General features: G+C 36.7%; 14 protein-coding genes and 2 pseudogenes across 17 annotated transcripts; 5 read left to right on the top strand and 11 right to left on the bottom strand.

The window, feature by feature from the left end:
* Window positions 1–1,737: 1,737 nt before the first annotated feature.
* Window positions 1,738–9,596, bottom strand: LOC125478253 (inactive poly [ADP-ribose] polymerase RCD1-like). Of its 3 annotated transcripts, XR_007259096.1 has the most exons (9): window positions 9,202–9,595; window positions 9,018–9,063; window positions 5,771–7,333; window positions 4,945–5,186; window positions 4,479–4,567; window positions 3,373–3,600; window positions 3,173–3,268; window positions 2,469–2,599; window positions 1,738–2,146 (listed from the first exon to the last, which is right to left on the bottom strand). XR_007259096.1 is itself a non-coding variant. In XM_048586289.1 (8 exons), the coding sequence occupies exons 3-8, from the start codon at window positions 7,204–7,206 to the stop codon at window positions 2,084–2,086; spliced, it is 2,154 nt and encodes a 717-aa protein (XP_048442246.1). In that variant the 5' UTR covers window positions 7,207–7,333; window positions 9,018–9,063; window positions 9,202–9,595; the 3' UTR covers window positions 1,738–2,083. The 3 variants fall into 3 exon arrangements, 2 of the variants coding, with proteins under 2 accessions (XP_048442246.1, XP_048442247.1); XM_048586289.1 differs by lacking the exon at window positions 2,469–2,599; XM_048586290.1 differs by lacking the exons at window positions 2,469–2,599; window positions 3,173–3,268; window positions 3,373–3,600 and having other exon boundaries at window positions 9,202–9,596.
* A 6,197-nt stretch (window positions 9,597–15,793) lies between these two features.
* LOC125478241 (pentatricopeptide repeat-containing protein At5g04810, chloroplastic) lies at window positions 15,794–24,353 on the top strand. Its single transcript, XM_048586209.1, has 10 exons — window positions 15,794–16,838; window positions 17,140–17,267; window positions 18,636–18,776; window positions 19,217–19,303; window positions 19,622–19,775; window positions 20,683–20,742; window positions 21,912–22,340; window positions 22,547–22,842; window positions 23,035–23,164; window positions 23,529–24,353. The coding sequence occupies exons 1-10, from the start codon at window positions 15,909–15,911 to the stop codon at window positions 24,036–24,038; spliced, it is 2,865 nt and encodes a 954-aa protein (XP_048442166.1). The 5' UTR covers window positions 15,794–15,908; the 3' UTR covers window positions 24,039–24,353.
* A 2,495-nt stretch (window positions 24,354–26,848) lies between these two features.
* On the top strand, window positions 26,849–28,192 carry LOC125478290 (transcription repressor OFP13). Its single transcript, XM_048586383.1, has one exon. The coding sequence runs from the start codon at window positions 26,984–26,986 to the stop codon at window positions 27,866–27,868; it is 885 nt and encodes a 294-aa protein (XP_048442340.1). The 5' UTR covers window positions 26,849–26,983; the 3' UTR covers window positions 27,869–28,192.
* A 2,737-nt stretch (window positions 28,193–30,929) lies between these two features.
* On the bottom strand, window positions 30,930–34,641 carry LOC125478180. Its single transcript, XM_048585977.1, has 7 exons — window positions 34,482–34,641; window positions 34,206–34,335; window positions 33,160–33,243; window positions 32,736–32,775; window positions 32,146–32,214; window positions 31,913–32,022; window positions 30,930–31,277 (listed from the first exon to the last, which is right to left on the bottom strand). The coding sequence occupies exons 1-7, from the start codon at window positions 34,498–34,500 to the stop codon at window positions 31,127–31,129; spliced, it is 603 nt and encodes a 200-aa protein (XP_048441934.1). The 5' UTR covers window positions 34,501–34,641; the 3' UTR covers window positions 30,930–31,126.
* A 2,929-nt stretch (window positions 34,642–37,570) lies between these two features.
* On the bottom strand, window positions 37,571–46,818 carry LOC125478271 (exocyst complex component EXO70A1-like). Its single transcript, XM_048586338.1, has 12 exons — window positions 46,541–46,818; window positions 46,130–46,225; window positions 45,260–45,465; window positions 43,584–43,844; window positions 42,561–42,699; window positions 42,272–42,484; window positions 41,149–41,354; window positions 40,656–40,856; window positions 40,468–40,567; window positions 39,682–39,791; window positions 39,423–39,569; window positions 37,571–38,143 (listed from the first exon to the last, which is right to left on the bottom strand). The coding sequence occupies exons 1-12, from the start codon at window positions 46,706–46,708 to the stop codon at window positions 38,026–38,028; spliced, it is 1,965 nt and encodes a 654-aa protein (XP_048442295.1). The 5' UTR covers window positions 46,709–46,818; the 3' UTR covers window positions 37,571–38,025.
* A 5,020-nt stretch (window positions 46,819–51,838) lies between these two features.
* Window positions 51,839–55,818, bottom strand: LOC125478217 (annotated as a pseudogene).
* Window positions 55,819–60,824: 5,006 nt separating this feature from the next.
* On the bottom strand, window positions 60,825–66,458 carry LOC125478281 (uricase-2). Its single transcript, XM_048586354.1, has 8 exons — window positions 66,087–66,458; window positions 65,217–65,309; window positions 64,297–64,372; window positions 63,663–63,772; window positions 62,534–62,625; window positions 62,180–62,353; window positions 62,012–62,102; window positions 60,825–61,149 (listed from the first exon to the last, which is right to left on the bottom strand). Exons 1-8 carry the CDS (start codon window positions 66,288–66,290, stop codon window positions 61,066–61,068), a joined length of 924 nt encoding a protein of 307 aa, XP_048442311.1. The 5' UTR covers window positions 66,291–66,458; the 3' UTR covers window positions 60,825–61,065.
* A 1,394-nt stretch (window positions 66,459–67,852) lies between these two features.
* Window positions 67,853–71,287, top strand: LOC125478269 (dnaJ protein homolog). The gene is made up of 7 exons (XM_048586336.1): window positions 67,853–68,014; window positions 68,138–68,307; window positions 68,755–68,920; window positions 69,009–69,150; window positions 69,238–69,514; window positions 69,639–69,837; window positions 70,770–71,287. The coding sequence occupies exons 2-7, from the start codon at window positions 68,158–68,160 to the stop codon at window positions 71,087–71,089; spliced, it is 1,254 nt and encodes a 417-aa protein (XP_048442293.1). The 5' UTR covers window positions 67,853–68,014; window positions 68,138–68,157; the 3' UTR covers window positions 71,090–71,287.
* A 1,276-nt stretch (window positions 71,288–72,563) lies between these two features.
* Window positions 72,564–73,827, bottom strand: LOC125478347 (cucumber peeling cupredoxin-like). Its single transcript, XM_048586493.1, has 2 exons — window positions 73,614–73,827; window positions 72,564–73,036 (listed from the first exon to the last, which is right to left on the bottom strand). Exons 1-2 carry the CDS (start codon window positions 73,825–73,827, stop codon window positions 72,564–72,566), a joined length of 687 nt encoding a protein of 228 aa, XP_048442450.1.
* A 2,693-nt stretch (window positions 73,828–76,520) lies between these two features.
* On the top strand, window positions 76,521–78,142 carry LOC125478315 (annotated as a pseudogene).
* A 2,922-nt stretch (window positions 78,143–81,064) lies between these two features.
* LOC125478184 (7-methylguanosine phosphate-specific 5'-nucleotidase) lies at window positions 81,065–84,561 on the top strand. Its single transcript, XM_048585990.1, has 10 exons — window positions 81,065–81,228; window positions 81,369–81,513; window positions 81,672–81,732; window positions 81,814–81,946; window positions 82,183–82,306; window positions 82,570–82,626; window positions 82,732–82,828; window positions 83,035–83,242; window positions 83,741–83,801; window positions 84,189–84,561. The coding sequence occupies exons 1-10, from the start codon at window positions 81,140–81,142 to the stop codon at window positions 84,228–84,230; spliced, it is 1,017 nt and encodes a 338-aa protein (XP_048441947.1). The 5' UTR covers window positions 81,065–81,139; the 3' UTR covers window positions 84,231–84,561.
* Window positions 84,562–98,268: 13,707 nt separating this feature from the next.
* LOC125478183 (mitochondrial acidic protein mam33) lies at window positions 98,269–100,498 on the bottom strand. 2 transcript variants are annotated; one of them, XM_048585981.1, is made up of 2 exons: window positions 99,797–100,495; window positions 98,269–98,681 (listed from the first exon to the last, which is right to left on the bottom strand). In XM_048585981.1, exons 1-2 carry the CDS (start codon window positions 100,321–100,323, stop codon window positions 98,501–98,503), a joined length of 708 nt encoding a protein of 235 aa, XP_048441938.1. In that variant the 5' UTR covers window positions 100,324–100,495; the 3' UTR covers window positions 98,269–98,500. The 2 variants fall into 2 exon arrangements, with proteins under 2 accessions (XP_048441938.1, XP_048441939.1); XM_048585982.1 differs by lacking the exon at window positions 98,269–98,681 and adding an exon at window positions 98,932–99,328 and having other exon boundaries at window positions 99,797–100,498.
* Window positions 100,499–104,959: 4,461 nt separating this feature from the next.
* On the bottom strand, window positions 104,960–114,941 carry LOC103933602 (nuclear pore complex protein NUP1). The gene is given in 12 exon segments (XM_048586435.1): window positions 104,960–105,408; window positions 105,460–106,446; window positions 106,449–107,129; window positions 107,132–107,205; window positions 108,033–108,451; window positions 108,549–109,346; window positions 109,439–109,528; window positions 111,690–111,992; window positions 112,156–112,357; window positions 112,644–112,768; window positions 113,457–113,503; window positions 114,556–114,941. Coding segments are annotated over 11 exon segments (3,963 nt in total). The 5' UTR covers window positions 114,827–114,941; the 3' UTR covers window positions 104,960–105,408; window positions 105,460–105,493.
* A 2,829-nt stretch (window positions 114,942–117,770) lies between these two features.
* LOC125478268 (calcium-dependent protein kinase 1) lies at window positions 117,771–124,213 on the bottom strand. The gene is made up of 7 exons (XM_048586328.1): window positions 122,446–124,213; window positions 120,904–121,047; window positions 120,615–120,767; window positions 120,012–120,127; window positions 119,691–119,858; window positions 118,893–119,117; window positions 117,771–118,173 (listed from the first exon to the last, which is right to left on the bottom strand). Exons 1-7 carry the CDS (start codon window positions 123,263–123,265, stop codon window positions 118,066–118,068), a joined length of 1,734 nt encoding a protein of 577 aa, XP_048442285.1. The 5' UTR covers window positions 123,266–124,213; the 3' UTR covers window positions 117,771–118,065.
* An 8,199-nt stretch (window positions 124,214–132,412) lies between these two features.
* Window positions 132,413–133,685, bottom strand: LOC125478365 (ubiquinone biosynthesis protein COQ9-B, mitochondrial-like). Its single transcript, XM_048586517.1, is given in 3 exon segments — window positions 132,413–133,441; window positions 133,444–133,630; window positions 133,632–133,685. Coding segments are annotated over 3 exon segments (906 nt in total). The 3' UTR covers window positions 132,413–132,776.
* A 6,866-nt stretch (window positions 133,686–140,551) lies between these two features.
* On the bottom strand, window positions 140,552–141,586 carry LOC125478346. The gene has a single exon (XM_048586492.1). The coding sequence runs from the start codon at window positions 141,584–141,586 to the stop codon at window positions 140,552–140,554; it is 1,035 nt and encodes a 344-aa protein (XP_048442449.1).
* Window positions 141,587–142,584: the final 998 nt, after the last annotated feature.

Below are 142,584 nucleotides of genomic sequence, written 5' to 3'. Positions count from 1 at the left end.
ATTTGACAATATTTTGGTTCTCACCACTCTATTTTCACTTATTTTTAGTTTTCGGCTTAAATATTCTACTAAATATACATTTGTTGCTCAATAAATTGTAAGTCGCAGAAATAAAAAATTTGCATTTTTGACAAAAAAACGTGAGTTATACACTCGGTTTTTAGTTGGTTTTGCAAATTCATACATTATCATCGTTCTCAGCTCATCTTGTTAATCCAACAACCGTCCCAATTCGCTTTTTGGATTTTTTTAACTTTTAATATCAAGTAAAAAAGTTAACAGAGTCATATCTAAGTTAAGTTAAAGGACATGTATCAAAATATTAGCAAAGAGACACATAAAACGGGACAACAGAGCTAGAGCCGGCATGCATAATCTTTCAAGCTCAAGTTTATCTCAGCTTAGCTCAAGCTCGTAAACATGTGTTTGGCTCGATTTATATTAAATTGAAACTTAGGGCTCGTGTGGTAGTGTGTTTAGAATAAATAAAAGTTTTTTAGGTTCTAAAAACACTTAAGATGCCTCCTACGGGAAGCATACCTCTCTTCTTCTAGGATTCACATACATTCTTATTAAGATTAGTTCCAAAAATATTTTCATTAAAATGTACAATCATTTTAATATTAAGCATCCAAATCAACTATTAATAAGTTTTTTTTTAAGATAAATCAATCTTTGATATTAACATTAAAAAGAGTGAAACCCAAATTAATCTTAAAATAAAATTTAATACTTTAAAATAACTACATAATCAACGCATCAAATTACAATTTACTCACAGGTTTTACGAGTAATCTCCGACCCTCTTGCAGTCTTGCGACTTTTGTTGAAATTCTTCAAGATCTCGTTACTATTTAAGTGTACTAGTCCACTTAATTTCACTGTCAATCATCAACAGACGTGGTTGTTTTAGAGGGAGCCTAGTAATCATTTTCAATCCGTTATTTAGCTAAAATGATCTATAAGATTTGCATAACTCCTTACTTTAGTCTCTGAAAGTTGAAATCAATAGAAGTGATCCTTGATTGTCCATCATCCATCATTTTGATCATTTTCTAAAAAATCTCCATTAAATAAAAATAAAATAACAAAAATACCCTTAATTTTGTCAAATCATTTTGGCCTATTGATTGTTAAATTGAGGGTATTTTATCATTTTGATCCTTATTTAACATAATTTTTCACGAAATGACCAAAATAATTAATGATGGACAATCTCAAGAATCATTTTGACAAAAATACCTTTTCAATCGCTACAAGAGAAATGGCCACTGCACATTCCCTACCGTAGTTAACCCTTTTAAGCACTGCCCTTTCAAGCCTTTGACACTCTCCTATTTAATTTATAGCCGTTGATTCAGTTTGATTCATTCAATTTAATAGTAAGCTATAAAAGTGTGTAAGACACCAAAAAGGATATAGGAAAATCACTTTTCAATGATGAATCCCTATGTGAGTTCTGCAAGAACAAAAAAAACCAAGTAGTCAGATTTGGAGTTTCAAACGATAGCCTCACCTACAAGTACCTGTCAATCATTCGGATTTTGATCCAGATCCAATCCGAATCCTATGTAATTAATAGGATATGGATCGAGACTTCCAATCCAATTATTCAAAACAAATCTGAATCCAATAATCCAAAATGGATCCAGATATGGGTCAAGGCTGATCCGATCAGTTTTTGAAATGCAAGGAAAGCGTAAAGGGTTAGTCAAAGAGCATGAAAAGTGCAGAGGCTTCACAGGAGAAAAACACCACCATCTTCATGCCATGAGTCCCAAAATATACACAAGAAATGTAGCAGCAGAAAAACACGTTAAAATCGTCAGGACTCAAATCTAGACTTCTTTACAGAGCATAAACTTAAAGCACTACACCAAGGTAAATGTAAAATGTTTGGATAAAATTTCACCATAAGGAACAAGAGCTAAGAATTCCGATATTCCTAAATTACAAACCTTAAGTAGGTCCATGGTAACGTTTACTTCATGTCGACACATTACTACCATGCCAGCTTCAAACCATCATTGTCTTAAGATATCTGAAACTTTTATGGACAGGCTACTCGAGACAGGACCACACACTACTTGAGGCAGCGTAAACCCGTCTTTGGAACTTCCAATTTACTCATTGCTTTATGAGGTATCTGCAAGCAAAAACAAAATAATGAATAAATTTATACCACAGGATCTGATCTAAAAACTGGATTTAACAATTTTAACTGGATGAGCACCAATGTGACTGGGTTCACTTGGAACCAATCAACCATCGAGTCTGGTTTACCCATAGGCTATGTTTGGGTAAGGAATTTCCAAGTCCCAAGGGAATGAACCCAAGTTATTAAGAAATGGACCACAAATTGTTTGATGCCGGTGATTAGGAATACATTTCGACTAAACAGGTCAATCGGAAACAGTTCTTCTGGACTTTACGCCATTTACCGCAATCCATATTTTTGGTATTCTGACCTCTTTATTTCATGTTTTCAACTAATAAAAAGGACTCGTCCAATCAAGTAACTTCTTTGATAATAAAACATGCCAAGATCGTCTTGTAACTCAAGCGTACGCTTTGCAGTTGAGTTCTGTGCTCAAAAACCCTGTCATTATATAACACACTACTATAAAATGTGCATAACAATGTGCAGAGCCTACGTTTGTGCCAAATCTTGATTGGTAATTTATGCTTCATTTAAAATTAAAAAGACAAAATACACCTCAATAATCATTTAACTTTCATTTGTATATGATATCATTCAACATCACGTATTTTCATAATCATACTTTATAATATAATTTAATACAAGAGAAAACACTTGCAAACCCTTGTAAAACTGTATATAAAGACTTGTTTCCAACTTACAATTTTAAATAAAGAATATAATAGCTAAATAGCAAACTACAAGTTAAATTACTCGATTGATTACATCAGATTATCAAGAAATAGTTGAGAGGATTAATGAAAGACTTTCATTCAAACAATCCATTCAATACGAGCAAGGAAGGAGTTATCATAAAGAGACCTTCAAACTCAAATGAAATCAAGTTTAACCCCATAGCGTTATCGTTCTTCATTAAATGAATTTCATCCTTTTAACGTACTATATAAAACCATGTTGAGGTTGATGAAGATCAATGTGACACCAATTAATCTAACAAAATTAGCATTGTACCTTACACTGAAGTTCTGTTATCGTAGACCTCAACAAAGTATCTCCAACAACCAACCTCAACTTTTTCACAAATTCATCACGAGTTATCTTTCTTTCCTGAAAATATATTATCATAATCAGACACACAAAGTGTCCACATATTTCGACGCAAAAAAGTTCAAACAAAAGGGAAAATGGGAAAATAACAATATTAATCATACCCTGAACAAGTCATAATGAACATTAACTTGTTTCATATCTTCAGGAGGAACTTTATTTTCAATAGCAGAAAACAACATGGGGAAAGGCATCCAGGGTGATTTAGGGGTTCTTTGAGGAGCAGAACCAGTAGTAGTGGTTTCCCCCTGAAATCTTCCAGTCTTCGAAATCATTTGACTATTGTTTCCATGAGATTTCCCAGAATCAGAAAGTGGCTGAGTCTCGCTCCCCTATTAGTTTTTAAAAAAAAATGCTAATTGCTGAGTACCATGGTCTACTAGTACTCCACAGTCAATAAAGGAAAGTAAAAAAATATAGCAAGAAAACTTCTGTTGCAATACAAACTATTCTCAAGTAAAAATGTGATACTAAGACCCAAAAAAGTAGTTCATTCTAGCATGAATGCAACTCATAACAAACAAGTCATACAATGCACTTGCAGTGAACAGATAATTATTCGTAAGTCCAGAAGCACCCGATGATCTTTCGTAGGTGTTCAATACAAAAGCCAATATAAGACTTCAAATATTCCATAGCACCTCTCCTATCTAACTAATGCAAGTTCCACATGCGTTCGATTAAAGAGAATGAATGTCTAGTGACCCATAATGCTCAAACCATCATTATTGCTTTCAGGGCCAGCATGTGCACATTATCTAATCAATGAATTCTAATACTGAAGTTAATTTCCATAACCATATTGCACAGTCAACATACGATACATGGCTATATTAAAGAGAAACTGTCTTCGAAACAAGTAAAATAATGCAAGCTATACTACTATTCACTGAAGTGGAATTTTACTTTCAGTGCAAGACCTAGAAAGCCTACAAACTTCTTGGGGACTTCAGTTCAATAAATCAAACAGCTTGAAAATAAGATCTAAGCCTCAATATAGATGTGAAATTATATGTCAAACGAAGCTCATTAAAATAAAACTTTCAGGAGGCAGCCACTTGGATTGGATGAACATGTATGTAACTCATTTCAAGCATGCTACTACGAGGAATAGATGCAATAAAGCACACAAGTAATCAGGTCAAATTACAAGCATCCATATTAAAGCCAAGAAGAATCATAAAAAAAAAAATATATGAACGGCACGCACTGTATCAACTGCAGACGAGCCCTGTGGTCCTTGGCAGGATGTCCCAACCCCAGAAGCACCAACTTTAGTCGCAGTTCCAATTAGATGTCCTGTAAAAACGTCATGTGCCAGTTTTCAAGTAATAAAAGAAGCTTCAAATAATGAAATCATATTATTGATACAGCGTTTTCTGAGGATACTGCCAGCTATCTCACTGAATCAGAAGTTGGAGAGGTGATTCCTCATTCATCTCTTGGATTTAGTGAAACATCCCAACCATTGATGTCTATGACCAATGGATGAAGCCTGTTTGCTTAAACTAACTTCTAAACATTTTCCATCCAAGTTGTGACAGAAATTGAACTGTGTATTTCAGAGCCATAAAACTATTAAAATATAAAAAGTATGGACACGTAGGCTCTTATTACAGGTTAACAAAAAGAAAAAAACTGAAACAAACAGAAAGATTTAAGGATTAGAGTATCACCTTCAGTATTGGATGTGATCTTGAAACTAACAACAAATTCTGGACATATGTGTGTATTCATGTTCATATTCCAGACAATATAATGTTTTGGATCCTGAAGACCATCCACCCCACTATCAAAGTCTTTGCTACTGGGATGGAATTGCCTACTTCCAGGGTAAAGTAACTCCATATTTCCCATTATGACACGACATAATATCATGTGTCGTGCCCCATTTTCGTCAACATCACAAGAACTTGCACTGTGAACAAATGAAAAGTTCAATCCACCTCGAATAAGCATACTAAAAAAAATAACCATACATCAAACAACTGTAAGAGATAAGTCAAATTATCAGAAAAGTTACCCTTAATAACCAATACCAATAACTTCTCATGTCAAAGGAAGCCAGCAGTAACATATAACCATAATAATAAAATAGAAGCAATCAACAATGACCTTAGTACATTTATAACAATGAAGGTAGTGAACACAAACGAATGATGAATGCCTGCTATAGCATTGTCACTCAAAATAGCCACTTTACAGGGTAATGGCTAATAAACAACTGCAGGTCACTGAGGGACATGCCATATGGAGTAACTAGGCCTACCAAGACACTAGATGCAGGACAAAAACATTAATAGTGGCAGACAGACAATACACCTCCATACTTCACAGTAATCATGTCTAGCCCTTAATCCTTTCCCCATGCAAGAAACCATTTTTCTATGGCTGAAGTAGTAACCCCAACCCAGGAAGACTAACTATTTTCAAGCATCTCATCATTCATATCAACAGTATGAACATAATTCACACACAGAAAAATAGTAAACAAACACTAACCAGGTGTTAGAGAAGCTAGCTTCTGTGAGATGAACACCAGTTCCATATATGGACTTGTTCGTGGCTAGCCCAGAATGACCAAGCCCATACATCATTATAGTTGGCAGCTCTCCTTTAGAAGAAGCAAGCCAAGCGTATCGTATATTTGCATCACCACGAAACGTTTTCATAATTTCTACCTGCTTCTGAAAAAGTTCCAATCGTGCTTGCATCAGAGTACTTGAGCATTTGTATATATCAAGTACTTCTACACTATCAAAGTTGCTCATTCCTTTAAGGAATATCTTACGCACAGTATCACAATCCAACTTTTCCTTTTCAATCTCAGTTGCTCTAGCTAAATTCTTTGTCATTGCTTCATTATCTACAGAATACTCATCAACGTTTAGACCAGGTTTCCTGTTGCAACTATTCTCAACTTCTATACCATCACGATTGCTGGCAGGTATTTGATCAACCTGAATTTTCTTTACAAAGCCATTCGACTCCCCACTACATTCATTCAACCCAGATTGACCCATACCATTTATTTCAATTTCCAGGTGCAGTCTTATCTCACGTGATTCACACTGATCTTCAGCCCAGGGTTCCAAACCTTTGCCACCGTCAGGTGGGCAGTACCAATTTGGTTCAATCTCAGTTGCGCTAGCTAAATTCTTTGTCATTGCTTCATTATCTTCAGAATACTCATCAACGTTTAGACCAGGTTTCCTGTTGCAACTATTTTCAACTTCTATACCATCACGATTGCTGGCAGGTATTTGATCAACCTGAATTTTCTTTACAAAGGCATTCGACTCCCCACTACATTCATTCAACCCAGATTGACCCATACCATTTATTTCAATTTCCAGGTGCAGTCTTATCTCATGTGATTCACTCTGATCTTCAGCCCAGGGTTCCAAACCTTTGCCACCTTCAGGGGGGCAGTACCAATTTGGTTCATCATCGTCCTCAGCATAAATTTCTGGAAAGAAACAATTACCAGCTTCATCAATCCAAGCAATAGGTTGCTGTAGACCAGTTTTCAAGTCCAATCGGAACATATGCAAAAAATCTAGCACATAATGTTCACCATGTGATTCGATGTTCACAGTTTCCTTCTTGACCTGTAGGTCTTTCCTAACCAAGTCAACAAGATCCTGAGGAAAATCAGTCCATTCACCACTCTGATAAAACATTAGACGCTGTGGCACACCACTCCTTGAAAAATTTGAATAAGATACAAGTAAGGATCGTTGAGATCCTCGGCTCATAAGCTTACTTTTGCATCCATATAATTTCCTTCGCTTGGCAAGCTTATTCAAGCTCGGCCTCTGTGACACTCTGTGTGTAGCTCCAGGAAAATATGTTGCATACCGAGTTGCCCGCTTTCTCTTTAAGCCGAGCATAACTCTTCGACCACTATCCAATACCTTTGCGATCTTTGCTTCCATTTCTGTCTACTAGACCAATATCTATCAGCAAGTTTGAATCCAAAAGTTTGAATGCAAAATTAAGATAGAATTCTAGCCCCGATCATTCTCAGAAGATGATCCATTGAAGATATTTTTCAAATACTTCCTGGGTGGAAGAAAATATTAATCAGGGGAGAAAAATCAGACAGAAAGATAAGCAAACTTAAATGACTGCAAACCAAAACATGCATCATTATGCAACCAATAAATTCAGCACTATACAACTTCCATATAACTAGAGAATGGCGATAATTTTCAGCTAATTAAGTAGACAATCATTCTTGTAATGACGTAGTTTTACCAAATCAGGATGCAGGAGACTGAAAATGAATCAGATCACAATAACTATAATTCAGTGGTGATGGGTCTTTTCTTGAGAGAGATACAACCAAGGAGCATCAATCATTCATTTTTTCTTTTTTTTAATTTAAGATGGTGCCACAGTATACCCCTCAAAAATTTTACCAAAAGAAAATTACAATTTGATAACATAATGACATAGCAACTCAAAGATATGACTAGCATAAAGGCATTAAAATTGAAGATTATAGCACTTGGTGAAATTCCATAGTTAGAAGCTGCCTCTAAATCAAATGTTATAATAACCAGAGAGAGAGATAAGGGTTAAAAACTATAAAACGCCAGTCAGAAGAATTCTTAAACGGATTCTTAAGATCAAGTAATACCTCTTAGAAGAGCATGCAACATTGCCTCAAAGAATTACCTCTGTCCTAGGGTCTGTGGTGTCAATACGGGGATCTTCTATAGGGAAATGATCCCACACCTCAGATATGTTTGTTTCTCTCTTCTTTCTACCAGTAGGGGGTTAGATGAGCTGTAACCAATGTTGTTTCATCTGGGAAAGAATCAAGATCAACAAAAGTGGTTGTCGTGATTGATCTTTGATCAGAGAAAGGGTCTCTCCGATACAAAATTACTGTGACCAAGTTCAAAGGTGAAGGCCTTTTATTTGTATTTCTCCCCATTGGTGCAGCTTGTGTAAATCTGAGGAGAGTGTTAGTCATGTTTTTCTCCATTGTTCTTACTCAATACAGTTGTGGTGGAAATTGTTTCAGGAAGTTAGAGCTAGTTGGGTCATTCCAAAGGGCTGTTTCAAGCTTCTAAGCACCAAGTTTGACGCTTTAGAAAGGGGAGGAAAGCTAAAGCTTTGTGGGGCTGTTTGGTGTTGGCAGTTTTTTGGAACATTTGGTTGGAGCGTAATAGAAGAGTTTTTGAAGATTATAATGGAGTGGGGGTAGCAGAACTATGGGGTAGAGTAAGATACTGGGCAGCCATCTGGGCATCAGTTTTGAATGAGTTCAGGGATTATTCTCTTTCTCATATAGTGTGGGATATGTTAGCAGCTGTAAAATGCGGTTATATTACTTGTAAATCGATCTACTTGAGAGGTCTTAGCTAGTTTTGCTAGATGGTGGATTTCTTATCCACTAATTTGTAATTCATGGTATTTTTTAATAAAGTGTTATCATTTCTTCTAAAAAAAAAAAAAAAAATACTGAAAGAAATCTGAAATCTAATTTTGTAAAATGTCCAGAATTATCAACAGTCCATATACATAGATACAATTTCAAACAGATCAAAGCCGATTCAACATAGATTCAAATGCAAACAGTTTACTTAAAAATAGCATAGAAACCAAACAGATATTCAGTTCATTTACAATCAAAACTGAAAGTTCAACCACATAAGCAGAATAAAATAACTATTCAAAAACATTTAATCATCTAAACAGTAACAGTATCAATCAACCAAAATAAAGCAACGGTTACCTCAATCCTCAGAGCATCAACCCAGTAAACCACGGTGCAATCAAGGCTGACCAAAAAATAATACAATTGATTAGATACTAACACCAAAACAAAATATAATTGAAATTATAAAAGAAAAAAAAATTATCTGTAGATTAAATAATTAATTAAAATTGAAAATATGGTTTTCCCCATTAACACTCACAGATCGGCTTCCTGATGGCTTCAATTGCATCCACGGCTTCGGTTGAAAATTGTGAGACAGAAATTGGGAGGGAAAATGAGAAAAAAAACCGATCGGGATCAAATTTTGGAAATTTGGCATTTAAAACGGGAAGAAGGCTTCTGAGACGGCAAGAGAAACCGTAACCTAATTAGAGACTTGAAAACCTGAAAGCCGAAGGGAGAAAGATGAAAAGGACCGATGGACTCTGAGTAATTCTGAAGCAGTTGGTGAAAGGAAACGGCGCCGTTGTGGAGAGGCAGTCGGAGTCGTGGTGATTACTGCGGCGGTGCTAGGGTTTCGGATTGGCCAAGGGTTTGACAGAGCAGCCGCTGCTTTGACAAGTAATTGCGGATGCGAGGGTTGCGTGGTGAGGTTGAAGACCTAGAAGGTTGTGATCCTGTGTTGTCTTGCTTATAATACTAGTCAACCAACACGGTCACACGTGGCGATAAAGATAAAGTAATACTTGTCTCGCACGCGCTCTAATAAAGTTGGTATCTTTTGCACACGGCGTTTGATTTAAGCAAAGAAATTGCATTCTGGTTGGGCGGGCATCTTTCTGTCACGCACCGACCTTAAGATACCAGATCAACATGTAATGTCAGGTCATAGTTGTACAACAATATCAAAAATGAAAAAGTAACGAAAAAGATTCGAAAACTTTAACTTTTAATTAAAGAGAAAATTTTATTCAAACTCATTTATCTTCTTTTTACATTTAATTTATAGTTTTTAATTTTAAAAGTCCGAATCTGCCTAATATTTTCTTTCTACATCCATAATAAAAAAGAACAAAAAAAATAAAATATAAAATTCTAACACTAGAAAACCTGGACCATGCCATCACTCCAAACCCTAACCACCCCCAATTTCTACCCCTCCCCAACCCCCAACCACCTTCTTATAACCCACAATGAAGCCCCCAAAGATCTCAGCCATCAATGTCTCTTTCCCGACCTTTTGCCGGCTACACAATAACTCTTTCTTCCATGTAGTCCTTCTAACATGTCCGAATTATGCCAAAATTATCGACGTGTCGAATCTAATTGTGTTGGCCCATATGTTAATAATACCATTAATTTTTCCAATATATATTGACATGTTTTTGGGTTTTTTAATCGTGGGTTGTTGGGAATAATGTTCTAATTTCCAAATTGTTGTGGGTGGTAAGGGAGGTGGCGGTGGGGAGTTGGGGAGGTTAGAAACTGGGTGGTTGAGGTTTGAAGAGATAGGGTGGTTGGAGTTGCTTATTGCTAAATTATTATTATTTTCTTTTTGTGCTTCTTGGGTGTAGAAAGAAAATTATTGGGAACATTTAGAATTTCAAAATAAAAAATAATAAGTTAGGTGTGGAAAGAGAATAAATGGATCTAAATAAAATTTCCCTAATTAAAATGACAAAATAAATATGTAAGTAAATAGTAACAGAGTGACTTTTTTGACTAAAAATGTTGTTAACGTTAGAAGTGAATAGTACCAGAAGTGTTTCATTAAAACTCAAAAAAAAAGATTTTTTTAACTTTAACAAAATTAAAATAAATTTGGTGTTAGATTACATATTAATTATAATCCCTTGATGTGTCCTTAATTCAAAATAATTAATGTGCATTTTATTTAATGTCTCCCATTAAATATTGAAATTTATTAATATACAAATTTTTATGGGAATTGTTATTAGCACTCAAAAAATCTCATTATAGAATGTTTGGAGTGTCAAATGAGATTTTTGGAGTGCTAATAACAATTCTCATTTTAATTTATTTTTTGACCAAATAAGAGTTTTTTAATTTATCAATTTTATTTCACATTCTTCAAACCTGAAAGACTCTATTATTGGATCTAAATGTTAGTACCAAAATGTGTATACCAAAATGTATTATATTGAAATATTAGTACCAAAATGTGTATACCAAAATGTATTATATTGAACTAATGTATTTACATGTTAGTATCGAAATGTATGTACTGAAATATATGCACTGGAATGTATTATATTAAATTAATGTACCTAAATGTATGTACCGAAATGTATGCACCAAAATATTAGTACCGAAATGTATTATATTGAATTAATGTACCTAAATGTTTGTATCGAAATTTATGTACAGAAATGTGCTTACCTAAATGTATATACCAAAATATATTATAATGAATTTAATATACTTAAATGAAGAAGACAAAGTACATTGAAATATATTGTATAACAAAAATTAATTAATCTAAATGTTTACAACAAAATATATTACGATAAATGAAATGAAAATGATAATGAAATAAAATTAATACATTAAAAATTAGGAAGAAAAGAAAAATAATTAAACAATCAAAATATAATTAATAAAATGAGGTTATTAATGTATCAGGGGACTAAAATTAGATTTTGATCTTACTCATGGTTTTAATCTAAAAGTCATCTTTGCCAATAATTAAAATAATGTTTTCTATATAAAAAATCAACTAGATTCAATATTTCAATATAGTATATACACAAAGTACTTAATAATCAACGTCTGGAGGCTCGAAAAGGGAAGTACCGAAATGAAAATGAGTAGGATTTTCTTCCCTCCTATTACCATCCCTTCCTCTCACGCTCTTCTTTTTGTCATATTCTCTATATAAAAAAATTCAAAACAAGATGTAGACTTGGTGGAATCGCAACCATTTAAATAGGAAGGGATGTAAGGGAAGAAAGATTAAGAAGGGAAAGAATCCTATTGCAAATGAAAATTGCAAGAACATAACAACATAACCAAACCACTCTAAATGCTCAATCCCAACACAGCACACTTAAGGTCCCTCAAATCTAATGGTACCTGTCAACCTGCAAAATCAGCATTGCACCGTGAGAATGATGTACATGACAGATTAAACCCAATAAGTTGTGTAGCTTGTGTGAGTAGTAAGTAAACTATGATTCACTAAGCAGGCCATGTATAAAGCCATAAGTACGGATTATCGTCATTCAATCTCTATGACAAGTATTCTTACAATGCTATACATCCTAAATCGTCTTTCTCTATGGTCACACTTGCCATCCCATGTTCTCCTAGATCATTAATCCTCTACATAAAACAAGTTTTAGAGCTAGGATGACACAGTTGCCCCAACCCTACACTTCATAGGATTTCCAAACTTCTTATAAAACTACTATTAGAGCTAGGATGACACAGTTGCCCCAACCCTACACTTCATAGGATTTCCAAACTTCTCATAGAACTACCATGCAGGAAAATAGAGTCCAAAAACCTCTCAATGAACTTGACAAGCATGAATCATTAGTTTTCATAACTACTCAATGAACCTATAAGAAGTAGGATTCTAGATCAACTCAATGAGATACATAGAATATACGGTTTCAGACCAGCTCAACGGAACAATATAAGGAGTATGATTCCTGACCAACTTAACAGAATCCCTAAAATCGAGGATTTTAAACCAACTCAACGGAATCATATAAAGAGTAGGATTTCATTCCAACTCAATTGAATCCATAGTAGTTCCGGACCAACAAAACGAAACCATTTAGGAAATAGTATTGTAGACCAACTCCATGGAATCCCTAGAATGCGTATGGCCCCTCAATGCAGATTAACCAAGTAGAACCATATGCATACATAATATAGTATGGTCCCCCAATGCGGATTAATCAAGCAAGACCATACCATACAACAATAACTAGGTAATTATCATCTATTGCAGATTTCCCATGACACACCCTGACCTCAATGGTCAACAAATTAAGGTAAAGCTGTGTAGTTCATCACCAAAATGATAACAAAACCATAGGTAATAATTAAAAGATGTGATAAAGTTTGGACTAAAAATCATAATTTATTGAGTAAACTAAAATTATCTTGCAAGTCAACTATAACAACCTCCCATCTTGGGGACACAATAGGTTCATCTCGATTGTTGCAATCAAATCCGCAAATCATTGTGTGTGGAAGAGATGCACAAACTTGTTTAACATGCAAGACAATAAATAACTGTAAGTAGCCAATGACCAAGGGTGTCAGCCAAAAACTCTCTAATGATCAAGTTAGTATGTAAATATATGAGATTCAAGCGGAGGTAAGAGAATACATGTGCGGTAATTCCGTTACCAGAGATTAATTCTAAAAGGGTATATTCATACCAGTCAAGATAGAGTCGTTTTAGGATTTGGAATCCGTATTAAATGGGGAGAATCCTAAAGAATATATAGGAGTATATAGTGCATCCTCTTAGGAGTATGTTTACTTCCGATGCCCACCAATTTTTTTAGATTGTAAGGATTATAAGAATATAGGAAACTTGGCTGATACCTTACTGGATCAAGTTTTAGTGTCTTTCAGAAAAAGTATGATCAATCTCAACGAAGTTGTCAACTTCACCCACTGCTCTAGAATAAAATGATAGTGGTAGCGCAGCTCTGTCTGTGTAGCTTCGTTGCAGAAGTTGTAGAGTGCATGACCAGATTTTTGAGGTATTCATATTCTTATTTGCCTTACTTTGACCTTGGAAAATCATGGTCCCACACTAATTAATCACACCATGTTCAGAGCATAACAGTAGTACATTATTCACAAGCAGTCTGTGATGTGCATACGTAACCGATAGTTTGGCTATGTTTTATTATAACTAGATAAGGACAAGACAAAAGTAAAAACCTTACTTCGTAGAAATACTGCACTATACAAGCCCACTCGTTGTTGTTCACTACCGCTTTGGTCTCACTATGTCATAAATTCAGATTGCGTCTCCATAACAGGCGTCTTGCCTTTGTCGAGGCTACTCAAGTTTGCACCTCTTCTGTCAATTATTCTGTTCAGAGTTAATGGAAACCACCATTGCCGTTAAGTGTGTCGTCGGCCGTCGGAAACTAAACTCAAAAATTGGCAAATTGGGGTTGAATCCACCTCAGATTAATTGGAGTTTGGCCAAGCTTCCTCGTAGGAAACTAAAATCAAATTGAATAATCAAGAGTAAATTGTAACATTGGTCCCTCAACTTTAATCAAATTGGAGCAATGGTCCCTCAACTAAAAATCCATTACCATTGATCCCTCAACTCATCAAAATGTGTAGTTATGGTCCTTTTCGTCAACTTCATCAGAATTTTGTCAAAATGAGTTATGTTAGAAGGACTATTGCTAAAATTAGGATCTCTCAACTCATCAAAACGTGTAACTATGGTCATTTTCGTCAACTTTGTCAGAATTTTGTCAAAATGAGTTATGTTGGAATGACCATTGCTACAATTTGGTTAAAGTTGAGGAACTATTGCTTCAATTGGGTTAAAGTTGAGGGAATATTTCTCTAGTTGGATTAAAGTTTAGGGACCAATGGTAATGGGTTTTTAGTTGATGAACAATAGCTGAACATTTTGATGAGTTGAATAACCAATGTTAATAGATTTTAGTTAAGGGACTATTGCCCCAATTGAGTTAAAGTTAAGGGATCATTGCTACAATTTACTCTTAAATCAAAGCTCAAATGATAACGATGTCGTTGAGTTTCAATTCGAAATTTGCCATAGAGTTCACTGAGAATGGTTGTTCGAATTTAATACCTTTCTGCCCTCAATGATTCTGGTTTTAGTGGTTTGGAATCGAGATTTGGTTGGTGTTTAATGGTGGTTGTGGTGGTGACTTCTCAGTGAGCTAGAAAGAGAGAGAGAGCGAGGTTGAATTGCAGGTTTAGGGGAGAAAAGACTTGGAGAATGAGGGAGGGATAAAGCTGACTGAGTTGGGTCACAACCCATGATCAGAAAAAATTGTTACAGGTACTCCATGTAATCGAACAATCTAATCAATGAAGAGTTTAGCCAATTTAACAATTGAGTAAGTTTCACGAACCACAATAAAATGAGCTACCTTCGTGAGTAGATCAACGATCATGACTATCCCTTGTTCGGGAAAAAGTTACAAAAAATCTATGGTAGTCTCTTCCAACTCCAAACATGAATAGGAAGCGGTTGAGACAATCAAGAAGGTTTCTGTCTTACAGCATTAACTTATTGACAAATTAAACATCTCCTCACATATTCAGCAAAGTCCCTTTCATACCTGACTAGTAAGGCTTTATAGTATGATACACCTTGGTAGCACCAGGATGCATAAAATAAGTTGAAAGTATGTGCTTCGTCTAAAATTTCTTTCTTCAGTTCTTCATCATTAAGAACACAGTTAGAACAATATTTAAAAGCAACCTATATGTTGTTTTTTTAAAGCTGTTGATTGGAGGCCATTATTTTTAAAATAAGCAAGATATATTAGTTTTACCAAACACTTATTTACCGCTTAACTTTAAAGTAAAGTGGTTTTTGGTTAATAAAAGAAAAGTTTTAACGAAACATTTCCGGTACTGTTTACTTTTAACAAAAAAACCACAATTTTACATTTCTTGGTACTATTCACTTACACCTTTATTTGTTATTTTTTATTAAAACTAAATTTTTTGAGGATTTTTTGTTAGTTTTCTTTTAAAAAAATTAATATCAAACTGGACCTTAACACGTTCGACTTTTTATCCGAAGTTTCGGATTTGAATCTATTTTTCGGAGTTTGATAAGGTTAATGTAGATTATATCCATAGTTTGTAAAAGGAAAATGGGCGCTACAGTTACCCTCTCGATTGAAGCATATGGCCTCTAGGAAGTAGAAACATCTACTTCCAGTTCACACGGTCCTGACTCCTGACCGGATAATGGAATTCTCACTCAGCACCCCACACTATCCCAACACCACCTCTCCCTTCTCCGCCGTCTCCGTCGTCCTCAACCTCAACCAAAAATATCACTCCACCACCACCACTTGTCTCTCTTTCTCTCTCAAACCAACACCTCCGCCGCCGCCAAATTCTGACAGCCCCATCAGCTCCTCCCCTCCATCTAACCAACTTCGCCGCCCCAAAACCCTCAAAACCGCTTCTCCACCCACCAAACCCACCTCCAAATTCCGCTCTAACCCTTTCAAGAACCTCATTAATCCCGCCCAAGTCCCTACCCCACCAATTAACACCACCACCAACGCCAATTCACACCCGCTCACTGACAAGCTTTGGCTCACCAGCAAGCTCTCTCCCCCACCTCCACCTCCACCTCCACCTCCGCCGCCCGAAACAGATACTTTTGAAGAAACCCAAAAACCCATCAAGGACAATGAGCCCGGAAAGAATTCGGAGCCACCCAAAGTTGAGTTGCGGCAGGAAGGTAAAATCTTTGTGGGAAATTTGCCCAACTGGGTCAAGAAAAATGAGGTTTCTGACCTTTTCCGGCAATTTGGGCCCATAAAGAGTGTGATTCTGATTAAGGGTCATTCAAGCACTGAGAGAAATGCCGGCTTCGGGTTTGTTATTTACGGTGGTAAGACTGCAGCTAAGTCGGCCACGAAGGCTGTGGAGTTCGATGGCATGGAGTTCCACGGGAGGGTTCTGACTGTCAAATTGGATGATGGGAGCAGATTGAAGGACAAAACTGAGGAGAGGACACGGTGGCTTCAAGGGTACGACAGCGTTGAGTATCAGTCTCAGTGGCATAAAGAGCGGGAGAACTCGCGGAAGGCATTGCGCAAGGTTATGGATACTGAACCAGAGAATTGGCAAGCAGTTGTTAGGTTTTTTGAGAGAATTAAGAAGGTAAAAGCTCGGTTACACTCGTAGTTTATATGCATTTCACATTCACTATATGTCAACATCCTCAGGCATATTTTGTTTCGATATGTATAGCTGTTTGAATTTATGCTGTATGCTATTGCTAATAATGAAAATCACCTTCAAATTCACTTGGTGAAACATTAATTCGTATACTCATCACACAACACGTTATGGACATTCATATATCCGTGCATTATGTGGTACTTAGTCAATGAATGGTTGCTTCGGTAATATGTGCATGACACAAGTGTTTATCCTATGTCTTTTTTCTTCTTGACACCAGCCTTCCAGAGGAGAATATGGCCTGATGGTGAAGTATTATGCAAGGCGAGGGGACATGCATCGTGCTCGTGAAACTTTTGAGAGCATGCGAGCAAGAGGAATAGAACCAACATCCCATGTGTACACAAGGTAATACTTCGCGTAAATCATTCATTACTTAAGCTCTCGGTAATAGTTTTTGGGCCAACTTTTATTTTGGGTAAGTTAATGATCCTGTAATTTGTGGGGAAGTATAGCAAGTCTTCTTTTATAGTTCAGAAATCAAGCACCTGTTTCTACTTCTCTTTCTTTTTTCTTTTGTTTCTTACAAATGTTATGAGGAAGTTTAACGAAAAACTTTAATGGATTATGTATTGAATTCGAAATATGAAACTCAAGTTTCAAAAATGGTTTTGGTGATGTTTGATATTCTTGAGTAGACTCCAGGTAATTTTACTAAGGACTCACGTGATTGACATCCCACTTTTATTAGAGCCTTTGAGTTGAGTTTGTAATTAGAATACGAGATCACCATTAATTTGGTTAAATTTTCATGCTATTCTCATGCTAGGTTTTAATAAAGCCCATTCAATATGTAAGAGAATTCATATAGTTCAGACTCTCCTTTATGAATAAAGGCTTTGTTGACTGTCGAGTTGTACAACTTGTACTGAATTTTATTCTGACTTGTTGGGTGATTAATGAGACTTCATTTGTTAAATTAGAAGTTTAGGGATGTTTTGAATCTTCTATAAATTTACAATAGAGTAAGATTGTTAAAACTCATGGCCTTGTAATCGAAATAAAAAAAACACTTGAGGCCTTTATTTCAGCGTTTCTGTTGGTGATATTTTTGAGATTATGCCATTATGTAAGTTGCAGTGCACATTTATTTTTGGTTTAATGTGTTAAAGAAATTACTCTCAAATCACACTACAGCTGGCCCTTGTAGTCACAGTAGTTCCTCTCAATGTTTACAAGAGGGATGCCCATAGGGGTTTGTTGAGAGAGTATATCTCACATCAGGAGCGTAAAGCCTTGCCTTACACTAGATACCAATTGGGTTAGGGCTGGGTGATCTAATTCTATCATGGCATCAAAAAAGGTAATCCACATGTTACACCCACCGGCCACACATGCTCCCATGTCACTTGAATATGAGTTGTTCACGTGTTTGACTTTAGTAACACTAACACAGCATGTGAGTATATAACACATCAAGAATGTAAAGCCTCACGTTGCAATATACAATGTCATGAGTCTCTGCTCCTAATACCAATTGATTTTGGATTTAGATGCTCTATTTAATCAAGCTTTAAGTTCAACCCACAATAAGAGGGTGAGAATTGGGAAGACTTTCCCGGAAAAGATCAAAGAATCACATTATGAAATTTATTCTAGTTTGCATTACAACTATAGGGTCCAATCATATCTAAAAGTGTAAATCTCTCTAGGAGTATGTACTTTCGAGTTTTCGGTTTCCTCTTCCTGACATTAAAAGTTTTATACTATGTGCAGCCTTATTCATGCTTATGCAGTTGGCAGAGACATGGATGAAGCATTATCATGTGTTAGAAAAATGAAGGAAGAGGGCATTGAAATGAGTTTGGTGACTTACAGTATCATTGTCGGGGGATTCGCAAAAGTTGGCAATGCTGAGTAAGCAAGCAATATACATATGTAGTTTGCACATTTTCCTAGTAATTATTGTGGTTTTATAAGGTGCTAATTGAAGTTGTTTCACTGATACATTTGGTACATTCACAATTTTTACGTTTGAGAATTGGGTAAATTTGATTCATGTGCATTGTAGTTTGGCCCATCTGTTTAGTCATTGGTATGGTTTGATTATTAATCTAGGTGTAAAACTGTCTACAAAAAATAAAAATGGGTGGTATTTGTGCACCCCCTCAGAACCTAGGGGGTATATGTGCAAGTTTCCCTAGTAGAAATTTGCCACCTTCATTTTAAATTTCAAGTCATGACATACAATCTAGGTGATCGATTGATTGTTTTATTAATGCTAACTTCTCATCTATACTGAAACAGAGCAACTTTTGTGTGTCCTTAATTTAATTCTATTTGATGTTGTTTGGAAGAGCTGCAGATTACTGGTTTAAGGAGGCCAAAGAGAGACATACAACTTTGAATGCAATCATTTATGGGAATATTATATATGCTTATTGGTGAGTGTTGCAAATTCCGTCTTATGTCCCATTCATTTTGGTATCATTATATATGTATAGGTCATTATGCATACACAAATTATTTGTATTACGCCCATTTTCTAAAATCTGAAAGACAAGGGAGTAAATATAACTCTTGATTTAACTTCTCTTGCATTAATGATTTTTCTGTTTGCTTATCATGTGTTATGTATCATTGTTGCTCCAAATTCTGTTTGGGGTCGTCTTAATATGATGTAACTATGCAAGTAAGATGCATTTTAAATGCAGTCTTGTTCTTTAAACTTTTATGTTATTTCTCCCTTGCTTGAATTACAGTCAAACATGCAATATGGATCGCGCCGAGGCATTAGTGAGGGACATGGAAGAAGCTGGCATAGATGCTCCTATTGACATTTATCATACCATGATGGATGGCTACACAATTATGGGGAATGAAGATAAATGTTTGATTGTGTTTGAACGACTCAAGGTACAAGCTTCAATAAAAGTGTTTTCCTTGTCTAAGTTGTGCATATATACATTCTTCTGTGCTGGTGTTCCTTTATGAACAATTCAATTTAAGAAGTCTCATTACTCTTTTTAATCAGATGATACTGGTAAGTTTTAACAAGATTTCTTTTCTATGTTGTAGAATTTAAAAAATATCTTATGGTTAAACGGAGGAAAGAACTGTAATTCTGACTAAACATGTTCTTTTTTATTGAAAACATAGAAGACTTCTTTATAAACAAAGACTAATGATTAGTTAATCGGGTATGAAATATGTCTATGCGCGTTCAACTTTTGATAAAAGAACAAGTATGAAATCAAGATATAGTTGCCAGCTTAGTAATGAATCAGTGATTTAATAAAAGGAGCATTATGGGAAAGTTAGAACAGATGTTTATTTTTTATTCTTTTTGTTTTGTTGCAAGTTTATGAAATAGTTTTGTTGCAAGTATATGAAATACTCAAGTGATAGAGAATTTAAATATAGGAGTTTGTTAAACGAGCCTTTTATGGAAACTTAAAACAGAAAACTTTGTTGCAAGTATATGTAGTATAGGATTAATGTTTACAAGTAGAGAAATGAAATTTAAGAATTGTTTGCTTACGATGCATGGAAATTTTAAACAGAAAACTTGAAGAATTGTTTGCTTATGATGCAGCCTATTCTTTTCTTTTGCATGTAAGGTTCTTAGATTGTCCGTCAAGCTTTTAACTCTTGCCTATAAAACTTAAAGAGGTGTTTTTTCAAGGCCCTAAATACCCTAACTTTTTTACTATTTCTTATAGGGGATGTATAATGTCTTCATCCAATAACGTGACTGTTCATTGCCCCTAAAGATTTGCCATATTTCTCCTCTGTATACTAATACTTGCTGATTGGCATATAGGAATGTGGCTTTACACCTTCAGTTATCAGTTATGGATGTCTGATCAATCTTTACATTAAGGTATGGCTCCTTTTTTTCTGTCCTTTTTTCCCTTTTCACGTAAAAGTAACAATCAATTGTTTCAAAATTTATCCTTTGTGCTATCATTAAGGGCTCACAATTCAGTTAATACACACATTGTCGATTATGAGCAATTATATTTTTGGAACCTTAGGAATGTTTCCTCAAAAGGCCAACTTGGAGTTTTAAAACTTAAATATCATTATGCAAATAAGCTTACTTGATAACTCAATTCCTAGGCCAACCTAAGAAATAAAGAGTAGGCCTTTCAGATTCTGTTTATAAACCCAAGATGGTGTTATTCTTCCAGTCTTCTTTTTTTCATTCTGTCGTGTTAGATTTTCAATCTTATACATAAAAGTATATATCCACTGGGTGGTTAGAATGTTCTTTAGTACTCTTCCTTTCTGCTGAGGACCACCAATCAAAATGAATGAATAATATAGTTCTTGCTTCATGATAACCTGACGATCCCAATGAAGAAGTTGGGGTTTCACCATAAAACCAATTGGTAAGGGAGTAGCCCAATTATTCATAAGCACATGCAAGGTCCCTTCTTTCCTTGATGTGGGATTCATACTCTTAACACGACCCCTGACGTGTGGTGAATTTTCAAGCCTAACACGTGGACAACACAAATCGGGTAACGTGGGGCACGTGTGGCCGTTGGGCTTCACACATAGGTCAGCCTGCTCTGATACTATAAGGAAGTTTGGGTTCCACCATTAAACCAATTGGTAATATGGGGAGTAGCCCATTTACTTATAAGCACAGTGCAAGGTCCCGATTTGGGATTCATACCCTAAACACCCAATATAACTTTAAGAGGGTGGTAATATTGATCCCCTGAAGAAAAGCTAAGGAAGAAAATTCATAATGATCGAACTGGGCCAAATTTTTGTGTCTTCAAGTTTCTTTGCTACATTATACTTGCTGGTGAGAGTCTGAGTTGAGAGTAACCTGTCCTGATGCAATGCTACTTGACTACTGCTGTCCTCGTCCTTTTCTTGCTGAGTCCATCGCTTTAGTGGTTGTACATTTGTTCCTTCATTGAATTCCTTGAGTTCTGATTTACAATTATTTTGGAGGGTGCAAGTCTATAAGTTTGTACTTGTTATCATTTTGTATATAAGCTACGACTAATTTGAAGATTGGTATCTGAATTTCAGATTGGAAAAGTTTCTAAAGCCCTGGAAGTTAGCAAAGTGATGGAATCAGCTGGCATAAAACATAACATGAAGACCTACTCCATGTTAATCAATGGCTTTTTGAAGTTAAAAGATTGGACTAATGCATTTTCAGTTGTAGAAGATTTGGTAAAGGATGGGTTGAAGCCAGATGTTGTCCTTTACAATAACATTATAACAGCTTTCTGTGGAATGGGTAACATGGACCGTGCCATTCGCACCGTTAAAGAAATGCAGCGGGAGAGATATAGACCTACATCACGGACGTTTATGCCAATAATACATGGTTTTGCAAGGGCTGGAGAAATGAGAAGAGCCCTTGAGATTTTCGATATGATGAGGATGAGTGGGTGCATTCCCACTGTGCATACATTTAATGCTCTGGTTCTTGGTCTTGTGGAGAAGCGGCAGGTAAATATCCTTGAGATGCAATGCCTATATTATATACTTATACAATCATATATTACATATAGGTACATACATACATACTTACACACACATATCAAATTTCTCTACTTGGGGACATTCAAATTTTAACGATAAAAGATTCTGCATTATTTGATTGTCCCGTCCACTGCAATTATGATTCAAATTTGAAACGAAAGTAAGTGTTGCAGATGCAGAAGGCGGTTGAAATATTGGATGAGATGACACTAGCAGGCATAAATCCAGACGAGCACACATACACAACTATCATGCATGGTTATGCAGCTTTAGGTGATACTGGCAAAGCCTTTGAGTATTTTACCAAACTGAGGAGTGAGGGCCTGGAGATTGATGTGTTCACATATGAGGCTTTGCTGAAGGCATGTTGCAAGGCAGGCAGAATGCAAAGTGCATTAGTAGTCACCAAAGAAATGAGTGCTAAACGCATTCCAAGGAACACCTTTGTTTACAACATATTAATTGATGGGTATGGTTTGTTAAAGTATTTAATATGCACTGATATACTTCACACTAGTACTTTCGTTGGTCTTTATTCTACCGTCTGCTTCTTTGTTTTGTAGGATGTTTTATGTCAAGTTACTGGAATCTACTTTTTCAATATATTCTTCTCTTTAGTTGATTATTTTTGCTGCCTCTGAACCTGCCTTCCTTTATGCAGATGGGCTCGAAGAGGTGATGTTTGGGAGGCTGCTGACTTGATGCAGCAGATGAAAAAGGAAGGGGTTCGACCTGATATTCACACCTACACATCTTTCATAAATGCTTGTTGCAAGGCTGGAGATATGCAGGTATTTTACAATTTTGTCAGGTCGTTGGAGATAATTTTATTTTAAGAAGTATTACTTATATGACCATTCTTTCATCGCCATTTTGAGCTTTTATGAATAAAATGTCTATTTCATATATTTCATATTTGTCGTACTTTTATTTAAGTACTATATTCTACAGATGGATTTCGTGACTTTTTATGCATTAACAAGCAATGGAAGATGATGTTATTTCATAACTGCAAAAATTTGTCATCTTTCTGATTTCAGTTGGCCAAAACCCTGGCCTTATAATACAAGAATTAGAAAACTAAACTAACCTCATTTTCAATTTAAATTTATCAACTTGGTTCAGCAGTTCATTTTATTTACATTCTGTCTTCAGAGAGCTGAAAAAATAATTAAAGAAATGGAAGCGTTTGGAGTGAAGCCAAATGTGAAAACCTACACTACGATGATAAAGGGTTGGGCGCGTGCTTCTCTCCCAGAGAAGGCCTTGAGATGCTTCAAAGAGATGAAGTCAACTGGGTTGAAGCCGGACAGAGCTGTATACCATTGCTTGATGACATCTCTGCTGTCAAGGGCTACTGTTGCTGAAGTTTACATCTACTCGGGCCTTCTGTCCATTTGTAAAGAGATGATTGAATCTGGGTTGACTGTTGATATGGGAACTGCAGTTCACTGGTCGAGGTGCTTACGCAAGATTGAAACAACAGGTGGGGAGCTTACAGAAGCCCTGCAGAAGACCTTCCCACCTGATTGGAGCTCATTTCATACCTTAGACGTAAGTTCAGATGTAGACAGTGATGAAGAAATAGATATTATCAGTGACGATGATGATACGGAATTTGCTAGTAGAATAAACGGTGATGAATTTATGGAGAGGATTGTCTAAACGACAGAACCTGTCTCTAAATCGTGTTGCTGACAAAGGATATAGCACGCTACTGCGCATGCAGACGTTATGCACGCTGGTTCGGACTCTATAGCTTCATTTAAAGCAGTGAGGTTGAAGAAATTTTAGATTGCTGGAATGGTTTTAGCAGGATGAGAACCAGTGCCATTACTGATATCATGATTCTTTGTTAGCTTAAATGTTCTTTTGTACAGAACTTATTTTTTATATGAATTTTTCAAGTTTTTGAACAGAAATGGCAATTAGGTTTTGTTTAGGTTTTTCCAAGTGACACAATTCGTTGTTTTTCTTAAATGTTAGGTGTCCAACTCCAAGCCCTCAAATGAATTTTAAATAAGGTGGCACGTCAAGAAGAAAAGTCAAGAAGATCCTAACAGAGGAAATCCAAGCATGTGTGCCAAATCGTATTCTTAAGGAGCTTATTTTTTAAACTCTTTTTATCATCACACACTTCTATTTATTTTTAGTCGTCGGATTGAATAACTCGAATAAAAAATAATGGACAAATTAAACATGAGTATGCATCATTAAAATTAGGCTTAGTAGCTACACCTCCTGAAACTCGATTTTAATCTGACTTTATTTCCTGTAACTCAAAAGTCATCACTTTACTTCTTGAAACTCAAAGTTTGCTTAACTTTGCCTCCTGAAACTCAGTTTTGATCCTATTTTGCTCTTGAAATTTGAAAGTCATCTTTATAAAATTCAAATTTACTCCACATTGACTTAGATATGTTAATTTCTTATGTGAGTAGAATTTGAGTGAGCCATGCTGATCAAATTTTTTTCTTTCGTCTCTTTAATTTCTTTTAAATTTAATATTCTATGATATTTTAATATTAATGCATAATGGAGATTTATAATTAAATTGCATAGTTTTATCGAGTGTTGAGTCCTACATAAATTTTATGAGGCGACCTATAAGTTTTAGATAGAAGAGAGCTCACAAGTCAAAGTAGAACGAATTTGAAGTTTTAGGAAATAAAATAATAAGTTTTGAGTTATAAAAAGCAAAATAAAATTAAATAGAGTTTCGGATGACGTAGCTAAAAATAAGCCTTAAAATTGTAAGATACATCACTAATATGGTTGAGCTATCTAATTTTAATTCCTTGAAGATATGCATGAATCTAAATTCTCATGTTCTACTCAATCCAAATAAACGATGCGATTGTCGGACTATGGATCGCAATGTCTTCCGAATGATGGACTTTTGATTGTTTTGAAGGGAAAATAGTTGTACATGAACCGTGAACTGTTTTTTTCCTACCCACCTTAATCATCCTAAACTGCACATGCTTTGTTGACCTCCTACGATTGACCACTTCATTAACCAAATTTAATTCGGGAAGCAAACATGCCATTGGACGACATAAAAATTGTGCAGGTCAAAATTTAGAGAGACAAAGAACGAGGTGCGGCAAGAGAGTTAGAAACGAATTAGGGATATATTAAGTAGTATTTTATTCAAATTAATACAAGGAGTCATATTTCTACGCACGAAATGTAGTGAGTTGAAGAGGAAGACCCTAACTATTAGGGTTGTCCACCACTTGCAAGATGATGGTGTGCTTAAATTTGAGCATCGCTCGAACCAAGTCACCACAAGAAATTTTCTATCTTTTTACGACTCAAAGTGATACAGAGCTGAAACTCGGTGGGTAATCTTCACAGCGGCTAGAGTTTCTTTTTTCATGTCTAGTGTTTTGCAACGTGTACAAATTCATTTGCCTAGTGGGATCTCTTTGTTTGAAGAAGTTCTATGTTCGGGATCTCATTTTCAGTGTCAATGAAAATAATTGATAAATAGGATAAAGGGGGAAAAAAAAGCAAAAAAAAAAAGAAGATAAAAGATTCACAAAATGAGTAGTCTATTTTGGAGGTTGTAACCTCTAACTCCTCATAAAGACGTTGGGCAGAGGAGAATTGTATATGATGGGGTTCAGCCGTTCCCTCTTAAATAGGTCATATGAATTTTGCTTGGTCATATGAATTTTGCTTGGTTATGTTTGATTTCTTCTTTTCCACGTCAGTTTTGTAATAACCTCCGAAAAAGAAGAAGAGCTCTTTTTATTTTTTATTTTTTTTCTAAAGAAATAGAAATATTAGACAATATGACCGTTAATCAGTTTCAATACAATCAAATAAAAGAGTTTATGGGAAGAAAGAAGCAGAATTATTGGACGACTGGCGTGGAAAAAAATAAAAACTGGGGGAAGTGAGAAGCAGAATTTAAAGGGGAAATCATTGTACACCACAATCATCATTTAATTTATCAATTTTTTTCATAATTATTGGTTTATTAAAAAGTTTTTAATTGATGGTTCGGTAAGAATAGCATTACTAAAGTTGGAAATATCAAATCAAATTCTCTGACTTTTTAACCATTAGATCTTTGGTCAAAAACAAAAAAAAAAATCAAGATTTAGCTGTTGAAAATCCTAGAGTATTCACCATAGAATATTTGTTAGGATGTGACTTTCACACATTGTTTTTAGCTTCTCACACCGCCTTTTATTTATAGTCACCGGATAACAAAATCAAGAGTCATGATTAAATAAAAGTGTGTAGAAGGCTAAAAATGGAGTGTAAAAAATCAATTTTTTTGTTGAGTTGTTTTGATGTAAAGATTTTTCAGTATGCCGAAAATACGACTCAGTAACTATTTATATTATAATACTTGATATACCGAATCGTGTTTTCACCACACTAAAAAATTTATGTTTTGATGGGGGAGGCATTCAACACCATTCAATATTGTACAAACAAGGAATTGAATACACACATGAAAAGGCCCTACCACCACCACCACCACCACCACCGTCAGCAAAACCCCATTTTCTCTCCATCTTCCATTTACTCTCCTTTTTTAAAATGTCACTCATCTCCTCTTATCTAAGTTGTAACTGGCCACCTATATATATATGATCTATCACATTATTATTAACGCTATCACAAACTTCACAACAAACATCCCAGATTTCCGATCGATACCAACCAACTTTGTAAGCTCTCTGACGGACGTCTTGGATTGGATCCTTCCAATGAAGTTGCCTTGTCTCTTCAAAAAGAAGGAAACAACAACGATAGCAGCCACATCGGCAGCGCCATGGCAGTACTGGCCCTCTTGCAACCACCCCAAGACGCTTTCCTTCCGAGCCCGCAGTGGCAGTGACAACATGTTCAAGACTGTCAACTCCGCCTTCTTGGATCCAGTTACGGAAGGAGGAGCTGATCAGTCTTGGTTCATAAACTCATCCTCCTCCTCAGATAATCAGTCAACAACCGGGTGTCATCATGAGGACGGAGAGGAGTCCTTGGATACGGTGGTGGTCCGAGGGGCAAGATCCGAGAGGCTGTTTTTCAAGCCGGAAGGCACGAGCTCCATGGTACAAAAGGCGAAAGGCGCCGGCGGAGGAGAGATGATGAATCCGTTGTTGAAGGAAAAGTACGTGCCGGTGTTAGCCAGCATGGAATCGGAGGATCCGTTGAAAGATTTTAGGAGGTCAATGGAGGAGATGGTGGAATGTCATGGGCTTAGTAAAGATTGGGAGGGTTTGGAGGAGCTGTTGGGATGGTATTTGAAGGTCAACCAGAAGAACAACCATGGCTTTATAGTGGCAGCATTTGTGGATCTCCTTCTTGCTCTTTCTGCTGCTGCAGCTGCTCCTTCTCAACATAATTATTATTATTCCACTTCTTTTTCTTCTGCCATTTCTTCTTTTTCTAGATCTTCTCCATTGTCATGTTCTTTTCAAGGTCAGGAGGAGGATGACATTGCAGAACAAGTAGAGATCACAATGTCTTAGCTATATTTATAATCCCCGTCATGTCATGTGAGGTCAAAATCTGTCAAAAGATAGGTGTCCCACGATCCTAATCCTCTATATCATTTAATCTAACATTCGTATAGTTTTAGATTGGGCTAAGAGCGAGTCCATCCGTTTTTGGAGGGCAAGAGCAAGGCAAGGGGGTTAAGGGCAGTGAATATGCTTTTACTATTTATTCTGAATAGTAATTGTCTTTGTGGAAGTCCATTCTTTTGTGAAGGGCAATGACACCATTCACAAATATATTTTGTATGCCTTGTAAGTTTGTTCTACGAAAATAAAACGGCTTTCTAATTTCAATAATTTATTTCAAATACAAGACAAAAGCATAGCATTATAACCCACCAAAGATGTTAAAATAATATTATTCTCAGTAGCTTGGACTTTGGAGTATGCTTTACAACGTATGGCAATAGTTTTGTATTTCAGAGTATGTTTCACAACGTTTCGACATTCTTGCTTTATGAATGATCTTTTGTTGTTATCAAGATTGAACCACATTTATGCTTGTAGTTGTTGAAAAAAGAATTGTGAAACAAAATAATAAATTACATAATACATTTGAAATATTTTAATAATAAAATGTTAGCACCCTATTTGATAGATTATTGCCACTTCGATAAATTGCTTCTGATCTTATGAGGGCCTACATAATAGAAATTGCTTGATCCAAGATGTGCCCTTAATTTGCTTGACAAATTGTGCATGAATCTTCGTCCATATTTGTTGCACCATCATCTCATTTTCATGACAAGGTCATGAGTAACACGCACTCAACACTTAAGCAAAGCAACGTCTTCCTTGATCAACTAATTGCCCTCTTACCCTTTTTTTTTTTTTTTTTTTTTTGTGGTAACAAAAGGAATTGGGAAGTAGAAAACAAATATAGGAGATTGTAGTAAAAAAAAAAAAATATTGGGTTATGATGTGGGGAATGAAGAAGATTGTTAGATATTTATAGAAAAAAAATTTTTGGGTATTTTTTGGTCTTTTGGTTTTTAATTTTATTTTTTATTTGTATTTTTTACCATTAAATTTATCCTGGTTGATTTTTAAACCGTTGGATGTCCCAGATTGCACCACATGGTAGCTGTAGATTCTTTTGCAAAATTTGTCTACCTTTGAAAATCCAGTGGTCTAAATCAAGGGCCCATTGGAATTCAGCGGCTGAAGTGCACGGATAAAAGAGCCTTTTGGCTCTGTGGCTTGCAAGTGGGGGGCCCTTCGTCTGTTGTTGACATCGTTGATGACATTGGCCATTGCCCACGAGCTCAAGTCCAGGAGAAATTTTTAGTTGTGACGAGAATAAGGATGGTACACCACATGTTTTTATGCAAGTGGTGGAAAATTTTAATTTTTAAGTTATTAACATTTTAAAACACATAACCCACCATTTATATAAGGACACGTGGTGTACTACCTCATATAACGGTCACACTGAAAAATCTCTCCAAGTCCAGGCGAGAATTGGCATGGCAGCCCAATAGGCTCTTGCCATTCCTCCAATTACCTCCTCTTTAGAGCACTTCCAGTGTAGGAAGGTCCCCCAGGGCAATTGGCAATTGAATCCCCTCCACTAAATAGTAATTGCTTTTAATGAACAGTAATTGCCTTTTGTATCTTCACCTCTAAACTGAATAGCCATGACAATAGGCAATTAAATATTAGTATTTTTTATTTTATAAAATAATAAAAAATAATTTTATTTGTAATTTTGGATAGGATTTTTAATCGGTTTGATTACGCCACGTGTTATTGTCTGAAAATACAATTTTTGGTGATAGATTTTGATAAGATTTTTATCCAATTCCATCACACCACGTGTTGTTACCTTTCTAGAATCGTTAAAGATAGATTTCCGATAAGATTTTTAACCAATCACGTCGTGTCACATGTCACAATCTGTTTAGAATATTTGAGTATAGATTTCGATAAGATATTTATAAGGTATTTATAGAAAAATAAAATCTTAAATTTTTTTTTTAAGATTTTTTTATTAATTTTTAAGATTTTTTATTAACTTAATTAATTTCTGCTGTTGGATTAAAGAAAATTTGAAACCTAACCCTCCAGATTGTGCCACGTGGCATAATAGTAACATATCAGATTTTTTTTCCTTATTAAAAAAAATTTAAATTCGAAAAACGTGGATAGTTGATCTAGAATCGAATGATTGAGATTGTGCCATGTCATCTAGCCATTGAGGGAGGTTTGAAAATTTTTTTGAATGTTGGAAATCCAACGGTCTAGAAAAAATAGTCGTTGAAATCCAACGACCTTGAGGGTGCCATGTGGCGCCCAGTAATGTTAACATATAAGAATTCCAACCGCGGGCCTCACTGCTTGAAATCTTGTTTGTGACGCGCCCCTACGCATGCGTGTTATACACGCGCTTGACACAAATTGTTTGTATAGCGTGGCTAACGTTAGCCTTGCATCACATAGCCCTTAAGCACTCGGGCCTTGGACTGCCGCCTGCCCTTTCCCACGAGCTCCCCCTTGGCCCAATTGCTCGAATGGGCTAGAGTAAGAAAGGGAGATGATTGGGTTGCAAATGGGGATAGTCCATCGGGCTCAACCTAACGGTAGAAGTGCTCTGAGTGGACGATAGGCGGGCCCTTTCTGAGGCCAAGGGCAATTTAACCCAATTGCCTTGTTAATTGGGCTACAGGTGGACTTACTCTAATAATCAACACTAAAAATACTACCAAGTCCCGTTTATTATTTGAGCATTATATTCTACAAAAATCACCAAATTCAAAATCATTTGACTGTGGGATAAATTGGAAGTTGTAATAGTGTTTCTTTGAAAAACCGTATTCATCTATTTTCTTCCCTACAATTGAATGTCTTAATAGTTTTGGAGTTATCAATATTTTTGCAAAATAATTTATAAATGATGTACTAATTATAGACAGTTTGGATTATTAAAAAAAAAGTTACAGAATGAGCAACACAAGGTGTCCCTCAACAAAATTATTTGAAGTATAACGAAATTATTTCATGTAGCAACTTTGGCGTATATATGTGGAATCCTTGATGCCGTAGAAGGTACGTACGTACGCAGTTGTCCGTCCATACAGTGTAATATATTTACAAAAGCACACAATGGTGCTGGTTTTGAGCTCTAACGTTTATGTTGACATGCCTTCTTAACAGGAGATAAATTGCAGAAAAACATTCACAAACCCAAAGGAAAATATTATACAAACATGAGTCTTAATTTGATATCCAAAGTCATTTTGTAGGCGTGGAATTAGGTGGATCCTTCCCAAACCCCATCATAACATGAGTTGCCAGCATTGAGCCCCTACGAGCCATTTCCAAAATCCGGCCAAGCAGCGGCACCTTCACCGTTTCTCTGTTTGAAAGAGGCTTCTTGTCCCACCTACACAAATTTCACGTACCATTTCAAACATCATCCAAAAATTTCTGTAAATAGTGTTGCAGATTTAGGAATGAGTTCTTGGTAACAAGAACTGCATCTCACATTGAACTAGAGATCTATGATCCACATCGGTCCTTAGACAGACTATACAGCTCTAAAACCCCATGCTTCGATGAATACTCACCACTCTTAAGGAATATACTGAGTAGCTCGGTAAAAAATTCAACGACATCTGTTCTGAAAGTAAATCCTTACGAACAACTTTCTACCTATATTCCATTGATGAAACTTTGGTTTACATTTATGCCGCATCTGCATGTTACTCATACAACTTACCACGCGGTCAGGTTTTTCTGTGCATTCAAGCTCTTAGCAAGTGTGCTATGTGCAGCCAGAGAGGGTGGGGAGAGAACTACCCTAAACAAAACTTTGGCTCTCAGACTACCTTGTTCTCAGGGTTTAACATCGATCATAAAACAAAATCGCATATACAACAGCATATTACACTGTATTTAAATGCATCTTACTCGATATCTATCATGCATTTTGCACATAACATCAGAGAATCAGAAGAAAGCATATTTTGCTCCAAAATTTGACTTAAAAGAAAGTATATTAGAGCTTGCAGAGCATACCAATCTTCATGGCGAACGACTTTTCCTTCCAAAACAGACAATTTGATGAGGGATATCATATCTATGTCTTTCCCCATGAACTTGTAGTGTTGCTTGTTATCAATCCATACCTGGACTCAATTGACAGGAACTTTTACTTAGGTCTTGTCACAACACAGTGACCCAACAAAAGCATATAGGTAAAAGATCAAACAGAAAGAAAATCGATGAGAGTTGCAAAAGTAATTCCGGACCTCGTGATTTCCAGGTGAAACCATATTTTCTTTGACGCTGTATTCCACAATTCTTGATTCACTAAAGACCTGAAATATAGGAAGGCAAATCATAGCTGTTAAAATGTGAAACAATACGTTCAACAGCAGTGATCACAAATTTACAGCAAGAAGAAAGACAGCAACGCCGTCATATTAACCGCCACACCAGAACGCTCAAACCAGTCATTCATGAAGAAAATACTATCTTAGCTTAAGCCAAATTATTCTTTGGCTTTCAAACCAAATCACTTTTCATTTCAAGCTAACCTACACTTTTATATATAAACGAACAATTCGGGTTTTCAGTGAAGCACTCTCTAATATAAATCGTGAAATTTAGTCCAAGCTAACCTTCAATGTCAATCTCTTTTTACAGTTGGCAATACACTACAAACCATTTGAACCAGAACAGGAAACAAAAACAAAAGAAACGAATCCAACGAGCCTTCGCATGCTCAAAGGCTCTAGCAATATCATGACATCAACTGTCACTGAATTTAAAAGATACCCAAAAGAATTTCACACGAGAAAAAAAAAAATGAACATTGTATTCCGCATGGAAACAGGACCTTGGGAAGTGAATAAAATGCCGATTTGATCTGTTTCAACCTGCCAAAAGACATATAGAGATAATGTAATGCACAGATTGCAAATTATAAATTCAGTCTGACAGAGTTAATGAAGCAACAAGATCTAGCAATGAACCAGCTTATTGAAAAGGTGATATATCCCATATACTGAGCATCGGTTGAGTACGACAAAAACAAGCTCATATTTTGGTGGAAGATTGGTCTACCAACAAGGAAGATACCCTCTAACTCTTCAAATTGGACGTAATGTTTCAAAAGCGAAGGCGAAGCCAAGGTAGTTTTATGGATAGTCCCAGTAGGAAAATGCTTGATTTCGTCACGAGTATACTAAGTAATGAAATTCTAGCATAGTTAATGTAAAAATTCCATATAAATTGACTGATGCCAAATTGCTAATACATACCCACGAGCGCACATCAGTGGGTCCTCAAAGGAAGCATTTGGAGAGTAGATTTCAAAGTCGGAAGGCGTTGCACAGGACCCGTATCTGAAATGATTCAAAACAAACTTGTCATCAAATTTACCGGGAAAAAAGGAAAAAAGAAATATAAAACCATCAATTGAATTCAATTTGATATGCAGGTTGTACAGGGAAATGATCACCTTGTAACTTTTACTCTTCAAATTAATCATGTTTTTCCCATTTAATTGATCATGCATGAAGTAAGCCATTTTTAGGATTGACAATGCAATAACTTGTACGAGTGTAAGGCTATATACAAGCATGAAAACCAGCTTTGTCTCAACATGCTAACAACAAAAGGGTGACCAAAGTCAACAAGGCTCCCTGCTTTGGGAGAGTCTGCGGAACCTCTACGCAGCTTTACCCTTGCTTTGCAAGTTTGCAAAGAGGTTGTTTTCACAACCAAGGTTCTAAAAGACGTTAGGCGCTAGTCGGGCGACGGGCTAGGGCCTAGACGGATGCCTAGGCGGATTTAAGTAGATCTATTATATTTCGTATAAATAAGTGTCTGTTTATACTTAAAATATATATAATTTCATCATAAACTACAAAATAGAATAACATATATATTATGAAGCATTGGATTATAAGAAAAACATGGGGAACAAACATATAATGTGTGTTCATTTAAGTATTCAATAAATCTCTTACAGTTTATTGAAAAAAATAAAATACAAAATGAAAATTATCTATTTTCTGTCTAAGTTGCAACCTAGGCGAGTCTGGACGGGTGCTAGGTGGTTTAGGAGGGTGTCTAGGCGCGCTTTCTTAATATTTAAAGGACTAAGCATTAATCGGGACGGTGACCAACTGCTTAGCGCCTAAGCGGCAATTTTTAGAACAGTGTTCACAACTCAAAGAACCGTGACCCTTCAGTCAAAACAGAGCAACCTTTCTGTTGCTAATAACCGATATGCTTAAATTCTCTGTTAGTGTAAGATGGTAGAGAGAGAGAGAGAGAGAGAGAGAGTGAAACTGAGACTCACAGTTTAAGAATGTGAAGAATGATATCATCATGAACAGAAGCTGAAACGCCGTCCTGCTTGCCTGAAATAAATTCACACTTGCCTTCCTTCTTCGTCTGACCCTGACTCCCTTCCTTTTCCTTTTCCTTTCCTTCATATATGAAAATTTGAGACCACGCGAATATGGAAATTCAAAAATAAAAAAAACCAGCAACGGAAGGAAAATTGTAGAAAAACCCACTTCAATTAGAGTCAGACAAATTAAAAAAAAAATAATAATAAAAGGAGAAATGAAACCTTGTGGATGCTTCTCCATGGCGAGCGATGAGAAGGCGAAACAGGTGAGGTGATAGTTTCAGAAGAACACAAGACTGAGAACTGAGAAGAAGAGGTTGCAGCGACTTCAGCCAACTCAACAAACAACAAGTCCTGGCTTCATGGCGCGCAACGTGGCCATTCCTTGTCCATTTCTCTCTTATTTATTTTGCCTTTTTATTATATATATATTTATTTATTTATTTATTGATGATACCTCGTATAATTCTTTAAATTTCGTTTTAAAGGACTCGCCTAATTGCCAATAAATCCAAAAATATGCAGTTTCACAAATGAAATTTTAAAATAAAGTAAAATATTTCTCTAAAGTTGTATAGGATGATGTATTCGTTAGAAATAGTGTCCTATATTTGAGCTTGCAGACACATAATGACCCGACAACAAGTTCACCTTCTTGTTTTTTAACCCGAACGATATTTAAAGCCAAAGTAATTCTAACATCTGAAGCATGTTTTATGCCCTTTATCAACTTTTGGTGTTAAAGAAGCATTGCATCCATCATTTTTCATCACTAATTTTGGAAACGAACGGTGAATATTGATTCTAAGAAATTAAAAGGTGAATATTGTTTATAAAGTCAACTATTTGGTAGGCTGAATTATCGAAGGCAAACTCATACATACGTTCACATTTAAGTAATAACCACCATGTCGTCATACAATTGATTCAAAATTTTTTTTTTTTATTAGGAACCTCGGCAGGTACGAGAGAATTTTATTGATATGAAAAAAAAAAGTTACGCTTAATCAGAGAACATAAACTTACCCCTTATAAAACAAGAAAACCAAATACGAGAAAAAGAGGAAGATATAAACCTTACTCTTCTTGAAAAAGAAAATACAGGAAAAGAGGGGGATACAAACCTTACCCTCATACAATTGATTTAATCCCAACGCTATGACCATATATATTTATATAGACAAATGACCATATATATTTATTTAGACAAACATACCATATGGAGGTTTTACTATATTTATACCACGGAGTGAAAAATTTACAAGTCACACAATAAGCGTGCTATAATAATTTGATTTGAACTAGTCATTTATGAAATTCGATCCTAAATCCTATTAGATAACAATCATCTGGAGTCTCCAAGGAAGAGAGCAACGTCCAGAAATAATGTCGATGACAAGTTTTGAATCGGCTTCAACAAGGATGTCTTTGTACTTCCGGTGGTGAACAAAGTTCAAAGTATCACGCATGCAACGCTGCAGCCTCAGCAATTGGGACAATGGTGTAACCTAAGTTTTGTCTCCAATTGAGGATTTCCGACCTTTTTTCTTTTTTATTGAATAAACAATATTATTCACAAAGGGAATGTGTGACATCACACATCGCTGAGGGGAGTGATCCTTAAATGTATATTCCCATCCCTACCTAACACGATGCCTTTTGGGAGCTCACTGGCTTCGGGTTCCGTAAGAACTCCAAAGTTAAGCGAGTGGTGCACGAGAGCAATCCCATGATGGGTGACCCACTGAGAAGTTGCTCGTGAGTTCCCAAAAACAAAACCGTGAGGGCGTAGTCGGAGCACAAAGCGGACAATATCGTGCTACGGTGGTGGAGCGGGCCCGGGAAGTGGTCCCCCCTAGGTCGGGATGTGACAATTTGGTATCAGAGCCTAACTCTGGCCTCGTGTGTGCCGACGAGGACGTCGGGCCCCCAAGGGGGATGGATTGTGACATCCCACATCGCCCAGGGGAGTGATCCTTAAATGTATATTCTCATCCCTACCTAGCACGAGGCCTTTTGGGAGCTCACTGGCTTTGGGTTCCGTAGGAACTCCAAAGTTAAGCGAGTAGTGCACGAGAGCAATCCCATGATGGGTGACCCACTGGGAAGTTGCTCGTGAGTTCCCAAAAACAAAATCGTGAGGGCATAGTCGGAGCACAAAGCGGACAATATCGTGCTACGGTGGTGGAGCGGGCCCGGGAAGTGGTCCCCCCCCAGGCCGGGATGTGACAATTTGGTATCAGAGCCTAACCCTGGCCTCGTGTGTGCCGACGAGGACGTCGGGCCCCCAAGGAGGGTGGATTGTGACATCCCACATCGCCCAGGGGAGTGATCCTTAAATGTATATTTTCATCCCTACCTAGCACGAGGTCTTTTGGGAGCTCACTGGCTTCGGGTTCCGTAGGAACTCCAAAGTTAAGCGAATAGTGCACAAGAGCAATCCCATGATGGGTGACCCACTGGGAAGTTGCTTGTGAGTTCCCAAAAACAAAACCGTGAGGAAATGGTAAGCCCAAAGCGGACAATATCGTGCTACGGTGGTGGAGTGGGCCCGGGAAGTGGTCCCCCCGGGCCGGGATGTGACAATTTGGTATCAGAGCCTAACCCTGGCCTCGTGTGTGCCGACGAGGACGTCGGGCCCCCAAGGGGGGTGGATTGTGACATCCCACATCGCTCAGGGGAGTGATCCTTAAATGTATATTCTCATCCCTACCTAGCACGAGGCCTTTTGGAAGCTTACTGGCTTCAGGTTCCGTAGGAACTCCAAAGTTAAGCGAGTAGTGCACGAGAGTAATCTCATGATGGGTGACCCACTGGGAAGTTGCTCGTGAGTTCTTAAAAACAAAACCGTGAGGAAATGGTAAGCCCAAAGCGGACAATATCGTGCTACGGTGGTGGAGCGGGCCCGGGAAGTGTCCGCCCTAGGCCAGGATGTGACAGAATGAGAGAGTATGTTAAGTCTCATAATAGGCTAGCAGTAATATAATTTAAATTCATCTTTGACGACAATTAAGCCTAAAACCTCTCACTTACCAGTAAAAAAATTTCCGATTTAACCATCTAAATTATTTAAGGTGGTTGACGTGGTACTACTGCACTACCTAATAATTTCTTCTCAATGATGCTTGTCCGATGGACATGGAAGAGTTGGGAGCTGAACACTCCAATCATAGACATATTATGACTGATGCAAAATTTGATACCAATTTTTTCACGTAAAATCATTTTGAAAATTAAATTGATGACAATTAAATTGATGATGTGGCAGATTTGGAATCCATTAGGCAGTACAGAAACATGCAAGCGTAGTTGGGTTTACAAAATCATTGGTATTCCTCAAAGAACTTTAAAATCTGCTCAAAAAATAACATTCGCCGACGGTGATGGGTTTTGAAAATATTCAAGAAAAGAGCCTAATTTGGTCTGAAATACGACAGCCCATTTATGTAAAATTACAAATATGCACTTGGAATGCCGCCGGGCCATAGGGACTATACAAGCATATGCAGAACAGTAGAAAGACTCCTCTTATTCAGTGTGCTATTAAGCACCAAACCAACATCTACAAATCTATATTTTTCATTTTCCAGATGGATGCCGAACTCATTACCTGCCTAAACATAAATCCATTGAAACCATGCAGGGATTTAGATGCCAACTTTCACCGGGAAAGGGCAACGAGCGTTCCACAGGGTACCAAAGCCGATAGTATACATCAGTTCGCAAAACCATCACAGAGCCAGAAAGAGCGAGAGACAAGTCAAATCTACCGCCTGGGCTCATTCACGTTCTTCCCCTCGAAGAATTCACCCAACATATGTTCGAGATCCTCCGCTGTGTATCTGACGTACTTTTGGGGGGTCTTCCCACCCTCAACAAGAGGCCTGTGAGACAAACAGAATATACAGATTTTGGAACCCATAGATGCAACTCACACTTGGACATATTTTGAGAAGGTGAAAATGAAAACAATGACACCTTTGAGATGATTTCCACGCCAATTAAAAAACAATAGTTACATATCATTCAGCCAGAATAACCGAAATGAATTATCGTCCTATTAGGTTCCGTAGATAAATAAATGAATAAATGATGAGAGTATCTACAGCATGGTGAGATAAGAGATGTCCTCCTTTGAAGCTCAAGACTAAGTCCGTGTCCAAATCTAAAAATAAAGTCTTTGGGTCTAGCGAGAAGTGTTTATAGTGGTTGTCGCCTCGTTTGGTCTCTAGTACTGCATTGGAATGACTGACCTCACTATATTCAACATAATAGGTTAAGGTGAATGATTTTTCATTTCACGGAATTACATAGATTACTCAAGAAGGAAACTTCTTCCTTCCAGTCCCCCAAAAATGGTAGGATTGGAAGGGTTAAGTTTCATTCATGTCTAATCTCCTTCTAATTCCCTTCAAATGAAAATCTTAAAATCATTCACCTTTATCTTCAACATCCTTTGACTATAGTGGGTTATTTTATTTCCAATCCAATCCTCGAGACCCAACAAGGACTTAACGTCCAGACTTCAGAGCCAGAGCATCAAGTTTGGTCTAATAAATTACAAGGCTTAACTGTCAAAATGGTCAATGTGATTTACCCATTTAGCCAAAGTAGTAGGTGTTTTCAATTTATCCAATTTGGTCTATGTATTTACATCTGTTAGGCAATCTAGTTTCTTTTCCGTTTCAGAAATTTTATTTTTCCTCCTAAAATTACTCTTTATAACACCAATTACAGAGATTTTGGCCCGTTTGACAATCATTTCAGTTTTTCAGTCGTAGTTTCCACTTAATGCTAGGAATAGAGGAGAAATATATGAGAGAAATGAGGGATGACCAAAGGCGGAGGCTGGGTGGTGGGAAGTAAGTGGAAGAAATGCAAAATAAACACTACAAACTAAAACCAAATTTTAGTAGGTTTTCATTTCTGGATTTTGTTTCCTACATTTTCCTTCACTTCTCCCTCCACCCTCCCTCTACCATTCATCCACCCTTCATCCCTCATTCCTACATATACATTCCCTATATCTCTATGCAGAAAAAAAATGAAAACTAAAATGAAATGGTTATCAAACGGGCCTCAATGTTTATGATTCTTAAAGGGATATATACAGGACATATGTTGAAAGCGCATGAAAAACAATAGAAGATGATGAAAACGCACCCATAACGTTTTAAGAATGATCTGTAGGCAGGCAATAAGACTTCAGCAACTGCAAGTCTTAGTGACTCTCGCAACTCAGTATCAGGAACTGTCCACTGTGATTGTTTTTGATGAAGCTCCTCAAATTGGATATTAAATGTCTTGAACCTGAACATTTCAGCTAGGTCAAAATGTTGATGACAAAGTAAATCCATGAATCGATAGATAATCAAATTTTAATTTTAAGTGTATGTTTGATAGGATAGAAGTTGAGATCAACCTATCTTTAACAATTGCTCTTGAAACTCCACTGTTACTTCCCCCATCACCAGCTACTGAACTACCACCTCCAGATGATGTCAAGCCTTGGATGGAGAGGCACTGCAGAATCTGCACGGAGGATAACACCAACATTTCAGAAGGTAGTGAAAAACTGTTTAAGAGAAAAATACTTCCAAGTAAAATGAACATGCTGACAGTGTTAAATATACGTATAGCAGCTTCTGCATCACTGCATATGGAAAAGAGAATCCATATTTTCCAAGAAAGGCCATAATTGTGCAAATGTAATGGATTTTTATATGAAAAAACACGTTGTTCATGGATTTGAAAAAAGGAGTTATTTCTTATAATAGGAATCAACATACCAAACTAATGTTTGATCATACCAGACCACACACGACAGAATCAAAACACAACACTACGAAAGCACGTGTCTATCAGTTTATACAAAACTTACATTCCATAACTCCTCAATGGGGTACTAATACGTCTAATAATATCACAATGACAATATAATATCTCAAACCCGGATCATATTTTTCATCAATTTTTTCTTATTTGTGGATTTCAAAGGTCTGTAAACCGATTTTATCTCCATTATTAACGTTTTTAAAAGATAAAAGAAATGCTAAAAGCTTAACATCGATTATAATACAAATAGTGACGGCCCAAAAAGCAAGAACCAAGTTCCTAACTTCCTATAAAGACAAAAACTAAGGTAAATTATGGAAAGATCATGCAGGGTTCAATTGGGCAACAAATCAACTATGTTAACAAACAGCACCTTTCCCCAAGCATTTCTTTTATATTGATTTGCATGCTGCTGCACAATTCTCCGGTGTCTTTGTACCCAATCATCCCCTAACAAATCTTTGGCTTCAGATCTGAACACAATTGGAAACAGGAGTGCCACATAAAATAGGCTTGCAACATTAAAACCAAAAAGTCAAATAAAACATATCTGAGACAAACCTCCGCACAGATCTGACCATATAGTGAATATTATTCATGAGAAATAGGTGAGTTAAAGCTGGATCTCTGTACTGCTTAGATTTCCCATCCAAATTGGTTTGAAGAGCTTGCATTATTTGCATCGTGACAGCGGCTAATTGCGAACCATCTTCATCTCCATTTTCAAATTCTTTAAAAAGTTGCTTCAATGTCGATTGGTAACTGCAAAATATAGTTTTGGTCAACTTAAAAAGCTGTTTAATGAAAAAATAAGAAATAGGCATAAAAAACCTATCTAACCGTTAAAACCTAATATCTAAGTGAGAAACATATGCTGGTCAATTGGCCAAAAAAGTATGTACCTATGTATTAATGTATCCAAGAGTTAAGCAGCATAAAGAAAGATTTCAATAGAACTATGAGGCATGTTAGAGGAATGATCATCCAACCACAGAGCATCACTGTCAGACCACAAGACTAGGAAAAGTCTTAAAGCCTAATTTGTGGAACTTACTCAAAAAGAAACTTCACATAGTTGATCACATAGCTTGTCAAAGGATGGACAGTGCCATCAGTTACAGCAGTTTTTGTTGCATCCCTTTCAACGGCTTCTTCAAAATCCCCAAAGGTCTTTTTTGCGGTCAGGGCAAGCCTTTTAGTCAAGCTTGAAGCTGATTCTCTAATTTCAGCACAAGCTTTACCTATGAAGATTGTTTCAATCTGCAGATGAATTCAGGGATCAACTCAAAGCATGAATCTGGCACCAGGCCATCAAGCTACCTACTTTCTCAATGACAGGCAAGTTTGAAGTGACCTAGAAACCACGTTGATGCAAAATAAGTATTATATTAAAGGGATGTGCTATCCACACACCCCATTTTACTTCTCACACACCCTTGATAATTTCTGTCCGTTGATCTTCTTCAATTCATTTGATCCGATGGCCGAAAATTAAAAAGGTGTGTGAGAAGTAAAATGGGGTGTGTGGATATCACACCCCTATATTAAATTTGATGTTCTACAAAAATTGCATTTTAAGCAGCCACCGAGTGTACAGAATGAAATAAGTGATAACACTAATTCTTCCAATTATGAAAATAAAAATAATAAAAATAAAGCATCATGGACATCCTAAAGTATTGAAGCCCTAACTGTATAGTAATATCCTGAGGCAAAATCAAACAAAAGATTATAACCCATTTCTAAAAGAAAGATAACCAAACAAATATCAGGTCAAAATACAATGAAACCAAGTATTTTGATATAGATGAAACGGAAACCAAAAAAAAAAAATTATCTAATTTGATATGGATGTGATTGATAATTTGTGGAACAAAAGCCATCTGTATCTTAAGCACACACATCTGGGAAAGAAACAAGAGAAAATAAATCTTAAAATAAAATCCCCTAATTCTCGATCTCAAAGTTGTCTGATATACTTAATGATCCTATGTTACCAAATGTGATGAATTCCTAACGTCCAAAGTGATGAAACTACACTTGTTACCAAATCAATATCCTTACAAAATTCAGGTTATCAAGAGATGAAACTACACCTAAGGGTGTCATCTCCTTAGCTCCAATTTCTCATATTGTATACCTAGTGCATCTTTATAAATTTGTTAAATTATTCAAACCTCTGAGTGAAGCTCCCGCATTATCTCGTACATGTCTAAAAGTACAAATAACTTTTCCGGAGATCTTTTGCTGTTAGCAATTGCCTCCCCAAAACTAAGTAGAACTGAGACACTACTTCTGGTAACTTCAGCAAAACATTGGTCACCGAGAGAATCAAAGCTTTCAAAAATTTGATCGCAAACTTTCCGTTCTCCAGCAAAGAGTAATTTGACCTGTTCAAGGACAGTTAGGTATTGAAGAAAAACACAGATAATCTATGAAACTGAGCAGATTCCGTAAAGTTCTTACAGCTATACGCATGTAATGAATCCAGTTCCCAATCTTGGCCTCCAAAATCTCCCATTGCATTTTCTGAACATCATCCTTGCTAAGTTTTTCGACCCCCAATTTATGGAGGCTTTCTTCCAAAACTGAAGAACGGGCATCCCTGAAAAACATAAACAAGATAAAGATTGATAGAATATATTCCAAATTTAAACAGAAAAAGACATGAGTCAAAGAAGTGCATATAAGTAAAGCACTATCGGAAAATAATAGTCCATACAAATTCCGCTACTATATGCATGGAAAAGTAGACTTTAAGTTACCAATAAAAATTCAAATACAAGATCTGAAGCTAGCTTCAATGTTAATGGTGTGGTTAGGCACCTAGGGAGGACAGCAGAAATTACAAATGAGATTGAAGCATAATAGCATACAGACACCTCTACAATCACAATAACCTTTCTTTAGGATTTGAAATCTTAACTCCTATGTTTTTGGTGTGTTGACATGGGCATGGTGTTCCCTATGCGTTTTCTGAAAGTCCAGATGCAAAGATTATGATACAGTTGTGAAAAATTCACATATTTGGAGAACTATCAGTGCTTAAGAAAACAATTGCTTGTAAAAGAACCATTTATCAAACTATTTAAGACAACAATAACTAAGTGCAGTTTTCTTGGCAAAAGTGATCGATGCCTTCTTAAGTTTAAACTCTTTCTAGCATATGAAGTTGCATCATTTCCAAGAATACATAGAAGTCTTTGACACATGGACACAACACAAGTGTCATGTCCTTGGGTGCCCAACATGGAAAATGTTATATGGAAGCGTCCGCACACATAGGTCAGTTCTCTTCTGGTCACTAAAAAATAAAAATTGAGCTTCACCAACATTAAATAACTTTATACCCAAAAACAATAACTGATTAATGGATCATCTGAATTTCAAAAAATATGAAAACGTGAAATAACCTGTTGTCATGAGTAGGAAGTGAAAAACCAACATAACACATTGATAAATGAAAAGCAGAGAATGACCTTTTATTACCTGTAAATTATTAGCAACTGCTGTTGGTGACCAGCTTGAAACATCTGCTGGGCTAAATCATGTAACAATGGAAGAACCCGAGGTGGTATCAGAGCAGGAGGTGTGTAGACAGCATTTTCTAAGTTACTGTTGTGGTGTTCAGGATGGTGATTGGATGAAGGATTCTTGCCACTATAATCACCCTGATTCCCAGGAGATCCTGAGGATGGCCGCAAAGAGTTTGGGAGGCAATCAAAAAGGCGCTCAGGCTCCACAGGTTTGCTGAAATAAAAAACAAATATATGGTGTAAATGAAGCACAATTCAATTCTAAAAAAAAAGAAGAAGCGCAGTTACAGTTCAATAGAGGACCTAACAACCTATCTGAAGGTCATTAACGAAACATTAAATTTCCCAAAGAAAAGTCACCTTTTATCACAAAGTTGAGCAATAAAAATTAAAATACACAATGATGTTAATGGAAATGACCATTTTGGTTCCATAGTTTGACATTGGATTCAATTGGGTCTCAGTCTATGTAACATGGATGCTGCAAAGTTTTTAGGGTGAGTATCCCATACGGATACGGCCCCGATATAAATTTCGTATACAGAAATTGAAGTATCTGTTGACATTTGGGTACAATATGGATAGTTATAGATACGTTCCAGATATGGTAAGGTTACGGCACTAACGGGGATTATAATTTTAGGAACTTTGAGGTCAATTTGTAATTTTAAAAGAAAATTTAGCCTACCAAATGAGTCTTTCTTCTCCTTCCTGGTAACAGAAAAGGGAGCTACAGATTTCATTATCCTTATTCTTATTTATAACAAGAAGAAGTGGAAAAGAAAAGGGACGGATCCCTCAAAGGGGAAGGGTCACTTCGAGACTGGACTGGAACCAGTCTCAATACTGTCAAGTTGTGCCTACCATGTGTGGTCAACCCAAGAAAAAATAAAAAATTGAAGTGTGACGTTACATGTGGTGACTAATTACCAACAGAAATTAAGAAATTTCTTGACATGATGCAAAATATTACAGAATATTACTAAGAGCTGGACTGAACAGCTACATAAAGAGAACCACGAGAGGTATTACGGAGGTGGAGTAGCCCATCATTCTCTCCTCTCACATTGTTTCTAGAAAGCCTGTTCGAACATTGAACTAAAATTACTAATGGTATCTATATAAAAATGATGGGTAGAAATTTGCTAATTAAACACATTTTTAAAGTATGCATAGTATTCTATTTGACGTATTTGTATCCTAGTTTTTAGGGTTTTCATATTCCCCTACCACAGCATCACGTCTCTGTGTCACAGTCTCACAATCCCTGTCATTCAAATTGTTTCAAACAAGCACCAGTGTTAACTAGTGGTTACAATAAAGAAATGGGTTTGGGATTGCGTTGATTAGATTGGGGATTCCAGTGATTGGATGGGATTCGATTGTACAATAGTTGGAGAAGATGTAATTCTTCCATGCTAGACTTTAATTCACGAATTCAATGTTAGATTTTCCTTTAATAGTTTAACAATTTTTTTCTTGGACAATATTACCCCAGCACTAATGACTCTACCATAAAAAAGATTGAAAAAAATATAATTTAGGACTCGACTGTAAGACAATGACACATTTGAGAGTTCAAATACTAATGCACCAGAAGAACAACATCGTTGGCATTCAAATACTAACCTGTAAGACGATAACAGCTGCTTGAACTCTGCTTCCAACTTTGAAATAGCTTTAGCAAGCAAACCATTTGCATGACTGAGAACTCCATCACTACTCTTAAAGCCTTTGGCGCTACTAAAGAACCGTATATTTCTTCTTAGCTGATCAATTGCTTCTAGATAACTTTCCAAGTCCTCATGTGGCCCTCTAAGTATCTTTGACTCGACCTGTGAATTGAAATCAAAATGAAATCAACAACCATAAATGGGAAAACATTATTCATCAGACATAAGGGGTACAGAATATATGCGTGAAATGGTACAAACATAGGCAAGATAAGGTAAGAACAACACTTTCATACGGTAATATCCCAGCTATTAAAACTCTAATAAGCATTTTCACTGCTGGAAATAGTAAAGAATTATTCAATGATAGGTAGATTATTGAACATCCAACGACTACAAAGGAATCAAATGTAAGGTAAGATCCTCTCTTGCAAGCTATAAAGCGTGGATAACTCTAATCAAATGTAAGGTAGATTATTGAAAATTCAACAAACTATGTGGAACTAGTAAATTCAAATCCCATTTAAAATACATTGTAGGCAGGGTTCTATAGTTTTTCTGCCGAATCTAGTCACGTTCTCAAAAATCAAATTTGTTTCTTACAATGGAACCAAAAAGTGAACAATGCTCGTTGTATGTAAGCACCAAAATCCTGGATGAACAGACTGGCACAATTCATTGTGAACGGCGCAATTGCAAACAATCAAAAGCCAACAAATCAATTCCAAGATATGTGAAGGAAGCTCGACATGCTTCTCTAGATATACTATCTAACTAACATGTATGTAAGTTGTTACAAGTTAAAGCTTAGAAATGATAAATGTACCTGACGAGAAAGATCGAATTGCGCCAATATAACCTCGGCAGCCTTTAATGTCTTATCAATGTTCTCATGGGCTTTCCGAATAGAATGCGTTCTAATCTGCACAATCCAAAATTCAGACAAGCCAACCCAAATAAGAAAACACAAAACTAAGATCAAGCTTATGAAACTATAAGTCAAAATCCGAGAGATCCGCTGTTTGGTCACTAAGAAAAAGAAGAAGAAAAATACATATACATATATATACACACACACACACACACATATTATATTTGCTACTCTTCTGTGAGAAAAAGTAAAAGGCCAAGTCAATCTCAAAAGCAGCGATCCGAACTTGCATCTGTTTAGATGTTCTAGGAACAGAAAACGAAAGGTAGAAGAAGAAGAAGAGGAGGATGAGAGGGTGGGACCGACCTGGGTAGGACGCATGGCGGTTTCGAGGGCGGAGAGGCGGTGGTCAAAGGAGCCAAGAATTGAGACGACGCTGTCGGTGATGGTCTGGCTCTTTTGCAATGACTCTCTCATTGTGGCTGCTCTGGCGCTCAATGAATCGCCGCCTCCTGCGGCGGCCACAACGCCCATCCTTGTCCTTGTTGTTTGAATCTGCTTCGCCTTTGTCCTCCTCCTTCGTTGTTGCTGCAGAGTTTCTGAACGAAAGAGGAAAGGAAGGAAAGAACGAGGATTGAATTTTAATTTGATTTTTAATATTTAAAAGTTGGCGAGATGGTAATGGTGGACCCCACTGACAGTTGGACATTTTCTTTCCGGCAGTCAGACGCTGTGTTTTCTCGAGTCTCCTCTCATTCTCTTTCCCGCTCAACAAGAATTTTTATTTGGTAAAATTATATTTCAACCCACACCCAACTGGAAAAAGTTATTTCTTAAAATTCCAACTTGCCATTATGTTGGAGTGTTGATAAATTCACTCAACTGTCTTATTTCCTTATTCACTTTTTAATAAAAATTTTATTACCAATTTTACTCTCTTGTAAAATGATATATAGGATAAAAGAAAAGAAAAACCTCTGCCCTTTAGGTTGATAGGTTCGTCCTTCCCCATTTTCTAGAACAACCCACCTCTCTAAATCTTTAAAAAATCAAGTCCCCAGTACCTTTTGTAACATCCCACATCGTCCAGGGGAGTGAATCCTATAAGTCTTATATGTATATTCTCATATCTACCTAGCACGATGTATTTTGGGAGCTCACTGGCTTCGGGTTCCGTAGGAACTCTGAAGTTAAGCAAGTAGCGCAAGAGAGCATTCCCAGGATGGGTGACCCACTGAGAAGTTCTCGTGTGAATTCCCAGAAACAAAATCGAGAGGGCGTGGTCGGGGCCCAAAGCGGATGAGGGCCGGGCGGGGATGTGACACCTTTAGCCTTTTTAATTTGATCTGTTTGTTTTTGTTATCAGTACCAGCAAATAGCCTTGAAAACTAGAGTAAAGGCATGTTTGTCTCATCCACATACCGATTGTGATGGTAAGCGCAGATGAAGTGGAACACAGTGTTCTTAGGGTGGATGGCGTGCTGGAGGATGGAGAAGACGTCGAGAATTGTGTAAAATGTAAGTAAAATTGCACAGATGCCATCTTTGTTGTGCATCTTGATCCATTGAATCGTTTTTTTGTAGATTTCGTTTACTCAATAAAAATAAAAAGAATTTCAATATAAAGGTTATTTTAAGAATAATAGTTGGTGGAAAATAAAATTTCAATTTTTTATCTTTTTGTGGTGGATGGGATTATAACGTGGATGGATACATAAAACACTAAGGTGGGTCTAGTAGCACTCGTATCTCTACTAATTAATAAATAACTCATTGTCAACCAAAACCTTATGAAATTACCAGTTTAACCCTCTAATTAAAACATAAAATGAATAAGAAATATAGGGCAGAAATGTAATTTCACACAACCAAGTTTTGCTATTTTTTTTTTTCAAAGCCTCATCTACATGTAATCCTAACACATCTCTAATTATAAAAATAAAAATAAAAAAATTTCTCACTCCCACATTCTCTATCACTCTCTTCCTCTCTCATTCTATTTAAAAAAACAAAAATAAAATAATTTCTCACACACTTTGTGTGTGCCCATATGCTAGTGTTAATAAAAACAAGTTGTGTTATCCACACACATATTTTTTTTCTCTCAGACACCTCTATTAATTTTCAACTAGCGGATCAATTGAATTATTTAAGCTGTCTGATTGGATAGATCGAGGAAGATCAATGGACAAATATTTAGGAGGTAAAACCAGAAAAAAATTTAGAAAAAATAATTAATTCATCCATGCTCAACCACAACCGGAAAAAAAGGCACCCCTCCATTTCTTCCGGCGAATACAACCGATGCGCCGGCCCCTGTCATGGTCTCTTTTTATCATTCTCCTCTCTCCAACTTGTTTCTCCATGCAAAGTTGGATCCAGTACTAATCTCGAAAGGCCACATGTTATAGAGTGGCGCCACGTTCAACGCCGACACTAATCTCGAATGACACTCACCTGTCTGAAAAAAAAATTATTTCTTTAAATTCCAACTTTGCAATATGTTAGAGTGTTGAGAAATTCACTCACCTGACTTTTCTTACTCCCTTTTTAATAAAAAATTTATTATCAATTTTACTCTCATGTAAAACCCTGCTCTCTAGGTTGACAGGTTCGTCCTTTCTCATCTTCTAGAACAACCCATCTCTTTAAATCTTCAAAAAATCAAGTCACTAGTACGTTTGGCCTTTTTAATTTGATTTGTTTTGTGTCAGTACCAGCAAACAGCCTTGAAAACTAGGATAAAAGCTTGTCTGACCAATCCACATAACGAATGCGGTGGGAGATGTAGATGAAGTGGAACACGGTGTTCTTGGGGTGGGTGGTGTGCTGGAGGATGGAGAAAACGCTGAGAATTATGTAAAATGTAAGTAAAATTGTATAGCTGTGATTCTCGTTGTGCATCTTGATCAATTGAATTGTTTCTTTGTAGATTTTGTTTTACTCAATAAAAAAAAAGTAATTTCAATATAAAGGTTATTTTAAGAATAATAGTTGGTAGGAAAATAACATTTCAATTTTTCAACTTTTTGTGGTGGGTGAGATTATAACGTAGCTGGAGAAATAAGACATTCAGGTGGGTCTAGTACCACTCTTATCTTTACTAATTAATAAAACACTCATTGTCAACCAAAACCCAATGAAATTATCAGTTTAATTCTCTAACTAAAATAAAACATGAATAAGAAATATGGGCAGAAATGTAATTTCACACAATCAAATTTTGTTTTTTTTTTTCTTCAAAGTATCACCTACATATAATCCTAATATATCTCTAATAAAAATAAAATAAAACTTCTCACTCCCACATTCTCTATCACCCTCTTCTTCTCTCATTCTATTTCAAAAAAAAAAAAAAAAAATTTCACACACATTTTGTGTGTGCCTATATGCTAGTGTTAATAAAAAAAGTTGTTTTTATCTACACATACATTTTTTTTCTCTCACACAACTCTATTAATTTTTAGCTGGTAGATCGATTGAATTGTTTAAGCTGTCGGATTGAATAGATCGACGAAGATGGTAAAACCAAAAAAAAAATAATTAATTCATCCATGCTGCATCATCAACCACAACCGGGAAAAAAAAAATAAATAAATAAAAAAAAGGGGGCCCCCCTCCATTTCTTCCGGGGAATACAGCCGATGCGCCGACCACTTTGATGGTCACTTTTTATCTTTCTCCTTTCTCTGCAACTTGTTTCTCTATGCAAAGTTGGATCCATGGATTCTGCAAATGGGAACCACAGTTTTATTACTGCTTGCTTGAGCACCTCACTTGATAAATATGATTTTTGAGATATCAATTGCTTATAATTAATGGATAGTTGTTGTGCTTATTTATAGTCAGTCAATGAAAATGCATGCTTCCAGTTTGCAGTGGTGTTGTGGGTTTTGGGGTTAATGGGGGTAGAGAGAAAAAACATTTAAGGGAATATATGAGAGTTTGGTGGAGAAAATATTTAAGTTAGGTGTAGAGATAATTTAATTGGGTCCATATAAAATTTTGCTTTATATTTCCACGTACCTATCCCTAGACAATAATATGTTTCCTCCAAACATTTCCCCTTATTTTTATACAACAAACAATTGTTTAATGTTTCATTAGTCTATCAAAACAAATACAGAGGTTTCAATCGTTAAACCAAGTCCTTAGTTCGTTAGAATCAAATCTGTTTGAATTTTTTATTCTCTTTGTAATTCTTATCTCTAAAAAGTTGGTTAGTCGTTTAGGCATAGGACTTTGTCAGTATTCTTAAGCGCTCTGTTCAAGTTTATTTTTCAGATTTCTTGCTTCATTTGGGATTTCAAGGATTTTAGGAATCAAAATGTGATTATTCACTGTTTGTTTTCAATCAATGAGGTGTGTATTTGATTTTGTTGATTTATGTGGACGATATACTGCTTACAGGAAATAACCCACGTCAAATGCATCACTTAATCAAGAAGCTCAGTACTTTGTTCTCTATGAAAGACTTGGGGCCTCTCCACTATTTTCTAGGCGTCGAAGTCTCCCATTTGAAGAATCATATGCATCTTAGTCAAACAAAGTATGCATTGGATCTTCTAAAGTGGACCAAGTTCGTTGATGCAAAGCCTATCTCTATGCCAGTTCATGCAGGTGGTGAATCACATCCTGATCATCATACTTACAAAGTGTCGTGGGTGCTTTGCAGTACCTCACAATCACAAGTTCTGATCTTTCTTATGCGGTTAATCAAGTGTGCCAGTTTATGCATGCTCCAAACAATTAGCATTGGACGGTTGTGAAACGAATTCTGCTATATGTTAAGTCTACCTATGATCATGGACTTCTGTACAAACCTGGTAACATGCATCTCAGTATGTTTTCAGACATTGATTATGCAGGAGATCCTGACACAAGGCATTCGATAGGAAGCTTCGGTACATACTTAGGTTCGAACCTGGTTTCATGGAGTTCCAAGAAACAAAAAACTGTCTCGCGCTCAAGCACAGAGGCTGAATATAGGCCGCTGGCCTATACTACAGTTGAGCTTCCATGGCTGCGTTCTTTGTTTCATGATCTGCAACTCCCTCTTCTTCATCCACAAATATGGTGTGATAACGTTTCATCAATAACCTTTTCCTCTAATTCTGTGTTTCATTCATGAACCAAACACTTTGAGGTTGATTATCATTATGTTCGAGAGAAAGTGGTTCGTGGTGAGATTCTTGTTAATTTTATCTATTCACAGGATCAATTTGTAGATTTATTCACGAAGGTTTGTCGCCATCAAGGTTCAAGCTTCTGGTTTCCAAGCTTCCAGTTGTTTCTCGTCCTATTAGCTTGCAGGGGGATGTTAGATCAAGTCCTCAGTCCGTTAGAATCAAAACTCTTTTATTCTCTCTGTAATTCTTATCTCTAAACAGTTGGTTAGACGTAGGACTTTGTCAATATTCTTAAGCGCTTTGATTGTATATTTGAATTTCAAACCTTCAATGTACATAGGGGCTTGAAATCCTGAATCTTCAGTATATTATAAATACATGAAACCCAAGCTTCAGTGGGTATGTAATGGACTGTGAAAAACCTAGCTGCATATTTTACAACATTCAGAGTTCTTAGTTTGTACATCAATTGGGTTTAATGTTTCAGTGACCAAGAAAATGATCTAGAGTTAATTTGCTCAAACAGAGACAATAGTAAACACTAAACGGCTACCATATATTCAAAAATTACAAACACCAATCATATTAAGCTGTCACAAAAATAGACGCAATGACGAGTCATCGTGCACAAGTAAGACCACATAAAGTCATTGTTGATAGATAAGAGAACATAATTCTTCACTCAAGGCAAAAACCACATATAGACATTGTTGTAGCACTACCACAAGACAACAAACTTGCCCTACGCCGATCGAGAAGGGACTCACGCAGTCGTTAAGTTCAGTCACAAGGTGATCAGCTGACATATCAGTGCATACAAGGTGTCAGACCACCAAGTCAAAACGCTTAAGATCGCGGAAAAGAAAAATATGGTCACCCAAGGCGGCGCAAACGCCAAATTCCGTTGCCTAGGGCGGCGCAACCTTCAAATCTGGTCATCCAAAGGTGAGCAGCCATCCGATCTGAGGGCATAAGGCGGTGCAATCACAAAACATGTCATTGAGGTTTGCCACTGCGTTTTAAGCGAATGAAGGTGAATCTCACCCACCAACAACCAAGAACCACCTCAACATTCTAAATCTAGCTCCAAATCAAATGACAAGGCCTTGGGAGGAGAAAGATCTCGACTTTCGGGCGGAGGCTCCAATTAAGCCATTGAAAAATGGTTGCCAACAAAAAGGTGGGGGGAGAGAATGTGTGATGGGTAGCACCTTAGAAGGGAGAGGAATGAGAATCGCGGACAACACAGCCTTTCACTTTCTAGCTTTTGTATTTAACATGACTAACAATATTGTTGATGAAAAGTCTAAAAGCTAAACATGGTTAATCTACTAAAATTGATATGGCATCTAAATCCAAATGCCTCAATAAATAATGTCTCACATAATATATAATTCTAACACAAATTTAAACATGGAGCCTCACACATAACGGATTAATACAGTTGACTCGAATTAATGTAATAATCACTCGACTCGAGTAGCTATAATTTAGAAAGTATGACATTACTACTACTAGTACTAACCCACCAAAAAAATTTCCCCGTTGGAATCTCCTTAGGAGGAAGCAGTGCCAGCCTTGCGCCAACACTAGCGGCATCATCGGCTGTGTGGTCGCCCTTACAACGAGTCATAGATGTCTGCGTGAAGCCGGGACAGAAGCTATTCACGCTCAAACCCCTCCCCTCGTATCGCTTGGCCAAAACTCTTGTGTATGCATTGAGTGCAAGCTTTGATACAGAATAGTCAGTCCATACTTCAGGCCACCCTTGGCTCTTCCATCTCCCGCTCTTGACGTCTTCAAGAAACAAACTAACCACCCCCTCGATATCCTTTTCCGATAGGCTTTCACTTTCTAGAAGTTTTTTTGTGCTAGGGTTTTTCAGTTTCTGCAAAAAAAAATATTGAGAGCTTGATGATCGAGGTTTAATGCATGCATGTGTTGTTTCGTGAGCTTAATATATTAATTAGCAAGTTTAATTTTTTGATCGCTTACATTTAGTGAGCCGAGTCTGGAGCTAACGTTAAGTATCCGACCAACATAGGAGGTGCTACAACGGAACATGGGCAAGAGGGCCTCCGTCAGTAACTTAGATCCGTAGAAGTTGGTTTTCATCACTGTCTCAGCATGTTCCACAGAATTTTCATTGATATCGTTAAACGACACAGGCTGCATTATTCACCTTCATATCCAAATTTATAATCAATATAAAGAATCGGTAGCGGCTTTGGAGGAGCGAAAGATTCGATTGCACAGGCCCCAAGTTTGAAGCACACCAATATTTATTTTTTTTGCCCTCTCTAATATTGTAAATAATAATGCTATACATGAAAGTAAAAAAAAATCTTTTGATAATTAATCTATACAAAAAAACTGTCCCACTTTTATGATTTCTCTATAAAATTATTAATAATTTCGTGGTCACATGTTACCATAGTATAATGATATTCTTTTTCCTTTGTAATCAGAAGATCTTAAGTTCAAATATCGTGATGTGAGTTTAATATTAAATATTGTGACAGACTTATGTGTGGCTTAGCACATCTCCATTTCTTAGGATAAATAATATCATTAATATTTAATAATAGTAACAATAATATAGTGATGAGGCCTACAAATGTAATCACAAATCAAACTTATATATCAATAGAAATTTTAATAAATTCTCAACGCAGCCTCTCGTTTTATCTCCCGCACTATTCCATTTTTCACGGACTCACCACTTAACCCTAATTTATTATTTCGTGCCAATTAAGAGAAGTTCTCAAATCACTAAACAGTTCTCCATTTAAGTTGAAATTTGTAAATTTAGGTATTTCTTGATCTCACTGTAAACTTATAATCAGTGACACTATTAATGACATTTGATCCACTTGACCATGTTTGTTCTCTAGAAACGTGAATATCTACCTCCACCGACCTTTTCTTTGTCCCTCATCAAATACACCTAACATATTATATATAAGGTCAAACTTCACAGATACATATTTAAGATATTTGATTATATAGAATGGATCACACTGTGACACAGATATATTAAAGATATTCGATTGTATAGAATGGACAGATTGTATAGAACAGATTACATTGTCACACAGATATATATTGAAGGATCCAATATTCGATTATATATATATATATATATATATATATAACGGATCACATTGTCAAATATATAATATTATGGTGACAATGTAATATGACGTCTACAATGTAAGAATCGATTTTGTTATAGTAATAACAATGTTAATATGTGTTATTATATCATAATATTACCACAATATAACTTTAAGCTGTAAATTAAACTTTTGACAATTATAGTATAACTTTACCATGAATTTTAACAATTTAGACGTTATTAATTTCAAGTTGTAAGACCACTTAACGTGAAGGCAAGGAGCCCAAGTAAATAACATAAATTCGTATAAAATTCCACTGTAATGTTAAAAAAAAAAAAAAAAAGTAATTAAGATGGAAATAGAGAAAGCTTACAAGAATATCCAATACTGCATAGGCTTTTTGGAACCATAAGGTGAAAGATTTGATAGAAGCAGGATCGGAGACATCAAGGCAAGAGAAGACTACACTGTAAAGACCTTGAGCTCTGAGTGCCTCAAGAGCCTTGCCACCCCTTTCCTTGTCTCTGGCTGTTAATATCACTCTCACTCCCAACTCCGCCATCCTCTTCGCAACTGCAAACCCTATTCCCTTGTTTGCTCCTGTCACTATCGCAACCGTGTCCTCCGACCACCATCTTCTTCGATGTCGATCCACCACCATCAAAATTATACAACAAATTGTACTTCCACAATATTATTATTATTATTGTTCTTTTCTTTTTCTCAATTATAGTCAAGGCATGAAAGTTAATTAAACAACAGTAGTAATATTGAATGACCCCATGCATGCATCTACCAAAATTAAAAGCTCAAATAATATATAGTAATGGCAAAGTACATAAAAGCAACGGTTAAGGACCAAACCTAAACGCATAAAGGAAGAGAAGAAAAGAAAGGAGAACTAATAAGACCTAACCTAAATGGTTAGAGACCAAACTAAAGTAATGGGTTGAAACCAACATAGATTATTTTTTTTACAATTAATACTGTGAATTCATTTAAACTACGGGGAAGGGGATTCAAATTTTAGTGCAGAAGGAAAAGTACTACTCTAATCAACTTGACTAAACCTAAGTCTGCATAGAGTGACAACTTAAAAAAGAAAAAAGGAATCAAATACTGTTTTATCATGCATCATGCAAGAGAGAGAGAGAGAAGGTATTATCTTTTACCTGCTGGTTGGGGCTGGGGAGAGGGAACGAGAAGGAGAAGGAGAAGAGATGGTAGCTTCTTTGGACTCCATAAATTAAGTTGGGGTGAGAGAGAGGGAGGTCTATTAATTGGAAGGGGGTGGAGAGGATGAATGGTAGCAATCTGAATTTATAGACCAAAGGAGATTAAGAAATTGCAAGTGTATGAATTCGACATTAATAAATTGAAGGCATAATCATATGATATGCACATGAATAAATTAAAAAGACCAAACCCACCCACGTTCCTAACTTAAGGTAGCTCCTACTTTGTTTCTTTCCTTTATAATTTAGTATATGTTCCACCGGTTGCCTTTGCCTTATATATATTTCAATTCCCGTAGCATTTTTCAAGAATCCAAACCATCTATATCCATTTAGTATACCTAATTTAAAATCATTAAAACATTTATTTATAATAAAAAATAGACTAATGCCATTATCAGTTCTGCTCTCCTAATGCTCTCATTTTGAGGACTTGTGAGGACTAAATGCATAATAGCCATAAGACTATATTAGTTTAGATCCAAATAGTTAATATATTCAACTTAATAAAGTAAAATCAACTTAAGATCCATGAACCATTAGAAAACTCATCTTCGTTTTGGTTTATTAAGTTGTCAAATATTTTAAGCCTTTGAATCTAAACTAATATAATTTTGTGGCTAATATGCATTTGGTCCTCACTGGTCCTCAAATGAGGGCCCTAGGAGAGCAGGACTCATACGGTTATACAAAGAAATACTAAAATGACTATCCCAAGCATTGTGAAGCTAAGCACACCCCCTTCTCCCTTACTATAGATAATATCATTTGTTAAAGAAAAATGACCATTATTTAATCCAACGGTTATGTAGTTTTAAATTGTTGTATTTTATTGACTATTAGTTAGTTGAAATACATTATAAAGTAGACCCCAACAATGATATATAAATATGAAGCGGCTGCATGCGGATGCGGCTGTTCTTTTATCAATTACAAAGAACCATTGTCCACCCTCCCTGGTGGTGTTGTGGTCCTCCAGTCCAGTGCCTGCCGTGCGCCCCCTATACTGGTAGCTGTTGACTTTCCAGTCATTACTCGTCTGTTTTTGGTAGAAAATATATATCAAGGTTAGTGTGTTATTTAAAATAGTCAAGGATCTCTGTCTCACATGACTCTGTTATTAATCTGCATCAATGTCTTTGTTACAAATGTGTACTTACACACGGAAGGAGGCTGAAGGCCAAGTGTGAATTGGAATTTAACAACATTCTTGAACGTAGATTAAGTTCAGATCTCCGTTCCCATAAACTAGAGTAGTTTTAATTTTTTGAAATATCGCTCGTATAAAAAGAATATTGGTTTATCAAAACAACACATTGACCCATGCATAGAATAAACTCTAGTTTTTCATTTGTTTCACCTTCGAACATTATTCATCGTATCCCCACTCATGCATCATTTCTAGAACTCTAGACATTCTTGAGGCCGGACTTAGTCTTCTTCAGAAACATTTTGTACTTTACAGTTAACGAAAGAGTTAAGCTATTAGCTTCAAACGTCGAACAAACTGGTTCGGTATCTTGGAAAGCTTACAAATACAGAAATGGCGAGAACTACGTCTTTGACCAGAAACGGCTTAGAGTAGCTTCTATTGATCCGTGTGGTTCATCAGTTGGGAGATAAACATTGTCCTCAAACTGCAACCAACATAAAAGGAGAAAGAAATTTTCATGACTCAATGAAGGATAACACATCATTAGCTAATACCACAAGAAGAGAACGATTAAAATTATCAGATAACCTCACCATATAAAGTCCACATACAAGTACAATGCATCGGAAAGTCTTGTCCATTAGCGTCCTGTAGGTTGTCGTTATACCAAGGATTTGGTTTCACACGTATCTCATTAAACTTAATCCCTTATTTAAAAATGTGCCATTTTCACGACCTCTAAAACACGTGTATATTGAATACAATAACTGGCTGGGTTTTATCAACTTGCAATTTCTATGCCTAACAGAATCTTTGCAATTCCACGTTACAACATTGACATAAAAATATTATTCATGAATCTTGATCACGAAGAAGCTATTGCCTACGTGATCACAACGTGAATTGAACCTGTAAAAGAAACAGCAGTTTCCAAACAAGTGTCACAGAACTACTGGACAAAGCAGATACCATCAGCATACTATAATTTAAACAAGCTATGAAGGGTGAGGGCTGAAGACACCAGGAAGGAAAAATGCGCGCTGCAGTGGACATCTGCTTTGCGAGGAACATGGAATGTGAGCTAAAAAGCAACATGGCCCTAAGCAGAATAACAGGCAAAAGATAGGTTTAGGAAAGCTGCTGAGTAAAAGGCCTGACTGATCAGAAATCAATTTACTCTTTTCAAACAGTAGATATATACGGATGAGAGCCACCGGCAGAAGTTTAATCTGTTAGTTATTAAGTATATAGATTTTATATGCAAAAACTTACATAACAAAAGAGTCTGACCTTCACAATAGTACTCTCCTAGTTAGATAGATTAACAGGTCAGAAATGGATATTCGGCATTTTCAGTTGTTAACCTGCCTCCTTACATCTGGATTCGAAGCACTCATAGATGTGGTTCTCTACTAAAACAACTCAAGTGGTTTTTTATTAGGGAGGAGAAAGTCGAACAAAAGTAAAGGTTCTAAACTATTTTGAGCAACAAGTCACTCGGAAGTCGGGATAGACTCAAACTTTGTCTTTTTTTGTTGGTCAGTGTTTATGCTGCTTTTGTGGCAGAAATAGTTGATGACAGTATTAAATTAAAAATCAGATCTATCTATTTGTTTCTAAAGGCAGTTTAAGAGTTAACATTACTTATTTGTTAAGTATTTTGTAGCCTGGAGGAAAGGTCTGATCATAGTTTTAAAGGCAGTGATAAAGACCCACGTATATATTCCATCATGGAATACCATCAGGCTGTAACTTGTTGGCTTATGACTCCATCCGTAAATTACTTGCAAATTCAACCAAGTAGTCCATTCATTCTACCAATGTTAGCCTTGTTATTGCCTTTCAGAAATTGTCTGTGCAAGATGTTCGTCTTTTGTCTTCATTTTCGTTCACTTGAAATATATATGATAATTTCTTCACATTTACAGGGATGGCAGAATCAAACTATTTGGCAAAGATGACACTGAAGCTCTACTTGAGTCGGTCAATGCAGTTCCAAGCAAGTTTATACAGGGTACAAGTATTACGTGTTACTTTCTTCGATTTCCAACTGTTTTGTTTCGGTTTTCTTGTTAATGTAGTGAAATTTAGAGACCCTTTGTTCTTCTTGAAAAGTATAGCAGTCAGTTCTTTCGTACAATGATTCAATAGTCTGATATAATGGTGATGTTTGTGTTCAGTTTATGGAGAACCAAGGCATACTTCTAAATGCACATACTATGCCTTCCTCTGATATATTTTTCGTTCTTCGATGAATGAATTATCGAAACTTAGTTTTTGGCTTTGTTTATCTACCGCCGTGTAATAATTATTTTGCAATGTTGTGCTTAGGTTTGGGACATAGAAAAGAACATGTTGGCTGATGTTCATCCTTTTCAACAAGATAGTACCTTGCCAACGTTATGCAGCATATAGTCCCTACATGTAAGTGTGTGTCACTCCCAATTGGGATCGATCAAGTAGATAGGCGGGTTCATTTGTTTCAAGTAAATTTATGTATTGGACAACTGTGTTTGCAGGTATGATGGAGATTCTGGTGGTAATGTTACAGTTTTGAAGCTTGAGCAAGAAAAGTGATTGCACGACATCATCCCAGGCATCATAACTCTTCTGCTGAAGTATTCATTGAAATCCCTTATAAGGTTCTCCACCTGTAAGGATCGTAACTATCCAATATAGCTTGCCAACGACCTGTACTTTTATTATTCAGATGAGAACCTATAAGATTAAGAGCCGACGGAAGGCCATGAGTATAAGTTATTGCACGTTGTGCGAGTCTCAAAGAATCATCTGAAGTTCTTGTCTTCTGAAAGCATTCAAACTTAAAAGCTCAAGAGCCTTGTCGGCTTCTAACTTTTGGACCTTGTATACCAACTTATACATTTAATCAACGAACATTTTGGTGCCATGAAGTACTTGGACTAAGATCTCCTCAACAATGTTGCTGAGAGATGTAGCTCCATAGCAGTTAAAAACAGATCACACATTTAATCAACGAACATTTTTCTATGTTTGTATCCAAAAGAAATAGGGTTTAATTTCAATATGCACTAGTGATTACTAAAGTCAATCATTTTTCTATGTTTGTAACCTACCTACTACCTTTCAATGCAAATGTGGTCAAGTTGAAGGAGAGTAACTTTCGTGACAACATCATTTTAAAAGTGATTTCTATTAAGCATTTTCCTACCTACTAAATTTAAATGTGGAGTGGAATTCTCGTGGCAACTTAATTTCATCAACAGTGATTTATTTTTCTTTACTAACGCGCTCTTTCTTTTCACCTCATGACATTGACACGATGCAATGCAACATGATGCTACGATGTCCATATGTCAAACTAATCTTGCATATAGAAAAGTTGAAAAACGCACGAAATACGCAATTGACTTCAAATACTGCAACAAAGCATTTAGATTGTTAAGTGATTTTCTTCACATCCCGTTTTTTTCTTTTGTACTCCTTTTTTCATTTTTACTCAGAGGTTAGCGCCAATGGACTCCAGGCTTGTTTTTTATTTTAATTTCATGATTTGTTTGGTGTTAGATATCTGCCACACTGCATCTCTTACATGGGTGCTACATGGTTCTACACACATTTGTCACACCACATGGGAGGAGACTTGTTTCTGTTGGCTTACGGCATCCGATGGATCGTCATGGATGTGGTTCCATCGACATAAAAATTAAAAACAAACCTCTAGCGTGTGTCTCTAAAGTAACAAAAACGAAGTTTCCCAAAAACTGATGTATGGGATACACTGATGTTTAAACGGTTTTTAGACTAACATTGTCAAGATCCACCCATATAAATCCAATAATTCAATGCTCCAGGACATCTCATGCAAAGATGTATTTGTAAAAATTTCGCTAAATTAGATTTAGCGGAATAATCCTTAATTAAGTCTTACCGTTCCTTCGGTTTCATTTTAAACTAGAGCAGTTTTAATTTCCTGAAATATCGCTCGTATAAAAAGAATATTGGTTTGTCAAAACAACATATTGACCATGTATATGTAGAATTAAACTCTAGATTTTCAGTTGTTTCAGACTTCCAAACATTATTCTTCATATCCACACTCTTATTTCTATTTTACAGTTGCATCAGTTCTAAACCTCCAGACATTCTTGAGGTCGGACTTAGTCTTCTTCAGAAATACTTTCTACTTTACAGGAAGAGTTAAGCTTATAGCTTCAAACGTCGAACGAACTGTTTCTGTATCTTTAAAAGCTTACAAGTACAGAAATGGCGAGAACTACATCTTTGACCAGAAACGGCTTAGAGTAGCTTCTATTGATCCGTGTGGCTCATCTGTTGGAAGATAAACATCGTCCTCAAACTGCAAACAACGGAAAAGAAGAAACAAATTTTCATGAGTCAATGAAGGATACCGCATCATTAACTAATACCCCAAGAAAAGAACGATTGATTAACATTTTAACATCACCATAAAAATCCACATGCATACAAGTACAATGCATCAGAAAGTCTTGTCCATTAGAGTATTGTTTTCGTTGTACCAAGATTCGGTTTCAGACTTATCTCATTAAACTTAATCCCTTATTTTACAGATGTGTCATTGTCACAACCCTAAAACACGAGTTTATTGTACACGATAACTGGCTGGGTTTTATCAACTTGCAAATTATTCAAATGATGAAGTCTAGACATTTAGTTTCTGACAACAGAATCTTTGCGATTCTACATTACAATGACATAAGAATATTAGTCATGAATCTTGATCACGAAGAACCTATTTCCTACGTGATCTCAAGGTGAATTGAACCTGTAAAGCACAGGGAATACCAATTCCAGTATGGCAAAAGAAACAGCAGTTTCCAAACAACAGTCACAGAACTACTGGACAAAGAAGAGACCATCGGGATAGTAGACTTTAAACAAGCTATGAAGGGTGAGGGCTGAAGGCACCAGGAAGGCAAAATATACTGCACGCCGCAGTGGACAACTACTTTGCAGGGAAACAAGGGATGTGAGATAAAAAGCAACATGGCACTAAGCAGAATAAAAGGAAAAGATAGTTTTAGGAAAGCTTGCTGAGTAATATGCCAGACTGGGAAGAAATCAATTTACTCTTTTCAAACACTACACTTCTACAGATGAGTGCCACCGAACAGAAGTTCAATACGTTAATAAGTATATGGATTTTGTATGCAAAAACTTACATAACAAAAGAGTCTTACCTTCACAATAGTATTATCCTTGTTAGATAGATTAACAGGTAAGAAATGGATATTTGGCATTTTCAGTTGTACTGCTTCTATGTCAGGAAACCTGTAACCATGAACATGAATAAGTATTTTATTCAGCAAACATATGCAATATGAATGTGTGTGCTGACAGAGAAATACCCATTGAGAACAGTCTTTGCCATGTGATAAAGAGTGCTTTGGACAGACGGGCTGTATACTCCTTCCTTTGGAGGACCATAGAAAGTGTCAGCCAGAGCTTTTTTCACACTCAGGTATCTTTCAGTGAAGTACAGCGTCTTTTGAGGGATGCTAAATATGGATTCATATTGGTACCTGCATGCAATTTGTTTCAGTAACGTAGATTTGTTGTCTCCAAACACTTGTGGAAATTAACTCTAGACTCAATGTAACCACTGAAGACTATAATACAAAAGAAACCGCAAAGGAAAGCCAAAGTATTAGAAATCCACTTAACAAGCATTATATCAAGTCACCAAATGAAAACATGCATACTTCCATGATGCAGTGATCTCTGTAGCCAGAATCCTCTCTCGTGTGTCAGGAAGAGCTGTGTATTTGTCCCTAATAAACCCCTCAAAACCTGACTGTTCAGGTAGAATCCAAACAAAAAATCATCAGTATCAATCAATCAACAAACTCAAGAGAAAAAGAACACACATGCATGCTAATATGCAAATAGCAGTTAAAAGTCTTCCCAAATTATATCAACTTGCAATGTTTGCAATGCATACTTTTTCTGTCTCCCTTCTTTGTTCAGTAAATTCATAATGGATTAGCATGATAATACAACCACGTGCAGATGATATCATGTTAGTCAGAAACCACGAAACGGTAAATTTTGATAACTCATAAGGAGCTGGAGGTTAATGCATTGGGAGTTCTGTTTCCAGATCTTATCACTCTCCAGCAAGAGCATCGAGAAGCTTCAAGATTTTTAAGATGCACCTGTGTTTCCTTCCGGTTAAGACTTAGTTAGGAATCTCAATGACTTAAACAGTCGGAAGAGTTTGCCCTAATGTCAGGGGCTGGAGTATATATTCAAGGGACAGTTACAATCAATGGGGGATAACATAGGGGAGAGTTCGCATCCATTTTCTTTTGATCCAATTTGGAAGGCAAAGATTCCTCTTAAGATTCAAGTGCTTGCATTCCTGATGACCAAGGGGAAAATTAATAATTGTAATCAGATTCAAAGAAGGCTCCATAAATTTCTTTGAAGGACAGGGGAAGGAACTGTTAATCATCTTTTCTTAATTGTCCATTTACGATACAGATCTGGTAGAAATTGTTTAAGGAGGCTCATTCAAGTTAGGCGGTCCAAAACAGATGTTACGAGGGTCTTATGCAGCTTAAAATCTTGAGAAAGACAATGTTGTAAAAACTGTTACTTGTAGAAGGGCATGACAGTTTTTTAGATCATATGGATGGAGTTAAACAGAATGAGTATTTAGGATTATTCAGGGTAGATGAAGTTTTGGATCGATTTAGCTTTTGGTCCCCACCCCCACCCCCCGCAGATTCCTTTCTTGATTATACACAGAGTAATTGATTATGATATCCATTGTCACATTACACCTTCAATTTTTAAAACCTTGATATAAATTTGATTGGATAAGATTACCTTTGTTGTCTTTAGCAGAGATAGTCCTTCAATCCCAGAAGTCACCCGCAGTGCACCAGATTTCTTTAAAATTACCTCTGTTGTACGCTTCTCGGATCCTAATTTGAAACCTTTAACAAATATGGCAATGAAAAAAAATTAAAAATTAAAAAAATGAACAGAATGGATGTCTCCGGATTGCAAATCAATATGCTTGGAAATACTTTCAGAATATATGTGCTTTAATATTTTCTATGCTTCCCTATGTGTTTAATGTATTCTAAATAGGAATGTGATTAATTACGTAAGTCCTAGTTGGATGAGATTTCTTAGCGTACAAGATTAGGGTTTCTGGGCAGCTGTACTCTAGTATAAATAGGCTATTAAGAGAACCATGTATCCAGTGTTTTTTTTCAAATGTATTCCAGTTTCAGATTTAAGAGTTTCGCTTGGGATTCTCCCTAGAACTCAATTATCGTCCTTTCTACTTCAATTCTATTGCTTTTATCTCTCTATTTCCTTGCTATGTTACCTGCTCGACAGCAGCTTATTGTGATTGCCCTGCATCATAAAGTCTTCACTAGATAGTTGATATCATATACAGTAGCTTTATAGCTTTGCCCGCACTTGTATGCAGGACAGAAGATAGACTAACCATGTTCATGTGGTTGACCGTCTACATATGCACGCTCCCATGGCTTCTCCACAATCCTTACTATGGCAGTAGTGACCTACAAAAATAAGAACAACCGGATTTTTTCACCAACTATCAAATATTACCAACAACAAATATTACCAGAAAAAAAAAAAAATATGAGATGCCAATTTGAATGTAATCTTTAAATGAAAAGCAAGATAAAATTGTAAATATTGTCCAACACAGTAGGCAGAGGAAGTTTGTGTCCAAATATTCCTTATCATTACCAATCTTCATCTATCTCTATCGAAGTCTCTCTCAGGGAGACTACTATAACTAGCAGTAAATGTTGCAGGAAGGAAAGCTTTCTCCTTTTCGTAATTTGTTTTCATATTTCAAAAACGACAGCTTTCTTTCTAGATTATGCAAATACAAAAGCATTAGACAAGGCCAGAAGGAGGTGCTGCAGTTGCAACCAGGCAGTATTCAAAGTGTGAAATTCTGTGCGTATGGAGAGAGGGCGGTTGTTTGTGTTCACTTGAGAGCATATCTAGCTCGAAATTTTTTTTTTGATCTTACAATAGCACACAGTCCAGACACAATTTGTTTCATTAAAGCTGATTGACACCAAGTTTCACACGAACCACTAGAGAGAGAGAGAGAGAGAGCACAGAAAAAGTCCAAACTTAAGACAACCGATGAAACAGAAGCTTAAAAAGATACCATGAGTCATGCCTTCAGGGATAAGGAAAAAAAACATTACGCTGTCCAGATGAAAGCTTGATTAGTTAACCAGGAAGCAAACCAAGAATAACAACAAACAGCGATCATTTCAGCAGTGACAGTGGTAAAAATATCAAACATTTTTTATTTTCATCTACAGCATGGGATTAACTGATGAAATTCAAAAACAAACACTTGAAGTACATAGTATTTACCTGCTGGTAAACAGATGTGAAGTGCTTAGCAAGTCGAACTGCAAATTCCTCCACTGAAAGTTCTTCTTTACATTCCTTTGCCTTAACATACACCTGTGTTGCAACTACGTTAAATCCCAAAGCGAATAGCAACCTAAATGATGGAAATATAGCAGATTTCCAGCACTGGGGAAGCTAACCAACACGGATATGTACATATTATTTTTCTTTTGTGTCAGTATAACATTGCATTAAAAGTATCATCCTGTTAATTGGAACTTGAGTCCATAAGCAGCCATGTTAACTGAGGAACCTTAAATTCCTCGCTCGCAGTTTCAACCGATATTTTTGCCATTTGGTGCTGAGAATCATGATCAGCTGCTAAATATGCCTTACGAGTTATCGCTCAGCAATAGTTCATTAGAGTTGATATGTTGCACAGCAGTTTCACCCATGGATTCTACCTGTCCCTAAGATTTAAAATTAATAGGAGTAGTTTTCTACACTGTCAATTATTTTGGTTCTTCTGTGCAAAATCTTCGTCAATTTGAGGATATTTTTGTCAAATCAACCTCTCCACTTGAACTGTGATTCTTCAATTTAACGGAGATCTTTTACAAAAAGAGCAAAATAAGTGACGCGAACAGTCTCTAAGACCACTTCTATCAATTTTAAATGGGAAGGACCAACATGAAAAGACACGCCAATATCAAGATCGCTAATAACTCTAAAACATATCTTTGAAAAACTAACAAAAGATTTATCAATCTAGGTAACATGATATCATTTCACTGATCATAATCTATTAATTAAGAGTGGATGGAAATAATAATCATTTGGATTGTTGATTTAATTCGACGAGAGAGAGAGAGAGAGAGGCTTATTACTTACAGTGTTCTTCATGGTATCGGTAGCAACGATATCAGAGTTGTCGTCGCGGGTGTAGGCAGAGACGCAATCGGAGAGGAGGCTGATGCCGACGTTCCATTCAACGATGGTATGGCGTCCGTCGATGTTCCGCCAGACCCTCGCCACCCTGACCCTTTGCTTCCCATGCCTCTGCTCAAAGTTGAACCCCTCTATCCTGTTCGCCATCGTCTCCCTCTGCGATTCAGCGACCGACACCAAACACAACCAGACAGACAGACCGTCAGCCTTCCTTTTAAACTGCCCTCAGCCAATTATTCTCAACTTTCCATTTGGCTATGTGATTTAGAGTCAGACTAGCGTGACACCAACGTCGGAAGTTGTCAAACTAACAAAACCATGTACAGATCAAAACCATTGTCGTTCTCTTTCACTTGACGTGAGATACCATCTTTTCTGTGGGTATTTCAGCCAATCGGATTGGATTTTCACAATTTTTTTTTAACATTTAACTTCAAATATTTTAGAAAAATGCTAGCCAAACTTGCCTCAGACGTGCTTCCACGTGTCTACTGGCACTCTACGGGCGAGTCACTCACATGGCTAAGTGGGCTGTGGGCTGTGGCCCAGTGAGGTTTTTGGGTAAACCCGTAAACAAAAAGACCATTTATACGGAAAAGGATCCGACCAGATCATGATCGTTTATTCTACATAGTGAGATCAGTTTTCGTTAAGTACTATTTATATTTTAATTTTAAATTTTAAATTTCAAATTATTTCTGACCGTACGATATATGATGAACGATCATGATCACGAAATCTCTAGGATTCCCAGCACAAGGATCCTTATCCCATTTATACTATGCAAGCTAGCGCTGCTTCTATGCTTTTTACTGAAGAAAAAAAAAATGTTTTTAATCCACATTTAAATCTCTGTGTCCGCAATTTTCTTACTTCTCGTTGAGATTTTCTAATGAATGTCATCTTTTTTGTGTTTTTTATTTCTTTATTTACTTATTCTTGAGTTAGTTAGTAGGTTAATTAGTTATATGGTCCTTGAGTTTATGGATTAGGGTTACAATTTTGAGAATAGCTTATACTTCATTGTTGTTATTTTATGTTGATTATTATATAATTTTATATAGTAAAAAAATTGAACATATGATTTTATGGTATTAATTTCAACTAGCCCATCCAAGAAAAAAATCTTGGTTCTGCCCTTAACTGCAGCTTGCGTCCACTTCACAAAATCGAAAGTAAAATTAGGCTCCTGCTTTATGGTGAATGTTTTATGCAACTAAGGTTGAAATTTTTTAAATTGAAATCATGTATAGAAGTACTTGATTGATGTAACCAAACTCCGTTGTTGAGGGGACCTCTCCAAATCTGAAGCCTAGCGTTAGGAGCATATTGATAACATGTCAGGAGTGTACTAAAAACATGTTATAAATAAAAAATTTAAAGAGGCGGAAGGACATGGATGAAAAAGAGATAGAATCGAATTTAAAATCTCTTACTTACAAGCAAGAATAATACGACTATACTATAGTACTAAGTGACCCCAAATAATACAATTAAATATAAAATATTCTTCCAAATCCACATAATCTCTCCTAATTTACATAATCACACAATCAAATATGCCAAAACAATTCTTACACAATAAAAACAATATTCCGGCAAAAAAAAAAAAAAAGGTAAGAGACCCGGAGGGAGAAAAAAAGGACAAATTCTAGATCCTTCCTTGCTCGCATATCCACACATATGTTTGCATGTAAATGTCAATACTAACCCTTAGCTACCACCCTGTTCGCAATCAATCGCAGCCGTCCATTCTCTCGCTTTAATATACCGATCCGGCAGAATCCACACTCCTCTTCCTCCCTCGCCGTCTATCGTTCTTCTCTGCTCCCTCTGACGACATATCTCCAATTAATCGAATCTCAAAATCGGTATGCTCTCTGCATTTCTCTGCATCAATTTCAGAATCGAGTTCTGGGATTTGGGTTTTTTCTTATTAATTTTTTTGAAATTTAATGGTGTTTTTTTTAAATTAATATTTAATTATTTAACAGATTAAGGGGAATAAGTGAGAATGTTTGGGAGAGCTCCAAAGAAAAGCGATAACAGCAAGTACTATGAGATCCTTGGAGTTTCAAAGACCGCTTCGCAGGACGATCTGAAGAAGGCTTACAGAAAAGCCGCCATCAAAAACCACCCTGATAAGGGCGGGGATCCCGAAAAGGTTTTGCTTTCTCTTTCCTCTGATAATATTTTCTTGTTTTATTTTTGAATAATCAGCTTCTTGAATGTTCAAATCTATGATTCCCTTGATGAAGATCTGGCATATATTTTTCTTAATTTTTTAATTATTTTTATGCTTTGGAATGTTGGGGATACCTGGGTTTTATAGGAATTGTTGTTTGCTGCAGTTGGAATTGTTAAAGTATTGAAATTTATAATTCATCTGAATCGTTTTTAATGACTCAGAGGTGTCACATAAAGCAGTTTTACTTGTGAACATTGGTTTCTTCAATCCTATTATATGTTTGTCTTCAGACACTTGGGCACCGAGTTTAACTTCGAGCCGGGGATTGCTTGTGCTAGAATTTCATTGTCAATAAGCAAAGTTTAATAGTAATTTCTTATGATGTTGATTTTCTAACTGTTTCCATTCCGGTTTGTAATTTAGTTTAAGGAGTTGGCTCAAGCATACGAGGTTCTGAGTGATCCGGAGAAACGTGAGATCTATGACCAATATGGCGAGGATGCCCTCAAGGAAGGAATGGGTGGCGGAGGTGGCGGCCATGACCCATTTGATATTTTCCAATCCTTCTTTGGTGGAAACCCATTCGGTGGTAAGGCATTTTCCCTGTTTGGATCTGAGCTCCTTGTGTTTGTACTTTGTGTAATTTGGAATTGAGTGTTTTGATGCTATGTTCTCAGGTGGTGGAAGCAGCAGAGGCCGAAGGCAGAGAAGGGGAGAGGATGTAATCCATCCCCTTAAGGTTTCTTTGGAAGATCTCTACAATGGGACATCCAAAAAGCTTTCTCTCTCGCGCAACGTAATCTGCTCCAAGTGCAAGGGGTTAGTGTTTAATAAGTTGAATGTTATCCGAAATTTACTTTTGTGCTCTATGGTTCTGATATGGGGTTGGTATTTGACATGATTCAGTAAAGGGTCAAAGTCAGGTGCTTCAATGACATGTCCTGGCTGCCAAGGTTCTGGAATGAAAGTGTCTATTAGACATCTTGGCCCCTCGATGATCCAGCAAATGCAACATCCTTGCAATGAGTGCAAGGGTACTGGCGAGACCATTAATGACAAGGATCGCTGCGCACAATGTAAGGGTGAGAAGGTTGTTCAGGAAAAGAAAGTCTTGGAAGTAATTGTAGAGAAGGGCATGCAAAATGGGCAGAGGATAACATTCCCTGGTGAAGCTGATGAAGCGGTAGGTGTACATGCTTTCATTTTGAACTTTGGAGGTTCGGTTGTTCAGTACCTCTGTATGTCAGTTATCTTTGGTATATCTATTGATCCATGCTATTTTCTCTTCGTTTTATTTCATTCTACAGCCGGACACCGTTACAGGTGATATTGTTTTTGTCCTACAACAAAAAGAGCACCCTAAGTTTAAGAGAAAGGGTGATGACCTTTTCTTTGAACATACATTGTCACTTATGGAATCGCTTTGTGGCTTTCAATTCATATTAACGCATTTGGATGGAAGACAACTCCTCATTAAATCTCATCCTGGAGAAGTTGTAAAGCCTGGTAAGTTTCATCATTACTGTATTCATTCTGAATAGTTGCCCTGTACTTGTGATTTGGTTAATTCTTGATGTTTTGAGTCATTGTCTTATTGGTTCTTGGTTTTTTTTCCTATACTACCTTTATTGGGGTTGGTCAAATAAATGTGTAGTTCGTATTCACTTGAACCTATGATGATTATTTTGATTGGTGTTTTATACATGTATCAGCGTAAGTGTTTGGGTATGTCGCAAAGAGAGAACAAACAACCAAAAATACATGAACAGAAAACAAACATCACAACTAATGAATATGTGATGGCAATATGTGCACAGCCATTCAAAGATGACCAATTTTTCTGGAAAAGAGAAAAATAACAAGGATTCAAGGTTATTACAGGAATAATGGGAGTGAGAAGGTAATATGTTCTAAATCTAATGGAGAATAAGAAAACGGAGTGGGTGGGAATAACATATTTGCCTTTTAAATTTAAAACATATTACCTTATATCTCCCTTTATCCCTATAATAGCTCTCTCTCTCTCTCTCTCTCTCTCTCGTAGTTAGTGACTCATGTGTTCTACTTGCTGCGGTGCAATTATTGTGGACCAATTGATATTTGCAACTTGTCCCCAAAGTCGTAATTTAACTCTTTCATACTCGTGGACAAGATTAGAATAACAAACATGCTTGTGTAGTCAAGTTCTCATTCTCCATTTTGAGTTGGAAATTTTTCTTATAGTTCTCACTTGTTTACTTATTAATTTGATAAGATGTTGGTAATTTGACAAGGTGTTGTTAATTTCTATAAGGTTATTCAGTACACAATTACGAAATGCATCAGGAGTGAAAACTAGACCATTAGTTTTTTTTAGCTCTTAGTGTGAAATTTTTTGTTGCATCAGATTTTTTTGTAGTTACCCTGATTCTGTTTCTATCTTCACCGGTGTCTCTCAGATCAATTCAAGGCTATAAACGATGAGGGCATGCCAATGTACCAGAGGTCATTCATGAAAGGTAAGTTATATATTCATTTCACAGTGGAGTTCCCCGACTCACTGAACCCAGAACAGTGCAAGGCCCTGGAGACTGTCCTCCCCCCCAGGACTTCGGCACAACTTACCGACATGGAATTGGATGAATGTGAGGAGACCACGCTGCATGATGTAAACATAGAGGAGGAAATGCGTCGAAAGCAAGCACACGCTCAAGAGGCATATGATGAGGATGAGGACATGCATGGTGGTGCCCAGAGGGTTCAATGTGCTCAGCAATGATTAGATTAAGCTTTATGAAGTTATTTGAGAAAAACAAAAGTTATCGGCACTGTGGTCTGTTGGTCTAGGTTCCCAGCGTTTATTTCTGGTTTGGTTTGTGAATCCGAAACTTCTTCGGAACAATAGCTGTTAAGGAGATGCTTATTCTACTTAATGTGGATGGTTACTTATATATAATATGATGTTGAATGCTAAGAATTTGTTCTGCTGCTTTTGGATGCTGGTTAGAGTACAACTGCTAAGAGGTTATGTGTAGCAAGGTACCTCAGCTGACTGGTATATCTTTGGTCCGTGCGGCTTGAGCTTATAACCTATAACCTTAAATAACCGATTGCGCAATGCTCCGTTTAGTTACAAGCTCATGTCACCAGAATCGGCAATATCAAAGTACGATGTCAAGTCTCTTTATTTACCAACCCCATATGCATCTGCTGCTAGTGCCATGTTTCAATACAATTTTGGGAACTATGGACACGATTTTTTATTGACGTATATCTTTTTGTCCATATAGCTTGATTAAGTTCTTGTTCTACTATAAAACAAATTATTAATACGAGGAATAACTCAACTTTTAATAAATGCCTGTGAGATTTTTGATTATCCGATATGGAATTCATACTCTTAATAATTTGGCCCTTGCTTATTTTAGGTTTCTACAGTTTTGACTCCACTTTAATATTTGTTGAGCGGTTCTGCTCGTTCTTTTTGTGTTGTACCAATGAAATAGAGTACATTGTAGAAATGGTCCTTCAATTTTAATTAAATTGAAGCAATAATTCCTCAGCTAAAAATCCATTACTATTGGTCCCTCAGCTCATAAAACGTGTGGTTATGGTCATTACGTTTATAATTATACGTGAGAGGTCTTGCCCTTGCCCTTGCCCTTAAAGTGTAATGTTAACTCTTGAGTGTTAACGAGTGCCCTTGCCCTTGCCCTTAACTTTCACGTGTAATGTTAGAACATTATACGTGAGAGTTTATAACAAAGAAAGTTAGAACTTTCAAAAGTTGATGACCTCAACTAGGATTGTAGTCAAAATCAGGAAATGTTTTAGTATACACTGAGGTATTTTATACTTTGTAGATTTAAACTTTAAACCGATATATCTTTGGACAAAGGTACAATGATCAAGATTTAACGAGTAAACTTCTCAAAATGTAGATACTTTAGGACATCATAAATCTTTTCGCAGAATCGATTGGATCTCCCAAATAGTACAAACAGTTCCACCAATAAAAAGCAATGCTATATGTTATTGAAAGGATTGAGTGACTAAAAGACCCATGTATGTCATAACGAAATTCTTGTCTGCCCATGTTTGGATCGAAGTACTCCAAACAGGATCTTCAATCCTCTAATCTAATATCAATAAAGTAATCAAATTATTCTGGTTAAGGTTTGCAAAGAAATTAAACACATAAACTCTGCTATCCTAAGAAAACAACTTAAATCTAGTCAAATTATTTTCCTAGATCACCCAAAAACGAGGAGTAGCACCCCAAAACCAACACCAAACATCCCTTTATGCATCAATGCTGCAGAGTTTGAAGGACCCTCAGGAGAACCATTATCAACTGGCGACGGAGCTGGACTTGTAACCTGCACATAAGGAGGCTGGGACCCGTTAGGGCTGCTTGGAGACGGCGGAGGAGTTGATATGAGTGGTGGTGAAGACGGAGGAACAGGAGTTGGAGAAGCGGGAGGTGAGGAAGACGGAGGTGGACTTGGTAGTGGGCAAGGACACTCGTTCACTTTAATAGAAATCTTCTGGCCAAGACTACAGTACATAGAGATGTTGCATATGTAGTAAAACACACCCTTTTCTTCCAATGGAATAGTCACTGGACCAGTGTTGAACACTTTCAGTGGCTTGTAACCTGTGCACTTCTCATACTCTTGCTTTGTCACTTGCAGGAGGTTGTAACGCCCCGTATCGAATGCAAAAACTTCAAGGAAAAACAAAAAAAAAAGATAATATAATTTAGTCAATCTGATATAGAACATGTAAATTCTTATCTCTCATGTTATATATAGTCGAAGTGTGAAAAAGATTTATGTGGAGTTGATGATAACAAGTTTTTGTGTGCCAATTTACCACAATATAACCGCGCAGTGGGTGAAGAACTTAGTATTTCAAAGTAAGGAATTGCGATGGAAACTCCAAAAAAGTCAACACGCACTCGTGCCATAACAAATATACCAGAAAAATTACTGCCACAATTGGAAAAAGAAATTTAGCAGTGTGTATGTGCACAGAGTTGTATACATATGCATACATATATAGTAATGCATATGAGGAGGGGCAAGCCTTGACGCAACAAAAAGGTTGCTCCTTTGTCACCAAAAGGTTAGGAGTTTGAGTTGTGGAAACAATCTCTTTGCAAAGTAAGGGTAAGGCTGAGTACGATAAACTTTCCTCCGACCCTCGCATAAGGAAGAGCCTCGTTGGTTTGTGGTTGCCATTTTTTTAGTAATGCATATGAGGCAGAGTGATATAAATGTATACACGGGGAATAGGATTACCGAGGGAGTCACCGATCTTGAAGAAATGGTTAGAGGACCAGTTTGTGTAGTAATCAGGGTTTTGAGGAATGGCCCAAAAGGGGTCTCCGACTGTGTATTTCACACCACCACTCGGGGTTGGTACGCAACCAAGTGACTCAGGAACAACCAAACCCACCGCCGCCACCGCCACCATCACAACTAATGCCATGGAAAGCTCACTCTTCACAGCCATTGAAGAAAACACAGAGAGAGAGTTTTCTGCGGTTGTAACTTATAGCTAGGTAGAGGGGTAGCAAGCAATTAGCAAAGGCAATGAAGAGACTAGAATATTAACATAGATAACGGTTTTATACATAAAGATGGTAAAGTCGTCAGTATTTATAACTCGCAAACGACCAGTCAAGGCCTGATTAGGTTTTCCGTTCATATTTCCATTTCAGCAGTAAATAGTTTTTGGAAATTCAACGGTTTCATTGCATTCATTCATCATATAGATATACAAGGTTTAATTTCCTGTTAGTGTCATTCAGAAATAAAGTATTTGCTATAAATTAAAATTAATTAATGTTAATTTATGGAGTCATAGGAAATCCATAAATGTACGTTCATGGAAAAGCAACGTTAATAGTTACAGATGCATGTCCATCATCTTGTTATGTTCATGGAAATGATAATGATGACTTTAGACGGGTAAAACTCAAATTTTATGTTATAAATTTATCCCAATTTACTTCAAGAGACAAATATGAGTTTTAATCGCTTTGTCTCTTGGGTGTTAGTGGGGCTAACCCATCATATATGTGTTTTTTTTTTTTCGTTTTATATTTATAAATTCATTGAATTCAACGGCTAAGATCTAACAAGATCAAATCCAACTGTAAAAAAAATAAAATCTAATGGTCCAAATTTAAATCCAATGACTAAAGTAATAAAAAAAATATTTTATGTGTTTCATATTTTTTTCATAGAGTTCCACGAGCTTCATAATGTTAGTTTAATGATTATTCAATATTTATATCGAAATCTAAATATTTTTAGTTTAAAATAGGTTAATTACACTAACATTCCCTGAGGTTTATTGAGTTTTTACAAAATCCCCTCACATTTGAGACATTACACTAACACCCCCCTCAAGTTCTAATTTACTTTCATATAACCCTTTAGTCAAAATTCTGCTCATAAATTGACAACTTTACCCTTATAACTAATTAATTAAATAATAAAGAAATATATTAGAAAAAGGAAATATTAAAAATAAACAAATTAAACATTTGAAAAATAAATTGAAAACGTCTCCCTCTCTCTTTCTTTCTATGACTAATTTGCACCACCACCATCATTCCCATGCCTCTCGCTGCTCAGATCCTTGAACTCCTCCATCAAGCATAAGTCATATATTTATCAAGAAAGAAAAAGCATTTCATTGATCGTTCCACTACTATAAGAAGAATTATTATCAGTCACTACGGAAAACTCTGCACTGCTGTGGCATCGGTGAGAGATAGGATTCAGATGATAAAATTCACAAATTTTATTTTTTTCCAACATTCTGGATTTTGGGTTCTTCTCTGTTTCTGACACTTTGCATATAATCTCAGATAAAATATATATATATATATATATATATATTAAAAAAAAAAACCCAACTTCAGTGAAAATTTTGGTGTTTGAATTTCAAGGTTTCTCTCAAAAATGGTGATGGTGAATCTGGTAATGCTCCATTATGTTCTGGACCATGTGTACAGTGCATTCATACACAAAACAAAGGTTAGCCCTCAATTTTTTTCGAGAGGGTGGAGCAGAGAGGAAAGGGATGAAGGTGGCAATGCTGGGACGTTTAATTGTGTAGGGTTTAGGTTTCCACTCTTTTTGTCCTTTTCGATATTTTAAGTTTTTTATTTATTTTAATGTTTAATTTACTTATTTTTAATATTTTTTTAAATATATTTCTTTATTATTTAATTAATTAATTAATTATAAGGGTAAAGTTGTCAATTTATTAGCAGAATTTTGACTGAAGGGGTTTTGTGAAAGAGAATTAAAACCTGAGACGGTGTTAGTGTAATAATTCAAATGTGAGGGGATTTTGTGAAAACTCGATAAACCTCATAGAGTGTTAGTGTAATTAACCCATTTAAAATGTTCATAAAACTAAATTAGTATAGCCTACATAATTTTTTTTTTTAAAGTTACTTTAAGGAAAAAATTATCCTAAATTCATTTTTAGTAATCTCGGGCTAAAAATTTAATCCAAAGGGTTGGAGGGAACAAATTGTTTCTGGGTTAAAACTTAAATTTTTCGGATTAAAAATTTTAGGTTTTGACCCAAGGGTTAAACATGGTCTAACAGAGGAGGAGGATGTTGTGTTTTATTTTATTTTTTGGAATTTAAAAAAAACTGGGAGATGTGGCATATTAATGAGTGATGACCATAATTATCAATAGAAACATGTACATGCATGTGTGAGAAGCTAAACTATTTTATAAAAAAAAGTCTTGTTAATTGATTTGCCCCTTAAAATTGTCATTTAGTTTTACTTTATCTCTTGACATTAGTTTTGTCTCACTTTCCTCCATGAAACTACCATTTTTGTCTCAGTTATTCTCAATTCACCTCATTTTCGTCTATTCCATCAAATAAACGTTAAATTAAAGGAAGCATGACATCTTATTTTTGACACAACTCTAGTTCAAACCTCCTCTAAGCACACCCAGGTTAAGGCTAAAGAAACCAACACAGAGAGCATGGAAAACCTCGTCCCGGGTAAACAACATGACAAAAATCCCAAGGGAGCCACTTATGCTAGAAACAAAACAGACTACGTTATAGTATAATCATCAGACAAACAACTCATTAATTATGAAGGAACGACACTGTCCCAAAAAGATACACCTCGATGATTAATACTATAGCTAGCTTCTCAATCAACCATCCATCAATGTCCTTCAGAGAAAAAGGAAGACAAAAAAGGTGAAAAAAGCTAAAGAGATGTAGAAAGAAGCCACTAGTGAATTATGACCGTTAGCCACACACTTATCTTGTTCCGCGTCTCCCAGCATTCCCCACATTTTCGAATTTTAAAATTCCAAAAGCAACTTTTAGCCGTTGGAAGTTGGAAAACTCTGGCTGTAGCAGCACCACCAAGGTCAAGGCGGAGAAAGAAGAAGCAGCAGCAGCTTCGTTTACTCTTAGCTCTCCCCCTCTTTCTCTCTAATCTCTACGATCCCCGCCTTTTTTTTATTTCCGTGTTCAAATTCTGTTGCCTGGTTCAGATTTTCGGAGCTCAATTTTGGAAACAATGAAAGGGGTGAAAGGGAAGTTGATGAAGAAGTTGAAGTCAGGTCGGACCGATTGGAATTGGGTACCTGAAACCGCAAGATCGAGTTCTTCAGGTAAATGCATCGGATGGATATGCGGATTCAAATCTCAACATTCAGAACCATAATTTCATTTCAAAAGAAACAGAGCAGCAGGAGAAGATCAAACGGTTAGAGAAGAATGTGACGGAGCAAGAGCCTGACATTATCGATGTGACCGAGCTTATGAGAGACCTAGAAGATGAAGAAGAGTCGGAGCCTGATGGCGATTATATCGACATCAACGACAAGGAAAACGTTAGGCCTAAAACGAAGGCGAAACACCAAGTAGAGGCCAACAACAATTGGGTTAAAACAGAGTCAAATTTGGAGGAAAACAGAGCTTCTGAAGCTTCAGAAAATCGAAGACAGACCGCTTTGTCGCAGATTGACATCTTGTCTTTCCGGAGACCGGACTTAAACTCCGGTAGCTTCTTCGACCCGAACCTACTGTTAGCCTTTCAGCAAGCGGTGATGGAATATATGAGGCTTACTTCAATGAAGACATAGACTCCATTTTTGTAGAAGCGCCAGATCCCGAGCCAGAGCAAGAGCAGCCTTCAAATGAAGACCCTCTATTAGGCTTCGAAGAAAAGTGTCCGCCTGGTAGTTTGGAATCATCGGTAGTTCTCTACACTACAACCCTTCGGGGGATTCGAAAGACTTTTGACGATTGCAACAGCGTTCGATTTCTTTTGGAGAGTTTTCGGGTTGTGTTCTACTGAGCGAGATGTGTCAATGCACATGGAATTCCGACAAGAGCTTTGGAAGATTTTGGATTGCAAAGCACTGCCTCCAAAGCTTTTCATAAAGGGGAGATATATCGGGGGAGCAGAGGAGGTTTTGACACTTCATGAGCAAGGCAAGCTCAAGCCGCTTTTTGAAGGAGTGCCGATGGATCGGTCCATTGGCACCTGTGAAGCTTGTGATGGAGTTCGGTTTGTGATTTGCTTCCGATGCAGTGGGAGCTGCAAGCTCATTGCCGATAAGGGGCAGCCGGATAAGTGCCCCGAGTGTAACGAAAATGGGTTGATTATATGCCCCTTGTGTTGCTGAACAAACTTGAAATCTTGATTCTTGTTGTAATGTATGTAACTTGAAATTTTTTATTCTTTGTATTCATCATATGTTTTCAAATTTGTTTTGGTAAAAATTCATGGATAATATACTGAGAGCAGATGTGCTTTGGAGAGAGGAGTTTTCTGATTGTTTTAACAAATGCATGTAGTGATGAAACACAACAACAAAGCTGTATCCTACTAAATGGGATTGGCTATATGAATTCTAAAACGTCACTGAGTTTGGTTTTGTGCCACTACACTCGAGCTGAGGATTAGAGGTCAGAAAGTACCAAAGAGTGAATGTTTTCGTTATCTTGGATCTATCTTGCAAAGGAACGGAGAATTGGATGGAAACATCAACTATACAATACAAGCTGGATGGATGAAGTAGAAGAATGCATCGGATGTGTTGAGCTGCGACCATTGTATGCCACTAAAGTTGAAGGGAAAATTTCATAAGACAACAATAAGGCTAACAATGCTTTATGACACGGAATGTTGAGTAGTCAAACATCAACACATATACAAAATTAGTGTAGCGGAGATGAAAATATTTCGTTGGATGTATGGGCATACGAGAAAGGATAAGATTAGGAACGAGGATATCCGAGGTAAAGTAGGATTAATTGCAATTGAAGATAAGAAGAGAGAAAATCGGTTAAGGTTGTTTGGACATGTGAAATGAAGACCTACAGATGCTCTGGTTAGAAGATGCGATTACGAGACAGAGGCTCAAGGCCAAAGAGATAAAGGAAGACCTAAGAAGACTTGGAAAAAGACTCTAACAAGAGACTTAGAGTACTTGGATCTAACATAAGATTTGACACAAAACCGAGTACAATGGCGTTCTATTAATCATACATTCGACCCACTTAGTGGGATAATGCTTTGTGTTCTAGGATTCATATATACAATCAAATTTACTTAATGGGATAAGGCTTTGTTGTTGTGGTGGTGATGGTGATGTTCATCTACCTTGATCTGGATACGAGAGCTGAAGGAGCCAGTCAAGCACATCATCAAATGCAAGAAGGAGATTATCGAATCCGATCTTTAGTAATCAGAATTTTCAACTTTCTGGTAGCACACATGATCTTATGGCACTATATTCGGAAAGAATAGGGCAGTTGAGAACCTTGATCGATCCTAAGGTCATCCCAAATCGACCTCGCTAAAGGGTCATAGGCCAAAATATAGCCTTATTATATGAAAACTGTCTCCAACCGAGATCTAGGCCAAAAGGCCTGTGGGCCCCACCTGACCATAAACCAACCACAAGGCCAGCGGGCTGGCCAAAGGAAGCTAGCAAGCCAGCCTGATTTGGGTAGCCCAGTTCACTTGGCGTTGTTGGTGTTGTGGGTCCTGCTCTGGTTTAGGTTGCATTAACATGCCGAATTTGCAGTACGCAGACTTGCTTACCTGCACGAAATCTAGCAAGGATCCTTATGATCGTGACCGTTCATCGTACATCGTGCGGTCAGAAGTCATTTTTAATTTTAAGTTTTAAATTAAATATAAATAGTACCTAATAAAAACTGATCGCACGATATACAATGAACGATTACTATCACGAGATTCCTGGGATCCCCAGAAAAAAGGATCATCTCTGGATCCTTTTCTCACGGAATCTAGTACCATTTTTTGAGGTACTATTATTTTATTTGTTTTTAATTTTAGGAAATTTTATTTGCAATCCGCGTTTGGAGGAGGTCCATCCTTTTCTTTCAATATTTTTTCGATTTAATTTAATTTATTTCGATTTAATATAGTTGTTTAATTCAATTAACCATATTAATTTAATTAAAATAATAAATTATTGAGGGGGCTAAAAAATAGCCTCCTTCGGTTGGAGATACGTTTTTTGTCAAACGGGCTATATTTTGACCTATGGTTCCGTGGCCCCCTCAGTTGGAGATAATACAATATAAGGTTTGTTTGTAAGTGCTTTTAAAATAACTGAAAATGTTTTTTAAAAAAATATTTTATTCTTTAATCACATAATTAGTGATACTTACCGCATAACTATCTCCTAGAGTAGAGATTCCGTTATTTATTTCATTCACAAGTGTAATCCATCTTTTGTTCGAACCTCAAGTGCAATCCTCTAATGGAATCATATCCGCACTAAACGTAAATCTTCTCTTGTAGGCGATTTTTTCTTAGTGGGAAATCCACTTATACTCGTCTAGTGCTAAATGTGATATTTCTGTTTACTTGTAGAAGAAAAGTTTTAAGTTTAATTTTCATGATGGTGAGTTTGTGTTTAATTTTCAAGTAACCAATATTCTTTCAATACGTGGCCTAGGCAGTAAACTGTACTTACATTTGTGTTTCGATTTTTGGGTAAAAGAATTCCAGCCCTAAAAAGGATATAACTAGAATTTCACTTATGCTTGTCAAGGGTGGGCATTGGCTATAAATCATCCTTAGCCAGCCCGATAAGGTCGAGTTGAACCTATTTTCACCCAAGAAAATTGGCAAACCAGCCCACCCAAACTATTCTTAGGCAAGTTATGATGGGATTAATTACTTTCTTATCATTAATGTGAGTATAATTAACATAATCCAAAATGAATGTCATATTGGGCCTAAATCATATGAATTTGGTGTTGTAAAATCACTATTGTTACTTAATATTTAAAGCGTGTTAAAAATTTATTAAATTTTCTTTATGTATAATCTATTATAAAGTATATTTTAGGATTTTGATATTTCAATCAGTTTCAATTAGGTTCACAAAAAATGTTATTCTTACTACATTTGTACTATTTTTCTAATATAGACAACACTGACATTTCCTTACCTCTATTAGAAATGTTGCACACACGTAGTATGAAAAAGATATGATAAATATAGCATTACTCTTCGGTTAATAATACTTCAAGCCAATCCGATTCAACCCTTGAAACGAGTGGAATGATTTTTAACCAAAAGTAAAATTTTGAAGTTTGCAACTCAACTAGTTTCGGTTAAGATTGGTCGGTAAACCCGCTAAAATATCTGCCCCTAAATTGTTTGTTAGGGTTCAGTTAAACCGAGTACAGTGATGGAATATGTGATTGGTAGTGGTTACCAAATAAGAATCTGAGAGACATAATAATTACACACTCTCAACTTTCAACTCAGATGAACATTAATCGTCTCCAAAGCATCCTCCTTCTCGGCACCACCACTCCCCACCGCCGCTTGCTTCCACCCCACTCGTTTATTTCCAGGTTCCTCTTCCAACTCCAATCTTATCACATTCTCTCTCTCTCTCTCTCTCTCTCCCTCTCTCTCTCTCTCTATATATATATGTATATATGTATGTATGTGCGTTTTATATCGAATTTAAGCTTTGCAATTGCAATTGCAGGGCTTGGTTTTGTAGCGGCAGAAGCTTCAGAAATCCGACCCACATGGAAACCGATGCTTCTTGTGACGCGGCGGTTGTGGGTGACTCCGACTTCCTGCTCAAGAAAATTGATGCTATTCGCGATGCCGGTCCCGCCAAACTTCAGGTTTGCCTCCTTCATCCCTTTCTTTCGCCTATATTTTGTGTCCTAAACTGCAAAGAAGTAAGATAGTTTGGAGTAAAACTTTCTTCCATTGAAGGAAATTTAATGTGCACATAGAACTTTAGAGTTTTATTGATTTAATTAATTAATTTTTATGTCAGGTGATAGCAGATTTTGATGCCACCTTGACCAGGTACCGGGTCAATGGTTGCCGGGGACAAAGTAAGTTCCTTTTGTGTTCTTTGGACTCGATTCTGTTTGCAGGGTTTTCTTGTTTTCGATTTTCGTTGATAACAAGAGTAGGTAGTCATGGTCTTTTGCAGCAGGAGAATCCGGAATATGATAGGAAAAGACAGGAATTGTATGAACATTATCATCCGTTAGAGTTCTCCCCGACAATTCCACTTGAAGAGAAAACTAAGCTTATGGAAGAATGGTAATTTCCCTTGTTATTTTTATCTAAAGGAGGGTATGTGGAGTCTAATGAATCTATATGGATACCTGCATTAGATGATTCTAGGTAGCCTCTTTTTGTCTGTTTTTCGCTTATGATCACCGAATTATCATGGAATGGTTCACCTGAAAGTTCATATTCATAGGAAGCTACCGCATGTTACCTTGGTTCCAATTATTGGATTTCAGATCACAGAAATACTGATTGCATGGATACAGGTGGGGGAAAACTCATGGGCTCTTAGTTGAGGGTGGCGTTACATACGATGGAATAAAGCAATCTGTTGCTCACTCCACGATTGCTTTTAGGGAGGGTGTTGTAGAACTATTTGAGTTTTTGGAGGTAAGTTTTGTTTTACTCCGACGACTATGTTAGTAATTCTTATTAGCGGAATACATAAAATTTGTAACCGGAAGGAAATAATCAATTGAAGATTTTGATATTCTTAGTGTTTGAGTTTATTCAGTGTGAACTAGTTCATGTTGGCAATTGTCATCTGATTTGTTCTCATTTGTCCCTTAATTTTATTTGTTCTTTTATTTAGGAAACAGAAAAACTTATTTTATTAAGCTCTGCTCATAATTTCCTACTATCCGCTTTTGCAGGAGAGAGACGTCCCCGTTCTTATATTTTCTGCGGGACTTGCTGATATCATAGAGGAGGTTAGTTAAGTTTTGTGGCCATATTTCTCGTGTGTTCATTTCCAAGTTCCAGGTCTATTTCGCAACTTTCTTGTGCATTAATGTTTGCTCTTCTCATTGTTCCAGGTCATGCGCCAGAAGGTTCACAGACTTTTCAAAAATGTGAAGATTGTCTCCAATCGGATGGTATTTGATGATAACGGTCGCCTCGTAACTTTCAGAGGTATCCACTGATGATAAATTCTTCGCACACTAGAAAGACAAATCATTAAGATAATGTCTTAGTAAGTATGAATTATGGGAGCATAGGTTCTTGGTGTACACTAAACATTCATATCCTCTATCCTTCATATATTGATGCAAATTCTATTCATCATGATGAGGTAGTGAATTTGCATACTCTGAGTTTCAATTGACTTAATTTTTCAGGGAAGACAATTCATAGTTTGAATAAAAATGAGCATGCTCTTGATATGGCTGGTCCCCTTCATGATCGATTAGGTGACGTAGACGGGCCACCTTATGAGAATGCCTCAGTCAAGACCAGGTTAAATGTCCTGCTTCTGGGTGATCACATTGGTGACCTTGGAATGTCTGACGGTTTGAACTATGAGAACAGAATATCCGTGGGATTTCTGTAAGTCAATATTTTATTTTATTCCATACCCAAAATATATATAAAAAAATTAGGAGTTGTGAATCTAAGACTAACTTCTTTCATATTTCAGTGCTCATGTTAATATATCTTGGAAGCAACTTCTTAGATAGTTTATGTAGAACGTGAAATGGATATATGTTGAGGAATATGCATTTTTCAGTTGTCTAGGAAAGTAAAGAGGCTGTTATTGTTTGGCCAAAATGAGTGGGCACCTACATATTACTGATTACTTTTACGTTCCATTGCTACCAACAATTAGAGGAAAGTTGCGACTGAAAAATATTTGTTTGTTTATTAAGTTCCAATGAAGTTAAAAATTAATTATTTTGCTGGAAAAAGAATAAATTAATTTACATTGCACATCCGCTTAGTTTCTTTCGTTTTTTTTCTTAATAAATCTGATAATTTTGTCAAAGAAAATTTAATGGTGAGCCTTAAATCAGTTTAATTGTTGAAACATGTTAACTGCTGTTTCAGGAATGACAATGTGGAGAACTCTCTTGATGGCTATCGAAAAGCCTTTGATATGGTTTACCTGGTGAGCTGAATGCCTTGCAAAGTTTCTAGTTGCTTTCACTATTTTGGTTGACCATTTCTAGTTGTCAAAGGAACAGGAATGCTATTTTGCTTTCACTTGGCGTTTTAAGATTATCTTGTCCCTGGATAGTGTACCCTTTCAGCATCAACGATTCATAATGTTTGGTCGAAGCTGAGAGGGTTCCTTACTTGAAAAAAGAATTGAGATAGTAAATTTCCAAGTGTTTCAGCAAAGTTGTTAGATGTGGGAGATTCTTGTGAGTGTCAACCAGGATAGATAAGCTATGTCCTTGATTAGTATACCTTGGAAATTCTTGTGAGGGTTAGTAGGATAAAAGTACGAACATAGCTAGTACACGTTTTCATCTTATTCCATGGTTTCCTGCAGAATGATGCACCCATGTGGGGAGTCGTAAAGCTTGTTTCGTAACTTTGTCCAGTTGGAGGTGATTGAGTGGCATGCTCTTATATTTCATTACTTCGAAGCGCCTTTCCTGCTTTGGTCGATTCATACCGATGGAAAGTTTTGGTAAAGTTTTCCTTCAATCTGCAAAAGCTTTTGCAGGATGCGACTTATCATCTTTTCTCATCAATAGAATAAATATTTTCAATTGATGTTGCCCTTTTTTTCCTCGAACAATCTCTTGATGAAGCTCTGCGTTGGGAGCTGATAAACATCTGTAAATTTGCGCCGAAATAAGGAATCGGCGTTGATCCTTCATTCCGTTTGCTGAAATCAATTTGCAATGTTTACAAGCGTATAGGATTTGGAATCAATTTTAACGTAAACTTTCCTACGATTTGAACCATTTAGACTCCGAACTTGTATGTTTGCCAACACATGAAATTGAAAAAAGTATGTGTTTCGCCTGGAAATTCATAATCAAATGCCTGAAAAATCTGGAAGGGGGACTAATCAACCTCATTCTTATTCATCTTCTCTTTCCTGGTTTATGATGTTATGACTTTTATCTGTCCAAGTAAGTAAACATGTTAATTGAGTTATCATCTTTATCGTCCATTCATCTTGTTCATCTTTCGACTTTTCAGTTACGGTTTACCTTATCTGTTAAGATTTCTAAGTATTTGTTTACTCTCAAACCAAACAGTATGGCGTGTTCCAAACAATAAATCCATAGGATTGGCATGAGCGGATCACATGAGTGGAGAGAGAGTTTAGCAAATACGCGAAGAAAGTAAAAAACTGGTAAGATTTCTGTAATTAGAAAATTTGCATTTTGAATAATGAGTAGATTATTTAGATCTAATTCAACTGCCAACACTACCTCTAGATCCACTTCAAGTAGGATTCCAGACATAGTAAATGAGGAACAAAAATTAGAATTTCAAACGGATGAAAGCGTCTATTTTGGAGATTGGAATATCCCCAAAATATCCATTAAAAACATTTACAAAAAGAAGTGGTCAGTAGCCTCTTTTAGAAGTGAACATCATGTTAAAACAGTTGAAAAGGCTTATGCTCTCAGTAAAGAACATGAGACTTGTCAATTGTTCACACTAGAACAAATCAAAGCCCATAGAAAAGATGGTTACAATTACATTTACATAGGTCTAGTTTAGATCACAGTCAAACATTTAACAAGAAGAGGCCTCAATACCTCTATTTTGTTATGCCTTAGAGATGCAAGATTCACTGACTTCAGTGATAGCATTCTTGGAATGATCGAGTCAAACCCTTATAACGGACCAGTTCATCCTAGATCTCACAATAAGCCTTTCAGATCCTCACATTGCTGAAAACACTCACATTAAACATAAAAAATTCAGGGTACCAGGTCCTTGAAGGAGTCCAACCATTAGCCTTAATTTTTAGAGTTTATTACAAAGTTACAGGAACAAACATGAATTTCCAAGCCTTAGTCAAAAGCCCTAGAGACCACACACTTTTAATACAAACCAATCAAGAAAATGCCAATATCAAAATACCCAGAACTATCGAATGGTTAGACATCAGTCTACCTTCAGATTGGTGCTGACACGCCTCGATCCAATGTCCAAGGGACATCGGGATGGTCACGTGCCGGTCCCACCGGAGGGTGACACAAGCCATTTAATGAATGCATATGCTAAGAACATGTAAATCATGCATATAAATTTCGTTCGAACTATATAAATTAATATACTAATACTCAATTGCTAACAATGATAAAGGTAGTGATAGTGCATGACATGTTCAGAGCATATATAATTCAGAATACAATGGAAGGTGCTATTACAATGATGTCAAAGCAGAGATGAAGGCACGATATCACTGGTAGGGGAATGCCTTGTAGCTCGGATTGTAAGCCTCGTTCCTATGTCCTGAGGGGGCGCAAAAATAAATATGAGTGGACCGTTGATATATATGTAATATGAAAACAATTATCAACATACTAACCTTTAAAGTTTTATGAAAACTCAATAGCATAATATGTATTAAGTTTTCCGAAAACCCTAGTGTGCCATGATGCCTTTCATGAAACCTATATCGTATAGTGTGCTAACTAGTGGTATCATATATAAGTATCTTCCGGCCGTGGCCATCTACCAACACCCGGCCGAAGCCAATATAAGTATCTTCCGGTCGAAGCCAATTTAAGTATTTCCCTACCGGAGCCATCTACCAATGCCTAGCCGAAGCCAATTGAAGTATCTCCCAGTCGAAGCCATCTACCAAAGCCCGGCTGAAGCCAATTTAAGTATCATCGCCCATAGGCAAAACAGTGACCACTAGATACGCACAAAACATTGAATATACTCTTTCCAAACATAAGTTCATATATCTCAAAATCATCTTCATAGCATATAGTCATCCATCATATATACTATAAAGAAGTGTAAAGAAAACATGTTCATAAATAGTATACTACAAAGAACATAATTTCGATAAAGTATGGTATTCCAAAATATTCTTAGTAAGCATGATAATCATATAATGTAAATCCAATTTACTTATAAAACGTTTCATAAAACATAACCATTAAATCATGTTTTTTATGTATGCATTTCTACTATTAAAACATGCATTTTAGAAGGGGTCCACTCACAAATACTCCGTCGTCGAAGAGCCGTACAAAATAGAAATGACGAAATCATCACTAATAAATGCACCTAAGCACATAAAGGATTCAATTAATAAAACTATACTAAAAAAAATTGACTTTTGGAAAATGGACGTCATAAACAAATTTAGGACGTCAAAAAATATAAAGAATGACCTTGGGTATCCCCACGTGCCTTCATACTGGCTGCTCCAGCGGCCACGTGTCGACACTCGCAAGCACCCATGCGTGGCTGGGCTGCTGGGTTGGATCGAATTTGGGCCTGGGTTCTTGGGCTTGGGTTAGGTGGCCTAGGCTTCGCCACTGGGTTGGGTTCCAAGGCCCAAAGGTGTGGGTCTAATGGGTTTTGGGGCAAAAGGCCTGGGCTTGAAAGCCCGACCCAAGGGTTATAGGGTTTAAAGTTCAACGGGCTGAAGCCCTTATGTTTTTGGGCCAAGGGTTTAACGAGCCAATAGCCCGAGTTAGTATGGCCCCAAGGGCTTGTCTCTTTGGGTTTGGGCTTGAAGGCTTTTTCCTCGTTGAGGAAGAAGGCCGGAGCTTTTCGAGCTCCGGTCGCCGTCAACACTCACCGCTAGGCTATTAACTAGGTACCAAAATGAAGTTAGAGATGAGAGGGAGTGATTAGGTACCCTTGATTTGTCGTAGGGGTGGCCGAAGGTGTCTAGAATCTGAGCTTGAACACCATAGGTTCTTGGGTGTCCTCTGTGTGCCACGGAGCTTCATAGCAACGAAGAGAAAGAGGGAAAAGGTTCTCACGAGGGTGGTGGTGGTGGTGAGGTCATTGGGGTGGTGGTGTTTCGGTGTGCGTGTGTGGATAGATCGGGAAGGGAAAGTGCGAGAGAGAGATCTGTGAGAGAGAGAAAAGTGTGTGAGCTGAGAGAGGGAGAAGGTTGACTCGGAGGAAGGAGAGAAAGAGATAGGGGATGGGTTAGGGGGCTGCCGCGTGGTAGCTAAAGAGAGGGAGAGAATCTAGAAAAGGGATCCGGATTGGGTAGGAAGTGAAGGATAATTTTGTAATTTTATAAATTGTTAAACAAAAATAAAATTACAAATTATTTGGGGTGGGGTTTCATAGGTGCCTAATTAATGAAAGCAAACAAGTAAGCATACAAAATAGCTTAGTCAACCTAGACAGTATAGAATAATATTTTGACGAAACAGTTAAAATCAACTTCAACCCTTCGACTAGAAAATCTAATGTCCACCTTCAAGAGTTAGCCTAGTCACATAGATTTACAGAACCAGTTAGGAGTTCTTTTTCTGCATCCATATCAATTGATATGTTAGGTCGAGATCAAGATCTCATCAATTCCCTGGTCAATAAGAAATTAAAATCAGTAGAAACTAGCTCAGTAGTCACCTAGCAAGAATTGATTAATGATTTGATCAACATTAAGTTAAAATCAATAGAAACAAACTCTTAGGTTACTCATCCAAGATATCAACCTAACACCCACAACCAGGGAGAACAAACCTCTCCAACATAATTTGATTTCAAAGCAAATCAAGTCAACCACCAACTGCTAGTCCTCAAAAAATCATTCAAAATTTGATGGAAGAAACTCAATTCTGACATCAAAGAAATAGAAAACATTCCTAGGAGAAACATCTTTAGGGAAAAATATACAAAAGAACAAAAATTGGACATTTACAATAAATGGAACAATTTTATGAAAAAAACACAGATTTGAAGTATTTTTCTTCGATTTCATTGAAAAATATTATGAATCTGAAAAGAATTTAGAAATCATCACCAAAGAAAATTGGGTCAAAGAAGACAAAACCATAGTCTCCTCTAGTCACCCTCCACAATAAACAATTTTAATTACAATTGCTAACACTCAGGTACTGGCCACTCATTTCAAACTTCCCAAAGAAGATGCAAAGTTAAGCCAGTCATTGAACAAAACAATTTCACAAACCAGATTCTACACATCATAGGAAAACAGCTAGATAAAATGAAACCAAAATTGATAGGCTTTCACACCCCAAACCCACAATTAAGGAAAAACCCTTAGTCAACTTTCCAGAAGCCTCATCTAGCACAACAGCCTTGAAAACGATCTCTACAAGTCAAAAAATAGATCACATATTACAAGAATCAGAACAAGAAAAAAAAGTTAATGTCCTACAACGTCCAAATGAATCTTAACCAGAAACAACTTATGCAATATGGGATTCAGAAGAGAAAGTGAAACAAGTTCGATCAGAAAAATTGAAAAAGCTTTTCAGAACCTTGAACTAAAATGAATCACAAACAAAAGAGTCAATCCAACAACTCTTACCAAAAATTGGTATCGAAGACCAACACTTCTGGATATTCAATTTGAGGAAAGAAACATCCAAAACCAATTCTCGGTCTCAGCTGATAAACTCTTAATAGAGCATAGATGGATTATTAGACCAGGAACTTCTGAACAAATCACAACACATCTCCATGGTTGCTAATAGGTATATCGCCAATCAACCTTAGTCAAGCTCAAGTTGTTGACCTTTTGGTCATTGGGTTTACAGGAATGCTTCATTCTTGGTGGGAAAAGCATCTCACTGAACAATCCAAAAACGAAATTAAAAATGTAGTCAAAAGAGATGAAGAAGCAACACCTATTTTCGATGCACGTATTAGAAGATAAGTCCCAGATACAATCAATACGTTACTTTTCACAATGATAGAACATTTCATAGGAACATCTGGTAGTGTCACCTCAAGAATTCATGACCAACTTAGTAACTTAAGATGTCCAACCCTAAGCGATTTTAAGTGGTACAAAGATGTTTTCATGTCTAGAGTCATGCTTAGAGAAGATAGTAATCAACCATTTTGGAATGAAAAATTCATTAATGGATTACCAAACTTGTTTGCTCATAAAATCCAAGGTTCTAAAAAGCGCTAGGCGCTAGTTGGGCGGTGGGCTAGGGCCTAGCGCCTAGGTAGCTAGGCAGGGCCTAGGTGGGTGCCTAGGCGGATTAGGCGGATTTAAGTAAATATATTATTTTTCATATAAATATATATTTGTTTATACTTAAAATGTATATTATTTCATTATAAACTACAAAATAGAATGACATATATATTATGAAGGATTGTAACATAATGAAAACATGGGGAACAAGCCTATAATGTATGTTCATTTAAGTATTCAACAAGTCTCTTACAATTTATTGAAAAAAATAAAATTCAAAATGAAAGTTATCTATTTTCTGTCTAAGTGAGTTGCAACGTAGGCAGGTGCCTCATCAAATTTAGGTGCCCGTTGTTAATTTCCAAATGCCTATGCATTAATCGGGACGGTAACCAACCGCCTAGCGCTTAGGCGGAGATTCTTAGAACAATGATAAAATCAGACAAGTTTTAGTCAATGAAGAAGGTATCATACCATATAATATCCTTACTTATGAAAATATTATTAATATTATCTAGAATGAATGATTAAAAATGTGTATTGGTATGAAATTACAAAACGAGTCAATAGAGACAAATCAATAGCTAAAAACGAATTAGGAAGATTTTGTGAACAATATGGGTCACCCCCTATTGCTCCATCCAACAAAAGAAAAAAATCAAAAACCTACGATAGGTACCCAAGTAGAAGACATCCCAAATACAACAAATATAAATTCAAAAAAAAAGAATTTTGTAACAAACAAATTTTACGAGACACCCAAACCCAGCAAGTGGAAGAGGAAGCCCTCAAGAAAATCCCACTCCAAAAACCAAGAACAAAAAGGAAATTGTTACAGATGTGGCAAATTCGGTCATTACGCAAACAAGTGTAGGGTTAAGAAAACAATCAACCAATTAAAAATATCTGAAGAAGAGAAAACTTAGTTGATGCAAGTCTTAGAACTAAGAGACATAGATCATAGTCAATCTGAAGATGATTTAGAATCTGGTTCATCCTCTCCCAGTCACTCCTCAAGTAGCCTTTCATCCCCTGACATCAAGATAGGATGCATAGACACTTGTAAGAAAATTTCAATCCTCAATGAACAAGAAGAACAAGAAGATCTTCTTATCGAGTTGATCAGTAAAGTAGATGACCCTAAGTTAAAATCATTTTACTTAAAAAATGCTTAAGAAGTTAGTCTTCCAAGAAGAAGTCAGTATTAGCCAACCACAAGTAACCCCAAAAATTTGTCTTAGTACAACCATGGATAGGTTTGGAAAAATTAAGAAAGAAATTACAATCAAGAATTTACAAAGAGAAGTCAATAAAAATAAAGAAGAATTAAGCTTCTAAAATCAGAAAACTTAGAAATTCGTTCTCACCTCAGTAACATTCAAATACAAGAATTTCTTAGGAAAAATTACATCCAATCCCCATCAAATGAAGACCAAAATAATTCTTCATCTGATCAAGAATCGAAATCCAAATCTGTAGAAAATTCAACACATAACTTAGTATTAGGATTATTACAAAAAATAAGATTCCAGAAATGGTATTCTAAGGTAAAAATAATAATTGAAGATTTCCAATTAGAAACAATTGTCTTAATTGATTCAGGTGCATATTTAAATTGTATTCATGAAGGTTTAGTTCTTCCTAAATATTTCCATAAATCAACCTAAATCCTTAGTATAGCAAACCAGTCACCAATGCAATTAAAATATGAAATCTCAAAAGCACATGTTTGCCAAAACAATGTTTGCTTTAAAACACCATTTGTTCTAATAAAAAATATATCAGACCCAATCATCTTAGGGTTACCATTCATAGCTCTATTACATCCTTTCAAAGTACACCACAATCACATAACCACGAAAATGCTATGACAAAAAAAAAATCACATTTGAGTTCTGCACGGAAACAGATCTCAAAAAATTAAGACAACTACAAAAAGGTAGGATTCCAAAAACCATCAATCTGGTTACCAAAAAATCATAGCAAATTAATTTTTTAAAAGAAGAAATTAATTACAAAAGAATTGAAGAATATTTGTTACAAAACATTGATAGCTTTCAAAAGAAATTTGTTAATGAAATTTGTTTTGACATTCCCAACACTTTCTGGCATAGAAAACAATATATTGTTAAACTTCCTTACAATAAGGAATTTGATGAAAAGAAAATACCAACAAAAGCCAGACCAATTCAAATGAGTCAATAAGTTATGGAATTCTGCAAAACAGAAATTCAAGAACTTCACAATAAAGGAGTAATCAGGAAAAGTAAATCACCATGGTCTTGTCCTGCTTTCTATGTCCAAAAGACCGCTAAATTAGAAAGAGGAACGCCTAGGTTAGTGATTAATTACAAACTTCTTAATGAAGTCTTTGAATGAATACGGTATCCAATTCCTAACAAAAGAGATTTAATTAGGAGATTGAGTCAAGCAGTAATCTTCTCAAAATTTGACATGAATTCTGAATTTGGCAGATTCAAATTCATGAGGATGATACATACAAAGCAACGTTTATCACTCCTTTTGGTCATTATGAATGGAATGTAATGTCATTTGGTCTTAAGAATGCACCCAGTGAATTTTAGAATATCATGAATGAAATATTTAATCTATACAGTCATTTCTCAATTGTTTACATCGACGATTTTTTCATTTATTTTAGATCAACAGATGAGCATTGGAAGCACTTAAATATGTTTGCTAGGATAATTAAATCAAATGGATTAGTTGTCTCGGAAACCAAAATTAAGTTATTTCATACAAAAATTTGGTTTTTAGCATACAATATCCACTAGTTAACCATTCAGCCAATAGATAGAGTAATTTCCATTTGCAGATAAATTCCCAGATGAAGTCACTGATAGAACCTAATTACAGAGATTTCTAGGATCTTTTAAATATGTTGAATTTTATCCACATCTTAGGCAACAATGCAAACCTTGGTTTGATCGTTTAAAAGAAAATCTTTCACCATGGTCCAATATTCATACTTCCATAGTCAATCAAATTAATCACATGTTAAGACATTGCCCTATCTTGGCATTCCAACTCCCAATGCATTCAAAATTGTTGAAACTGATGCCTCTAAAATTGGTTATAGAGGTATTCTCAAACAGTCAATTTCTTTTCGGTCTCCTGAACAAATTTTTCGCTTTCATTCAGAAGTATCAAATTTAGCACAAAGTAATTATAGTTCTATTAAGAAAGAAATATTATCTATAGTATAATGTATTTCAAGATGATTTATTAAATCAGAAGTTTTTTTATAAAAGTCGACTGCAAGTCTGCAAAGCATGTTTTGCAAAAAGATGTTTAAAACATTTCATCAAAACATATTTTTGCGTGATGGCAAGCTATATTAAGTATTTTCAATTTTGAAATTGAATCTATCAAAGGTAGTCAAAATTGCATTCCTGATTTCCTAACCAGAGAATTTCTACAGGGAAAGAATGACAAAAGGAAAACCTGATCAAAGAAGGCTTCCAACCTTTATACCCCCACCGCCAGTAAAACAAGAATTCATTGACCCAAGCCATAACCAACCGTTTCACTCCCTTAGGTTCCACAGTAGGAAGCCTCAGGCCAAATTACCAATCACCATGTCCTAATTACCAGACAGCTCTAGTTAGTCAATATGATCCATATTCAATCCCAACATATCAATCATTGTTTTCATCCCAACCAATCAGTTATACCAAAACATCACCATATGTCAAGAAAAATCCTAGCAAATATCTTTTCAATATTCTTTTAATCTCAACCATGAACAAGCACCAGAAAAAATAGTCAAAACTATATTTCCACCCAACTGCCAGTATCACCCTACAGAGTCATATAAAACACTAAAATTCTATCAAGCCATCCTTAGTGAAATCAAATCTATTTCCATTAAACCACTTTACTGTAAACTCATGAAAAATCCTTTACCAATATCTTTACATTGGTCACTTTCTGACTAAATCAAATTAGGGAATCCCCCTTTACAAAAGCAAACCGCTTCATACCCAATATGTCCAATTACTCAATATTCACTATAATTATTTTGATTATATTGATGTCTAGAATAATATCTTTCTTCACCAGACATAAGATTTCAGTCATTCATGGTTCATTAACTTTGACAAGAGTTTTAAGTTAAATTTTCCTGCATGGTTTCCAAAATGGTGGTCAATCCATAGCCCAACAACTAGTCTTCTGCCAGAAGAACTTATGCAGAAACTCTTCACCAATTTTCAACCAAAATTTGACAAAAGTGGATTTGACAAAAGTGGATTTAACTACAAAGTCCCACGGATTTTAAAGTGGAATTATGAAGTTATCGGCAAAGTGAACAGAGTAAGATCAGTCAAGTGGTGAGATAAATTTAATCACCAGAGGGTCATCAGTCAGTTCCTTTATGAATTTCCCATTACTCCACCTCCAGTCATTCCAACACAACCATTAATGCCAGTCATTCCAGCACAATCATTATCAGACATTAGTCCATCCTCATCCCTTAAAGGAACAGTCAAGTCACCCAAGTCAACAAGTACAAAGAGTAAGGACAAAGTTGCCCAACTCCAGAATTTAACGCAACAATTACTTGTAGAAGCAGCAATGCTCCACACTGAAGAAGAAGAAGTTTCAGAATCAGAATCTTCAGATGCATCTTCACAGCAACCAACCGATCCAAAAAGCCAAATAGCTAAATGGACCAACTACCATGATTCTCAAGACCCATTTGCATAAAGCCATGTGAAGCCATGTGAAATTTCAGTCATCATTCCAAGTCATCATGAGCAGAGCCTAGTCAAAATTCCCATCATTAAAGTTGACAAAGTAAGAAATCATTCATCTCATGCTTCAACAGTAAAAGCAACAATCATTCCATATATATCACTATTCATCAACAGTAAAAGCAAATCATCATTCATCCCGTGCTTCAACAGTAAAAGCAGCAATTACTCCAGGCAGATCACCATCCATCAACGGTAAAAGCAAGTCATCATTCATCCCGTGCTTCAACAGTAAAAGCAGCAACCATGCCACAACAAGGAAATCCAGCAATGATCCAAACCTCTTTTCAAAAGCTTTTAAAAAGACGACTCTAAGGAAGGAATGACTAGTTTTTTAGTTTACAGTTTTTCAGAAATTTTTTTGTGAGTTCACACTGCACTCAAAGAAAATTAAAATTGTAAACAATTTAAGTTCTTAACTGTCAAGGATGCTTGTGTGCACCAATATCCTTCTCATCAATCAATTTCTTATTTGCTGGCTCAATCGTCAGTAAATTGATTGTAAGTCCCAGTGCAAATTTTGCAATAGAACTTATTTTCAAATTATATCTGCATCATTATTTTGAATTCACTATTTTCATTATGAATATTTTCACAACAACTGATTTCAATTGGCATAGAATTCTCATTCACAGTCAATTCATTGAATATCTCAAGTATAAGATAGACTGTGAGTGAGAATTCTAAGCCAATTGAAAGCTGTTATGAAAATATTCATAATGAAAATAATGAATTCAAAATAATGATGCAAATATAATTTGAAAATAAGTTTTATTGTAAAACTTACACTGGAACTTACAATTAATTTACTGACAATTGAGTCAGCAAATAAGAAATTAACTGATGAGAAGGATATTGGTGCCCGTCGGCATCCTTGACAGTTAAAAACTTAAATTGTTTACAATTTTGATTTTCTTTGAGCGCAGTGTGAACTCAGAGAAAATTTTCTGAAAACTTAAAAACTTGCCTTTCCTTCCTCAGAGTCCTCCTTTTAAAGGATTTTGAAAAGAAGCTTGGATGATTGCTGGATTTCCTTGTTAAGGCACGAGATGAATGATGACTTGATTTTACCATTGATGAATAGTGATATGTCTGGAATATTGTTGCTTTTACTATTGAAGCACGGGAAGAATGATGACTTACTTTTACTATTGATGAATAGTGATTTGTCTAGAATGATTGTTGCTTTTATTGTTGAAGCACTAGATGAATGATTTCTTACTTTGTTTGCATTAATGATGGGAATTTTGACTAGGCTCCGCTCATGATGACTTGGAATGATGATTGAAATTTCACATGGCTTTATGCAAATGGGTCTTGAAAATCCTGGTAGTTGGTCCATTTAGCTATTTGGCTTTTTGGATCGGTTGGTTGCTATGAAGATGCATCTGAAGATTCTGATTCTGAAACTTCTTCTTCTTCAGTGTGGAGCATCGCTGCTTCTGCAAGTAATTGTTGCGCTGTATCTTGGAGCTGGGCAGCTTTGTCCTTACTCTTTGTGCTCGTTGATTAGGGTGACTTGACTGTCCTTTGAGGGATAAGGATGGACTAATGGCTAATAATGATTGTGCTGGAATGACTAGCATTAATGGCTGTGTTGGAATGACTAGAGGTGGAATAATGGGAAATTTAGAAAGGACTTGACTAATGCCCTCTGGTGATTGAATTTATCCCACCACTTCACTTATCTTACTCTATTGACTTTGTCGGTAATAACTTCATAATTCCACTTCAAAATTCATGGGACTTTGTACTTGGCCATGAATATTGGTAGAAGTGTAATCTTGTAGTTGAATCTGCTTTTATCAAATTTTAGCCGAAAATTTGTGGAGAGTTTCTGCATAAGTTCTTGTGGTAGAAGAATGTTTGTTGGGCCATGGATTGACCACCATATTCGGAACCATGTAAGAAAATTTAACTTAAAACTCTTATCAAAGTTAATGAACCATGAATGACTAAATCTTATGTCTGGTGAAGAAAGATATTAGTCCAGGCATCAAAATAATTATAGTGAATATTGGGTAATTGGACATATTGGGTATGAAGTGGTTTGCTTGTGTAAAAGGGGATTCCCCAATCTGAATCGGTCAGAAACCGACCAATGTAAGGAGAATGGAAGAGGATTTTGTTTTCATGAGTTTTATTGTAAAGTGGTTTAATGGAAATGGATTCGGTTTCACTAAGGATGACTTGATAGAATTTCAAGTGTTTTATATGACTTTGTATGGTGATAATGGAAGTTGGATGGAAATATAGTTTTGACTATTTTTTCTGGTGCATGCTCATGGTTGAGATTAAAAGGAATACTGAAAAGATATTCACTAGGATTTTTCTTCACATATGGTGATGTTTTGGTATAACTAACTGGTTGAGATGAAAACGATGATTGATATGTTGGGATTGAATATGGATCATATTGACTAACTAGGGCTGTCAGATAATTGTGAGTGTGAATTCTATGCCAATTGAAATAAGTTGTTATGAAAATATTCATAATGAAAATAATGATACAGATATAATTTGAAAATAAGTTGTTATGAAAATATTCATAATGAAAATAATGGTACAAATATAATTTGAAAATAAGTTTTATTGCAAAACTTACACTGGGACTTACAATTAATTCACTGACAATTGAGTCAGCAAATAAGAAATTGATTGATGAGAAGGATCTTGGTGCACGTAGACATCCTTGACAGTTAAGAACTTAAATTGTTTACAATTTTGATTTTCTTTTAGTGCATTGTGAACTTAGAGAAAATTTTCTGAAAACTAAAAAACTTGCCCTTCCTTCCTCGAAGTCCTCCTTTTAAAGGCCTTTGAAAAGAAACTTGGATGATTGTTGGATTTCCCTGTTGAGGCACGAGATGAATGATGACTTGCCTTTACTATTGATGAATAGTGATCTGTCTAGAATAATTCTTGCTTTTACTGTTGAAGCATGAGATAAATGATGATTTACTTTTACTGTTGATGAATAGTGATCTGTCTAGAATGATTGTTGCTTTTACTGTTAAAGCACGAGATGAATAATTTCTTACTTTGTCAGTATTAATGATGAGAATTTTGACTAGGCTCCACTCATGATGACTAAAATTTCACATGGCTTTATGCAAATGGGTCTTGAGAATCCTGGTAGCCTATCCATTTAGCTATTTGGCTTTTTAGATTGGTTGGTTGCTATGAAGATGCATCTGAAGATTCTGAGTCTGAAACTGCTTCTTCAGTGTGGAGCATCGCTGCTTCTACAAGTAATTGTTGCGCTAAATCTTGGAGCTGGGCAACTTTGTCCTTACTTTTTGTGCTTGTTGACTTGGGTGACTTGACTATTCCTTTAAGGGATGGGGATGGGCTAATGTCCGATAATGATTGAGCTGGAATGATTAGAGGTGGAGTAATGGGAAATTCAGATAGGACCTGACTGATGACCCTCTGGTGAATTAATTTATCCCACCACTTCACTAATCTTACTCAAGCACAAAAAGTAAGGACAAAGTTATTCAACTCCAAGATTTAGCGCAACAATTACTTGCAAAAGCAGCGATGCTCCACATTGAAGAAGAAGAAGTTTCAAACTCCGAATCAGATACATCTTCACAGAAACCAACCAATTCAAAAAAAAGTTTAGGGACCTAATTTTTAGACTGGTTTTTTTGAAAAAATAGTTTAGGAACCTAATTTTCACTAACTTGGCAGTTCACCCTATCTACATTAAAAGGGTAGAGGAGTGGGTTAAGCCTCCCAACGGATTAGCAATAATGTGGTTCAAATTCGCCCTTGACAAGAATCTAACCTAAGACCTCTCACTTACAAGTAGAGGAATACCATTAGATCGTAGTACTAAGCGACATTTCGCCAAAGAACTCAAACATAGACTAATTAAACCATAAATGGACACTAATTGTTGAGATCAAACCAGCATTGAAACTGCTAAACATTTTTCTGGGTCTCCTAATGAACCTAGGAATCCTTAGCCTTCTTGTTTTCAGAAATGAATATTCCCACTGATTTGAACCATTGCATAAGATTACGATGATCTTTGACATAAAGCCATGCTCGAAGAAACGGAAACAGACTTTCACTCACACCCCGCTCTTCTACGAAATTGTGGAACGCGTCCCTCGTCATTTCATCAAGATCTCTGTCGGTTGAAGAACAATTCAACCCAAATATATATCAGTTTTTCATGCATAAATCAGAGCACATGACAGGTTTAATTTCTAAAGAGCAAAACCAAATTATAAAAGAAAAAAAGAAATTCAGTAACTCAAACCAAGAGCAGCACCGAGGGATACAATAATCTACAGTGCAAGAGTTAGGATCGTTGGATACAATAATCTCGGTGACAGAGTTAACATATATGCTTAGGAAATGATTTCCGCACACCTCTTTTTTTTTTTTTCCTTAGCCACTGGACTGAACAAAACAAATGAGGATCAAGGGTTACAACTCTCAAGGACTAAACTTGAGCCGATATACCTTTCAACAAGAATTACAACCAGAGAGAACAACTACCTACTCACAAAAATACAGTCATCACTGAGCTAGAGAAGCGTCCAAAAGTTTCACTTCTCGATTAGAAGGGAATAGAGGAGAAGAGTTTTACAGACAGAATCATAAAGTCATCCTTACAAAACAAAACCAAAAGAAAGAGCTTCTCTTGAGCATGTTTACATAACATCTAAATGGACTTTTTACTCCTTTTGGAGACGAAAGGGGGAATACAAGTGAGCTCACTAGCAAGCAGCACCGAAATAGTTCGTTCTTGCTGGGAACTGAAATCCGTTTCTGTAAACATTTGCTTACATAAATTTCTACATACATTAAGTACAGGTCCGGTTGATCTTCTTATCATTGTCGTGATAAAGGCGACCGAATACACAATTTTATGCAATTTTAGAAGTAATGAGACATCCAAATCCTATCAAGAAAAGATAAAGAACAAGAATCCCAAGCACTTGGGTAAGATTTCTACAAAGTCTGGCTCCTAGTTCCACTTTACACCAAGTCCAAGTCCAAACATATAAGATTGATAATTCCAGCCCCGTAGAAACTAATCATGTCACCAAAATCGTAGTTATTCTCGAGTTTCTAAAATAAATTGCTTAGTTTGTTCCTCAGTAAGATCGAAATGCAACCACAAACAATGACATATACTGTAAATTAAACTCTAAACCCTAAACCCTAAACCCCCTGGGCAAATTGGCAATTTTAATTTTAATTTTATTAAAGAGAAGGAAGGAGAAGAGATCTTACTCAAAAACAGGGCCATTATATGTGGAAGCGACATGAAGAGAGCTCGAAAAATCGGCATTTCTGCGCAATGAGACAGAGTGAATTCCCAAAGCATCCGGATACACAGCACAAAGAAAATGCAGAGACTCCTTCTGCCCGGGCTTTGAAACGTCGAGGTGCAGGAACAACTGGTTCGTGTCATCGGCATCGTCGTCTTCTCCACCTTCGCCATAGCCGGGAATTATATTGGCCATTCGCATTACCGATATGGTGATCTCTTCACGGCCGTAAGTCCGCTTGAGAGCCGGGCCGTTGCCGTCAAGCGAGCCCTGGACGACTGTGAAGGGCGATGGAGGGTTGATTTTTGGGGGAGGATTCATTTTCTGGGCATCGATATAGTGTTCCTTGAGGGACCGCAGGATAATGGAGTCGACGGCGGTGGAAGGGGATGCGGTTGTTGAGTGGGGGCGTGCTATCATGCGCCACGGGTGGTGAAGTGCGGCCCCGAAGCGTCTTGCCGCTGCTGTTGCTATGGCTTTCCTCCACATTTTTGTCTGTGATTTCGGCAGTGGCTCGACGTCCCACTGCGGCGGTGCCGGCTTCTGCTTCTACCAACTAAGCGGCTTTTCTCCAAAGTTCGAAACCCGTCGCCCCTTCTTCGTAATAGAATTACATGAATACCCTTTTAATAAAATATGTGAGAGGGATTGTCGAAGCTGTGATGGTGAGCATCTTCAAAACTTGCGCTAAATTTTAACAATTAAATTATACAATAAAAAATATTTTATTATATTTTTTGTTAAAGTGGAGAGGATTGTCAGAGATGGTCAGTGAAAGGATATACTCTCCACATATTTTTTATTAATTTATGTTTTTTTATATTCTTCAAATCATCATCGAATCTGACAATAAAAAAGTGATGAAAGAACCTTAACACCGTTCTATTTCATTATATTTCATTCATATCTCAATTTCATTAATTTAATATCCCTTTGGGGTCATTGAGATAAGAAAAATCGTTTCTAGTCTATCTCTTTCTCTTTCTATTTCTATATATATGCTTTATATATATATATATATATATATATAATATATATATATATATGCTTGTATACTATTCTAGTATCCTTATGCATGACGATAACCAATTCGGACGTTTTGGTCGGACTTTATTATGGACTTCTGACCATATTTTTTTGAAATTTATTAGTTTATTTAAGAAATTAATTAGAGATTTAATTTGATTTTGTATGAGGGATTCGATGATATTTTTGGTATTTACATATTAGGATTTCTTAATTTGTGTTCTCTATAAATATAATTTGTAATTTAGTTTGACAAACAAATTAGTCAAGACATAGTTCTCATATTCAGAACTTTGATGTGGGTATGAACTCATAGGACACAGTAAAAACGACATGATATTCTTAACTTTGATGTGGGTTACAAAAAGTGAATGTGTATTTAGCTGCCACACCAGGCAGTACGCCGAGGGCAGGCATATCTTGGTCTGTGGGGCTTGGGTTAGAACCCATAACCCTAATCTGAACAGCAGTTTTTTATTAGCTACCCAACCATGGTGGATGGGGACCATACTAACGAGGGTTTAAGGGTGCACATTGTGTGATTTCACCCAAGGGTAAGCAAACCAAGACCACCATAACGTCATTGTGCATTCCTTATAAGAGTAAATTCTTTGTTATTTGTTTGAAACTTGGAATACGTTTTTGCCATCTAATGTTATGTCATAATGTTTTATATTTAGAAACTTGCTTTTATTAGTACTTTAAAATCTCATTGTGCATTCTTTATAAGAGTAAATTCTTTTCCTTTCTAAATATAAAAGGATAATACTAAGGAGACTAAATTTGTGAACCAAATGGTGAGTCACTACTAGGAATCACGTTTATCAATGCTTAAGTAATAATCATTCATCAACTTTCGTGTCATTTAATTTTCAAAATTTTACCTACAAATTTAGTATCCCTAGCATCACTCAATATAAAAATTTCTAGTACAATGAGATATTCTGATTGTCAATAATAACACCGTAAAGAACGAAGTTTTTCAGTTTTATTATATAATGAGGTTATGTATTCAAGTGAACTTTAAAGTTAGAATTTTGAATTTCTTCTTCTTTTTATTTTTTTTATTTTCATGTTTGGTTGTTTAAGATTGAACTGATTTTGATCATCTATGGAAAATTATGTTTGTAGCTTTTTTACTTATAATTAATGACATTTGTAAACTTGCAATTAGTGAGTGCTAAAGTTTATTTTGATTCAAGTGATTGTTTTCTAACATCAATATATTGTTTTAATTTTTTTAATACTATCTTAAGGAGGGGCCCTTTTATAAATTTCGTACAGGACCCCTGAAATCTCAAAGACGGCCCTATTCATATCTCTCTAATCCAATGTTTTGTAGTGCATTTCTTATTATTTACCCTTGGTTTTTTGGATACTTGGTAAACCCTCATCCAAATACAACATCTGCGTTGGAAGAGGTCTTAAATTCTAATCCTGACTCTCCCAATGATTAAAAAAAAAAAAAAAAAACTGTAGTGTTGGAATTAACTCGAGATTTAATTTGATTTCGTATTTATGGTTTTTTTGGGGATTTACATATTAGGGTTTCTTAGAGTTTGTTCTCTATAAATATAGTTTGTAATTTAGTTTGACGAACAAGTCAGTCAAGGTATAATTCTTAATTTGGAGTTGTCTCGTCATTCTTGTTTATTGTTTCCAATTAATAATATTTGTAGTTTCATACTTTGTTTGTTCGTCCATTTAGTATTGAATTTTTTGTTTTTTCCCCATTTTTATTACTATCGACATTTTACACAAGGGGACACACTCTGAGGAGTCGAAGGAAATTGCAAGATATTCATCACTTTGATGTGGGTTTGCGCAAAAAACGCATGTGTAATGAAATGCACACTCTGAGGGCAGGCATATCTTAGTCTGCGGTTAGAACCCATAACCCCAACCTAAACATCAAATTTTGATTAACTACCCAATCATGGTGAATGGGGACCCTACTTACCCAAGGGCTTAAGGTTGCACTTTGTGGGATTTCACCCAAGGTGAATAGACCAAGACCGTGATAATCTCACCTATTATGCATCATCAGGCAACCAATCACTTTAATGCACTGCTTAATTACAAGTCCACGCTACTAGGCTCGACAATATCATAGAATTTTGTAAATCCTTATAAACATATTTAACATCCGATCTCACGTGGGACTTTAGCAAATAGTTCCTAGTTTATAGGCTCTTTGATGTATATTACTATTCCATTATTAACAGAAATTTGATTATGGCAAAACATTTTCTTGTAATATACTTTCTTTGTCGATCCTAATTTCACAAGAATTGCCCAATTTTTTCCAGATGAAATATTTTGTTGTGAAGAGAAATAGTTTGAGCAAAAAGATTTTTCTGTCCCCAATTTCTATGTATTTGGAAGAAAAAATGCAACATAAATACATTGCTCCTTGGTCAATTTGCTATTTCTTTGAAACTTGGTATATGTTGTAAAATGGTAAAGTAGTGCTGGCTAAAGAGATTTCAAATCTCTTTCTAATGTTTTGCGGTGCATTTCTTATTTAATTTAGCCTTGGTTTTTTGGATATACAATATCGACATGGGAAGAGGTCTTAAATTCTAATCCTAATAAAAACTAAAAAAGAGTAGTGCTGGAATATACTAGTTTATTTAGAAAATGACTTGATTTTGTCCTACGGTACTTTTGGTATTACATATTTGGGTAGCTTGGGTAGAACCCAAGTAACCCCAATTAAACAGTAGTTTTATATTAGCTACCCGACCATGATGGATGGGGAACCCTACTAACCTGAGGGCTTAAGGGCGCACTTTGTGTGATTTCACCCAAAGATGAACAGACCAAGACCACCATAACCTAACCTAGTTAGGAGGCAACCATTCACTTTAATGCCCTGCTTAGTTACAAACTCACGCTACTAGGCTCGGCAATATCATAACGTTTTGTAAATCCTCAAAAACATATTTCATATCTAATCTCTGTCCGATGTGGGACTTGAGCAATTACCTAATGATTTGCTAAACATTGTTAAAGATGTAAATATGCTCTGATTTGGCATAAAAATTGTCAGATTGGATATTGTTTTTACTTTGTTATTTAAACAATTAGCTTCCTTGTATCACTGTGATTTCTATGTCTATTGACTAATAGTTCTGGTAATTGTTGAAGGACTCGGCCAGAAGGAAGTCAAACGAAAGTAATGGCTGCCAAGATATGCATAGCCCTTCGATCGTTTGGTCGGCCATTAACGGAAAACGTCAATTTTTTTTTTTTTTGGGGGGGGGGGGGGGGGGGGGGGGGGGTGGGGGGGGTGTGGGGGCGGCGGCGCGCTTACGCCTCAGATTGAATTGGTGTTTTTCGATCACCTCATGTTGATAAAAAGTCCAGAAAACAGTTTGAAATGAGTATCAAGAAACAGTTTCTCGGCATAAAAACAAAAACGCAAGAATTGCAAAAAGACGGTTGGATAAAGCAAAACTCCGGAGGTTGCTCTGAAGTAAGCTCCTTGCATTGACCCTTTGCATTGGATCAGAGGTTTCTGGATGGTGGGGGTAATAAACATCATCAAAGAGGATTAATAAATGAAAAGTCAAGTAAAAACCATAGCCGTTTTCGTGTTCATCTTCTTTGTTGGGCAGACCCTATAACCCAAAAAATTCTAGATTTCCGAAGTTAAAATGAAAAAGGAACATCTCAGGTGCGCCTCAACCTCCTAGGCACGCCCCACGAAACAGAGGCTGCAATGTTGAAGCCCCGCCTCCAATGCTGCCTAAGCACACCCCGAGGCTGAGTTATTAAAACACTGGTTAAAAGTAATAAGCCTTTCTAGCATTGCTTTATAAGGACTCAACTCTAATCTCACTAGACTAAATTACGTCACTACAGACTAAGTTCCGTCACAAAGGACGTCGTGACGGAACTTAGTCCGAGGGTTTGGCTAATTCATCTGTCACCATTTGCTTCACATTAGATATAAGTCAACTGCGTTCTCTATGGGTCAGGGTCGGAAGATGCATTCTTTCAATCGCGCGATTCTAACATACTGACGTTACGCTACCTCGTCTTACGCAAACCTTTCCAAACTTACGGCATTGTACAGGAAAAAATAAAACATTCATTAGGAAAGAAGCTAATCCGTTTTTGTTTAAATACCAAAAACAATGTGCTTACTGCTCCGTCCTGTATCCTGCCAAGGCAACTCGAAAAATTCGGGATGTCGGCAGAGAAGCTTCGACACATTCACCGCTGTTTTCCTTCATGTTACAAATAGCAGAGTACACACAACAGTTGATAACGCAATTGCCCAGCCAGAAAGCCTATCCCCTACACTTACTAATACAAAACCATTGACCTACTGCATGTACTAATACAATTGCATAATCGTTCCGACTACAAACTGGTATAAAATTGTGAAAACTTACGCTCTCATTGCAACTGCGAAAATTTGGCTCGGTAGTACAAAGAAAAGGGAAACAATATCGGTAAAGCAAACAGAATCATCCAATCCTCGGAACCTGAGAAGGCCGATTTATACCTTCATCAGTATCGAACCATTCTGGGTGACAACAGCCATCCCTTGCCTCTAGTATTGCATTCAAGTTATTCACCCTCGGACAAACAGAGGACTCATAAAAACCACACCACTGAGTTTTTACTTCTTCCGGGGCCTGTTGTGTTTAACTTTAATTATTCTTCGTTGAGACTTGTCACCATCACCGCCACTGGAGCCAACTGAGAAGCTGCCCCCTAAACCCTGATTCGCACCGAAACTACCAGAGGCCTGAAATGGGTTAGGGTTCTGTGGGTTGGTTAGGTTCTGTTGGCCTTCAAATTGGAAGGGAATCGCCGCTGGGGCTGTGGGTGTATATCCAAATCCAGAGGCAAGTTGTGAGTTCGAAACAGGCTGTTGACCAAACTGGAACTGTTGACCAAAACCTGGGACTGTAGGCATGGACGCCTGATTACTGTCTTCGGCCATACTGTCTTCCATACTCATTTGATCATTATTACCTGGGGAACCAAATGGAAATGCAGGATTGGAGTTGCCAAATGGAGGCTGTGATGGGGCACTACTAGGTGCAGCTGAAGTGAATGAGAACATGGAAGTTGAGGATGCACCATTTGATGATCGAAACATAGATCCACCGTTATTTGTAAAAGAAACTGTGGATGCTGCAGAAGTAATAGGCGCACTGATAGTAGTAGCAGCGGCAGACGAGGATCCTCCAAATGCAAAAGGCGCACTGTTAGTAGTAGCAGCGGTAGTCGAGGATCCTCCAAATACAAAAGGCACACTGTTAATAGTAGCAGCGGCAGTCGAGGATCCTCCAAATACAAAAGGCACACTGTTAGTGCTAGTAGTAGCAGCAGTGGAGGATCCTGCGGATACAATAGGTGCACTGTTAGTAGCAGGAGCAGCGGAGGATGCTACATAAGAAAACCCAGTTGACGAAGATGTAGAGTTCAAAGTGGCAGCAAATACAGGAGATTCAGCAGGTTGCCCACTGGAAGCAAATACATTAGGGGCAGTGCCAGAGCTAACAGAGTTGGCCTCCAATGAGGAAGTAGAAGAACCAAGAGCAGTACTGGTTCCTGAACTAGGAGTTTGGTAGTAGAGGTTGGGCCAAAAATAGAACCTCCAAAAGAGAAAGCTGTGTTTCCAGCAAACCCTTGTGATAGTGGGGATGCTGATGAACCAGGTTCAGTTGATGAACTTTGTGCAACAGATGCAATTCCAGTTGCAGCAGACGAGGCCTGGGCAATAGGAGCAGATCCACTGCCAGCACCAAAAAGAGAACCCTGGAACTGGTTAGCAGCACTTGAAATGGCAGCAGATGTGCCAGCAAACAAAGTGCTGCTAATGTTACCAAAGCCTTTGTCTTCCATGTTCTTGCCTCCAAATGATTCCTTGTTCTTGCCTTCAAAAGATTCCAAGGGAGATTTTACTGGAACTGGTGCGACTACAGTTGAAGCAGTAGACGATTCAAATTTGACTGTAGGCGTGGTTGAAAATGAAGGTGCTTGAGCCAAGCTAGAACCATTGCTACTGTTGGTGGTGAATGCAGTTGTAGAGAAGTCAACAGTGTCTCTGTTGGCAGTGAGACTCATGCTACCCGATGAATGTGGACTTGTCACATTACTGAAGACTGAAGGAGTGGAGGAAGTAAATAGAGGGCTTGATCCATTATTTATATTTGAATTAGGGGTACCAAAGGAGAATATGCCTGTGGTTGATGGTGCAGATGATACGGTAGTTTTAGTTATCACAAAAGAGTCTCCAGCATTTGATTACTCTTATTAACTGCTTCACCTGATCTGTGTGGTTGGACTACAGAAGTTGCACCAGATACAACCGCATGTACACTGCAGATGAAAACAAAGATAAATAACAAAAATTTTGGCAACACGTAAAAAAATCAGAAAGTCACCCACATACATAATGAATGGGATTTCCACATGATACCACCGATTAAATATTTTTGTTTTTAAACATACACTATTTTATTGCAAAAGACAATGGAACAAGGGAAAAACGAGTGGTCAAGAAGACCATTGAAAAGAAAAACAAGGAACAGAGAAAACAGTTACATTTTGAAACTATATAAAACAAGCTATTTTTTTGTTGTTCATTCAATAGTTGTATCAACTACAAGTTACAACCCATCACAGAAGCAACCCCTCAAACCCATTTCCAAACCTATCTACCCGCCCATCACTAATGAACAATCTGGTTGGGGACAAAAGAAGCACCACCATTAAAGCTAACCGCCTTCACCACTAGCAAAGAAGGTTATAGTTCTGAAAATGCAGTGAATTACTCTTGACAATAGATTAATTCCTCATTGCCACCCTTCAGTGAGCACTTTTAACCAACATTTACAGGATTGCCACCCTTTAGTGAGCACTTTTAACCGACATTTACAGGCAGTGTGCCTTCACGGTATTAGGTTATCTACCCTCAAGGTCTTTGGACACACATATACTATGACAAAATGAAAGACAATGGAGTAGTTTCATTCCATTTGTCCCTTCAGAAGCCTAGTTTTCTATACACTTGAATCTCCACCTATCTTTTCATATGAAAGAAAATAATAAGAAGCATAAATAAATGCAACACTCAAGAGCCCTCAACTACTGTTTTTCATCAAAACGTAAAGATTGAAAAGAAACAAGCGATTTAACACACTAACCTGTTTGAGCTTTCAGCATTGGAGTGTGAAAAGGTTGTATTCACGGATTCACCAACTGCAGGTGACGAAGTAAAAGTAGACTCTGGCAGTGCAACTTTGTCAACACTCTTAGAGCCTAACTTAAACAGAGGAGTAGCTGCATCTGAAACCTTAACTGAAGTAACATTACCCCCATAGTTAAAAGTGGGAAGACCGGGATGCGAATCTTTCGGTAGATCAACTTTGTCATATGTAAAGGATGGCTGAGTAGCTACTACACTGGGCAAGACTGTCAAGCTGGATGAAGCTAAACTAGGAGCAGCTGAAGTCTTCACTTCAGAGTAAACTGTCGTATTATTGGTCGAACATGCCTCAACCTTTCCTCTTGAATCAGATGCAACCACATTTGAATTGTCATCATCATCCAGATCCAGAAAATCCTGCAGACAATACCCATAATGTTCAAATTCCATGGTACCAGAAAGAATAAACAAGATAATCAAGAACTTACTAGAAGAGAATAAAGAGCAACTATACCTCATGTGCACTCATCTTGAATGCCCGTTTCTTTTGTGGAGAATGAACAGAGTTTGATGCCGCAGAAACTGTAGTTTTAACATTTAGCAAAATACCCTTCTTTTCTGTTGTAGAATCTGCTCCATTTATTTGTAAAATTGAACTGTCAGAAGGAGCATCGATCCTAAGTGGGCCATTTTCTCTAACCTTATCCTGCTTTTGAGAGGTGAAGTCTTGAGGAGCACCGATCCTAAGTGGGCCATTTTCTCTAACCTTATCCTGCTTTTGAGAGGTGAATTCTCGAGCATCTGGTATCACATGATCAGCGGAAACATCAAACTTATAATTGAAACTTTTATTATTATTATGTTCGTTGTCCAAAAATTTTGGTGAATCCACATCCTCCAGGTTTTTCCGAGCCTGACCATATAGCATTGATGGGGAAAGCTTAGTTGGCGATTTGTCTCTCACATTATGGAGATTGGGCTCAGATGATTTCTCTTTTGGAGAGACCAACTTATCAAGCTGCTCAAGTATTTTGGACGCCATTTCACTGGACTTTGAGGGAACAGTAGAGAAACTTGTACTAGGACCTGAATTGTCTCCAGTTTCTGGTAATGCTTTGTGCTTAGGTTCACCCAATGATAGTGGCTTCCACAAGTTTTGAGCAGCCTCAGAACTTATTCTTGCCCCACGAATGGAAGTAGTAGGGGAGCTCAAGCCTCTTGAAGAAAGAAGATTAGGTTTTTGACGAATTCTCCGAATAGGACCAACAGATCCTATGTCATTGTCTAAGACTGAGAATCTGCGCTTCGAGGCCTACAAATAAAAACAAACAATCCAAATGACATAAATTTGGAGGTGATTAGTGCAAATGAAGAGTAGCATTAGATAATCATCAGATATCATACCCCTTGTTTAGATCCAGAAGGTTGGCTTTGCTCCCATACAGACTGAGATGATGAAGCACCACCATAAGCATCAAATTTCGACCCAGCACCCTGAAATACAAGCAAATACAAAGTAAGGGCCCAAACTCCCAGTAAACATATGTAATTTTTTTAAAGAAACGGTTGTATGAAGATCAAGAAACCAACAAAGAGATCGGTCGAGAAGACCAACCCAGAACACAGCAAATAAACAAAACTTAGATGAACATAGAAAAGACCCAGCACAATCAGCTGAGAAAACACCTAGAAGACTTTAAAGGATAACCACTTTCTGATCTAGCCTAAGCAAAAAGAGAGAGATTCCCTGAACTCTGAGGAAAAGGAAGCCGCCAATGAGATCCTTCTAATTTTTTATTTTAGTTAACAGATATCCTTCTATTTCTCTCCATCCAAATGACCCAAATTACCGCATGGAACATACAATCCATATGACCTTGGCTTTCTTGCCCTTCCAAAGCAAAAAAGGGCACTCATTAAAAGATAAGTTTTTGGGATTGACCAAGTGAATCCCAGTAAACATTCAAAACCTGAAGGGGATCTGTACTTTTTCCTATACCCAGAAATCCTCAAACCTGCTTTGGGAAATCGGATGTCAAATTGGAGAACACTGTTGAGAATATCGCATTTAAGAATGGGAAAAATAGAACAAACTCCGGAAATTGAAAACAAATAACCAAGATAAATAACACTAAGAATTTACGTGGTTCAGCAATATGTGCCTACGTCCACAGACAGCAACAACAATCTTTCACCGTATCAATAATGAGTACAACCAATAATCTTGCCAAATCTCTAGAACTAGGACTTGACGAAAAACCTGAAGGAACAAGAACAAGAAATACACCATCTCTTTTCTCTTCTCTCGCACACTTTACAATATTCTCTCGCTCTAATCCCTTGAGTGGTATACAATTTATTGTTTTGTTCCCAACTCAAAACTAGTACAATAGTCCCTTTAAATAGACATAATAAAGGTCGTCTTCAATAAGGATTACTAATCCTAATTGGAATCTAGTTATGAATCCTTCTCCAATTGAGAAACTAACTCCAATTGGGAAAACAATTTAATCCTCTAAGACTATAATTCCTTATAGACGTAAGACAACTTATCATGGGCTGGAAAAAACCCAACAATCTCCCCCTCCAGACCATGAGGAAGGTATACCAAAAAAAATTGGATTACTCCTCTTGACCAAACTCCCATTGATCGAACGTTTCATGACCAGACTCCCCCTGATCAAACTACCCATAATCAAGCTCCCCTTGATCGAACTACTCATTAACCAAGACCCTCTTGATTAGGCTTCTCTTGACCAGGCTCCCCCTGATCGCAATACCCATTGTCATTGGCAAAGGCAAGTATAGACTTCTTTGCCAGAAAACATCGCTTATCGTCATCTTGGTCCAATCAGCATCAAACATACTTGCTGGCTTGCTCTTAACAACTTCAGTAAAGCATGTCCTCCTCTTGATTTCCACGTAACCTAATTAAAGCGGGTTGCACCCTCCATTCTAAACAGATATCAGCCAAACCTGGCTCTAATAACACTTGTTGAGAATATCGCATTTAAGAATGGGAAAAATAGAACAAACTCCGGAAATCAAAAACAAATAACCAAGATAAATAACACCAAGAATTTACGTGGTTCGGCAATATGTGCCTACATCCACGGGACAGCAACAACAATCTTTCACCATATCAATAATGAGTACAACCAATAATCTTGCCAAGTCTCTAGAACTAGGACTTGACGAAAAACCTGAAAGAACAAGAACAAGAAATACACTATCTCTTTTCTTTTCTCTCGCACACTTTACAATATTCTCTCACTCTAATCCCTTGAGTGGTATACAATTTATTGTTTTGCTCCCAACTCAAAACTAGTACAATAGTCCCTTTATATAGACATTAATAAAGGTCTTCTTCAATAAGGATTACTAATCCTAATTGGCATCTAGTTATGCCAATTGAGAAAACAACTCCAATTGGGAAAACAATTTAATCCTCTAAGACTATAATTCCTTATAGCCGTAGGACAACTTATCATGGGCTGGAAAATAACCCAACAAACACCGCTCAACCCTGCAATCTTTGGAAGGCAGGAAACTCTAGCAAATGGCTACATAGATACCTTGAACATATGTACCACATGCCTAATCACTCAACTAAACCAACATTAATTGAAAAGAACTATTCTCATATCAAACAAACCTTCAAAGTACTCATTGTGCGGACTCGAGAGTATGGTGTTCGAGCCATGCTGTATATAGCAGACCTGCCATGAGATCTAGGGGTCACAAAACCATTTTGTGGAGCCACGCCACTGCCAGAATTCCTTGGCACAAGTGACATGGTTGGCGATTTTGAAGGAAATGGCAGACTGCTCAAAATAGGGAAATCTTCATGGTGTGTTTGACCTCGCAAATTTAACAATGATGGAGATACTTTTGAAGGCCTACTGCCCATGTAAGCTTTTGCGAGTTCTGCAGGTGAAGCAACTTCTTCATCAAGGACCTGAAGACATTTTAACCACTAAATGTGAAAAAAGAGCCAAAGTGAATATTCCATAGGAACTATCATTCCACAATTAGTTTAAATTAAAGATAAGCTCGCACAAGACCATGGCTTTCACAAACTAATGAGCCAAAATATACAAATGGAAAGTAAGTTATCATACACTTGCACTAACAATAGGGTTTGAAGCAAGGCGGCTCTCAATCCCATTTTTGTCTAGCAATGGAGTTTGAGGAAATTCCTCCTTTCTGTCATGAGAAACCACCGACTTTGAAGGTATCACTTCAGAACTTTTCTCTTGATTCTCAATTGGCACATCAACAGTTCTTGAATGCAACAGCTCTGTCAATCGATCAATCTCAGATCTGCAGAGGTGATTAACATTCAACATCAAGATAAGCCCATGTTAGAAGAAAAAAAGTTCCATGATAAACACATGTTCAAAGAAAAAAAAAAATGTTCTAAGCCCCAAACACGCCATGGATGAAATCATAAATGCACAAGTGGTACACCAACCCCCATCAATTCCATTAAGAACACACACAAACATACTCTCATCATCCCCATTCATCAATAGTACTTGGAAGTAATACCACGAAGTATATATCAACTTGACCAGACCAAAAAAGAAATATGCATATAACAACTTACCTGGTAAAGGTCTTCTGCTCTAAAATTTTTTCAAGCTCAGTGAGCTCGCCTCCATCACCAGTAGTACTTGGATGACTTGGACCAGAACATTGACCAATTGGGACTTTTAGCACTCCAGGAAGATCCTTTACAGTGTACATTTACATACAACATATTGTCAAACATGATATCAAAACCATAAAAAAATGATTTAAGAACCTATGAAATGAATTGAACTGAAAATTGTTTTACTTGAAAATAAATAATAGCATACCATCATAACTCAATCAAAATAAAATTTACACATCAGTGGTAAAACAACAAGGAATAGTGGGCAACAAAAAATGTGGATGTAACATGGACTACTCTTATACCAAAGAGTAAATATGTGAATAAATAGTCTATTGAGGATATCAAGTTTTTATGGGCCATTATCTGTTCCTTAATAACGTCCTCTAACATAACTTTAGTAGTGTAAAGCCAAGCAGTGCACTTGCAGGAAACTTGAGATATTCACTTAACCCTAAAATGTATTCTAAGACACGCGCAACATAGAAGAAAATCAGGGTACAAAATATTTCCCGTGAACAGAAATTTCGAGTCTAAATAATGGGAGGGAAAAAAAGTTCACTAGCTTATAATACTCAAACACGGGGCCCAAGAAAGATCCAAGTATCATGATGTACTGCCTAAAAATAGCTCCAGAAAGAAATGATGTAATCTCATCTAAAAACAGGACTTTTAACAAAACAATAAGCATATAGCTTACTCCCAATCACTAAGCACAAAGCCCAATCAGTGCTAAAATACAAATATCTAACACATTAAACTTACCACAGTAACTTTTTCTTTGTCCTTCACCTTTGCTTCATGGTTTACTCCTGATAAAGTAATGGAAGACTAAATTCGTAAGTAGTTGGTAAAGAAACTAATAAAGCAATCTCAGTCTTAAGCTCAGAGGAGAAGGCAGATAAAAAGTTTTTTATTTTTCTGAAAAGGGCAAAGAAGAAAGTTCACGATGGCTAATCATAATTTTTTCATTTTATAAAAATGAAGACATTTTATGATAACAAGTACAAGGCATGCAAGATAACATGGACATACATGCAACAGTATGTATGAACATACTTGCATTCAAGAAACAAAGGAAGGAGTCACCGACCAACTAAATGTTAAAGTCACAATGACCACTGAAAAAGGTGCAGCATCCTTTCAAAGAAAGGATACAGATGATTTTTTTAATATTTGAAAAATTAATAAGGATGATATATTACTCATAAATAAAGTGAAACAATAATTAAAAAAGGGTAATCAGGGGATTTTGGAAGAGATACCAACATCAGACTCTATATCAATCAAGCTCAATCTTACAAGAACTACTTATTGATCATACCAATTAACAATTTACAAGAGAATAAATTAAACCAGCAGTAGAATAAGGCGGAGCAAGGATTCTTTGTCTTCCTCCTACCAAAAATAAAGGATTCTTACGTCTTCCTAATAGCATAACTCTGCATGTTATGTATAACTTGAAATTCAGAAGACCAACTTGAATTTTCGATTCCGTCGATTGCAATTTCAAACACTTTTCATTAAACATGATGAACTTCCAGGTTTTTCTTATAGACGCTACAACTATTGTAATGAAAACAATGAATTCTAAGTCTCACATACCTAGCTCCAAATCAACAAGAAAATAACAAAGAAATCAACCTCATTACATTTCACAGCACAAAAAACTCAGCCAGAAGATAATTGTTAAAAACATGGAAGTAAAATTAGCAAAAACAGAACGAAAGGTGTCCCAAACAACGAAATCCCAACTCCACATTAAATGATTAAACCCAAACAAATTCCCCCAAAACTTAGGGCACAACTAAGAAACCCATGGAATAGTAAACAGAGATAGTCACGAAAGCAGTAAAAGCCGAACCTGTAGAAGTCGACTGAGGCGGAGGAAGGCGTTTGCGAAAGACGGAGGAGAAGAGGCGGTGGGCGCCAGAGTAAATGAGGCGCTGAGCCGGATCGACGAGCTTCGAGAGCCAGCCATCGTTGGCGGCGCTAGGGTTTCGTAAAATCCTTGGTGGCCGATCGTACGGTGTTGCTTGGGTGGTCCGTCGAAACGGCGTCTTCCGGAACTTGCCACCCGCACCCAATCCTTCGTATGCCTGCTTCTGCTTCTCTTCCCGCGCGGGCGACGCCATGAGAGAGAGGAGAGAGATAGAGGGAGCGCGCTAGGGTTTCAAAATTTTGTGGGGATATAGAGAGGGATGGGATTGCAAATTAGGGTTTTTAATTGCACCGCCCGAGAGTGGAAATGAAGGGGGCCAATTTGATATTTAACGAAACGTGTCGGGTACAGGGAGAGAGTGACAGAAATATGGGAATGATATTTTTTTATTTTGTTGGGGAAACCACAGGAATATGAAACTAGCTCTAATAAATTCGGTTAAAATGAAAATGGTACTTTACTACTGTGACAAAAAATAATAATTTGTATGCGCCGTGTTTCGCATTTGATCCTCATCAGTTTCTTTCTATAAATATTTAATAATTTATTTCATTAATGTTATCGTTTAAAAATAATGATAAAAATAAAATAAAATAACTAAGGTTGTTTTTTTTTTTTTTTGAAAACAGTAAGATATTCATTGATAAGTAATAGAACACATAGAGGATAGGGTACATACAACGGGTCTCGATAAAAATATTGCCGAAGATTTCAACCCGGTCTAACAATTTAACTAAGACTGATTTTATATTTTATTCAAAAACGTTGATAAATTTCAAAAATAATTGTAAGAATTCATCTTTTCAACAGTTTTGTTTAATACCAAAAAAATTGTTTGCTATAGAATTTAAAGTTACTTTAGATCTTAAAATTCAAAAGCCAATTAAAAAAATAAAAGGTTATATTCAATTGAGATTTGAAAGATCTTAAAAGATTTCTATATTCATAAAGTTAAACGGAGTTTCATACATTTCATGTGAATTTTAAGTGAAATTATTAGAAATCTTATGGGTTGAGACTTGATTTCTTAAAACCTATGAAACACTATAAAACCTCTCTAAACTCATTAAAATTCTTCATCTTTAAAAATACTTTAAACTCCAATCATAATTGAATACATATAAAGTTTTATAAACTACTTTAAAATCTGAAATAAATACGCTCATATTTCTCTAGAGTTTTATAAAGGGTACTTTAACAAAAAACTACCGATATTGTTCACTTTAACGAAAAACCATATTTTTACACTAAAAAGTCAATCCTGGTATTATTCACTTTAGTCTTTACCCTTTATTTTATTTTATTGTTAAAACTCAAAATTTTCAAATCATTTTCATTAGTTTTACTTTTTATAAATTCTTAAAATCTTGATTTAATACCCATAAACTGTATTTAAAATCTTGTTGTAAACTTTTTTAAACTCCTAATTCAATACATCAAACAAAACAATCGACATCCCAATTTTTGCTTCTTCCTACTCTACGATTAACTCCCTGGCCTACCCCTCTCCCCGACGTCGAAACCGTCCCCCGTCGGCAACTTACTTTCCTTTTCTCCAACCTTCCATTTTCCCCCGGTTGGTCTGAATCTCTTTCCTTATTTTCTATATTTTTAAATTCTCTGGTATATTTCCTCCTTCCATTCTTGCAAAGTAAACATGGAACCAATGCTCCTACAATAGTTCCAAAAAAATTTATTAAACAACTTCAATGAGAATCTGAATTTTAATTCTCCTTGATCCAATTTTTTTCAGTTTCAATTACAGATTAGCAAAACAAGCTATATTTTCCTAAAAACCTAAAACGCAAATTTAAAGGTTTAGACAACATTGTTTGCTAAAAGTGTCTTTACACTTCAAACTCACCATTAACGTAAGTAAAACATTAGATCTCCATCTATCAGTGAAAAATGTTACCAATAAACCGCAGTGACAATGGCACTTTAATTAAACTTTGTAAATGTTTATCATAGCTTGTTTTTAATCAACACACTTTGGGGTGGTATACAATTGGAATTTTATTTTGTAAGTGTTTACTAAAGACCAATTGGAAGACTTAGTAAGTTTAAGGGCTAAAGTGCAGGCAATTCAAAATTTAGATTGACTCTCTAGTTTTGGATGTTGAAAATATACCCAAAAAAATATGCTACTCCGTTAAATTCATAAGAAGTGTTCTACTAATAAATAGAATCAATATATGTGAGTCAATGGGGTGTTTATTAATTTATTTAACAAGTCGATAAGGATATTGTGAGAAGGACTTTGATGGCACGAGTTCACCGTCATATGACGTCTTGTAAAGACGTGTTTTCGCATGTAGTCGGTATAGGAGGCACTGCTAGCTTGGTTACGTGCTATAATCTGAAAATTTTCAGATGCAGATGGTTCTGCCCCAACTTTTGTCTTTGTAATATCTACCCAAGGTCCCAAACTGTTGCCCCCTCTTCCCACACGAGGCTTAAGCACTGACGAAACCATATGGGTGACGTTTTCAACTAGGTCTGCTTGTACATGTGGTATTCCCTCTCAGGTCGGTGAAATTTAGTTACTACAAGCACATTGTCATAATCAACCCGGTTACGCGAAGTCTACACATATGAAGTATTTTTATTTTTATTTTTTTGATAAAAAAAAACATCATTAGTAGGTTAAATTGTTAGTTGTTAGAGGGAAAAATGAGCGGTAGAGATCAAACTTGCACCAGAATGCATAAACATGATTGTTTTCCGTCATTGCGGTAAAACGTCATCTGCTTTTAAGTATTTTAATTTAGAATTGTACTTTGGCTATGTTCAATCAAATCAAATATAATGATTTTGAGTGGGAGGGAGCGGGTGGGCAAGAAAGTGGGATACGCTCATGCAGTTGGATGCTCTAATTCCTCCCTTTTGCATGGCGCGCCCACAAAGCAGAAAGTTGTGAAAGCACTTTTGTACCCAACTACCATATAAACTAGTTCTTTCAGCTTACTTTTAGAAAGAGGGCACATTCCACATTTCAAAACTCCCAACTAGGATAAAGTGTTCGAATTTCCGAAATAAATAAATAAATAACTAAAAAAATAAATGACTAGGAGAGTGTTCGTATGGTGACAATGACATAATAAATCAGTGTATGTTACCATCACAGCTCGTAAATGTGTCTTTCAAACCAAGTATGCATATATTCATTATCGATACGAAAAAAAAAAACATATGCCAATAAAAAAAATTTCTCCTCGCTGTATACAAGATAGAAAGGGCTCCGAGTTTCAGATACAATATCCCTCGGTGTGGAAGCCTCAATAAATTCGGAGAAAATAACCCGAAATGCCTGGCTCGACATGGAAGAGCAGTTAAGTACCTTTCTATACAATCTTAACACCTCAAAACAATGAAGAACGAAGCACGAAATCCGAACCCCTCTTTGTTATCTATGAGCTAAATTTCAAGTGCTTATCTAAATGCTATGCCGAAGCTACTTTGCATTCCCTTCTTACCGGGGCCAACAAAATTTCCTTTCTGCATCATGGCTACAAACTCGTTGTAATCTATGCGTCCATCCTGCAATAACAAATCAACACGGTAACTCTCACATACAAACAGATCAGAAAAGTTGGCTTCACGGAATAACATTGCAACAAAGAAAAGGCACAGATTCTTGACACTCGGTTCCCCATTTCGGTCATCATGAGTGTAAACCCCAAACCCACTGTACTATTTTGAACATCATCACCATAATAACAAAGAGCACTGCTTGACATTGCAGTCACTACTTTGGGCTTAAATTCGTTAATTAAAGCAACTAGGCCAAATCCCAATTTCTCGAAAGAAGACATACGGTCTTGCTACCTAATCAGTCACCGTAAGGCTTATGAGGGTCCATGAAAGGAAAATACTACTGACACAGTTTCGAGCTTAACAAAAATTTACTGCATAAACCGACACAGGACTTGAGTTTACATGCCACTCGTAATCACATGATTAATTTGGTGCATATAGCATGCTTCTTGTGGATTATAACAAACTGAAATGGAACTACCACTGTCAATTTATACAATATATCACTCTTCCAATATGTGAACCTTTTGTATTACTCTTCAAACCAATGCAAGTTTACTTTTGAATTAAGTCAAGTTTCATGCTGATACTGAATTTAGACGCTCGGGATCCATGTCATATTTTGAGCCACATCATCTTTCTATGCAAGGAAATAGCTCACTCAACTATTTTCCCATCCTAATATGATACAAATGCTGTATTGTTAAGATGTAGTCACTTACATTGTCCTGATCAACTTCTCTTATCATCTCTTCGAGGCGAACATCCTCTATGCCAAAATCCTCACAAGCTTGCTGAAGCTCATCCGGAGTAATATAGCCACTTCCATCCTTATCAAAGTAGGAGAAAGCTGCAAACAGATGATCTTCTCTCTCAATTTTGTTCAGATGCAATGTTGCAGCTACGAACTCCCCATAATCAATTGTTCCACTGTTGTCGACATCTGCCTGCAAATCAGAAAAGGTATTCCTTTATGATCTTGAAATCTGGATATACTGATATCGACGTTTTTAGGAAACAAATTATCAAGCATATTGGCCTAATCATGTGTACACCCCTTATGGCTGAAATTCAAGAATTATAGCATTTATGATAATTAGATTCCATAGATAACAAAGGAAACTGAAACTGTCACTTGTCGATATTCACTAAAATTTGCTTTTGACAAACACGACATCAAAGAGAGAAAATAAATTCACTTAACTTCACTCTTTTTTTTTCCTGGACATAAAATACTACTAGTATTTCTTCTTCTATTGTTTTATTTCTTAAAACAGGTCAACATGGCTAGAATGACCATGGTGGCTACGGCTGGACGAAGCACCAGCCAGAGAGGGTAAGAGGGGTGGCGGCAAAAGGTTAGAGAGATAAGATGAATTTGTTTTTGGTCAAGTTTATCTGGAGATAAAATGACATTTATGAGGGCACATGGAGCTTTACTACTATGCTACTTCTTGACATCCTGAAAACGTAATGAATCATTATCGTTTAAAGTACTCCAATTCTGATCTGGTACATACTGCTTGCATTAGATCATAAATTTCAGACTCCTTCAGATTTGCTCCAAATCTTTTCAATCCGATCTTTAGTTCGTCAAAAGTGATTTGACCACTGTTGTCAGTGTCTATCATCTTGAACATTTCTTTCAGGCCAGCTATTTCTTCTACAGACAAGTTCTCTGCAATGACCTGCCAAATAGTTAAAAAAAGAAATCATCATCCTCCTTGGTGAATGACTATGTGAAAATACATGTTTACGTTACTAATTGAAGCTCTGGCCAGAAGAAAAGAGTTATTAACCAAAGGCATCTAAAGTATGTGTCTGGTACAATTAATACTTACTCTGAGAGCCATTTTCTTGAGCTTGTTCATAGCTGAAAATTGTTTTAAGCGACTTAGAACTGCAGAATCAAGAGCCTTATCGGGAGCCACACCATCAACTTGCACCCAGGGGTGGCCTGAAAGGAATAAAACCTACCTAATCAATCAAAAGTAAATGGCATTCCTAAAACCAAATAGCAATTTAAAAAAAAAAAAATTATATATCTAAAGAAATGCCTGTATCTTTATGTGTAGCTGCAGAAATGATCTCAGGAATTCTTAAGAGGTTTATAAAATTAAAGAGTTAATCACTTCTACGGTAACATTATTGTCGGTCTGAGAGACAATAAAACAAATGAAAATACCCACAATACGCAAATGATGTGGAAGGAAATTCTGTCTTTCTTTTAAGTCAATGGAGGTAGATGTTGCACGCATTAGAGCTCATAGCAGAACCCATAAAGGCAAGCATCAATGAGGCAATTACTCAACAGTCAGATTCACAGCATTAAGATTGCTTAACAATCCAGAAGAGTACTTAACGTATAATATTATGACCTACTTCCAAATACAGCAACCAAAAAATAACTAAACAATATACAAAAAGTAATGGAAGAGACTCACACAAAACTTCATGGGCCGTCAGCCGTCTTTTGGCGTCTCGGACAAGCATTCTCCTCACTAAATCTTTGGCACCATCAGAAATACTAGGCCAAGGGTCTGATTCGAAATCTAGGTCACCATGCATGACCTGGTCAAATATTCCTTGCTCATTTTCTGGGGAATTATAACAACGTACATTAAGAAGAAAACAATGTGGAAATCAGTTACAATCAGTAAAAGTAAGCTCATGTTTGTTAAAGCATGAAATGAAGATCAAGAATCAACTATATAGCATGTCAAAAGTTCCCACCAGCCCAAAACGGCGGCACCCCACTTAACAGAATGTAAAGGATCACTCCTGCGCTCCAGACATCTGCTTCTGGACCATAACGCTTGCGTAACACTTCAGGTGCAACATAATATGGGCTTCCAACCACATCACTATATTTTACTCCTGCAAGGAGGCAAGCATGAATCTTTCAACTTAGATTCAATCATCAATTCTGAATCATTTTATCATAAACTCTAGTTGTGTAAGCACCAATGAGCCAAAAAGAGCACCGAAAAGAAGAAAACTTGTCGAAAAGTAACAATTAGGAAGCATGGATTGAATGTAGGGTCGGATTATACAAATCCCATACATCATGCGATGCTTTTTGCAGTCACTACTTCTATTTGACTATTTGGGAACACAACGACAACAAAGCTCTCCAAAATCGGAACATTTCCCAAACTGCAAAAGAGGTTGGTTCACTAAGTGAACAACCGAGACAAATGGCCCAAGATACAAAAATAGAAAGAAGATAGTCTGAAGTCTCAAATACTCAACGAGTACGATTGCGAAGTTAATGGCTGAACACTGTATAATAAGACATAGTGAATTGTAATTTTTTTATCATAAGTTGCCATCCAGGTCTCAGCTCAAGGTGCATAGATTATGGAATGAAATTGAGCACAAAATAATGCCAATGTAAAGTTACTGCTCTAGAATATTACAAGTACTGCTTATTTAAGAAGTGACTAACATGGAAATAACTTAGGTTAGGTTCCTTATGTTCCTTTAAAATTTTAACTTTTTGGTACTAAGCTCAAAGATCATTCCTATCATTTAAAATCTATTGATTCAAATTTCAATCCACAATAATCGATAACGTTTGACCTCAAGTCCCATTTTCTCATAAAATTCACAATTCTGTTTGTGAAATATAATCTGTCAAAGTAAAAAAAATTTGTGATTAACAGTACATGTTCTTACATCTTCAGCAGACTCTGATATTCAAACTAGTTCTAAAAAACTATAATTTCTTGGAGAAACGAAGGAACCTTAAAAAGGAATTGTTAAAGCTAGCAGACTGCATTTAGTATATAGAATCAGATAGTTTGCTGGGAATGTTGAAGCCTGGAAGAAGACGTTTTTAAAATTTAAATCATTATAAATGGGAATACATGGTCAATATGGCTTCAGGTATCCAATCCCAGAATTAAGCATCCAAGAAAACATCTTAGTTAACTTTATGATTAATAAAGTAAAAACCTGGAGCTAGAAACGGTTCCTTTAGAGACAACCGCTACAACAGCACAACGGTCAAGAACAAATTAAACGTTCAAGTCAAAGAAATTGTTAATACACGATCGAATATCAAATTCAAGGGGTATTGTAAGACTGGTGAGTGAAAGAGTACAGTGTTAAGTATTATTCAAAGAGCAAAAAGAATTCTCTGGCACATTTTATGCAAAGTATTGTACAAGATAATGGGCAAGATAAACTTAACAATCTTGATCATCATAACTGAAATGACAATACTAATATGAAATGACATTGATAGTATGAAAACCACAGGATGATAATTACCTGGCTTCAAGAAAATAGATAATCCAAAATCTATAGTTTTGAGAAGTGCATCCTCATCCTGACTGACAAAGAGAAAGTTCTCCGGTTTAAGGTCTCGATGCATAACTCCCAATGAATGGCAAGCTTCGACCACTCCAACTATAGTCCTAGTTAGCTCAGCCGCCTTTCTTTCTGTATAATGCCCGCGCTGGATAATCCTATCAAAGAGCTCACCTCCTGCACATAATTCCATAACAACATGAACTGCTACAGCATCCTCATAAGCTCCCTTAATAGAGATAACATTTGGGTGGTCTGCCAGATGGTGCATGATCTGAATTTCCCTCCTCACATCCTCCACATCCTCATCAGTTAATAACTTCCTTTTTGCAATTGATTTGCACGCATACTCTTTCCCTGTCGCCTTCTCCACACACAGAAACGTTATTCCAAACTGCCCCTGTCCAAGCTTCCTCCCCAAACTGTAAAACTCCTTTATCTTTCCGGTTTTCGTTTGTAACACCGAACCAGCCTGAAGTCCTGCACTAGGGACCCTCTTTATCTGCGGTGGCTTCTTGGGTTTTGCGGATTGTTTTGGCTCAGTTTCAGGTTTTGCGGATTGTTTTGGCTCGGTTTCTGGTTTTGGTATTGTCACTTGCTCTGGTGGTTTGTCTAGTACTGGCATAGGTGACTCAGGTTCCTTAGGTGATGATGTCTCATTGACAGGTTCTCCGTTAGTATGAACTGAGTCATCGGGAGAGCGGTTTGGCCACATTACAGCTGAAACTGATTGGAAGAAACCATTCTTGGAAATGCTCGGTCCAACACAAGTGTTACCCATTTCGACCAAAACTCTATTCCTTCCTTAACACTCGCTTAACATCAAAATCTAACCTTCTCTATTGAATGTCTCTTAGCACAACACATAAGATCTAATTTCGGAATCCGACAACTATCGTTGATCAAGTCAAACTCTTCTCCCACTCTCTCTCTAGACTCTAATTTATACACTATAGAAGCAAGATCAAAAGCTTGGATTTGTAACCAAAAAAGTAAAGCATCAAAATTTCTACCAAGTCAACAGACAGAAATCACCCTTACCAACTTTCTTTCTGAGATTGCATCAGACTATGGCACATGAACTCTTGTGTTTGAAAGAAGAAACCCAGAAATCATAAACTCAAAGTATAATTTTCAGAAATGATAGATAAAAATGGTCAAAACCTTGCTTGATCAACGACTAAATCTACAATTACTGACAAGTTTGAGATGAAAAAACCAAGGAAAATAAAGGGCAAAGAAGTAGTCAGAAGAGATAAACAAACAAATGAATCAAAAGCTATCAAATTTGAACAATTCAAGCATGGTGCTGCAAAACCCAACTGAGAAAAGGAAACAGGAACTGAGTAGGACAGGTAGAAACAGATAAAGGGCAAGTAGCTAGTAAGTTGTAGGTGAGAGAAAGATAATGGGCAAGTAGCTAGTAGGAATGGACTGCAAAGAGAATGGGGGTAGATTTTCCTGTATGTCTCTATCTGCTGCCACAGGAGAAGCATTATTCTATTTGGACAGGTTTGTATGTGAATGTGAATGGGAGGAGGGTGAGGACCCAGAAGCAAACGCGTTCGGTCGAAATAAAAAAAAATCCCCCGGCCTTTCATGTTTCCTTGTGTTCAATCATGTTATCAAATCATCAGCTGTAATATTGTTGAAAAGATTCAGATGGCTTTCATGGTTCCTTGTGTTCAATCATGTTATCAAATCATCAGCTGTAATATTGTTGAAAAGATTCAGATGTGTACTGTTTATTACGAATGTGTACGAGCTTTACCCAAAAATAGGGGGACATGAAGAAAATTTTCAAAGAATCTGAATCTCTTTTCTTTTTCTTTTTTGTTGACAACGGGGCAAAAGCCGTGAGAAATGGAAAAATCACATTCACATGATCTCAATTATATCTCCAATTACCAAGTAATAATCGTCAAACACAAACGAAACACACTGCATAACAAACACAAACGAGCTTGATTACCAACAACAAATTTTATCGATCCTTGGCTGGGCCTGTGCCTTACGCATTTTATAAAGTGTTGGGTCCGCCTGACCCAACGATTTTGGAATAATGCAAAGTAGTCATTTGACTTGAAATACCACAATTATTTTGCAGAGACTTATCTCATACACATGGTTTGTTCTACGCATTGTTGGGGTCACAAACAGTCATTTGACCTGAAATACCACAATTATTTTGTGGAGACTTATCTCAAACACATGGTTTGTTCTAAGCATTGTTGGGGTCACAGACTTATCTCTTTATTGATGTTGATGATAAGCAACTTCAAGAGTTGAATAGTTGTTTTAACGAGACAACTGCAAAATTCCTTCTTTGTGTGGCATGCTGAAACCCAATTAACTCACTCTCAACTTCTAGCATTGAAAAGTCAGTTCATTTTGCTCGATTTTTTCCAAAAGATTTTTATGATCGAAAGCTCACACTTCTTATAGATGAACTTAAGAATTATATTTCTAACAAGCATCTACATAATGAATTTTCTTGATTGAAATAAATTTGTAGTCTTTCATAAAAATTAATAGAGGCAGAGGGGGGATAAACAATATCTCTCAGTCTACTTACTTGTAACATTAGCATTGATGATAGCTCGGTGTATACAAGGACAGGCCAACAATATCTCTCAGTCTACTTACTTGTAACATTAGCATTGATGATAGCTCGGTGTATACAAGGACAGGCCCCAGGCCTGGCTGTCCACCTAGCCGACCCCAATTCCCCTCAGCCCCACTCATTTTAACTCAACCCAAGACCCGTTCCTCAAACATGTTGTGACTTGCCGTTTCAACTAATCCCTCACTTTTGTTAGCATTGTTACCGTAATTTATATATGCTATATTCCAATTATGTTTTTTAAAACTAATTTTCTTGCTTTTTCATTCTATATCAAACATTTTTTTTTTTTTTTACTTCTTACAAGTAGTTTATGTGGAATTATTTTTTGTTTTTTTTCTTGAGTTTTTATTATGTATAAGTATAAATTTTAAGGAATCAGACTCATAGATTCCCTAATTAAATGTATTTTTTTACGGTCAAGTTTTGTTTATAGAACTGTTGTATATATTGTACTTGGAAGTCAATAATATGTGCGAAAGTTGGGTAATATAATAGAAACAAAGTAGATTGTGCAAGAAATAAATAAAAATAAAATAAAATGTTCCACTAATAGATTTTGTGACACACCCCAACCGAGATCAGGGCATGCTGGCCGTCACGTGGAGGTGACGTAGCCATGTGCACAGTGTGGAAGCTAAAGGAAATAATATAAAAGTACGAATAATTTAAAACTAGCATATGTATGTGATAAAATAAGTGCTAGCGTAAGTGAGACGCTGAATTCAGAGCCTAAAGACTACAGCAGTCCAAAGAAAAGATACAACAATAGTGCACCCGAAGGTGACCCTACATCGGTGAGTGTCTGTCAGAAATGCCGGGACGTCCTCTGGGAAAACCACCGAACCCGCTAAGCTACTAGAACCTGGAGGGGCGCAAAACAAAAGCGTGAGTGGGCAAAAACAAATTCTTTGAAAACCATTTCATAAAATACATTCTAACCCCTCGCCGTAAAACCTGTATACTTCCCAGAAAATAAACATACATACGTAGGTATAATTATGCCAAATATGCTCAAGGGTATGCCATTATGCTCAAAGGTATGCCGTCATGCTCAAAACCTCATAATAATATGCAAGTGCTCAGGTATAAACCGTGTCAAAACTTATCACTGGCAGCCGGAGTCACCTAAAGTGACCTGTACGGCTGAATCTAGAGCTCAAATCTCAATCTCCATAACTAAACCTGCCCACGAGTCGGAACCACCTATAGTGGTCTGTACGACAAGCCTGGGTGCAATACATATAAACGCTCTAGTGCTACGATCACGTGAAGACTGTGCGAATAATCGCGGGTCACCTACGAGTCGGAACCACCCATAGTGGTCTGTACGACAGGACTGTGCACCTAACTTGGATCCAAGCTGAGCGTGTGGTGCGGGAGGTGAACAACACGTGAAGGACTGTGCCCTACCCTGGGCGGGAGCACTAACACCGGGGGTGCAGGTTATGAGCTCTCTAAGCATCTCTAATCACTATTGAATGCATATATGAAATAACGCTTACATGGCACTTACCTGTGCCTCCACAGCACCATTAAATATATATACATACACATAATTGAATTTATAAATAAACGTAGATGCAACTAATCATGCATAACCACCAATTATATAAAAGAAACGGCATATAACGAATAAGCATTTATACTAATTTCTGGGAATTATATGTATATAGGTATATACGGAAAACCAAGAGCCCACTCACTGGTATGTGGAAGGGTCGTAGCCCCCCTGCCTCGAGTGTGCATGCTCGTCCTCGGGATAGGAATCACCTATATGCGAATTAACTATAAAAACGTTAATTTTAAAGCACATAACCTTCCGTTCAAAATAACTTCTCATACATTGCTCAAAATGGACAAATGAATATACCAACGTGCTCTACACAACCTCAGGATCACAACCATATTTTTAAAATAATTTTTGGACCTCTCACACGCCCCCACGCGCCAAAATAGGCACGGACCTACGCGCCGCCCACGCGCGGCCACGTGCCGTGCACACTGACGGTGTCAATTGACGCCGTCAGGAATATTCCGTTAAAACTCCGGAATATTCCGTTAAACTTAACCGGATACCGTTACTGCCGTTAGGAATATTCCGTTAAAATTAACGGAATATTCCTGTTTCTTCTCCGGCCTACCCTCGCGGGACTCCGGTCACCGGAAAACTGGGAAAACTTTAAACTCACTATTCTCCTTCGTTTTTCAACCAATTTTCATGATTCTTGAACCAAAATGAAGCTTAGACCTAGGAGAATCACGATAGACTACTTTTAAAGGCTAAAAACCACGCGATCATACCTGTCTTCAAACTCAAAAACCGGCCAACTTCGAACCAAGCTTTCCCGACGTCCAAATTTGTCCAACGAAGCACTCCAAGGCTCCTGGGAACCTCACAAACACAACTACAAGCTTCAAAATCCCAAAAACTAGCTAGGTTAAATTTGAATGAACAGTACTCAAATCTGAGCTTAAGAAATCGACGTGAAAACGACTGGTTTCTCACCTGGAAATGGTACAGCTGTACTCCCACGAGCTTCACGAGCTTGAATATGGCCTTAGTTTCTTCGATCTGTGATGATTTAGTTTAGTTGTGTGTGTGTCCGTACGTTGCAGGAAGAAGAAGAAGAATAGAGGACTCGGGGGAGAGAGAGAGACAGGGAAAGTGACAGAGGAAAAGGGAGAGTGAGACAGTGTGTGTGCAGGTGTGGGTGTGGTCCAACACATGCCACACACACAAAACAACCAATTACGTCAAAAAAACGAACTAGGGGCAAAGTTGACAATTCACATGTACGTTTTAATATTTCCGGGACGGGATGTCACATTTTGGCTTCAAAGTTCAGCTTACCTCAATTTTGGTTTTTGGATTCGTCTTTGGTTGTATACATTGAGAAAAATGTATTTGATTCTATTGATAATGATGATGTGACAGGACGTTTGCAAAATATGAGAATATGTCACAGACAATTTGTAAACACGAAAATACATGTAGCAAATTAAACAAGAACATGCGTACAAAGAAAATTTGTATCCATGTAAATGTAGGGTTACAATCTCTTTGCAACTAGATCCTCTGATTCAGTCCCCGAAGATGAAAAAAAAATGTAGTGTTGTTGATCCGAAGGTTGCGATGACTTGATCTCGAATGAACGAACGCCTCAAGGTTTTGGCTTGTGTCAATTGAAGAATTGACACGTGTTGTGGTGGTGCTTGATGATTCTTCAAAGGTTTGATGAAGAACATAGAGCTCTTTTTGAATTCTTCTAAGTATTTGGGAATTTGGATGCTTGAGAGCTTTAGAGTTTCAAAGCTTTCACATCTGGGTGTGAATAATTTTCTTGACTCTTTTCTTTGTTTTGGAGCCTCCAATCTACAGACTCTCCAAGCTTTGCCTATGAAAGAACTGGGATTTAATTTGTGTCTTGATTCATGATTTGTGATTTTACTCCATCAATTAATATTTGATTTAATCAAATTAAAATTAAATTAAAATCAAACAAATCAATCTTCCCAATTTGGCATTTTCATTTGATTAAATTTAAATTAATTAATTTGTTTAATTTAAATAAAATCAAATACGGACATGTGTCCTCGATAACTTGTCCGCCCTCGCATGTCTCGTAAGCCCTCGCATGCCGAAATTTAATTTGTTGGTGAACATTTATTTTTCACCGAAATTCTACACGATTATAACTGGAAATTAAAGGTGTACACAACCGTGGTTTAGCCATGGTGTTTGCATACTTTCACAACTGTTTTGGAGATTTCGGTACACTTGTATTTGCATATTTTCCTTATGTATAACTAATATATTTTTTGGGAATGTTTTCACATTTTAGGCACTTTTATTATTGGAAGATGTTAAAGATAATAAATGAATAATTTATTAAAAAAAATTATACAGATTAAATATTTAAACAAAAGTCAAATAAGAATTTTATTATTTATGTTGACATGGATATCTAGTCAAAAAATTATAATCAATATGTAATCTAACTTCAGATTTTAATTAAATTTTAATGTTTTGATTAAAGTTCATAAACCCCCCAAAAAAGTTAAAGTGGATAGTTGAACAAATTTAGGGGTTCAAAAAAAGTCACCCTTAAAACATTTCACAGGGTGAAATACTAATTCATGCCAATTTCATGGGCATGCACAACCCAGAAAATGAAAACAAAAATGAAGAGAGGCAAGACAAGTATATTACAAAGAGAAAAGGAACAGAATCATCTTCATGTCCTTTAATTCTTTCTTCCATATGTAATTCTATTGTACAAGCATGAAGCATGTTCAACACCTAAAAGAAGACAGATCGATCCGTTAGGATCCTTCTTTCCTTCAACCAGAATAAAAGAGAGATAGAATCAAACCGATTCTCTAGCTAAACGTCTTTCTAGATCTTCCTCAATATCCAAGCTATTCACGGAACACGAGAAGTGACACATTTCGGCTAAGCCCCGGCCGCCGCCTGTTGCGGCCGTCCCACCATCACATAAGACATGATGATATATATGTTATTATTGTTGTTCTTGAGAAGCAATAGTAAAAGTATTATTACTGTTGTTCTTGGGACTTGGGAGCAAGATTGGAGGGTTGTCGTTGGACAATGAGATTGCGCATGGCATCCATGAGTTTTGTGCTCCTAGGTGTGTGGGGCCCAACAACTTTTTTATCATCACCAACAACAACTACATCTATGTTGGTTTCCCGGTGGCTCCGCCTCTGGTGGTGGTGATGATGGTGGTCCTCCATTAACATGGGTCTTTGAGACGACTCTTGGTCTTGCTGGAGCTTGCACTTGTGAAGCTTCACGTACTTCTTCATAATCATCTTCGATAATAATAATTCGATCGATCGAAGGAGACTTATTTTTTTCAAATGAAGGACTAATGCATGCATGGAGATGGAGTGCTTATTTATATGTTAGTTGGACGCGTTAGAGATAACAAAATATTGCCAAAAACAGTATAATCTAGCTGTTTAATTGCTTGCCATTTCTGATCTTACTAAAAAATTGTTTGCCATTTCAATAATTTAAGGAAAGGCTTACATTAGTTTGCCGTCGTGGTAATCTCATCCTTTTAATTGTTTATTTTCGTACTTTGTAGAACAAGATTAACGTCACGAAAATTATAATTTATTGGGATTTTTAGGTTTTGTTTGGTCACCCAATAGGATGGAAATGTTCTTAATTAGTAGGATAGTTTTTGGGCTTGACGTATTGGTTACGTTTATTGTGACAAGAACAATTTAAAAAAATACAATAATAAATATTCAACTTACATACCATTTAGCATTCACGTATGCACCACGAATAAATTGACGGTTTTGAAAACAAATATAATCTTTATGATCAACCATCTATTTATTTGATGTATATATATAAATGACTGAACGATTTCCAAATTGAATGATTTTTACATATACGATCTTTAAATAATAATAGAGAGAATGAACAGTCTCGTTTATAATATTTAAAGAGTAAAAATATTTTAATCAATAATCACAAGTAGATGGATAAGTAGTTTCCCTCACACAATATGGATACAGGTATTTTCCCAATTTAGTTCATGTTCACCATTAAGAAGGACTTTTATGTAACAGAGTTATTACTGTGACGGTATTTAAAATCACTCCTGTGAGAAAAATTAAATTAAAATTTAAAATGCAAAGTGGATGCTTATGTCAATCAATTTCGAACCAAGCTTGAACAACTAGCACGTACTAATATTCCTCAACGGCTTCGTGTCTGACTTGAGAAGCAAGACTCCTCTACTCCTAGCTATTCTACACCCAGCTGATATTACAAACTGTTACGTCTGGTTCTACTGATCAATTTACGTTACATATATGGTTGCAATGGAGGATCTACGGCTACTCGGTGGCAGACAAAGTATTGTGCTCGAGGTGGCATTGGCCGTGTGCATATGGAGGCATTCATCAAAGTTGACGGGGTTGAGAAGCCGGATGATAGTGGCGGTTGTGCTGGTGGGGATCAGTCACATTTATACCAGCAACTAAATCTTCCCCGGAGAAATTGGAGAAGGTGAGAGTGCAACCCTCATAATCACCTGGGGTATCTGTACCATGACAGTTGCATTGTTCGGTGGTTGGCGAAGAGCAGGCTCTGCCCGTTGTGCCGCTTCTCCACGCCTGCCGATTGTAAGTGATGCTACCGATCATTTACCATTTCATCTGATCGATAATTTCACTCTGCTAATTGTTTCTTCAGTCAACATAAAAAGGAAATTCATTGATCAAGAGATGAATACTACAAACGGAAAATTCAAAGGAAATTACTAAACGCTCTCCATCTCATACGTAACAGAAAAATTCACCATAGACATGGATTGAACATATCAATTCAAACAAACACAATACAAAAACAGCCGCTTGACGCTCGCTTATGGTTCTTCCTTAGCAAAGAAACTTTGAGGCAACCAAAAATCTTCCACATGATTCAGGATTTCCATCTCCTCATCGTCTGGCTTCTGAAAGACTAAGAGAAAAAAAGGGAACAAAATATACACTTCAATGGTTCTGTACTTTCTATATGAAATTGTGTAGGGTCTTGCGGGTTTGGGTCTCGGTGGTCTAATCGGTCGGGTATGAAGGATAAGTATCGGTATGATAAGAAGTTTGACGAAATTTTCAGCTTTGGTGTTCGGGGCAGGGCGGAAATGGTTGTGCAATTCCCGACTAATCTTACAGTGAAGAACTGCAAACTATTCAACGTACTTATGCAACCTTAAAAGTTACACTACATGGCACGCATGCCGTAAATTTAGGACTAACTACGTCCTTTGGAAATCTGGTGAGAATGCGTGCCATTACGACGTTGAACATCTATAAAGCATATACTTCGGTGTGGGTATGTCTTCTCGTTCAAACAATCATAGTCGAGGAAGGAACCTCTTAACCTTGGGCCCTCCAGCCTCGTAGACAAGGGCATGTTGATTAGCAGTCCGGATCTTCAGTACTAGGGTCGGTTCAATCACGATGTTCCCAAACGTGAAGGTTCTGCAAATAAGGATGAGACTGAACGGGCGGAGCCACTTGAAGATACAGTGGTCGTGATAACAACCGGGTTCAGCCATGCGCGTACCAAACTTGAGCTGTTGCACAATGCAATCCACAGATCAAGAAGCTAAGAACACCAACTTGCCTTTGAAAGAAAGCGAGCGACCCCTGTAGCGAAGCACCTCGTTGGAATTTTTTTCGCAACGAAGCCATGGTTGAACTATTAAAGCGCTGGATATGAAGTTATACAAATTCATTTGTAAGGCAAAAGAATTTAAATTATAGGAAGCATTTTCTTTGTATACATCATATAAAACCTCATACAATTTTAATTACACCTCCATTTTCCTTTAATTCAACTATATTTTTATTTATTGTATGACTCAGAACGTTCAACAGACTCGAGAAAGTACCAAAAGTATCGCCAAGACATTCAAACACAGACTTTAGTTGACAAACAAATGGATCTTGTAATAGACCACTACTAAACGTAACTCAGGCTTCGGCAGAGAGAAAACATTTACAGTAATTTCAACTTCGATCCACCCGGAAACTACTAAAGTGGTAACTAACACAACATTTCATCCAAGTATACTGACCGGAGGGAGGACTGATGCTTGCAAAAGAATGCTTTCGTAATTTCTTACCCCTGAAAGACTCTCTTCACAAATCCTTGCAAAGAAGTCCCCATTCCAGCACCAACAGCTTCTGCCAAGTATGTCGCCTCTTGAATGGTTTTCTTCAAGTCAAAAGCATCTTTCACCCGATCATCCAAGAATGCCCATGTATCACGAAAATCTGGGGAATTGTCAGTAAGCATGTAAATCTCAGTTGTGGAGTATATTCCTCCAAGGACAGTCCGCTTCACATACCACTGAAAATCAGCGGTGTCGTCGCCAGCACCATGCCAGATCTCATCCACAAGCATCGCTCTCTGCTTAAAGCTTGTGGGGACGTTCACTGGTTGTGCCTGGATGCTAAGAGCTGGAGGCCATTTCGATATGTAGGGTGCCTGCATTTCTAAGCGAATGCGGATAAGCTTGGTGATACGGTCACTGGGTATCAAACTTTTCAGCTCATCTGCACTTGACTCGATTCTATCAATAAGCCTCTGCAAACAATCATCCATGAAAAACTCAACCAACATTCCTTCTTTCCTCGGAAATAATCCAACAATAGATGGAGACACGCCAACATCCTTCGCACCAGCAATCATCGCAGCTTCACTCCATCCCAACCTTATCACATGCGGAAGTGAGGCTTGGAGCACACGAGCTTGCTCATCTTGGTATTCCACTCTCGATCTCTAGTGTGATCGGCTGTTGACGACGAGGAATTTGAAATATTAGGGAATTCATCGGCATATGATGATGTGGAATTCGCAAAACTAGGGGGTTTATTGGCAAATGGTTCAGAGTTCACAGTGGTGGAAAAGTGAGAACGACTAACAAGGGATTGAAGAGGACGGAATCGAATCATGTGGGTACCGCTACTAGCCAACCAACGGTCCGCCAAAGTGCTGGAGAAGCCGCTTCGCTGTGGATCCATACATTTTGATTTTGTATCTTGGCAATATCTCCCTAGAAACAAAAAGAGTTCATTCAAGGGATGATATATGATAATATAAATTGCTACAAGACATATATCATGTTACCAACAACACTTAATTTCTTCTAATAAAACAATAACAACCAAGCATTATCCCACTAACTGATCGGTTATATGAATCCTAAAACGCCGTATTTGCATTTGTGCAACATAGAGATTGTTAGATGTCAATTTTTTGTGATTGCAGAGCTTACATTGCATTTTTTCATTATTAACCAAATGAATCCCAACAACAATTTGGATATATAGGTCCCTTTTTTTATGATAAAATCTTGACAAAGATAACTGATAGCCCTAAAGTAGAAACCCTAGTCATGGTACAATTTGGGAATACATAGAAAACGAAATCAAAATCCTCGACTAAACCCCTAAATTCCAGACAACAATTTATTCGCAAAAAAGTAAAAATTACCAGAAAAAAAGAAGAGAAAGAAGGATAAAAGCTATTGAGAAAACAAACCTCGATTTGGAGGAGAGAGCTTCGTTGTTGCAGAGGATGTGGAAACCCAAGGCGAATTGGAGAGAGAGAAAGATAGATAGAAGGAGAGAGTTTGCCTCCTTTTTCTTCTTCGGCTGTGGCTCGCACAGAAATATGCGTTTTCCTGTTGTTGCGTTCAACGGGTTCTTTTTTCTATTTTTATTTATTTTTGATAAAGGGCAACTTGCAAATCCGGTGGGTTTCATTTAATGACGTTAGGATCGTACTCTCAACCGTAAGGTATCGTTTGGTACGTAGACGGGACGGGACGGAACGGGATATGACGGGACGGAACGGAGCGGAGCGGGAGCAAAGATGTTCTCAGATGGAAATAAGGAGGAAGAAAAAGAAGACGGAGATGTTATAATTTTGTGTTCCATGGATGTGGAACGAGTCGTTCCAGGGGGGGTGAGGTGGAACGAAAATTCATCCAAAACTCATCCCGTGGAACAACTCGTTCCATCCGTTTTAGGCGCACCAAACGTGGGACGGAACGCTTTGTCCCACTCTATTCCGTCCCGTCTCACGTACCAAACAGTACCTAAGAGAACATCCAATGTGATTGTAGAGTTGGAATTTGACTTAGCAAGACAATGAGTCAATTATAATATTTAAGTATGGAACATTCGAACAAGTCATTCAAGTGAGTAAAATATTAAAAGTTTCATTTACAAGCGAAGATAAATATTACTAAATAATAAAGAGTTGACGTGAGTTATATTTGTAACTAGCAACCAACTATAAAAAGAAAGAGCTTGCTAAAAAACGACTTGATCCAAACTGCATGACATACCCAAACAAGCCAAATCATCAATAACAAAATTCTTTTCATAGTAAAAATGTCGAATGTACAAGACCAGCTTTGATGCATAAGAGCATGACAATTCAACACCAAACTTCCCAAAGGGTGATTATCTACTTTTACATTTAAATCAATTGTGCTGCAAGTGCAGAATTTGATTTGTTCGATCCAACATCGCACTAGGGAGAAGATCCTCTATGCCTTATATGTACATGCCCACCTCCATATAGCACGAGGCATTTTGGGAGCTCACTTGCTTCGAGTTCCATCTAAACTCTGAAGTTAAGTGAATGGGGGGTGCGAGTGGAGGGCGAGAGCAGTCCCAAGATGGGTGACTCACTGGAAAGTTCTCGTTTGAGTTCCCAGAAACAAAACCGTGAGGGCGTGGTCGAGACCCAAAGCGAACAATATCGTGCTAAACCTTTTTAATTCCATTATTTCACGCAAGTTGCAACCCAACAAAACACCCCAAACTTCTGCACAAAGAATCTCACATCGACTAAGATTAGCACAAAAACTAGAGACTCATGCCCCTGGTGCATTTTTGAGAACACCGCCAGCACCAATAAAATTGACCACTCCTTGCAATACCCATCAACATTAAGCTTTAGCCAAACCTCAGGAAGATGTTCCCAATGAAGAAACGCAAGTGTTTGAAAAGGGCTTTATGGAGGAAACAATATTCGCCTGAAGCCAATCTTTTAAGTAGGCAATAATAACTGATTTGGAATCTTTAGGGAGAGCAAAATCCTGGTAAAGTTTGATTCCTAAATGCCACAAGAACCAGCACGTTATACAAAAAATAAGTCTCCTTTCTAAATTGTCCAAGACTAATATTTTGGAAGAGAGATTATTCTGGAACCAATTGTTAGTACATGCATCAATAAAACTTTGATCAGGAATAGGAAAACTTCAACAAACCTTACCAGCAAAGGAACAATCTCTAAAGACATGAATAAGTGATTCAAACGCACCACAGCGTTTTACAGGTACCCTAATCTTTCATCTATCAGTTGAGCCATTTAGATCTGTTGCAGTTCGTCATTTCTTCATTTGGTAATCAAAAGCCTTCTTTTTTTCATTGAAAAGATGTTCACATCTCGATATGCTTATAAATTATGTACTTGTTTTCTTACTGCAAAGCCGTGTTAACCACTAGAGGATTACTAGAACACTTTATTTCCTATCTTATTTCGGCCTTCAGTCACATTTTTTTCTGTCGTCTGTGTGGCTTGATTCCTCTGTAGATATGGCAATCAGACCTTGCCTGAAAACTTTTAACTTTTCAATTTCAATCTGTTTATTTGTCGGGATTAGCTCACACGTCTATTCGAGTAGAAACCTTTTAATATAAGTTTTTAATTCTGTGTTGAATGTTTAGTTGAGTCATTCGGGTTTGGAATGGAAGTGTGTTGGAAAAATTAGGGTTTAATTGCTATAATAAATCATATAGAAAATCAAGAAATAATTCATGCAATTATATATCACAATAATGCATGCACGTAACCAATGTTAAATGAACATGACATAATGGATTAGAAAAACTTGGAAATACAGTTGAGGCAAGTGTTAGACACTTTGTCCTTAAGACAAATTTATGCCCCACTACGGTGCTTATGATTGATCAGCGCATGTTTCCCAAGATACAACGACCATGTCCTTGTAATAGTAGCACTCCAAATCACAAGGCTCCATGAACCACGATTGTGTTGAAAACTCTCTCATATAGACTCAATGAGACTCTAATATTTAGTGTACTCTATGTATGATTATGTAAACAATGAAAAGTTCTCTCGGTGGTTATAGGAGGCTTCCCTATTTATAGAATGTAAGATACCTATTTGGAAAGCATGTGACTATTCATGAAGAGTCAAAAGTTGCAACCCTTCATTTGAGTAGACACATCTTTCTACCAAAAGACTCCACTTCTAATTTCCATTCAATTAATAAATTTAATATAATAATATTATTATTAAATTTTCCAACAATCCTCCACATGAATGGAAATTGACTCAATATCATGCAAATGACAATGCAGACACTAGAGAGAGAATTCAATAGGAAAAGTACCGCATCGAAATAGGTGGCTTTTGGATTTGAACATTCCATAGTGAATTACTATCGGATTTACTTGGCTAATCAGTGAACGCGATGTCTTGAACTGCTCAGACATTTGTGTAAACCAAAACAATAGTAATCACCCAATACCCTTCCAAACACCCCGTGGTTGCTCGGTTGTGTTCATTTTGGCCCTGAACAATTCTTGGTTTCTCATGAGTGCTTTTAGAGAACTAAGCCCTTCAAAAAATTCTCACAGGAATGACCCATTCCTCACTCAAGATAGGTGACTTCCCATTAAGAATATCCTGCAATACCCCACTTGTTATTTCCAAGTATATGAATCATTAAAAGTAAAGTTTATCCTAAATACGCTGCAGATAACACTGTTTCATCATAGGACATGGGTGGGAGGTAATCTCCGCAGTGCTCCATTGAATCATCCACAATTCGGTTGTACCTTTGAACCTAGATCTTGGGATCTCAAGTCAGCTAGGTTGGGTTGCCATTATAGCGATTCTTAAAGACGTAGGCTTTTACCCATTCTCCTCGATGATACAACTTACTCTCTAGTCATTCGAGGGTAGTTGTTTTCCAATGTTAAGTCCTTCGAAACATATGTTAGGACTTACAAAATAATTTGCTAACATTCGGGTACATTCCCCCACATTTAAGGTATTTGCTAGAAGATCTCCAACCTTTCAATACCTTAAAACTTCAATTATAAGAGATAATATGTAGTTATCTCTTTCTAGAAGCAAATTACTTTTACATTCTTTTTAAGTATATTCCATTTCTCAAAAATAGCTAAGTCACCCCCACAATCCTCTCATATTGTGGTTGCTTTTAACGCTAATAAATTATATTTCATATTAAGAGGTAGGAATTCTCTGTAAAGATAAAATCTCTTTGTATCTTCACATAGACTTTATAAAAGCCACTTGTGTTTTTAAGAAAAACACTTGTTGGCGCCATTCAACAGTGCTTTTGTGTCCCCATTCAACAACTTCATGATACTATGACCAATCATGAGTTATGCAAAACTCACTTGACACTTCGGTGATGACCATCACGTTACTTCGCCTCTCAGGGGATTCGTTTTTCCTTTTAGGTTAATGCACACATTTCATAAGGGTCAACTTGCCTCTTCTAAGTGGTATTATACAAATGAAGCACAATAATTTTTGCCAGTTGAGTTTTGGACACTTTGCAGCTGCATCATCTCAGAAATTTATGTGCTTGGGAACAAAAGCAGAACCGTTTGACTAGAATGCATTCTATATGCGGTTTTATTTTCAATTATGCTACTAATATCATATAGTGGCATTTCAAGTATAAAGAAAATCAACTTATGCCACTCAAAATCCCAAATGGCACTATCACTGTAACCGATATGGTCACAGTCTGAAAAGAACCAAACTAGTGACCACGTCATCTTTGCACGTAACCAGTGACCGAATGGTTCACCAATTCATTTTCGTATAGGCATAGAGATACAAACGGATTAAGATTCAAAGTTCTTAATCAAGTGGTCTTGCTTTGAAATGGTGAGACTCTTCTTGGAGTCGCTAGAATTAAATCTACATTTCCAGTTCATACGTGTGCAATCTGTATGATTACATTTGCGTGCCATGCAAGAACTCAAAAAGAAGCATCCATTCCAAATTAGTTCCCACTACGAAATGGTGCGACTATCAGAAGTCGCATACAGTTTCTGCATTGAATAACCAAATAACCGACATTTTTGAAAATTCATAAACATGTAATCGCTTAAGAATATTATAAGGATAGAGTTATGAAAGCAAGTATACTCTTATATTCCTGATCACTGTGTGCATTTGTAAATTACTTGCTAACAGGAAACAAACTTTGTAGTTTCAACGTAGTCACATGTGGTTATTAAGAAACTAAGTATAGATAAATTGGAAACCAACCAGCATAAACAAAATTGAAAATAAGTATCATATATTTATGTCTAAATACCGTGCATGCAGATCTTAACAACTTGAAAAATGAATCAATTTAAGCAAAATTCCTAGGACGCAAATGTGTCCCCTTTAACCAAATATAAATATACTGTTTCTTCATATTTCAATCAACCATAAATATACCAAATAAACCAATAAACATATCGTTTCTTCGATGTTTTCATTCAACCATAAATATAACAAATGAACCAAAACTTGTCTTATGATTGTTATTAAAGTCATCATAAGTTCTTTTCAAAGAACTTTGTTCTTGTGCAATTTTCCATGGAAATACATTTTCAAAGAACGTAGCATTCCTTGATTCAATTATTGTATTAACATGTATTTAGGGTTTATCCGATTTATGTACAAAAAACCGATATGCACTACTATTTATGGCATAACCAATGAAAACACAATCAATGGTTTTAGGTCCTATTTTAATCTTCTTAGGATCGGGGACCATTGCCTTAGCTAGACACCCCCAAACTTTGAGAAATTTATAAGAAGGCTTTGTGCCTTTCCATAATTCATAAGGTGTCTTATCTAATTTCTTGTGAAGTAATTTATTGAGAATGTGGTTTGCAAGAAAGCAATGCTTCTCCCCACAAATTCTGGGCTGCCCCAAAACTTATCAACATAGCATTCATCATATCTTTCAATGTACGATTTTTGCGTTCAGCAACTCCGTTTTGTTGGGGTGAATAAGGAGCAGTAGTTTGGTGAATAATCCCATGCTGAGTACAAAATTCAGAAAAGGGTGCAACGTATTCACCTCCCCCATCGCTTCTTATAACCTTTATCTTTTTGCTAAGTTGATTCTCAACTTCGTTCTTATAATTTGTGAACGCTTCTAAGGCTTCATCTTTGCTTCTTAGCAAATACACATAGCAGTACCTTGTGCAATCGTCTATGAAAGTAATAAAATATTTCTTGCCTCCTCTAGTTTGCACAAACTTTAGATCACAAATATCACTATGAATTAATTCTAGAGGTTCCGTACTTCTTTCAATAGAGTGAAAAGGTGCTTTAGTTGACTTTGCTTCCACACAAGTTTCACATTTATGACTTACATCAATATGAAACTTAGGTAATAGGTCCATGTTAATTAGCCTACGGATAGTATCATAATTCACATGTCTTAACCTCCCATACCATATATTTGGTGATTCCACAATATAAACAGAAGAATTAACTTTATTGATAATTTTGGGTACAACAGTCATTACATTCATTTTGAAAAGGCCATCACTAAGATATCCTTTCCCAACATACATTCCATTCTTTGTTAGTACAAACTTATCAGACTCAAAAACCAAATGGAAACCATTTTTGCACAATAATGGTTCAGAGACTAAGTTCATTCTGATTTCAGGCACATGAAGCACATTGTTAAGAGCAAGTTCCTTTCCAGAAGTCATCTTTAGAATTACCTTTCCTAGGCCTTGAACCTTGGATGTAGAAGAATTCCCTATAAATAGTTGCTCTCCATGAGTAACTTCTGGCTAGGTGGTAAACATTTTTCTATCAAAGCATATGTGGCGAGTAGCCCCAGTGTCAACCCACCATTCCTTAGTGTTTCCCACCATGTGGACTTCAGATACCACAGCCGCAAGATTTATGTTAGAGATCTTTTTGGACAGCCTCTCTTCCTCGGTAATGTGTACTTCATTACTCTTCTTTTTGGAATTATCTTGGCCTTTGCGGTTTCGACATTTGCTAGCACGATGTCCTATCTTGTTGCAAACAAAACGCTTGCCTTTGAACTTTTTAAAATTCCCTTGGCTTGAACTTTCACCAGAGTGCTTCCTCTTTTTGTTATTCTTTGACCCACCCTCCACAATATGTGCCTTGGCTTGCATAAATTGACTGTTAGACTTCTTTTTAGAGTAACGATTATCCTCCTCAATCCTTAATCTTACAATTAAATCCTCAAGTCCCATCTCTTTGCACTTATACTTGAGATAATTTTTGAAATCTTTCCAAGCAGGAGGTAATTTTTCAATTACTGCAGCCACTTGAAAGGTCTCACTTAGCGACATCCCTTCAGCATGTATTTCATGAAGAATAAGTTGTAGCTCTTGGACTTGATTAATAACCTTCTTGGAGTCTGTCATCTTGTAGTCAAGAAATCGACCGACCACGAATTTCTTCATGCCAGCATCTTCAGTCTTATATTTTTTGTCAAAAGAGTTCCATAAGGCTTTTGCATTTTCAATTGGACTATACACATTGTATAGTGCATTATCTAATGCATTGAGGATATAATTCTTGCAAAGAAAATCAGAATGGTTCCATGCATCTACTGCAGCTACTTCTTTTGCGATAGTTCCAGACATCGGCGCATCTTTAGTCAGAAACTTTGCCAAGTTCAGAGTGGTGAGGTAAAATAACATTTTTTGTTGCCACCTCTTGAAATCTGTCCCATTGAACTTCTCAGGCTTCTCATCATGATTGGTGGAAGATGGGATCACCACAGGCACAACACTCACAACTGACGTGCTGCCCAGTTTACTAGAAGAATTACTAGTATCATCCATTTTCCCTTAAGAGAGAAAGATCACAAAGATAAATATATTGTAATTAAAGCAACAAAGTCTCTCTTAGTGTCTACATCTTCATTTGCATTAATTTTTATTAATTTTCATTCATGTGGGGATTGTTAGAAATTTAATAATTTAAATATTAGTATTATTAATATTTAAATATTAAATATTCAAGCGAATGGAAATTAAAATAGAAAAAATGGGTTAGTCTTGAATTGGCTTTATATTAGCAGTCTACAATAGTTCTTTTTAGTTTTATCTTGTTATGAAAGTGGACATGGGTTTGACCGGTTCTTGTTTGAATTCAAACAAGAATTTCGAAAGACACATTGGTTAAAAAGGCACTGATACATGTGGGCATTAATACCAACCATCAGACGCCTTATTTCTTTCGAATCACTTGAAAACCGAAACGGTTTCCTCCAGCTTTTCCACAAGGTTGGGATATGACTGTTGAACAAAGATTGCATCCTTTGTCTTTTGGAAGCAGACATAACCTTTGAAAGTGGGGCATGTTAATGCCTAGAAATAGACCATCAAGTCAAGCATTCTAGATATAATTTTGCATCCAAAAATCAATTAGAAATTAGAGTAGTTTAGTGTCTGATAAAGAGAGTTTTAAACACTTTTGGTTTGGTGTTCTTTGTGGATTGGAGTGCTACTTCCGCAAAGAGAAAGATCGTTGTATCATGTGAGACATTTGCCAACGCAAACCTTGAGGCACCACTGAGGGGCAAACTTGTCTTAAGCTTGTTGGAAAAATTAGGGTCTAATTGCTATAATAAATCACATAGAAAACTAAGAAATAATTCATGCAATTATATATACAATAATGCATGCACATGAGTAACCAATGTTAAATGAACATGACATAATGGACTACAAAAACCTAGAAATACGGTCGAGACAAGTGTTAGACACTTTGTCCTTAAGACAAGTTTACGCCCCACTACGGTGCTCATGGTTGATCAGCGCATGTCTCCCAAGATACA

Source organism: the organism of the source record quoted next, unplaced genomic scaffold, assembly GCF_019419815.1.
Source record: "Pyrus x bretschneideri cultivar Hongxiangsu unplaced genomic scaffold, Pyrus_bretschneideri_v1 Contig24, whole genome shotgun sequence".
NCBI lineage: Eukaryota > Viridiplantae > Streptophyta > Magnoliopsida > Rosales > Rosaceae > Pyrus > Pyrus x bretschneideri.
Note: the sequence above shows the minus strand (reverse complement) of the source record. Positions and strands in the feature narration are given on the sequence as shown.

What these genes read in the sequence shown, in the direction of transcription:
- LOC125478281 (XM_048586354.1), bottom strand. Translation starts at nt 66,290, where the DNA reads ATGGCGAACAGGATAGAGGGGTTCAACTTTGAGCAGAGGCATGGGAAG. An exon ending in CCGATACCATGAAGAACACT is followed by an intron (nt 65,310 to 66,086) that starts GTAAGTAATAAG and finishes GTTGCAACACAG; the next exon opens with GTGTATGTTAAGGCAAAGGA. An exon ending in TCACATCTGTTTACCAGCAG is followed by an intron (nt 64,373 to 65,216) that starts GTAAATACTATG and finishes TTATTTTTGTAG; the next exon opens with GTCACTACTGCCATAGTAAG.
- LOC125478184 (XM_048585990.1), top strand. Translation starts at nt 81,140, where the DNA reads ATGAACATTAATCGTCTCCAAAGCATCCTCCTTCTCGGCACCACCACT. An exon ending in CCGGTCCCGCCAAACTTCAG is followed by an intron (nt 81,514 to 81,671) that starts GTTTGCCTCCTT and finishes TTTTTATGTCAG; the next exon opens with GTGATAGCAGATTTTGATGC. An exon ending in ACTAAGCTTATGGAAGAATG is followed by an intron (nt 81,947 to 82,182) that starts GTAATTTCCCTT and finishes GCATGGATACAG; the next exon opens with GTGGGGGAAAACTCATGGGC.
- LOC125478290 (XM_048586383.1), top strand. Translation starts at nt 26,984, where the DNA reads ATGATCTATCACATTATTATTAACGCTATCACAAACTTCACAACAAAC.
- LOC125478347 (XM_048586493.1), bottom strand. Translation starts at nt 73,827, where the DNA reads ATGGCTGTGAAGAGTGAGCTTTCCATGGCATTAGTTGTGATGGTGGCG. An exon ending in CAAGATCGGTGACTCCCTCG is followed by an intron (nt 73,037 to 73,613) that starts GTAATCCTATTC and finishes TTTTCCTTGAAG; the next exon opens with TTTTTGCATTCGATACGGGG.
- LOC125478346 (XM_048586492.1), bottom strand. Translation starts at nt 141,586, where the DNA reads ATGGATGATACTAGTAATTCTTCTAGTAAACTGGGCAGCACGTCAGTT.
- LOC125478268 (XM_048586328.1), bottom strand. Translation starts at nt 123,265, where the DNA reads ATGGGTAACACTTGTGTTGGACCGAGCATTTCCAAGAATGGTTTCTTC. An exon ending in ATCTATTTTCTTGAAGCCAG is followed by an intron (nt 121,048 to 122,445) that starts GTAATTATCATC and finishes GCCTCCTTGCAG; the next exon opens with GAGTAAAATATAGTGATGTG. An exon ending in GAGAAGTTGATCAGGACAAT is followed by an intron (nt 118,174 to 118,892) that starts GTAAGTGACTAC and finishes TTGTTATTGCAG; the next exon opens with GATGGACGCATAGATTACAA.
- LOC125478271 (XM_048586338.1), bottom strand. Translation starts at nt 46,708, where the DNA reads ATGGGCGTTGTGGCCGCCGCAGGAGGCGGCGATTCATTGAGCGCCAGA. An exon ending in CCGCCATGCGTCCTACCCAG is followed by an intron (nt 46,226 to 46,540) that starts GTCGGTCCCACC and finishes TGGATTGTGCAG; the next exon opens with ATTAGAACGCATTCTATTCG. An exon ending in AATTCGATCTTTCTCGTCAG is followed by an intron (nt 45,466 to 46,129) that starts GTACATTTATCA and finishes TTCAATTCACAG; the next exon opens with GTCGAGTCAAAGATACTTAG.
- LOC125478253 (XM_048586289.1), bottom strand. Translation starts at nt 7,206, where the DNA reads ATGGAAGCAAAGATCGCAAAGGTATTGGATAGTGGTCGAAGAGTTATG. An exon ending in GCTCGTCTGCAGTTGATACA is followed by an intron (nt 3,601 to 4,478) that starts GTGCGTGCCGTT and finishes AAAAACTAATAG; the next exon opens with GGGAGCGAGACTCAGCCACT. An exon ending in TTCATTATGACTTGTTCAGG is followed by an intron (nt 3,269 to 3,372) that starts GTATGATTAATA and finishes ATATATTTTCAG; the next exon opens with GAAAGAAAGATAACTCGTGA.
- LOC125478180 (XM_048585977.1), bottom strand. An exon ending in ATTCTTCACATTCTTAAACT is followed by an intron (nt 33,244 to 34,205) that starts GTGAGTCTCAGT and finishes GAATCATTTCAG; the next exon opens with ATACGGGTCCTGTGCAACGC. An exon ending in GTCGTTCGCCATGAAGATTG is followed by an intron (nt 31,278 to 31,912) that starts GTATGCTCTGCA and finishes AAATTTGTGTAG; the next exon opens with GTGGGACAAGAAGCCTCTTT.
- LOC125478241 (XM_048586209.1), top strand. Translation starts at nt 15,909, where the DNA reads ATGGAATTCTCACTCAGCACCCCACACTATCCCAACACCACCTCTCCC. An exon ending in AATATTATATATGCTTATTG is followed by an intron (nt 19,304 to 19,621) that starts GTGAGTGTTGCA and finishes CTTGAATTACAG; the next exon opens with TCAAACATGCAATATGGATC. An exon ending in TGATCAATCTTTACATTAAG is followed by an intron (nt 20,743 to 21,911) that starts GTATGGCTCCTT and finishes TCTGAATTTCAG; the next exon opens with ATTGGAAAAGTTTCTAAAGC.
- LOC125478269 (XM_048586336.1), top strand. Translation starts at nt 68,158, where the DNA reads ATGTTTGGGAGAGCTCCAAAGAAAAGCGATAACAGCAAGTACTATGAG. An exon ending in AGGGCGGGGATCCCGAAAAG is followed by an intron (nt 68,308 to 68,754) that starts GTTTTGCTTTCT and finishes TTTGTAATTTAG; the next exon opens with TTTAAGGAGTTGGCTCAAGC. An exon ending in ATCTGCTCCAAGTGCAAGGG is followed by an intron (nt 69,151 to 69,237) that starts GTTAGTGTTTAA and finishes GACATGATTCAG; the next exon opens with TAAAGGGTCAAAGTCAGGTG.
- LOC125478183 (XM_048585981.1), bottom strand. Translation starts at nt 100,323, where the DNA reads ATGTGGAGGAAAGCCATAGCAACAGCAGCGGCAAGACGCTTCGGGGCC. An exon ending in TATAATGGCCCTGTTTTTGA is followed by an intron (nt 98,682 to 99,796) that starts GTAAGATCTCTT and finishes TTCAACCGACAG; the next exon opens with AGATCTTGATGAAATGACGA.